Source organism: Scheffersomyces stipitis, chromosome 5 (assembly GCF_000209165.1).
Source record: "Scheffersomyces stipitis CBS 6054 chromosome 5, complete sequence".
NCBI classification, from domain to species: Eukaryota; Fungi; Ascomycota; class Pichiomycetes; order Serinales; family Debaryomycetaceae; genus Scheffersomyces; species Scheffersomyces stipitis.
This window is the reverse complement of record NC_009045.1, coordinates 1-138,436: the sequence shown is the minus strand read 5'-3', so window position 1 is coordinate 138,436 and position 138,436 is coordinate 1. Positions and strand designations below refer to the sequence as shown.

Sequence of the window (138,436 nt, the reverse complement as noted above, 5' to 3'; positions counted from 1 at the left end):
TTTTCGCGACGTGGACGCACACGGTGCAGGCAGCCAATGAGGACCCAGGAGGGTGGGATGCGGTCATGGCCCGTTTAGGCCAAAAATGTCTGAAGGCTTTGAGTTCGGCTGCTAATCAGATTCATCAGTTAACACCAATCACAATGGCTCCCTCAGAACAATATCCCTCAAACTGGATACAAACCAGATGTGCAAATTATAAAGCCTGTGGATGCACAAATTCCGTTGTTCAACGGGCACGGCTTGCCTTGAATGGCACAGAACTTTTTCGTCGAGCCAGGAGAAGGAAGTCTGCCAGAAACTCAATCCACAATCGCTCTGAATGGCGTAGGGCTACCAGATGCAAATCTGCAATGTGCCAATCAAATAGTCAGGAGATCTGAAATGTTTAATTACGTAGTCAGTAAAAGAAAATTTTTATTTGATAACGAATGCTCACTTATGACCTCACCGAATCTCCAGCGACTGGACCACCGTCTTCGGCGAGAAATTACGTAGGAGACGTCGAGAACAGCAGAACAAAGTCCACTAGACGGACAGGTACATAGAACAATACGTAACATGACAATGACGATAGAGGCTCCGCTCTGGCTAGACGTTACAAAAAATTTGTAATAGCGAGAAACTCCACGATGCCGCAGGCTGCTCCAGGGAGCATTGCCCACGAAAAAAAAATTCTGTGTCCTTGTAGTCGTCTAGTGGTGTCAGTTGTCGTGCCCGGCTGTCTGTATTTCTGGTCCTTGTGGCTGGTCAGCCGCTCGTGTAGAGCATTTCGTCAATAGTTGCACAGTTTCACAGGGACCGTCTCCCCGATATCAGCCAATAAGAGTGGAAGGTGCAAATTCTCCAGGAATGGCACATAATTTGCGTAGAAAAAAGACCGAGCGAGATTCGGAAATTAACAAGAAATGGAAAATATTCGCCCAAAATAATGAGAGTAGTGTTATCTGATTGATCAAAATGCATGTTATTCATTGGGTGAAGCAGACATTTTCTCTGCGTGCAGGACAAAATTAATCAGATGGAAATGCTATGACATCTGTTAAGAAGTTCTTATGGATTAGTTAGACTGCTAGGAACTAGCTTCAGGTGCTGTCATCTAGGGCCCCTTATTTCAATGCTGGGCAAAGAGCAGAACTGGGAAGCTCGAGTCTGTATTCTGGTGCTGCTAAGCCTTTTCGGACACAAAGAACATTCCTGACATTTTTTAGCGGTCTTGGAATCAAAACTAAGTCTCAGTGGTTAAGCCAGAACCATCTTTTTTTCGTACTGTTTCGTAATTTTCTGTCGCAATTTACATTTTCTTCTTGCATAGGCTGCATGCATGTGGAAAATGTCTGGGCAAACGCTCAGACATGGAAATTTTCCAGGTTCCATCCTGGTCCAAAATGTCAGTATATATTTGCTCTCATCCCGACCGCTTTGAACTAGGTGTGGAAAATTATGGTGAGTTGATTTTTATTCCTAATTGATTCAATCCAGATTAATTTTTGTTTTGTTCGAATCTAGTTCCTAGTCCGTACCTTATCGTTCGTAGATCTAGACAATCACTTCATCTCTCACACAAAGAAAAATACCTCCCTTGACGTATTTTTCAAATCTGAACCGGTCCACTGTGTGCGAGTGAAGCCTATTTTAGCCATTTTTGCCATACCTAGTTGCAGCTTGACAGATTAGTACATTTAAGCTAGTGAACCATTTGCAATCATGAAGTTGACTTCGTTTTTGCTCTTTTCCTTCATCACATCGCTCGTATGTGCCGAAACCCATACCTGGTGGTTCGAGACCGGCTGGGTCGATGCCAACCCCGATGGTACCTTTGAAAGAAAGATGATTGGGTTCAACAACTCGTGGCCCTTGCCTACTTTGAGAGTCAAGAAGGGCGACAGAATCCAATTGTACTTGATCAACGGCTTCGAAACCGAGAACACCACTTTGCACTTCCACGGCTTATTCCAAGAAGGTTCCAACCAGATGGATGGACCTGAATACGTTACTCAATGTCCAATCCCTGCTGGCCAAACCTACTTGTATAACTTCACAGTGACTCAGGTAGGTACTTTCTGGTACCATTCGCATACCCAAGGTCAGTACGGTGACGGTATGAGAGGTGTGTTCATCATCGAGGATGATGACTTCCCCTACAAGGATGACTACGACGAAGAAGTCGTCTTAACTCTTAGTGAGCACTACCACGACACTGCTACTGTCTTGGTTCCAAGTTTCTTATCGAGATTCAACCCTACTGGTGCTGAACCTATTCCTCAGAACACGTTGTTCAACGAATCCAGAAACGTCACATGGCAAGTAGAGCCCAACAAGACCTACTTGGTGAGAATTATTAACATGGGTGGTTTTGTATCGCAGTACCTCTACATGGAAGACCATGAATTCACCATCGTAGAAGTAGATGGTATCTATGTCGAGAAGAACACCACTGACTTGTTATATATCACTGTTGCCCAACGTTACACTGTGTTGATCACTACAAAGAACGACACATCAAGAAACTACGCTTTCATGAACAAGATTGATGACGACATGTTGGATGTAATTCCATCCGATTTGATTTTGAATTCTACCAACTACATCGTCTACAACCAGACGGCTTTCGAAGAAGAAGCTCCTTCTGAGTACTTCCTCGACTCTATCGATGACTACTTTGATGACTTCTATTTGAGACCATTGAACAACGCTACCTTGTTGGACGACCCAGACTACACCGTTACTGTCGATGTGGTTATGGACAACTTGGGTAACGGTGTCAACTACGCTTTCTTCAACAACATCACTTACACTGCTCCTAAGACTCCTACTTTGGCCACTGTGTTCGCTGCTGGTGACGACAACACTAACCCAATCGTATACGGTACCAACACCAATGCTTTTGTGTTGCAGAAGGATGACATTGTCGACATTGTTTTGAATAACCAGGACACTGGTAAACATCCCTTCCATTTGCACGGTCATGTTTTCCAATTGATTGAGAGACACGAAGAAATTCCAGACACCGAATCACCTGTTGCTTTCAACATCTCTGATCACGCTGAATGGCCAGAGCACCCAATGTCTCGTGATGTTGTCTATGTTAGACCTCAATCGTACATTGTGATGAGATTCAAGGCAGACAACCCTGGTGTTTGGTACTTCCATTGTCATATTGAGTGGCATTTGGATCAAGGTTTGGCTTTAACTTTGATTGAAGACCCTCAAGGTATTGTTTCTGACAGTAGACAAGCTTTGACTGATGACTTCAAAGATGCCTGTTCTGCCCATGGAATCCCTCTTGATGCCAATGCTGCTGGTAACTCTGTGGACATGCTCGACTTGAGTGGTGAAAACGTCCAGCACAAACCATTGCCAAGTGGATTCACTGCCAGAGGTATTGTAGCATTGGTCTTCTCTGTTATCGCTGCTTTCTTAGGTTTGGCCGCTATTGCCGTTTACGGTATGGCTGACATCAAGGACGTCGAAGAAAGAGTCGCTAGAGGCTTGGACGTCGACATCGATGATGACGATGACCAAGAAGAAGAATCCAGTTCTTCTGGTGAACATACTAAGTAAGTAACTAGCAGACATGCAAGTCGTGTCTGATTGCTTAGTTTGTTTTTATTTGCTCTTCGGAGTTTGCCTGTTTTATCAACTGTTAGAGGGCTCTCTTCTTTTTCTCTGATTTCTGGTACTGTTTCCAAAGTCTGACTATGTGTTTTTTGCTGGGTCATGAAGAATATGTGTGTGTGTGAGGATAAAGCGTTGATATGAGAAAAATCGCTTTGTTCTCTTGAATTAACCCTTACGATAATCATTTGTCAGATTTCTGGTGTACAGCATCTGGATATTGGTGGAAAGAGGAGGACTCTTTACCATCCCCAAACCCAATTCTATGCTTAGAAATGTCGGTGCTACCGGCACCGCTCCTAATGTCTAATATTTCGATCTCGATCATTATTTCTTTTACCGGTATATCTACCTTATTTTATTAATTTGTTAAGTGACAATGATGGCTCGGCTGGCTGTGCACTATGAGTGCAGCAAGGTTGTTGAAACCTCTTTCTCTGTGGCTTCCGTAAACAGAGTGGGTATCCTGGACCCTTATCCATTCTTCAGAGAAAGAATTCACCCACCCCTGCACCTCTATTGTATAGCTCTATACATTCCCAACTTCCCAACCCAACCCAACCCCTTTTTTATATTATTATATTTACTACCCCTAGTTACGAAGTGTATGCGTACTTATTAAAAGGATATCGTAGATTTGGTACTTTTTGCACCCAAATTCTGTATATACTACTTCCATAATAAAGACGACTGAGGTGAGAAAAAATCGGACTAAACTCCCTGGAATGACGTTAAGGGTTGAAATTTTCGATTTACATCTCTCTGTAGACACTATAACTCTTATGTACACCTTTCATAAGAAACTTACGATGTCTTTAATAGCTCAAGTACTTTTGCCCTGAAAGCACATTCTGTAAATGCCTACTGTACATTAAGTTTAGGAAATTCGCACCCGGAAAGCTCAGACTATTTCATAAATTTCCACCGAGTTTGTTCTGTCCACAATCTTCAGTCTTCTTCTCCATTAAAGATCAATTCTCAACCATGTTCGAGGCAGTGTACATAGCAGACAAGAACAACACCTTGATCTACGAGTATCTCATCACCCTCACGTCGCCGACCTTCAAGTCATTGACGAATATCATACGAACAAATCAAAACACCACTGTTACGCATCACGATGCAGACCACACCTCGAACACTAGTAGCCATGCCAAGGCAGATTCTCTCATGCCAATCAATGACGACTTCTTTGTTGTTCACGAAAACACTTCGAGCGTCATCATTTACATTCTCTGTTCTACAGCCACTACTCCCAACCCTATGGTTCCATTCATATTCATCCAACGGTTGATAGAGGTGATGTCAGACTACTTTGGCACGCCGCTAGCCTTAACCAAGATTGATGCCAACAACGATACTCTCACGCTTCTCCTCAACGAGATGATCGACAACGGAATTCCAAACGTCACCGACTTCAACAAGCTTCGTGATCTCATACCATTCAAGAGCTTCTTGTCCAAAATTCTTAGTACCAGTTCAGATATCTCAGCTGCCACCAACAAGTCTCTCAATTCCTTGACAAACTCTCAGAGAGCAAAGCCCTCATCAGCAACACTACAAGACCAATCACTTAGCGCCATACCTTGGAGGAGATCTAACGTAAAATACACCAATAACGAAATGTATGTAGACATCGTAGAAACCATCAATGTCATCTTGAAGCCAACAAACAAGGGCGTCAGCTCTAAAAGCGCCCTTCTTTCAAGTACCCCAGCCAACCACTTCGACTCGGCATTCTACTCGAGTTCATCGTTGAAAACCTCGGCTACCCAACTCGTACCTATCGTTGGAAGCATCGAGGGAAGAGTCGACTTCATTTCTCATCTCACAGGCATTCCCCTTTTACAATTGGTTTTGGCAACAGCAGGCTCAAAGATTAATTTGCCTAGCTTCCACCAATGTATTAAGATCGACAAATGGTTGGATAATCCGGGAACTTTGTCATTTATTCCTCCAGATGGAAAATCAACTTTGATGAACTATCTGATAGACCTAAGCTCATTTTCTAACAGAAAGGACCAACTAAGCATGTTGGGATTAATAGATGTAGATTTCCAGACTGGACTCGGCGTGAACCAGAACGAGTTCGAGATCCGATTGTACATCAAGAATCTCAAGTCAGTGACCAAAATCGAAAACTTATCTATAGAAATTGTTTGCGAAGATAACAGTGAAGATGATAATAACGTCGACGCTGACCCCACGAGCTTAGACAGCAACAGAATAACAAACATTAAACCAGGCAGAATAACCCACGGAGATTTCTCCTATAAAGGTAAAGGTATATCTGAATGGAACTTGCGTACCATCTCATCTAACATTCAGCCCATGTTGCACGGAACAATTATGACTACTTCCTTGGACGATTCTGGATCTAATTCAGATGTGTTTAACGATTCCGAACAACATGATCTTATAGAAGGTATTACTGGCAATGGTGATGACAAGAATAAGGTTTCAAAATCTATTTTACCAACTAAACCTCTTCATTTGAAATTATCTTATTCTCATAAGGGAGCAATAGCCAGCGGTATCAAGGTAGACAGCTTGAAAATTGTCAGCGCAAAGGGACTCGGTGAAACAGTTAAACCATACAAGGGCGTGAAGTACATCACCCAGACAGGAAATTTCATTGTCCGATCATAGAAAACTGGTCAATAAAGAGAGGCTTCAGGACAGAAAACATCTTACAAACTAAAGTATTGTATAAATATCAAGCATTCTATAGAAAAGTTTCAAATGTTCATTTCTACACATTAGTAATTCGTAACATCAATTCATAGATATACAACCTACAGCTGCAACAATGTCTGTGCCTCTTCGTTCGAAGAAACAACAGGATCGCTGGACCGTCCTAGATGACAAAATAGTTAATAATACTGTTTTACTATACAAGACTTTATAACAACTAAAAAGACTATTCGGTTTTCTTACTCTTCTTCAACTTCTCCTTCTGTGCCTTTTTGACCAAGACGTTGCCAATGAAGGTGGCTACACCCAAGCCAGCAACCAACAACAATAACAAAGGCAATTTGATGGCGTAGTCTCTGGGCAAAAAGAACGAGTTGAGGATGTTGGATTCGTCAACAAAGGGCAACACAAACACCCAGGTTGTGTAATAGGTGAACACGGCGGTCGCTACGGCAAGCATTCCAAGACCAATCAATTTATCAAAGCTCTGAATGGTTAGTAATTACATTGAAATAATCAGTGATTTGAAATCAAATAGCAGATATCAGGAATAGCGGAAATTTCTCTAAACGTTGATATAATTCTTTTTTGATAGTATTTTAAAGAAATTCCATTAAGAATTCTATATTCTTCTCGTTATAGTTTAGGTAAGTTGCTCGTGTTTTGATTAAAGGAATATTCCAGAGATTAAGTATGGAGAAAGGATGAATTACATATGTTAATCTGGTTATTTTATGTCCGGAAACTTCCATTCCAACTCACATTGGCTCTGTCTTATCTGACTATTATATATCTCCCTCTCTTTTTATCCCTACTTACCATTGTATGTATTTCGCTGTTGAATTCAAAAGGAAGAACTGAGGATTTTCAGGTCTAAATTATCTATACGTGTTTAGATCCCAGGCTCAATTGCGGTATATGCCGAACTTTCACATAACTTTTGAGAATCGATTTTCGTCTCTCCATAGTTAACCGACAGTGCCTTTATCCATAAATACTGTGATAGATTTGTTTTCCACAAGGTCAGTCACTTAACTGGGTGTATATTCTGATTCAGCGAGATTGTTCAACAACTCTACTCAAGTTCGAGAAAGAAAACTTAAAATTGGAAGGTCTGATCCAATAGTGAACCATAATCAGATCACTATAGACTCTTGTATATTCATACAATTCATAGTATTACTCATTTCGTTCAATACTTCTGATATTCATCTTCTATTATCACTTCATACTACCATTTCAAAATCAAAACCAATATGTTCTCGAAAATGAAATCTAGGAAAGCTCCGCTTTCGCTAAGTTCGGTATCCAACGTCATCAAGACTTCAGGAACAAAAGACCTTTCCCCATCACACTTTAATGCTAAGGATATAGAGATGAATTTTGTGACCCAATTGGGATTGCCCAAGGATTCCATTGTGGCTGTAGCTTACGATCCTGTTCAATCGTTATTGGCTGTTTCTACTACATACAACGAGGTTCGTGTATATGGTCAGAATTCAGTCGAAGTTGTCTTCGAATTCAATGCTACTCATCCCATTACAAAATTAAAATTCGTTAAAGGTGTATATTTAGTTGCTATCACCGAGTCTTCTGGAGGAATCACTGTTCTATCATTACATTCCAAATCCATCTTGGTAGCTACTCTGGCCCCTGGAGCTATCACAGCCGTAGAAGCAGATCCTTCCTTGGATTTTATTATCTTGGGACTTACCAATGGCTCACTCATGTTCTTTGATGTAGATAGGTTAAACATGAGCCCTCTACGTGTAGATAATCTTCAGAAAAAAGTGTTACCCAAGCAGAAGATGTCGCCAGTTTTACATCTCGAATGGCACCCCAGAGACATTGGTACTGTTCTAGTCACCTATTCTCATTGTGCTATTCTCTATTCTATTGCCTCTGGAGAACTCAAGAGCAAATTTGTCTATGTGGTCGAAAAAGGAGCAAAATCATTTGAACTTTCTTCGTTTGTAGCCAATGGAGGCAAGAAAAAGATGTTTGGTTCCTCAAAGGATGTGATTCCAGAATTGACGGAGTCTCATTTTCACCCAAATGGATTACATGTTTTGACGTTGCACAGAGATAACACTATTGCCTTCTGGGATGCAGCTAGTGGAGCACTTATTCAAACCCGAAATATTTTTGAAGTTGGTCTCCACAAGCCTGGGCCTTCTTTGGAGATACCAGAAGTGTTTCACCCTATTCAGTCGGTCAGATGGATCTGTGGTGAGGATCCGGAATTGACTCAGCTTGTAATATGTGGAGCTGGTGCTGAAGGAAATTTGCTACACGTACTTGATTTTGGCTATACTTTGAAGTATTCCATGACGTCGAATGAAAAACAGGCGGAATTCTATGCTCTGCCCCAAAGTGGCCAAAGAATCCTTCCAGTGTTGTTCAACTTGAGAAAACAAGATGAACAAGAGTATATCACCAGTATTTTGCCAATTTCAGGTGACAACGAGCCATATTTCAACGGCAATCATAATCCTTCGTATTTGCTTTTAGTCAGCAATCTCAATGCTTTGTATATAATCCAATTCTCTACCGTTGGTGGAGCTCAGGGCAGCACTGATTTGGGTGGATTACTTCTTCCACCATCCATAGCATTTATACATCCACCAGTGACTAGCTCATCAGTCCAGTTTGTCAAAAGAAAGGACTGGTTCAGTATGATGTCCACTAGAGTTTCGGGCGGCGCTGCAGCTAAGTCCAACTTGTTATTGAAAGGAGGTGCTCCTGTCGAGAACTCGTCTATTCCTAAGTCCTTTGGCTATAATGATACTTACCGTAATATCTTAGTCACTGGTCATGAAAGCGGCTTGGTGCGTCTTTTGGATATCACCAAGACAGAATTCCTGGAAGCGGAGAGCATCGTACAAATCAGTCTTAAAGAAACTCTCTATAACAGTGGAAACCCCAACTCTGTTAAAATCGTGGATGTTTCTTGTGCCTTTGGCAGTAAAGAGATGTTGGTGGCATTGGGCAGTGGCGATGTGGTAATTTGTAAATTCGGTAGATCCAACGGCAGCCAAGGAAATCATAGCACTAAGGATTATGCTAGATGTCCCGTGCAACATGAAAATGGAAATGGAAAGATATTAGACATAAGAGAAAGGATCCTGGGCTCCGTAACTCAGACATCTACATTTTTGCCTGTCTCATTGCTTCAATTGGACAAAAAAGAAAAAGTTTCTTGCATCAAGATGAGTGACATTGGGTTTGCAGCTGTAGCATATACCAGTGGCCGTTTGGTCGTATGCGACATCACCAGAGGACCAGCCATAATTTTGAACCTTGAGTCTATTTCGGAGCATCTTGTTACCGTGACTGGTGAATGTTATGCCACTGTTGTAGAGTTTTCTATTATGGAATATGGGCAAGATGGATATTCTTCGGTTCTTCTTCATGTGGGCACCAACTGTGGAGGTAACTTGCTTAACTTCAAGATCGTACCAATGGGTAATGGAGGGTTCGAAGTTGTTTTCACTGACAGAACAATTGGGTTGAACTACAAGTCTGGGGCTGCTGATCCTCTGCTATTGAAATTGGATCAGATCATCCCGATCAATGCTGTTGATGGAAGTTCTGCAGTTGCTGAAATGGAGATATTCAACAAGCTAGGGCAAGGTGTAGTTATTCCCGGATATGTTGTTACTACGTCTGAACGAGACCTTAGAGTTCTTAAAATTCCCAAGACTAAATTGTCCCACAAGGTTGTGGAGGATAGCTGTTTGAGAAGCGGAGTTTTGAATTTCCATAACAATGGTGTTATGGTTGCATCTTTAGTAAAAACTGGCTACGTCAAGTTATTTTCGCTACCATCATTGGCAGACATTGCTGATATAAAGGTACCCAAGGAAATTTATGTGAAGATCAAGAGATCGCTTGAATCTGGAATTGCCTCTCAATCCGAAATCTTGAGCACAGGAGATTTCTTTGTTCGCTCCAGCAAAAGTGAATTTCTACATATGTCTGCTTTTGATAAAGGAAGCAGACTTCATCGGTCTCATAATAAAGAAAATGTGACTGATTTACTTTTCAATGAGAATGCTATCATTCCTCCCCGTCCTACAGCTGGTACTCTACTGTGGGCAACAGGACAAACAGGCTACATGTCTGTAGAGGACTTGGCTCTATTAGTTGCGGGACCTAATAGAAAGCCCGCTAAGCATCCCGAAAGTCAGTTGGCCCACAATATCAGTCCCGAAGCAAACTTGAGTCAAGGATATGGAGGCTATGGAGCTGCATCTCAACAATCTAGCCGTGGCTACAAGGAACCGGTCAGAAGATCTACAACTGCCAGCTCTGGTGGTGTGGCAGGTCAAGGCTGGGTGCGCAGTCTCCAGGCTGGACTTGAGTCTGTGGAAGAAACTATTGGAGGATATGCCAATTCTGCTAGTGAAGCTATGACAGAAAGTGTTGAAGGACAAAAGAGGGCCATGTACTCTGCAGCCTTCAAGGACAAGTTTGGATTTTAGGATATAAAAGTATTTTACCTTGAATGATACATATAAGTGTGTATTTAGGTTTATGTGAATTCAAGATATTAATTGTTTTTGAATACATTTAACAAAGTATTACATTAGCTACTTCTCATTTGTAAAGAAAAACACGTAATTTTGCACCCATAATATATTCTGTATATACCGTTTTATATGCAGGTTGTTTACTATTCGATTTTCCGTATTATCAAATTGTAGATTCTGATAGTTACTAAATTATATCATTTTCTTTCTTCACAATATATTCATAATTATACTTTCATCCTGTTTTCTCTTGGGCTATATAGACTGGAAATGAACAAGGAAAATACGCCTTCTACTCCAGGCAAAGCCGTTGCAAATGTTGCCAGTCCTGTGGAGTACTCACCTTCCAAGATTCTTAAATCGATTTCTCCCAACAAGAGCAGTTCCAGTGTTGGCAAGTTGAACTTTTTGCAAAGCGATAATCTTGATGAGCACTTCGATCACATCCACAATTCACATCAGGTGATTCTGCATCAGTTGTACAACTTGGAGGTTCAGACCAAGCAGACGCATGTAGACTTGGGCCAATTATTTGACAGGCTGAAGAATAACAATCAACATTTGAACAAGCTTCTTGAAAACATAGCCAACTACTCGACTGAAGTAATAACAGAGGGAAATGCAACCAAACTAGATATTAAAGGTCTCACTGAGAAATTGGATTCATTGAGTGAAACCCAAAATGGTAAAGTGTTGCTTGCTCTAGAAAAGTCTTTGGCTGAAATCAAGACTTTGGAAAGCTTACAAATGCTGAAAGGGTCACAAGTTGAACCTGAACAAATTGCGAACATAGAATCCAAAGTGACGTCTCTTTCAGACCAGTTGAAGCAATTGCATTCGACGAATAAACTGGCAAACGATTCGGGCATAGAAATAAAACAACAAATATGTAGTAGAATTCAAGAACAATCCCAAATATTGCAAGACAAATTGCCAGAATTGATATATTCCAAGATTGACGCCAAGCTTGAAACAAAATCCCAGAACGATACCAAATCTTTCGATAACTTGCTGACTCAATTGGAGTCTATAACGAACAGTTTGCCAGATAGTGATTTAGTAAGACAGATTATAGATCCCATTGTAGCTGAGCTCAGGTCTGTATCCCTTGATCAAAGATCACTTCTGTTGTTGGAAAACATTTTGAACAGACTAGGTGATAAGAAGTCGGAGAATGACCTCCATGACGAGTTTTTCCTCGATGTGAGGTCTGGTCTCAAGTCGATAGATCTGCTCATTACATCGAAAAACGACCAGATAGACTCATTGAGTAAGAAATACGATGCACAAGAAAGAGCATTGATAGAACTTCGGGAGACACAAAAGTTGCAACGGTCACATGATGACCTTGAGTTGAAGATAAGTCAATTGGACAGCAAGTATCAATTGTTAACTACCGCTTATCAAAAGAAGTACGAAGATTTCAAAAATCTTCACCAACAATACAAATCTCTCGAATCCAATATTGAACGATTGCAAATAGCGACTCCACCGCCAAACAAGGTAAAAAAGTTAGCCAAGGTAAGGCAACTTCATGAATCTAAATTGAACGAGATATACGAGTCCCAGTATGATTCGAAAAATAATGCTAACAGGAGATTCGTAAGCTCGCCACTCATATTGAAAGACCGTAGGTTCAATAGCTTTGAACCTCTTACAGAGCAAACGGAAATAACCAACAATTCAGATGATGAAGGTTTCTGATGTATTTAGTTTGGAGTATGTACAATATTTACAATGTTAATTCTTGGTTATAACCAGCTTATCATCCATGTATGGTCGTAAGACGTGTGGTATCTTGATGGACTCGGTTTCAGGATCGTAATTCTGTTCAATGATTGCGACTATGACTCTAGGCACTGCCATACATGTACCATTTAGAGTATGAACGTGGGCTACCTTCTGATCTTTTCTATTCTGACGAATTCCCAATCTTCTAGACTGATAATCTCCACAATTGGAAGAACTTGTCAATTCACCCCAGTTGCCTCTTCCTGGCATCCACGCTTCAATGTCGTATTTCTTTATGGCAGGAGATCCAAGATCAGAAGTTGCCATATTCAAAACTTTGGCACTGAGTCCCAACTCGGTGATGATTTCAGTTTGTAATTGTCTCAATTCTTCCAATTCCTGTGAAGAGTTTTCTGGAGTTGTAAAGTGGAAAAGCTCAACTTTTGTGAACTCGTGAACTCTGTAGAGCCCCTTGGTGTCTTTTCCACTTGCACCAGCCTCTGCCCTATATGATCTTGAGACACCAGCATATTTGATAGGGAAATTAGTACTTGTATCGAATACAGTTGATGAATGTAAGGCACCCAATGGAATCTCAGCAGTTCCTGTCAACGATCTATTTTCGTCTATCAATTCATAGATCTGCTTCTCATTATTCTGATCTTGAGGTTTGAATCCGCAGGCATGTACGATCTCAGATCTTACTATGGAAGGCGGTATTACCATCTTGTAGCCTCTTCGACGAGCCTTGGACAAGCCATATTGCACCAAAGCCTGTTCCAATAGAGCACCATCTCCGATCAAATAATACCACGATGAGCCCGAAACTCTCAGAGCAGTTTCAAAATCCATGATGTTCAACTTTTCACCAATCAATTTGTGGTCAAATTCGGTTTTGGGAAGCTTTCGCATAGCATCTTCTTCGGAGTCACAATGGATAAACTCGACAATGTCGTTTACTAGGGTGTCTTTTGGCACGGTCGAATCTAGAAGGTTTGGAAGCATCTCTGCCCTTCTGTATATTTCTTCAGTCAACGTTTTGGCTTCAACTTCGAGAGGCTTCAACTCTTCCTTGATGGAAGTGAGCCTATCTTTAATCGAAGAAGATTTTCCTTTCTTCATTTGCTCTCCCAATACGTTCCTTTCTCCACGCAAAAGGCTGATCTTCTGTGATAACTCAAGCTGCTTTGGTCGGTTCTCAACGATGTAATTGAGGCCGGTCAAATATTCTTCTGAAAGCATTCTTCTTCGGATAGACAGTTCATATTCTTCTTTGTTCGTTATGACTCCATTGATATCCAACTGAGGTCTTAGCAAAATCTCCGTATTTTTGGTCCCCACATGTCGACTAGCATTCCTATATATGCCAGCCGTTCTATTTCTACTTCGTATGACTTGTAGGAACATTAGACTCAGCAGACAACTGGGTTCATCAAATATTAGACTGCTAATAAATTGAATTTTTAATCTTCAAATTCTTAACTATGAGCTCTTTTTCTGTGCAATAAGTGCGAAGTTAGCCTATATCTGCAACAGTATTCAGTTAGGCTTCCGAGTGCTATCTGGAATTTATATGATACATTTTATTCTCTTACGATTAACAGACTGATTTTCTGTTGGCTGCTTCAATTGAAACCGTCACTGTTACTGATAGTATCTTGTATCATCTATTTCTCTTCTTGAGCTATTTTTCAGTATCTACTTATCAGGGATATTCATTGACAAAGACCATGTACATGGCAACTCATTTGTACTATATTAAGTATGAAGAATAACATGGACAAAATGTTTGTTTAGATGGAGTGAAGATTTTTAAGTTCTAATTAATTCACTTTATGTTGCAGCCAGATTTACTTCTGGATGCCTTGCGATAGACACCTTGCGATAGATGCTGGCACCTTTCATTAGAACAAAAGCGACGTTTTTGTAGGAGTCAAGGTCATAAATTCGAGGAATCAAAGAAGAATGTGATCTAATATTATTTCAATTGACAAAACAGATTATCATTGAGGAATCCTATCATAAATCATAGCTCTGGGAAGGAACATGAATTTAATTTGTACCTGTTCATAATGGACTATCCAATTTGCTTCCAAGCTAAAAAAGGATCATTTCTACAATTTAGTGAGATATTAAAATACTTTTCTAGGGATGTAAGCATATCTAAAGGTTGTTTTCTTGGAAAACCGACATTTGCCAACTAAATGATAGCTGCAACTGGCTATTTGCTATAAATCTCTGAACGCAACGATAAGCAAATTGTCTAAAAAGGCTGCGAAAATACAAAAATTTCAAAAAGATTACGCCTACATTTACATAAAATTACAATTTAAATTCATAAAACCATAGTATTACAATCTATAAATAATTTAAAATGAAGTGAAAAGTCATGAAATGGTCATTAGAGAAGATCCTTCTAGTAGAACATGAACTTCAATGCCTTCTTGAAAATGTTGGAATTTTTGAACCTCTCTGCTTCTTCTTGCTTTTCCAATGTCAATACTTCTTCATCAAAAATGGTTCTGCTGCTGTAAATATCGATGTTTTCTACCCTGATAAACAATTTCCAGTTCTTTGTGTATAACTTATGGCCAAAGTAGAACAAGATCAAAACAATTGCTCCAAGGTAGTTCTGGAAAAAGTTTTCGGCATCTGGCTTTCCTTCTCCAACTGGGTATAAAGCAATCCAGAATTGCGCAATCAACACAAGAACATACCAAATGATAGCATACCACGAACCCCAAACACCAGTAGAAGCAACGTAACCTAATGAGTCAAGGGAAATGTTGTTGTACTTCAATGCAGCTCTGAAACGGACGTGGGAAATACAGATACTGAACCAAGTGAAGATTTGAGAGAGACCAGAAATAGCCAATAACCAGTTGAACACTGTTTCTTGTTTCTTGTAGGCAGCGATGAAAGAGAAGAGACCAATGATTGAACATACCACCAAAGCTCTCAATGGTCTACCAGACCTGTCAATGTAGTTGAACCAAGTTGGGGCAAAACGTTGTTCAGCCAAAGATTGCAAAGTTCTGGAGGCAGAGTACAACGAAGAAGAAGCAACAGAAGTGACCGACAACAAAATGACAGCATTAATGATGGAAGGAACTGCCTTGACTCCATGCAAAGCGGCAGCCAACACGAATGGAGAAGCATGTGAACCGCCACCATGGGAACCCAAGAGTCTGTCGGAGGTGTATGGAACCAACAAACCGACAATAGTCAAAGAACCCAAGAAGATAACAAGGATTCTCCAGAAGATTAACTTACAAGCCGATGGAATGGACTGTCTTGGGTTCTTCTGCTCAGCAGCTGAGAGAGCAACGAATTCTGACTGGCCCAAAGAGAAAGCACCAGTGACAAAAACAGAACAAAGACCCTTGAAGTTGGTATAGAAACCAGGGTTGTGCCAGTATCTTCCTCCAATGAATTCCTTTTCTGGTCCGCCACCAACGTTAACGACTATACCCATGATAATGAAACCTACAATCATGAGGATCTTACAGGAACCCAAGATGAATTCACCTTGACCGTAACCCTTGGCACCGTTAAAGTTAATGAACAAGACAACAACGTAGCAAATAGTAACCCACACGTCAGGGTTGATGGAGGTGTTCCAGTATTCAATGGTCATAGCAGCAGTCACTAACTCGATGGCAATGACAGAAAGCCACTGGATACAGTAATTCCAAGTGATTGCAAAAGCCAAGGACTCGTCTACAAACTTTCTTGGGTAGTTGTTGTAACCACCAGAGAGATCAGAATAGTTGACAGCCATTTCACCAGCAGCTTGCAAGGTAGGATACAAGAAAGAACCAACAATGGCATAACCGATAAGAACGAATAATGGACCAGCCTTGCTCAAGACTCCACCAGAACCCACCAATAAACCAGTACCAAGACCAGTACACAAGGCCATCAACACCAAGTGACTCTTGGAGATACCTTTGGCAAGCTGCTTACCAGCACCAGTTTCATCGTAGGGTTGTCTTTTGAAGGAATCCTTGAACTTGCCCCAGCGAGTCAGCTCTTCTGAGAGTGGAGCCAGGATGTTAGAGGCAGAGTCAAACAAGCCAGAGTCAACTTTGACATCATTGCATTCTAAATCTTTTGACGACATGATAACGATATAACTGACTTATCTTTTTGCAGAGGATGTAATTGCACTATGAGTTATGAACCGGGTATGGACAGGGTTGGAAAACGACTCACAGTACAAATGAACTGGCAATCAGAAATGGTACACTTTGAATAGATGAAAAAATTTCTAAGCGGATCCTAAAAGTTATATATGGGACGCTACTCGAGTCACTGGCACTTGCGCTTTGAGAGCAAGAATTGCAAAAACGGAAGGAATAACCAACAGAAGTACTGTGTGAAGGCTCGGGGAGGTATAAGGGACTAATCGAATAGTACGACATCACAGCGGACGTTTCTTTTTTCGGTCAAAGTCCATAATTGTCTGTACGTGTCGGTCCTTATCGAGGGGTACTTCTGCCAATACCACGACGGACCGGCTATCCGCTGGGCATTGCAAAAAGAAAGACTTGTATATGGTGAGGTTGCGGCTCAGCAGCAATTGCCGTATTTGGCAGCTGTCAAGGCATTACAGAACTTTTTTCTTTTGCGATATTTTCTGGCAGTTTTTCCATAATTTTTTCCAGGAGCTGTATGGAAGTTCGTATTGCGGGTATACTTCCGACAGTTAAATTTCTATTTACAATACTATGAAGAATAGTAGTTCACATTGACCTGGATAGCATAAGCTCGTACACGGTTGTCAACAAGAAATGAGGTCACACCTGAAACCTACATTTCTTCGGGTCCTGTACTCGAGGTGGTGGTATAGGCATTTCGCAGTTACAACCGCTTTAGTTAGTTCACGGCGTAGCTAAGCGACACTACTATAAGGCATTGGTACATTTGCCGCTTACATTGAGCATCTCAGACTGTATGGAGTACCAACACCCTGCTTACAGGTCCGTTGCTTGAGGCAATGTCCTCTCCTCCGTTTATTGTGTGCAGACCATAGAGGTTGTTCCGGAACCGGCAAGATATGGTCTGTTCCGGCTATAGTATGACTCAGGAACACATCAACTTACTCAAGTGGAGTGGTCCAATTGCTAGCAAAGAACGTAGAATAGACACTGTCGAATTGAGAAATAATTTGTAGTTTTCGAAGTGGTGGAATAAAATAGTAAGGCTGAATTGTACCTTTCCTCCAAAATGCCTTGAGGTTTTGGAATAATGTTCGCTAACAAAGTGAGATGGCTGTGACTCAATACCACAAAACCCCCTGACCACTTTGAAATCACGACTCGCCTACGAGCTCCCCGGAAAAGGAGTTCTCCCACTCCCCCCACATTCTCCGGGAGAATAGTGTTTGGTGGCATGATATCCAATAGTGGATGTCATTATTCTAAATGAGATTGTTGTACCATGGCAACGAATTGTATTTGATCTAGTTTGACGTAGATAAGACTTCGTATAGTTAATCTTGGCGACGTCAATGAAGTTTATTACAACAAACCTACGGCAAATCATTATACTGTAATTTTATCTATTGTAGAAGTTCTATGTACAAGTTTCATAATGCCATTAAAAACCAAAATTACTTTTGTTGTGACGTCACAAGGAATCCTTGCCGATTATTTCCATTGCTCGCGAGTCTCCTTTGCTGAGCTCGTCGTTCTCCAACGCATCTGCAAGGCATTCCCAAGGATCACGGGTGCCTCCCCACTTCAATATGCTGTTTTTGTACTTCTCTCCCGCCTCTCTACTCCAAGGATCGTGTGCAAACAACCCATTCCAAATCTTCTCTGCGATGGCCCGATCCAACAAGTAGGAGTAATAAACGGCACCATACGAGAACAAGTGGGGAAACTTACCATGCCAAGTAGACCAGGTATCGGCAAAAACCTTCAACTTGGACTCAAGACTATGGTATATAGGCGTAGAGTCGAAGTTAGCAAAGTCTTCCGAAATAGTCCTGACGACATCTTCGCTGTGTAGAACTTGATCCAACATGGCCATCTTTGATTGCATGTAGGTTTCACATTCGTCTAACATCACTTTCTGTGTCTGGTGCTGAGCCAATAGTTTAGGAGATAATGGCTCGCCCGTTTCGTAGTGCTTTGCAATTTTACACAAGACTCGAGGGTCCTTACTGAAAGATTCCATTAGAACCGAGGGCAACTCTACGAAGTCAGTGGCACACCTCGTTCCAGAGAGGTTATGCAAGTCAGTACGTCCAATCATGGAATGCATGGCATGACCCATTTCATGGAAAACTGTATCCACTTGGTTCAACGAAAGTAATGTAGGCTTCTCGTTCTCTACGCCTGCAAATCTACCTATGTGACCATCATTTGATTTCTGAAAGTTACAAATCAACGAAATCACGGGGAGTTGTGACGTTTCGTCCTCATCCAATTGTACCAATTGTCTCATCTTGTCTTTCGTTTCGCTCTTAATATCTAAATTGAGCTTTCTCAGACAAACTATCGTGAAATGAGATGGTAAGACTTTGGGGGACCAGAAATCTAAATAGAGGAACCCTAGTTTCTTCTTTGTAGAATCGTCAACTACCGCAACTTTACGAACTTGGTTTTGATCCCACGTTTCTCCCTTGAGCGTTGCCACAGGCACAAACTCAACATTGTAGATCAGCTTAAATAATTCACTCAATCCCGCGACAATAGTGCCAACAGACAAGTATTCGTTGATGTTTTCTAACTCTTCCAAATTCTTGTTAGACGCTTTCTGGAGCTTTTCCAAGAGGTAATCCCTATCCCAGGGTTTAACTCCATCAATAATATCTTCAGTAGATGCCTTCTGTACCTGTGAAATCGTGGAATCATCTCTGTATTGGTACAACTTTTTGATTTCTTCAGTAACACCCTTTTCTCTCAACGACTTCTGTAAGTTAGTCAAAAATGTAACTACATTTTCGGGATTCTTGGCCATTTTATGTTCCAATTGATAGTGTGAAAAAGACTTGTAGCCCAACATTTTTGCCAACGTAGCTCTGTATTTGAGGAAGTTGTTAAGAGTAGCGATCTGCTCATCTGAAGAATTATGCAAAGAAATCCAGATCTCCCTTCTGATCAGCTCTATCGAACATGTGGTAAGGATCGTGAAGGGAATGTGGCCCACTAATGGGATGCTGATAGTTTGGGAAGAATGCTTGGAAGGAGGGGCCTTGGACTGGTAGCCGAGAATCTCCTTTTTCAAGTTTGAGTCCTCGAGTTGTTCAAACTCGTATCTAGGGATTTCACACCAGTATGACTTCAAGTTGTGGATTTCGTTGTTAAAACGTGATCCAAGTAAAGAGATCTCCTGGGTGATGGCTACAAAGTTATTCCTTGCAGAAGGGTTCATGTGGATTCCCGATCTTTCAAAGTCCTGTTTCAAGTACTCACCAACCTGAATTTCTTCTTCTGTTAGTTGGGCCGTCACAGAGGAATCGCTCAAAATGTCCCGGAGATTCTGGTACAACTCTACGTTTGTATTCAACTGGTTCATGTATTCGAACATGATTTCGTGGGTTTGCTGCGCAGCATTGACCCATTTTTGGGATGGGTGGGCTACTCTGATGAACTCAGCTACATCTATTACTCTACACAAGATGTCCGACAACTGATCCAACTTGTTGATATACGACAAACGGCCGGCTGGATCAGACTTCACATCGTGGAGCATTGATTCTACAAGCGACTTAGCTTCTCTTAGGGAGTTTTTCGAGAAGTCTATCAATCCATGGGGAGTCAGAAGATTATCGTTGCAGAACAATCCAGACCTGCGGAAGGAGAAGATGGCTGGAAGCAGCGAAACCTTGCCCGAAGTTTCTGCTGCAGACTTGGTGAAGCTGTTGAAGTACTTCTGGTCGTCGAAAATGTGACGAAGATGTGCCGAAGCACCATCACCAACAGAATCTGGCGACTTAGAGGAGTTGGATGAGCCTCCCTTGAGATCGGTGCGCAGTCTGAAATGTGACACCTTACCAGACACGGGCTTTGCCCGCGTGAGAAATGGTGTACTTCGAAGAAGCTGGCGCAGAAGACGCATCGTGAACACTGCTGTCTCTATACCTGGGATCCTTAGCGATACGGAAAGGCGTTTTCTCAAGAATAGGTGAGTGAAAAATAGCCCGCATCTGCTAGAATAAAAATTCACAGATTCTGGAGCATTCCTGTGTGCAAACAGTTCTTCTGCGAATAGAGAAGCAAGAGTAGAGTCAGAAGATAAAGATAAAGATAAGATGACGAGAGAGGTACAAACTTATAGATGCAAATAGGCCAAACGTCCATGGTAATCGGCAAGGAGTTATAGCTACCTATTGAAGTTCTTTGAACACAATTTTTCATTATCTTATTTGAAAATTTAGCCTTGTTATTGCAGGTTCTACAACTTCTACTTCTTACTCTACTATTTATAAAGAACAATATATGCGCATACTAAACTGTAATCAGGATCTCTATGACGTAAGGCGTCAACAATAGGAGTGAAATATAAATCCTCTGGAAGATACAATGTCGCCGATAAAACACAATTGACCACCTTCTACGAACTCAGCAAAGTCAAAGCTCAGCCAAGACAGCTTCTCATTGCCCAATTCGATCGTCTGCCTCTTCGCACCTCGCCGGCTCGCTCATTTTCCACCTTCCCAAACGGAGCTGGTCCACAAACTACAGAAGTTTAATCTACACTCTAACAAAACTTGTGTAAACCCCCCACTCAACCATTCGCAATAACCAACCTCCCAAGTTTCTTCCACCCCCACTTCGTCCTACCACCCTGAACAACCAAATTCTGCCCATCCACCACTTTTTCATTTGTTTACATTCAGATCACGTGACATCCCCACCGATCTGTAGTTAGCTGTCTTGATCTCGGTTTTCGATATCAACAACATTAGTGTATTTTCCTTTTCTTGGACTTCCCCTATCGCTGTTTCCTGCCGTCTAGAAACAGCTCATTATTGCTGTCTTCGTCTTTGGAATCTTCGCCATTGACAGCACCAGAATTGCGTCCATTGATATCGCCACTTTATGGAGTCACCTCTTAACTATAGCATTATTGGCATAAGGTTGGTTTGAGTATTGAATTAGTGAAACCGTAAATACTGTGAAGTTTTCAAATTTTGGAAATCTAGTGCCCATTACTGAATACAAGTCGAGCCCCATAAAACATAACTCACGTCGTCTCATATAGCATCATCATTATAACTGCCCTTGATATCAATCGTCTATTGTCCTTGCTTTCATACTATTTCATAAGTCATATCATCATATATACATTATAATGTCTTCAGACAACATCATACAAATGCAACGTCCACCACTACCAACACAGCAACAGCTGCAACTGCATCTTCAACAAAAACAAATCTCTCCCACACCCGTGAAGCGTACGGCTCGGGATTACCAGTTTGGAACAAGGATTGGTGAAGGTTCGTACTCCACTGTGTTTTCTGCAATGGATATCCACAACTCAAAGACATATGCTATCAAGGTTCTTTCCAAACGACATATTGTCAAGGAGGACAAGATCAAGTATGTCAACATCGAAAAGATAACGTTGCATCGTCTTGGTCAACAGCATCCTGGTATTGTTCAGTTGTACTACACATTTCAAGACGAAAAGAGTCTTTTCTTTGTGCTTGATTTTGCTGAATACGGGGAGCTTCTTTCAATTATCCGTAAGTTCGGCTCGTTATCAGAAGCTGTGCTGAAGTTCTACATGTGTCAGATTGTTGACGCTGTCAAATTCATTCATCTGAAGGGTGTGATCCATCGCGACTTGAAACCCGAAAACATCCTTGTAGCACACGATTTTAGTCTAAAGATCACCGACTTTGGTGCAGCCAAGCTTCTCGGAAACTCTGACGACAACGATGAGAAAATCGATTACAACTCCGTAGACGAAGCCCAGAACGTTCCGGTTAAGGTTAGTGATGAAGATCGTAAGGGTTCCTTTGTAGGTACGGCAGAGTACGTTTCGCCAGAGCTTCTCAAACACAACATTTGTGGATTTGAAGCTGATGTATGGGCTCTTGGATGTATTTTGTACCAGTTTTTTCACGGAGTACCACCGTTCAAGGGCAACACTGAGTACTTGACGTTCGAGAAAATTATCAATATCGATTACTCGTACCGTCTGAAGTACCCACTTCCTCCAGATGTAATCGAGATAATAGACAAAATCTTGTTGGCCGATCCCCAACAACGGTCTACAATACCTCAAATCCAAAAGAGCCGTTGGTTCCAAGACGTTCCCTGGGACGACCTCAATTTCATCTGGCATAGAAAAGTGCCCAGATTTGAGCCATTTGGCCCAGGCTCAAACAATGCACCTTCACCAGTAATGTCGACATTCAAAACAGGCTCCAATAGAAATATGAACAAGTCTAACTCGTACCAGCAATTGCATTCGCAAATCCAGCATTCAGACTTTGCTTACATTCCCTCTGTTGGTGTCAAGAAATCGTACCAGCCAGCTACTCGTATCAAAAAGAATATCGTTGCACCACAACAGCTTGGTCCACCAGCACAGATATTACAACAAACTCAGCAACAACCTCCACCCCCAGCACCACTCGTACCTCCAATCTCACCAACTCATCCTGCTTTTGTATCTGCACCATCTCCTCCTAGAACTCAAAACCAACACCATGCGCATGCTTACAGGGCCCAAATGCTCCAACAACCGAACATGACACTTCCACCAAGTCAACAGCAACAGCAACCACAGCAATCTCGTCTGGCAGATAGCAGAAACATAGCAATGAATACAAGCTTGTCTGTAGATAGCACTCCAAAGATATCTCCACCTCCACAAGCTCTGGATTCTCCCTCAAAAAGCCCTCACTATACAAACTTGCGTACCAATACAGCCTTTGCCATGACTAATAGTACATCTTCAAGCGATAGCAATAACCAGTCTTCTGATGGTCAGCTAGCTAGCGGCTCTAGTTCCGGTAGCGCTTCCAGTTCCAGAAATGTCTCTAGTTCTAAGCACAAATCGCAGCCTCAGCCTCCTGCGATTCCAAATCTGTTGGTAAGTGCCGCTGCTGCCGCTGCTGCTGGGAGTGGCATGAAGCAGGCGCAAAGACTGGCTCCTACTTTACCGCTGGCGAAGTTGGCAATTGCTACCAAGTCTAAAGAAGACTTGAAGCAGAAGACAACAAAAACCAAAATTATAGAAGCCAAGAATACTATAAAGTTCAAGGAAATCTCGAATCTATTGAGCCCCAATGAAAAAATCTTGAAGATGGACACGATATTGAAGCTGGAGTTGAGCAATAAGATCCTAAAGAGGCAACCAGCTGAACAGCTCGATGATTCCCTCATCGATGATTTGATCACAAAATACCTGAGGCAACTTGAGAAGAACGCTGAAGTTGTAGTCACTGTCATTACCAATTTAGCACGGGTCTTCTTTGTCACAGCTAGTTTGGGTGTAATGCTCGTAGACCTCAAGGCAAATAACGGCGGAGACTATCTGATGTATGATTATGAATTTGAGAGTCTAGCTGTTGACGATGATGGCAACGACAGCGAGGAAGTCTACGGCTATTTGATTCTAGAATTGATTAGAAAAGGCGGAGACTTGATCTTCTTGAAAAGAATCAGCGATTTCGAAAGATTATCGCTTGAAGATTCTGTCAAAGTTGTGGATAGAAGTGGGGATCAAGTTAAGCTAGGCAAGAACTATGGTTGGATCGACTGTTTGTTGATGGCCAAAGACATGGTTTCTCGAGAAAAAAGCCTGCCAGCCGTCCGAAAGGAGAAGTCTCCTACTCCTACACTGTCTCCATCTCTAAGTTCCAAATCAAGTTCAGTCCCTACTGCTGCATCTAAGAAGAAACCTACAAAGACGACTGCAGTTCCAAAAAAGCCCAAGAAATCAACAGTACAAACTAATACTGGCAGAAGCAGTAGCACCACCACTAACAAGACAATCATAGCACAACCGACTGCTGCCAAACCGATGAGCAAGTTTGCCTATGCCGCTGCTGCAGCCGCTCACAAATAGATTTCTTACATTTTCTATAGATATATAGACTGTAGAATAAAAGTGGAAATGCATTATTTACAGGGCGAGAAAGAGAGAGTTCCAAAGACCGATTGCTATATACGACTGTCAACTAATATTGTCGGATTGGTTGCTATTCTTTCATAGGTATAATAGGATGCTAAGTTACAGTTGTTTAATAACAGAATCTAACTTCTTGAACTGAGCTAACCAGTCGTTATAATAGCACTTATCGTTAAGGACGTGACTTGTTTGCTCCCTGATGATGGATTCAACATTCTTCTGGTTGCTGACCCAGTTGTCGATGTAGTCGCATTGAGCGTACTGCTGCTCGAGCTTCTGGTTGTATGACTTTTCAGCATAAGGATCCAACCTCAAATTGAAAGTCTGGGGTAGCAAATTGTCGTGAGCCGCACCGCCCTGAGGCTCTTCGTGATTTACGTGGATTCCCAGGGCAGTTTTTTTCCTGAAGTCAGCAGCGTAATTCTCACAGAAGGTGATCAACTGGGCTCTGGCTTGCCATTGGGGAACGATCGTAGAGGCGAAGTAATCGTCACAACCTGCTGGAGTTTTGACTTCATTGAGATGTTGCCTGATAGTGTCATCTGAAGCTAGACGAGAAAGACGGAGAAATGCTGATATTCGCGATGATTCATGGCAATTCTGGGGAGTTAGCAAGGATGGTGGCACTAGCAGTTGCGACAGAAGAGATGCTGTCATTGGGGTATTGAGTAGGTAATTCACTTTGGCTGTAGTACGTAGGAATCGGAAGGGGAAGTGAAAAGACAATATCGTAGAAGTTGAATTGGAAAAGAAGGAGTGGCGAAGAAAGAGTAAATTCTTGAATAGATGTTAGTAGTGGCAATTCTGAAAAGACCATGAGGCTCCCCGTAGAAGAAAAATATTAGCGAGAGAAAAGACTTAATAGAAATTACCGACAGTGAGACTGCGAGCCCCAACTTTTGTTTTGTAATCTTACTTTGGAAAAAAATATCACAGAGTACTCTGCCATTTGCTTCTCAATTGCTCTATAAATTGCACAACTTATTCTTGTATACGTGTTGATGCTGAATGCTAACTTTGAGAAAGAAAGAACACCCTGAACAGACAGTTCAAATACCCTTGATCTTACTCCCAAATATTGTCCCGCTATTTTCTCCCTGTCCCGCAATCTTGCATACGAACTTTCAGCTGCCATTCTTCCCTCGCTAAATATCCGCTAATCGCGATTTTTCTATCAGATCTGCAACCGTTTCCTTTTAACGTTCATTGTTCTATTTCTATTCTTTTCTCTTTTATTCTCATTCTCTCCTTGTACACTTACGATATCATGTCTGACCAACAGCTTCCAGATCCCGTGGTTCAGCATGCATTTGTCTCAGCTCTTTCCAAGCACTTGGAATTGGTAGAAACTTCGTTAAAATCGCAGAGCTTTCCCGCTGGCCAGACGGAAGAGGAAACCATCCAGTTCCAGGATTTGGCCAACGACCTCAACCAGGTTAGAACAGCTAGTCTTTCCAAGATATGCTTGTACAATGACTACTTATACTGGAAGAAACATCCCAAATACCCCCAGAACGCCACAGCTACGATGGCTGACTATGCCCGCCTGTCCCCCTCTGGAATTTCAGTCGAACTCGCTAAGAACCTCTTGGGCCCAGAACAAGCCGCTTACGATGTACCATGGAAAACTGAAACAATTGATATAATTAGCAGTATCGAGGGAATTGGCTCTGAAACGAGCAGACCCAATACCACAGCACCGTTTGAAATTGGTACTTCAGCTAACGGTAGCTCTGCTAACACCGAGTCAGGGATTGCCTCTAATGTCAGCGAATCACCATTCATATCCGAGATCTCACCATCTCGAACCTCCCAGCTCAAAAATAAGTTGTATCTCATCTTGTGTCAAGCTGTATCGACCGTCAAGTTGGCAGATCCTCATGTTAGCTCTCTTCCCGATTCTCAACTCCTCTCATACTGTGCTAGTAAGTTTCTCAGCGAGGCACCTGTTGTCACAGGAATTCCATTTTCATCACAAATGGAATCGAAAATCACAGTAGTGCAGCAGTTTCTTGAAAAAGACAACTCGAAAGGTCTTGCTCCTCGTATTATCTATACTGCCTTCAAGGGATTGCTTCATTACACAATCAACTACGTCGTTACTGATTCGTCAGCTACAGTATCGAACACGGAGTTGACAAACAAGCTTCGTGAACAAGGTAATAACTTGATGTCGAATCTGGCCTTTGCCCAGGCCATCAAAGTGTACACCAATGCCTTGGATGTAGCTCGTCTATCATCTCACGAATCAATTCCTCAGTTACTCACCAATAGAGCCATAGCATATATTGGTTTGTATTGCTTCATTGAAGCCATCGAGGACTTGAACCGAGCCGTTTGTTTCGACAGAACGTTCACCCCAGCATGGACTCAATTGGGATATTGCCACCTCTATATGGGTAGTGGACTAACAGCGTTGAAATGCTATCTTCTCGCTTTGAAATGTACGGCTGGAGAAATATTGCCTGTGGATTTCCCAGCGAATAACGCAGAATTGAGAACTGCTTATCGCGCTTCCAAAATCAAGGCAGTACTTCCTCAATTTGTCCTGAGGCTCTGTCAATCAATCGCGTTAACAGAAAAGAGAGCTTACCAACTGTACGAGTCATCAGCTCAGATAAGACAAACTGCTAGCGAAGTACGTAAAACTCTCGCTCTCTTGCGCGCAGAATGTTCTGAAGAGGACCGTGATTACTTTGCGTATTTCCCCAACTTGCGAGACTCCAATTTGCGGAACATGGCTGATAGAGCCAACCGTGCTCGTCCCAATATCTTGAGTCCAGAAGTGGCCCAGAACATGATGTCTAGTACAGGTGTAGAAACTGTTCAAATACCTAGAGAAACTGTGGAAGGTCGAGCTGTTAGCAATGATGCTGCTCAACTGGCTGCCGTAGCGGCCGCAGCAGCCGCGGCAGCAGGAGCTATACCAACTGTAACACCTAGAAGACCAATGCCCCAAACATTGAGAACCAATGCTAGTGCAGTTGTAAATAATGCTACAACATCCGGTGCTACTGGTGCTAGTTCTGGAGCAAGACCTAGTGCAAACCCTGCAGTGAACACTGTCATAACAACTCCTGATGGTAGAATTTCTACTACCAACAATTTTGCATCAGCACAGTTTCCGCCAGTGCGTGACTTCTTTAACAATTTTGGCGCATACATGGAAGACGATAATGAACACAGTAGACCAACACAAGAGCTGCCACAAACAGGGGACCGAGCACCGAGTCCTTCTGTTAGAGCTTACACAATGCATACATCTGGCACTCCAGAAAACATGTTCAGGGATGTCATACAGGGACTTGGAACCGTAATTTCGACATTCACACAAGAACAATCACCGCCTGCTTCTGTATTACAGCACCCGAGTGTTTCAGCAGCGCAGAGAGCAGCACGAGCAGCACAGTCGGCCGCACAAGCTGCACATCGTGTTGGACAAGTTTTAACTCGTGATAGAAGCGGAAACACCTCTGGAACTCCTGCCACGCGAGCCAATCAACCAAGTCAATCTCCTACTGACGAAGACATAGATATGCCGGATGATTTAGACTAGAAAAATTTTGGCGGATGACTGATGTTAAATGATTACCCTAGATGCTTATTCTGACAAGGACTAACAACTACAATTGCCTCTCTTCCTGATATATGTATATATATATTAATGAAACACAAAAATGCTGGGTGACAACATCGTACTATAGAACAAAATAAGAAGTCATGGGCTCCAAGGCAAGTAAACTTCTAAGATGGTTGGTTGGTGAACTTGAGAATCAAAGTCATGAATGTAGTAAATGCAAAAAGTAAAGTAAAAGTTACAGAAGAAAGCGTACTGGTGATGCTGTCTACTTCTTTTCTTTCTTGGACTTCTTATCTTTCTTATCTTTCTTTTCCTTCTTTTCCTTCTTCTCCTTCTTTTCCTTCTTCTCCTTCTTCTCCTTCTTGGACTTCTTGTCTTCTTCTTCTTCGTCGTCATCTTCTCTCTTTCTCTTCTTGTCCTTCTTTTCTTTCTTTTCTTTCTTTTCCTTCTTTTCCTTCTTGGTGTCGATTTCTTCGGTGTCCGATTCGTCGTCCGAGTCAACTTCAGCAGTTGGAGCGTCGGCGTCAGCGTTGTATGCACGGGCTTCCGTTATGTCAACCTTTGGTTGTTCTCTGACAACCTTCGAGGTGGTTCTCAAGTCACGGCCTTCGAGAGCACTCAATCTAGATTCTACCTTGGCTCTGACTTCCAAACCAAAGTCACCGGAGTCGTCTCTTTCTTCAGCAAGAGAGTCGTATCTCAAGGCCACGGCAGCCTTAGCAGCCAACACTCTGGCAATCTTACCCTTGTTCTTACCGGATGCTTGACCAACCAATGAGGCATGGTACAACAAACCGTACTTTGGTGTGTCGTGCTTGGTCTTCAAGGCTCTGAACAAAGCCTTTTCAGCACCCAAGATTTGGATGGTCGAAGCTGGAGCCTTAGCCAAAGAGGTCAATGAACCAGCGTGGGCAATCAATCTGGCTCCGACTAACTCACCAACCAAGGCAGTCAAGTTTGGTGCGATAGCCTTCATACGCGAAGACAAGTAGTTGGACAATTGCTCTCTGTAAGCAGCAAAGTCAACAATCTGTTCGGCAAGAGCTCTGATGTTTTCCAAATCAATTGCAGTGATTTCAGTACCCATAGAAACTTCAGCGGCAGATTTGACTTGTTCTTCCAATTCCTCTGGAAGAATTTCCGACAAATCAGTTTCCGAGGCATTGGATCTAACACCCATGGTCAAGATGATTCTGGCATAAGCTACGGAGTCGACAATCATCTTGGCCAACTCTGGAAAGTGCCAGCCATACCATTCCTTACATCTCATGGCGTAGGTGTTCAATTCCTTGTCTAAATCGTCCAACAAAGCAATGGCTTGTACAATCATAGTGTCGACCTTGTCGGCAGAGAATTTCAACTTGTGACGGCCAATGGAATGGGCCAAACCCAATGACATTTGCTTCAACATGGAGTCATCCAAGCCTGGCAACAATTCAGGCAAGAATTCTCTGATTGCTCTGTGCAAGTCCAACGAGGCAGCATCTGATACAACCGAGAAGTTCAAGCCCAACTTGTTGATGGCATTACCCAATTTGGCTTCAGAAACGATCAAAGTAGCCTTCTTGTCGGACTTGGCATCTTCCAACATCTTCTTCAAGGAGTCAGAGACACGGCCCTCGATGACAGCGTTAGCCTCTTCTAAGGCATTAGCAGCTGATTGGAACTTTTCAAAACGGTGGATCTTGAACTGCTCAGCAACCTTGTCGGCAGTGTTCAAATCTTCGATTAAAGAAGATGACTTGTGGATCTTCTTATCGGAAGCCTTCAAGAGGGCGTATCCGGCAGCAGTTTCGGTCAATACGTAGGCCATTTTGTACTGTTGTAGGTAAATATAGATGGTATCAAGGTAGGAAAATTACTGGAATGAAAATACCTGTTTTATCGATTCTTCTTAGTTGATGCTAGGGAGATCCTCTTATAGAACCTTCTTACAACAGATGATTCAGTTCCGAATAACGGTTGCTACAAACAATATATGAACAAAGTAGTTGGCTTTCTCACAGAAATGAATAATTGAGATGAGATAAAATTCAGCTTGACTGAAAAATTCTGGTCGATGAGGTTTAAAATTTTTCCCGGTTCAACTTCCGGGGAGAAGAGAGTGCACCGGGGGTGAAAAGTATAGTCGGAAATGAAGATGCAGACAAGATAGTGATTTCCGACCGGTTGCAACAAAGAAGTGAATGGATAAGAGATTCAGTCATAAAGACAGGGATGGAGATTATCCATAATTGCTACTGAATTACATTATTGGAGATATCAAGCAATGAAATGAAATATACATAAAGATTTGTTTTTTTTTTTGCTGTTCAGATCGTTATGTATAGTTGAAATCTTCTTGATCTGAGCTATACATGCGATAGATAAATCTACTTTTAACCCATATATCTATTCCAAATTGATAGGGATATAACCACCTACTGGATTTACTCCTTTCATAGTGAGTTCTAGGAATTATTGAGAAATACGTGGCAAACATACAAGTTAGACATAGCTGAGAATGCTAAGAATGAGTTACACTACTATATGAAATCGACTTGTCTATCTTGTATGTTAGATACTGATATCGTCTTTCTTGCCAGTTTAATGCTGTGCCTCTTCTTCATAACTATGTTCTCATTCTTGTTGACCTATTTTCTCACTTTCCACATATACTCTTGATTCTTCTCTCTTGCTTCCATATTCTGTCTAAATTTTCGCAGCTATTTTCTACGCACAAACGCGCGGTTGCTTTATTTACCAGATGATTTCATATATCGGTTGATTGTCTCTTCTCAACAACAGCTTTCACTACTTCTGTTGCATTCATAGACAATGGAGAAACGGCAACTCCCAGAACAAAGGGATGTCACGGCGAAAAGGGCCAAACCAGAAATTCCCATCTCCGAGAAAATACGGCCTATAAAACTAGCAAACAAAACCAAGACGAAGTACTTCTTTGGCCCCATAAATAGACTAACTGTTGCCAATGCTTCACGAAATGAAGCTGATTTAAGTTGTGAAGATGATAAGCCTTTTGACGGAATGTTTTCAAGCGATGCAGACAAATTTAATCACCAGAATAAAGAAAATGAAGAAGTGGAACAAGAAATCCAAAATCACATTAGAAGGCAAAGCCATAAGCTGAAAGATCATCAGGAGAAGAGTCAAGATTCACATGATTCACAAGAACTCCAAGTAGACATTCACACACAGAACAGAAGGGACCAGCCACATATAACCATAGATCTCCAGAGCTCTGACGACAGTTTTGAAGGTATCAAATGGAGAACTACTCCGAAACGAAACGGTATTCGCAACAACATGAGCAATAATCATAAACAAAAAGATCGTCTTCCTTCTTCGCCTCTCAAACATTCAATCAGTATTCAAAAGGAAGAAATCGAACCTATAAACGAACAAACAAATTCTGTCCTCTCGAAATATGGTGCTGATTTCCACAATATCCTTTCGCAATCTCCGAATTTGCAAAGGGCCCATTCAGATATCGCGTCTTCTAATTCGAATAGTGTATCAACTTCTCCTTTCTTGCAGTCTCCATCATTACCACGCTCAAAGACTACGGGCCTAGATTCGTTAGTAGCCAACAGGTCCATGCCATCTAAGCCAGTAAAAGATGTTGCATTGCCAGAAACCAATGCACCTAACACTGCTACAAATGCATTGAATAGTTGGATAGACAAGTTTGACATGAGCATGCCAAATCATGACTGTATTCAAACAACAGACACAATACAAGAGGACTCTTTATCCACGCCAGGGAATTTTGATAGAATTCCACACTCCTCGTCTCCTCCTTCTCCTTCAAAGCAGGTTCAAAAGATAGATAATTCGGCAGACGAGTTTGACGTTTCGACAGACCCTTTTTCTGATGATGACGAAGATCTTGTACTAGCGATTGATGCCGAGGCAGCGAAATCCAACTTTACAATGGCCATTGAATCCGGGCCTATGGTCAATGAAAACACTAAGCCGACTTCGAATTGTGTAGGAAATCTAATTGATATTAATACCGATTCAGATGACCCATTTTCAGATGATGACTCTGAGCTAATACACGCTATGGATGCCAAAAGTGGTAAGACTCTGATTCTGTCAGATCTGCTGAAATATTCTAGATCATTTCAAGACGGCGTGAAAAAGTTTGAACAGATGCAAGTTTCTCGTCTGAAACTGAAAATGAAAGAAGAACTCGTCGACATATCTTACTGTAGACCCGATCTAAAGAGATATCAGATTACGAGCATAACGGAAGGCAGTATCAAATCGTCTTGTCGAACTAAAAGACAGCTTATATTGGACGTAATTGAATCAGGTCAAGCCAAACTGACAATAATATTACAAGATGACCCGTCTGAATTGGCTTTAGAGGTAGACGATATCATTCATGTTATAATAACCCATAAGGATAGTCCCAGATTGGTGGACAACACTCACAATATTCTCATTTGGAACCCTGATGTTTTGCTTTCTTCAACTTTGGTGGCTCTGCAGTTAAATTGTCCAAGAAAGTCAGTGATTCTGAACCGTTTTAGCTTCCCAGGGTTGCTGTCTATCCCGCTCATTGTAGGAGAAATCATTCATCAGATTTTTCAGGAGTGTTTCAGAACAGAAAACTGGGATGGACAATTCATGGAGGAGAAAATGAACGAATACCTCGATGACTATCGTACAACTATTTATTCCATTAACGAAACTGTCGAGGTTGTACAAGATACGATTATCAGCCAATTACCCTACTTGCGAACTTGGTTCGATAAATACTACAAGTCCAAAGAATTGACTTCTGGCAATGTTGTAGAGGCACCTTATGATGCTGGCAATGTTCAATTTTCTGTGGATGATGCATTGGATATCGAGGAAGATATCTGGTCTCCCACATTTGGCCTCAAGGGTAAAATAGACGTTACTTTGAAGGCAAAATTGAAGAATAAGACTTATGAAGGTATGTATTTACTTCCTATGGAAATCAAATCAGGAAGAGAGTACACCACTCATCATGCCCAAACAATTCTCTACTCCCTATTGATCAAAGATAGATACGCCGTGGACATTAAGTCATATTTGCTTGTCTATACCAAAAATAATACTACAAAGAAATGTGATTTCAATTACCTGGACTTAAAATCGCTCGTGAATCATCGTAACAAACTTTCTCAGTTCTTCAAGGATGGATCCACAATTTACCCTGAACTCACCCCAGGCACACACTGTGACCGATGTGATGTCAAAGATGCATGTTTAACCTTGAACAGGTTAGTGGAGAATGAGACTGCAAAAGACAGTGGCATGTCAATAGTTGAATACGAAACTGCAACGAAACATTTAGGAGGAAACCCACAATACAATGAGTTTTATCAATATTGGTACAATTTACTTGTTCAAGAGGAATTAGTCATGAATGGTACTGTGAAGTACCTTTGGTTACATACTGCTAAGCAGAGAGAACAAAAAAGTGGAACTTCATTGGGCAACCTAGTTATAACTGCACAGGCAGATTCCATTGATCGTCAGAATCACTACGATTACACCTTTGTAAGAAAACAGGGATCATCTAGTCCAAGTATACATTATACACAATTGGTTAAATTTGACAAGATATTGATAAGTGATGAGTCTGGCCAATTTGCGATTGCCCGGGGAGTGGTCAAGTCAATTTCAGACTCTGCCATTGAAATTACCACTGTGAAGAGAATATTGACAACTGATGTAAGAAAGGGCGGCTTCAATAGGACAAACAACCAAGTTGTTCGGGGAGTGTTGCACAACTCATCAAATGATTCAATACTGTCTGAAAAAACCTTTCGAATTGACAAAGACGAAATGTACTATGGGATGGGACTTGCCAAATTCAATGTTCTTAACCTATTTCTACCAGACGGTGATGTAAGACGTAGGAAGCTTATTGTTGATTTTGCTCCACCAACATTTAACAATACTGAGTTACTGTCAACGAAAATTAATGGAAATTTCAACCCTGATCAATTGAATGCGTTTGAGACAGTTCTCAAGGCAGATGATTACTCTCTTATTTTGGGAATGCCTGGAACAGGTAAAACCACAGTGATATCTGAACTTATTAGGTTTCTTGTGGCAAACAAAAAGACTGTTCTCCTAGCGTCTTTCACCAACTCGGCAGTGGATAATATATTACTTAAAATTAAGGACTTTAAAGTTCCCTTTTTACGAATTGGATACTACCCTAGGGTCCACAAGGATATTCAACAATTTCTTCCTGATTGTGACGATAGAAGAATCCTTTCCAAGGAAGATTTCGTAAAAGCTTATCTTGATCCTCCAGTAGTAGCATCAACCTGTTTAAAAATTCAAGATCCGGTCTTCAGCTTGAGGGACAAGTTTGATTATTGCATTATAGACGAAGCTTCACAGGTTTCGATGCCAGTCTGCCTTGGGCCATTGAGATTTTGCGAAAAGTTCATCTTAGTTGGAGACCACTTCCAACTTCCACCTCTTGTCCAGAATCTTGACTCCGATGTTAGAAAAGGACTCTCACAATCGCTCTTCAAGATGCTAGCTGATGCACATCCATCAAGTGTTGTAGAACTCACCTACCAATATAGAATGTGCAAGGAAATAATGAAGCTCTGCAACGTCTTGATTTATGAAAACAGATTGAAATGTGGATCAGCAGAAGTTGCAAATCAAACGTTAAGAATTCCTAATCCTGAAGTCTTAGACAGTTATCAAATAGGCTTTCTTAGTTCGGAACAAAAATGGTTGCATAATGTCATAGAAGAGAACAGAAATGTTCTCTTTTTGAATCACGATAACCTTCCGGCATTGGAAACAGTATTGGGTGATCAGATCTCAAACAAGGTTGAAGCTGAGTTGGTTAGGCAGGTGGTTGAAACTCTTATTGGATGTGGGGTTCAGCAAGGTAATATTGGTGTCATGGCATTTAATAGGGGACAACTTCGGTTGTTAAAGAAGCATCTACATAATAGGGAGAATGTTGAAATTCTCACTGCCGACCAGTACCAAGGTAGAGACAAGGATTGTATTGTTATTTCCTTAGTGAGGTCTAACACAAAAAAGATAACGGGAGATTTAGTTAGGGACTGGAGAAGAATCAATGTTGCTGTTACACGTGCAAGATCGAAGTTGATAATCCTTGGTTCAAAGTCTACATTATCTAATGCAGACACCATACAAACGTTCATGAACCTTCTTTCTGAGAATGGATGGATTTACGAGCTTCCTCCTTCTGCACATGAATTGTATAGCATTGCCAATACTGGTAGTTCCCAAGCGCAGAATTCATCTTCAAACATTGTTGACTCCAAGATGTTGAATAATCATCCCTTCATTAAGGAAATGATCACGGAAATGATAGAGTAATGAAAACAACATAATTGCATAAATGTAGCATTAGAATATTCATAAATACATGTCTATAGATGACCTAAATTGCAAAAAAGTGAAATTCGAAGTTTCCTGCCCTTGCTGCTGCACCGATTCCATTGAAATTGAATCGAAAGTTCCAGCCATTTTGATTCTGTTGCTCTTCATTTGGAACATTGTTTCCTTGTCGCATTCTGCGTGCCTGGCGGATAACATTCTGAATAAAGAAGACGACAAAGAACATGAATGTAAGGAAGATCACAAGATAATCACCAATATCGTACTCTTCAAATTCGTCATCCCTCAAGAAATCACCTCCTTCGTGATGAGCTCTTGCTCGGTCACTCGCTCTATCAGTACCTTCATTTGCCTGTTTACCTGCATTGCTGATTTTCTTAAATGCATTGAACCAACCTGAAGACCCAGAAGATTCCTCTTGATTCTTGAATTGCTTTCGGTTAAACACATACTTCAATCTCAATCTCAAGAGGGCCCAATTAATTGGGGTCTTGTTACTCAGCTTGCTAGTCTTATCTTCCAAATTCTTCTTAATATCAATACTCAAGTCGTAGTAACGTTTGGCCATGAAGTAATCAACCGAATCATTGACTGGACCCAATCCATACTCATACATATTACCTACTTTATAGGCACCATACGATGATTTTAAGGATACAGCTGCCCTCATATAGTAATTGAAAGCTCTATCATTATCTTTCTCTAACGTGTTGTGTAATCCGTTCAAGAACATATCCCCCAAGAGAAGGGTAGCATCTACGTTATCTTGTTGAGAAGCTCTTTCAAGGTATCGGACAGAAGCAGAAACTCTTTCATGATCAAATGATTTTTCAGCTCGAGTAGATAGAATTGGTTGTAATTGGTAGAGCAAGTAGGCAGTTGATATTTGTGCGTTTTCCAATCCTTGTTCAGCTGCCATCAGGTAGCCGAGGAGGGCATTCTTAAAGTTTCCATATATCAACTCTTCGAAAGCATAAGATAACTGAGGCAAGAATATATGCTCCAATTTTTCAACGAAGACCTTATAGCAAATAGTGGTTCCTGGACAAGTGACGGCTCTCTCAGGTTCTATTTGCGAGGCTAGTCCAGATTGTAAGAACTCGGTGAAGTAGTATAAACCTTCGGTGCTTCCACTGAAAGTAGCCTTTTTGATACTGGAGTATATGTCCTTGGCGAACTTCCCTTTCCTAGGGTCATTTTCTGGACTCATCAGCATTAGCAACTTGGCCTGCTTTAATTTTCCTAATGCTGAAGTTTCACCTGCTTCCCGGTAGATACTCAAAGCCATGGAAGTGTTGATAGATTCGTTACCTAATCCATTCTCGTACACTTCGCCTAGGTCAATCAAGGCTTCTGAGTTTCGTGCTACTACAATGGAATTACGTAACCATTTCATTGCTTTATCATAATTCTTCGGTACTCCTTCACCAGTTAGATACATGTGGCCCAAAAGAGCTTGACAGTGACTGAGAAAGGTGCTGTCTATCTCATTTATTCTATGATAATTCAGGGAGCCGTACATCTGTTCACCCAAACCTACACAGTCTTGAATGTACTCGAATGCCCTTGTATAGTTTTTTGGAAGAAAATAATCACCAGAGTAATGGGTTATAGCATTCTGATAGAAGTTGATGTACTGGTGATCGTCGATATCGAAGAATTCAAGAAACTCTTCCTTGTCTTTATTGTGCCTTCTCGTCCGGGAGAAAATAGAATTGGCCGATTCGCTGAGTTTGTTCCCATAGAGCCCACCGTTGAAATCTACGATCTTGATGTTGTAGCGCAAACCTTTGTCTACATCACCTATGTTCTTCTGTATCATATCATAGCCAAAATGAGCCAATCGCGAGTAATAGTGCATTGCAAGTTCGCAATTCTCCGGAGTCCCTATTCCGTAGTAATGACGATACGCTAAAGCCATGATAGAGTTCAGGTCGCCGTTTTCCATGCCAAACTGATAGTACATTATAGCTTTAGAATCGTCAGCATCTATTTCTCCGAACATACCCGTTGAATACATAAATCCAAGCATGAAATACGCATGACCGTTTCCGGTATTTTCTACAGCCTTATGATAGTACTGCAATGCCTTGGGATAATCTACAGTTACAGAGTAATTGCCAAACGTATAGATGTCAGCCAATGTTATCATGGCCATTTGGTCATTTTCCGCAGCTGCAGTCTCTAATAGTGGCAAAACTTTCTTGGTAATAATCTCTGGTACGTGCCGTATTTGCCTGCCATCGTAATCCTTGAGTGTGGAGTTATAATTGGGTATATATAAGTTGTCGTCGATATTGTCGTTATTGTACAACGGCGATCCTCGGTATGAATCGTCAGGAATTTCCGCTAGATATCTTAAAGCTTGTCGGTAGTAACCAGACTCGAACAGAGTTGCTATTGCAAAAGATAGTATGAAAATATGGGCAATATAGTGTATCTTCATGATGAAAAAAGTATCTATGTGAAATAGCAATGATTCGATAGCAAATGATTACAATTGACGATTTTGGAGATTATGACGAAATTGATGTCTCTACTACTGAATAATTTTGAAATGTGTGATGACAAGAAAGAACTTAGCGTCTTCGTTTAATACTCAATGGCTTCAGAGTAATGAATAATGAGTCTTGATATTTGTTTCTTCCAGATTTTGGAATTTCTAAATCTGATTTCAGTTAAATCAACTCAAGTGGATCAATTCAACAAAGGACAAAGTGTAAATTATCCAGACACTTGTTCTGATTATATATGACTATTGGATATTAGAGCTGAAGAGTCTTACTCTAATATACTTCCAGAACTGGTGACGTTGCAACGATTCTGGAGTTAATGGTCACGTGATATATTCGATAGGAGACTCTGGAAATGTAATGATCCTGAGGCGTTTCGTGTATTTCACGTTCAATTGTTATAATATTCACAATAAGTGCTAGTAGCAAGAGAAAGACTAAATAGGGTCAGTTTTGACTATTTTGAACAAATTCAGTTATTTCTAACTCACTTCTTGATGCTATTTATGGGGGCCAAGTAAGATGTCGTTTCGGCTACGTAATGTCGTCTCACCCACAATGTCGCAGCACTGCCATACCGATCTGTTGTTCATTATCAGATCGAATTTTCCACTTATTACATTTCTTTAAAACAGTTGCACTTTTCTATCAATCCAGCATCGCCTTTTTCGTAGCATTCTGGCAAAAGGCGTATTTAGTACCGATTCGTTATTTTCAACATTTTCACTAAAATTGTTGTATAATTGGCTCCTTTCCATTTCCAGATTTGTGACACAAGGGCTCCTATCAGTGATCGGATAGAAGAGAACTGAAATACTAGTTGAGTGCTTTCTTTTCGCAGTTAGAGCGTCTGATTTCTCCCACACAGTGATGCAGCCTATTCAGCTATCTGATGATCTGTCTTCTGTTGCTCCGGAGGCGATTTTCCGGTCAGCCCCTATGACGTTAGTGCAGTTCTATGTGACAATAGAGTTGGCTAGAGATATGGTTTATACTTTGGGGAATCTTGGCGATGTCCATTTCCGAGACTTAAACTCCAAGTTGACACCATTTCAGAGGACATTTGTGCTGGAATTGCGTAACATTGACACCATGGAATCACAGCTTGCATTCCTCAATTCCATTATGATTAAGTATGAAACGATCAAGAGTGATGTGTTTGTCAATTTGAAGGCGGATATGGACCCGCTTCCTACTACGTCAGAGATGGACGACATGAAACAGAAAATCACAACGTTTTACGACAGAATAAAGCACTTGGATAACTCGTACAACGTACTAAATGAACAGAAGATGGCAGTAGTGGAAAACAGACATGTGCTCAATGCTGTAACCGACTTCCACAGCAGCAGTCTTATAGGTGGATATAACGAGTCGCGTATTTCTCTCTCTCTTTCTGATGGTGCAGATGATGATAATGTAGCACTTTTGAATAACAGAAACAACAGCATGGAATTGGGTTCCGAAACAATCAATCTTGAAGAGTCAGGTTTCGATGCCATTTCCGGGACAATTGTAAGAGAAAAAGTACCTCTTTTGAGAAACATCTTATGGAGAACCATGAGAGGTAACTTGTATTTCCATGACGTGCCAATAGATAACGAGAAATTGTTTGACTATAATGCAACCCAGGAGGAGTTGGTCAACAAGAACGTCTTTATTGTGTATATACATGGAGATTTGTTGAGAACACGAGTGAGAAGAATCATCCAGTCCCTTGATGGGAACATCTTCGACAATGTCAACGGGGGAGCATCTGCCAGGGCAGCTACCTCTTCTGAATTAAATGCGAAGATCACGGATTTGAACAATATTGTTATGACCACCAAGAACCATCTCATTGCCGAGTTGTTAATTTTTCAGGAGGCGTACCCAGACTATTGCTTTATAGTACAAAGGGACAAGTTAATCTACCAAACACTCAACAAGTTCGATGAAGACAGCACTAGAAGGTGCTTGGTAGGAGAAGGTTGGATTCCCACCTCTGACTTTGGACTTATTCGTCAAACATTGAGACATCTCGTACGAGAAAAGACTCGTCGTGGCGACGGAGAAAGTGACTCTCAGGAATCGGTTCCTTTAACTCAACAAGGGTCATCTCCAAATCCCGTGAGCCAGACGTATACTAATCTTGGTAGTGGTAATTCATCGTTATTTGCCATTGATGATGCAACAGACGATTTTTCAGAGTTGGAAGACGAAGAATATGGTTCTTTGATCGCTATTGTCAATGAACTTTCGACTAACCGTACCCCGCCTACCTATCATAATGTAAACAAATTCACTTCCGCTTTCCAGCTGATTATAGACGCCTATGGTATAGCCACGTACCAAGAAGTGAATCCAGGATTGGCCACGATTGTAACATTTCCCTTTATGTTCGCCATCATGTTTGGTGATATCGGACATGGTTTGATAGTCTTGCTCATCAGTTTGTACCTTATCAAAAATGAGGTGCACTTTGGTGCCATGAGGAATAAGGATGAAATTTTTGAAATGGCTTTCAATGGTAGATACATCATCTTGCTTATGGGTCTTTTCTCCATGTACACTGGATTTTTATACAATGATATCTTCTCTAAAACAATTACCTTATTCAAATCTGGCTGGGTATGGAATTTTCCTAAGGATTACGATTTTACCAAAGACGGTCCGGTGACATTGGTTGCTGAGAAGGCCGCACGCACATATCCTATAGGTCTCGATTGGGCCTGGCACGGAGCTGAAAACAACTTGTTGTTCACCAATTCATACAAAATGAAACTTTCTGTTTTGATGGGTTTTGTCCATATGAACTACTCGTTGTTTTTTAGTTTGGTCAACTATAGATATTTCAAGTCTAGGGTCGATATCATCGGTAACTTCATTCCTGGTTTCTTATTCATGCAGAGTATATTTGGTTATTTGTCTTTGACCATCGTCTACAAATGGTCAGTAGACTGGTTAGGAAAAGGTAAGCAACCTCCAGGTTTACTTAATATGTTAATCAATATGTTTTTGGCTCCAGGTAAAGTTGAAGAACAATTGTACCCAGGTCAGAAGTATATTCAGGTATTCTTGGTTCTTGTCGCATTAGTTTGTGTTCCATGGATTTTGGTGTACAAACCTTTGACATTAAAACGTCAAAATGATAGAGCAATTCAATTGGGTTACAAGGACTTACACTCGCAAGCCAACCATTCTATTCAACTACACGAAGAAATGGAAGCCACGCAATTAGAAGAAGATTTGAATCACGATCCCGATGATGATGATTTTGAGATTCTGGACGATGATTTCCATTTCCCAAATGATATTGAGCCTTTGCATCATAATTCGACCTCCCATGGCGAAGACGGAAGCGATTTCAATTTTGGAGATATAGTTATTCATCAAGTAATTCACACAATTGAATTCTGTTTGAATTGTGTCAGTCATACTGCTTCCTACTTGAGATTGTGGGCTTTATCTTTAGCTCATGCACAACTTTCAACTGTGTTATGGACAATGACTATCCAAAACGCATTTTATACAACAGGCAATGCAGGAATAGCAATGGTTGTTGCGCTCTTTGGTCTTTGGTTTATATTGACGGTGTGTATCTTAGTTTTGATGGAAGGAACATCGGCTATGTTGCATTCGCTCAGATTACATTGGGTTGAGGCTATGTCCAAGTTCTTTGAGGGCGAAGGCTATGCGTACGAACCCTTTACATTCAAATCAATTGATTTATAGAATTTCAAAGATTTCAAGTTATGGCATATAAAAGACCAACAGTCTTCAAATATATACAATGATTCATATGTTAAAGTTTCCACGATCTGCTCTCTCTTTCGATTGAAGCTATGACCCACAAAGCAACCAAGCACATAGTGCTTGCAACGAGTAGAACACCGTTGTAGATCATGGGTTTCTTAAAATCGTTCGGTTTCAAACCATGGTTAGCAATCATCAATCCAGCAATTGGCGAACCTAAGAAATTGCCAATGCCTCTACTGAAATACATTAATCCGCTCATAGCTTGATAATTGGTAACTCCAAACAACTCCACCAAGCATGTAGGTAATAAACTGATAATTGCACCTGAAAAAACACCGTATAATACAATAAACGTTAGGAATGTATCTCTCGTTTCCACCATCCATAATGCAAAAATCGTAATAGCACTAAGGAAACTACAAATGATAATCATATTGAGACGGCCAATCTTATCCCCGCCAAATCCGAAGACAACCTTGAACGCAGCATTAATTGCGTTATTGATACCAATAAACAAGGCGCCTTGGCTTCTGGTGAATCCCAAACTCTGGGCGTAGGAAGACATAAAAATCAATGGAATCAAGTACCCTGCCGATTGGAGCATCGAGCCTATAAGCTGTAGCCATACTTTCCATGAGCCTAGTTGTGCTACTTTGAACAACCTGTTGTTCGTCCTGAAGCTGGCGCTGGAAGGTTCAACGACAAGCATACTAGCGGTATACGTCAAGAATAAGTTCATGAACCCCAAGGTCCTAAGTGTCCACTTATAGCCCACTTGAACGATGAGATACCTGGTTAATGGAGCAATGGCCAAACCACCAACTCCTGTGCCACTGAATAGAATACCCATAGCGATTGCTCTGTGTTGGTTGAAATAAACCGGAGCACAAACCACAGGAGGTAGATATACGAGACTAGATCCCACTCCATATATCAACCCTTGTGTCAAAATAAATTGATAGAGATTGTGAGCAAACCCAGCAAGAATCAATCCTAGCGACATCAAGGTAGCTCCCATGAACATGATAGTTCTGGGCTTAAAGTAGTACATCAATGTCTTGTTGAATATGCCACATGTATATGTTAGAGCAGTACCAAAGGTACCTACAATAGCGATTTGAGAATCGGAGTATTTGGAAAGAGGGCCATCCTTGGCCCCGTAGAATTCCTGGAAAACTCCATAGGAAAATCCTATACCGAAAACGACAAAGTTGCAGACAAACCCTGACAACACTGTTTGGATTCCATCCTTATTTTCTCTGATGTTCTGAAGAACAGTCTTTTGTTCCCGTATATCATCACTAATGGAAGAAACCCCCTTTGGCTGAGTCATCGTCGACATTTCGATGTCAGAAGTCATTTCGGGTGAGCTTGTTAGTTTCTAAATTGGGATTAAGATGGCCATTTACACGAGAAAATGATCTACTATAAGACTCTGCAGTTTCTGTTTTCGAAAACCAGCAGAAAGAGTCATCCACCTATTGGTCGTGAATAAATCCGATCGCTGAGTTTAAGATTTTGACATATCTGCTCCGGGAAAAAAAAACTAATCTGATTCCGAAAAATTCCTTCCCATGCGCACCTTAATCCAAAAAAGATACCGGGGTACATGAATATTTTGTGAGATTTAAAACAAGATTTTGCGGTCCCCAATTAAAGTTTGAGAAATACTATCATGTCTTCCAATAAAATAACTAGCCACGGTAGTCTTCAAAAGGAAATACCTACGAAAGGGGATTACAAGTACGCGTGGAAGTTCATTGCTGCTAATAATACATTGTATGAAGTTAAATAATCGAGCCCCAAAGCATGCTTTTTCTGTACATTTGTGTTGTGGTTTTTTAGTTGCAACTTAAGCCCATGCAGAGCCTTACGCTTATCGTCTAGTCGTCCAAATCAATTCTCTTACCTGAAGTAAGCATTCTCTGTACTTCGTCTAAAGTCCAAGGTCTCACTCTATTTCTCATCTTTGTATGGAGTTTTTCCTTGACAAATTCAACTGGGCAATTCCTTCTTGCTGCCTCATCCTCAATAAACTTGATAATCTTTAACCGAGTGTGTCTAAATTGTCTTTCAGAACTTCCATGAACCTTTAACCATTCTGTCACGGTAATTTCATGGTCTTTCAACTCTTGTTCCAAACCCTTAAAATCGTCCCACATTTCAAATAAGGTAGTAGCCTGTCTGGACAAACGCCTCCTCAAAACTGTTTGACGTTCTATTTGTTTTGGAGTTAATGGTGGTGGCTGGAAAGGAGTGCTGCTTGGCCGCTCGCTGGGTGGTTGTACTATACTTTGGTTGATTATCGATTGTGTGTTGTTTGTGATGGAAACTATGTGTTGCTGTTGGCTGTGTGTGTTGCTATTCAATTTTGCAAGTAATTCAATGCTGTTATTCAATCCTTGTTTAATATTTGTGTTGTTGATGGACGAAATAAATTCACTAGTTTCTGATAGACTTTGTTGAACTAGAGGGATCATATTCTTGTTCCTCGTAGATAAGAGAACAAGAAGACCATTTGTAGAATTTTGGATCTTTTGCATGTATTCACTCTGGCGCTGAAATACTTCATTTTGACGCTCGATGAAATCACTGAGATTGGAAAATATAACCCTCTGTTCAGAGTAATAATTGCCTAGTTGCTCTTCCAAGTTCTTAATTTTACTATTTTGAATTTCGATAATTTTTTGAAGGTCTACCTTGTTATCGCTGCTATTTTGATCATATTCCTCGACTTCCCCATTCATATCATAGTCTTCCTCTTCTGGTGGAAAGAATGTAGGAGTTCCCTCGATTATCCCAGCAGCTTCAACTTCATTGCAGAAGTTGGTAAATAATTCCGAGCTGAAAATTGGATTTCTGGAAACTGGATTAGATGGATATTTCTTCTTGATTATAACCATATCTTGACACAAGGTCCTTCTAAGCATCATCAATAACTGTCTGATTCTAGTCATGGCCAAAGACTCTTCTGGATTTGGCTTATTGATGAAAGGGAAGATTTGTTCAAGCAATTCCTGTGGAGGTTCTACTGAATTTCTTGCTATATTGTAGTCAGTGAAAGATTCGAAACCGGCCAAGCTCAACATGACCAGATGAGGAAGATGGTCAATGTCCAACAGAACTAACTTTTCTTGAATGTCTAAAGTTTGAGTGACTAAAAGTTTATTAAGGTTGATATCCTTATAGTTTAAACCACTTAGGCTTAGGGCATTGATGGACGATTTATGTTGTTGACTATAAGATATGGCGGATAGCTTATTGTTTCCTTTCAATAGCTTGACATCTTCTAGGGAGAGTTTGTTCTTGTAGTCCGAGACCATGAATTCAAGTGATCCGTACTCATCTGGAATATGGAATCTACTGAACAAGTAGACTGCTATGGCCAAGTGAGGACAAAATTCCACGAATTTATTTCTGAAACATCCATAGTATTGATAAGCGTGTTCTGTGTTATTTAAACTGTTATTGTTGGGAGTCTTGATTACTAGAGCGTCGACATAATTAATTTTTGTGGGAATTATATCACCAAGTTCTAATTCTCTCTTTTGAAGATTCTTGAGGTATAATGAATGTGTTAACGAGAAATCGACTAAAGTGCGGAGTAACTTATGGTTATTTAAATAACTGGCATTGATATTTTTTGCAGCCCATAGAGGGCGAAGCAATTTGTAGTAATCACGGATCGAGTATTCATTTATGTCAATGGAACTATCTTCCGAGTCGGACATATCGTATTGTATAAATAATTCTTGTTGTTACTATGTTTGCAATTGGTATTTTTGATTAATATCTAGGGTGGAGTTGGGGTCAAGTGAGTTTGTAATTGAGGGGTGTCACTGTTTATATATTAAGCCAACTCGTCCGTTTATAATTTTGTATAAGGTCTATTAATTATGCAAGGTTGACAAGTAATGATTAATCGTGACCAACAGGGGTGATCAAAGAGTTCAGTATGATATCAAAGGAGGAGCAGCCACCGATAAGAAAGTACACTGCCGTGTCAAACTGTGGCCCACAGTATATTGGTTGACGTATGGGTCTTGTAAGTATAAAATCGAAGCTGTAACTGTGGTGATGTAGTGTTTACGAAGTAGGTATGGTAGAGAGGGACACTTTCAAGGAGAACGATCGTATGATACTGTCACGAAGATTTAATGCATATTCGATGGTAAACATGAACAGTTTGTAACTTGAATAAAAGAAGAAAAAGTGTGATATGACATAAAGCCTGGCGCAGATAAAAATCGATAGTTCAGAATATCCCCGTAGATGTATGTCAAAATAGTTCACGATGCAAGAGCATCAATAATAGAAGTAAAGATCGACAGGAAATTTCGTCACCAAATAAGCATACACTGGCGTGAGAAAGTGGCTCGGATTTGACAACGTATATATACTACGTACAGCGGAAATAGAAAAATACTTGGCGGATCATGAGAGTATAAACGTCTAATGACAAATAGATATAGGGATATGTAGCTTTTGTATGATTTGAAAACTACAAAACGAAGACTATCTGCGAGGCGTAAAAAATAAGTATTATTTTAGGACTAATGCATGGCCCCAGCAACTCTCCATTTCTTTTTTTCTGCTGTGACGGCAAGTCATGTTTTACTGAGTACAGAACAGCGTGCAATCTAAATAACATTGTTTGATAAGTTTCTATGTAATGCAGTATGCATTGCTCAGATTGAAATTAAAAAAAAATACTATCCGAATATTAGCAAGACAAAGGCTCCTGTTGTTCATTCCAGGAGCATGTTGGCTACAGAAGAGTTTCCACCTTCCTTGCCTGCAAAGACCAATTTCAGTCGACCCTGGAAATCTCAGGTATTTCTCGAATGTTCTCTGCTGCGCGACACAATAATTCAGATCATTTTAGAACTAAACCAACTGTCGATCGTTTTCATATGATTTGAATGGCGGAATTCATGTGTAAAGATCCGGTAAAATATGTTAAGACTTGTCTCTAATTATCGATGGCCCAATCTCCTTGTAAAAAATAATGAAGAGTAGACCTACCCGCTGGCAAACCGAAAAAAAATATCGATTAAAAAATCCGCGAAGCAGTTCCATATGCCTAAGGATTTGTTGTTTAGCTGCATGGCTAGGATTTAATTTCGATGTATCATAAATGTGATTATAATCATTGCATAAGGTTTCTCACAGTCAATTTCACTCATCTTGCCTTGCACGTCTCGTCTAGTGCCTGCTAATTGCCGTGCCGAGCGGCACATATTCCTTCTCTACTTATGCAAAGCACGATTGGTAACTGCTGAATTATTGCGGCAGATCCTCTGACTGCCGACTTGGAAGCTCAAATCGGTATTGGCTTGGAAAATCAAAGAAGAGTTTGCGCCGGCAGTAATGATGTTACATCAGTACTTTGCCATTTTCCTTATAATTTGTCTGCGTGGGCAACAGTCTGAATACAAGGCAATGTGTTTCCAAGGCATTCAGCTGTGCGAATAATCTTTGTTCTTCGTATGAATCCGCCCTTGTTCAGGAAACAAACATGTGCAAGGAATGTATGTAGCATTTTGGCCTTCTTTGACAATTCCCATGCTTGGGGATGAAAATCCAGGCAGCTTCTGTCGTTAAAATTAGATTGTTAACTTATGGGTAGTTTTTTTTCGTTTTGCATATTCTTACAGACTCTTCGTCAAACATCCAAATGTGCAACTACTAGCATCTTTTTTTAGGAGAATGGGCAATCCTCGTTTTTATTTCAATTATTTTTATCTCCAAAAGGCTACAAATACCACATTAGGAATTTGTAGCCCGGCACAACTATCTTATGCTACATTAAATTCTTACGACCGCGACAAAGTGCTATTATTTGTTAAGCTAGAAAATTGTTGGTTTGCCATATTTCACTTTATCAATACCTAAATAATTAAGCTTTGGGCGAGAGCTTGACTAAGGTTACGATACCGGAAAAGTGAAACATTGTTCCAAGTATCAATATGATTTACGAGAATATTTTGCGATGATAAGCTACTTCAAAAAAAGAGCCCGTATGCTCATCTCGAAGAGCAAAATTTGCATCTCAAGCAGGGCCTTGCAATCCTCGAGGATGTGACAGACAGCTGTTAGCATTTTCAGACTAGTCTTAATTGTTATTTCATCACTACAGTGCGCATGCACTTTTTGAATTTTAGTGATGAAAGTGATGAGGTCAGTAAAAAAGAAAAAAAATAGATCTGCAGGCCGTCAGTGTATTTTTTCAAGTCATCTCTAAGTAGTATATCAGTAAATTTCATTTTGTTTTCAAATGCATACTTCCATACAAAAAAAAAGTCTACCTTCTCTATTTTATATGCTGCTATGCCATGCAAGAAGGACATTTTTGAAGTTATTATTCATGTAGAGAGAACAAATAGACAATTCCTCGGTCTGTCGTGTAGGCTCGCTGCCGCAACTGAAATTATTACTTATAATTATAGTAACTACAGCCTAGACTATTCCACAGCCGTTCTTACTAATATGAGACGAACTCTATTTGACATCTGATTTGTAATATGTAATTCTAGCTTTAAAGTTCATTTGTAATATTATGTTTATTGTTCAAATGAATAAATAAATTCTATATAGAAAATCAAACGCAATACATAAACTTCTCCCCTCATAACACATCTTCGTAAAGCATGTGGAATCTAAGAAAGTTTTTTTTTTCTTGACCTCATTCATCTTCGGATTCGTTACCTTCAATTCCGTTTAGCACCATAGCCTTGTTAACAATAATTTCATTCAATTTGGATCTCAACTTGTGGTCTAAGAATTTAGCTTCATTGAGCCACGATCTTACAATTCTAATTGAATTATCCAAAATATCATTGTCTTCAAATGGACCGGGGATAACTTCGTTGATCAACGTTATCAAGGACGAAAAACTTAACATAGTTAAATTAGTATCTGACGATAACTTCAAGTAATTCAACATCTTGAGAGCATTTTCAGGTTCTTCATTCTTGTAGTAGTATAAAGTCAAACTGGATGCAAGAACAATCACTTGCTCTTCGTTGACCAAGCCCAAGGACGATATCAATGATTTTTGCGATCTCAAAGTCGTAACAGTACTTTCAATAGGCTTCAGTGATCTCTCGTTCTCTTCGGTTTCATCTTCATCTTCATCAGAAGTGTTGTACAATTCGTGGTCAGTCAATTCTGGTCCTTCAATAATGAATTTAAAATTTTGCAAATACCTCTTAACTTGCTTGCTCATCGACAACAACAAAGTTGCTGAATCGTTTGAGTTAACAATAGTTTTGAACAACGTAAAGTAATTGTAAATTCTGGAGTCTTGGTTATCAACCAAATTGTCTATGATCTTTAAATCTTTGAAAATTTCCGACTGGTCATCATTGAGGTTTGTTAAGTAGCTCAAAACCAACTGGTGGATGATCTCCAACAATCTCCAGTTCACAACAATACCGTAGAAGTCTCCGGCATTATCTTGGTACAATTCGGCATACTTCACAAGATTCTGGCCGTCTATAACTCCATTGTTAATGGTATTTTGTTCAACCAAATTGGATAATCTAGCAATTAATGATTCAGAGCCTAGCAATGACAAGCCATCAATCTTTCCTATTAAAGTATTCAACTTCTTCAATGACTCATTGTCACCTTTATAGTCTAAGTTCAAGATCAAGGACCCCTTTATACACATGTTGCGGTTGAAAACCTTTTCGAGGATCGGATACTTAGAAATCAATAGCTTTCCGATCAACAAATTCAAGAAACAGTTTTCAAATGTGGCTTCACTGGCAGATAACACTAAGTAGTCCTCGAATAATTTAGACCACGCTCCGCGGATCACAGATCTGCCTATTACTGTCAGTAAGATTTCTTCCTTTCTCCTCTTGTTCAAAGTGGTAGGCATACGGAAACCCAAAGTAACCAAGAGCCAAGTCTTCCATACGCCATCTTCAGTTTGTTGTTGTTTCACTTTCTTGTCCTTGTCGTCCATGTATTCTCTGATTTTAGGTATTATTAAGGTAGCCAAGCTTCCCACTACCAACAAGAACTTGAGCAAGCCCCAAATTTGTAAGGCAAGCGGCGAAGGATGAGTAACTGCGTATGGAAGCAAATGTGCGAACGGCAAGGCACCCAAACTCTTGAAGTCATTAGTACCCCCACCGGCGAAAAGTGACGTTCCCATCACTGCAGCCATACCACCAAATAAGAACTTGTTCGCTGGTTGTTGTTGTTGTTGCTGCTGTTGTTGCTGTGATTGTTGTTGCGCTTGTTGTTCCTGTTGTTGCGCTTGTTGTTGCTGAATCTGGTTGTATTGCTGTTGGTTGTACATAAAGTCCACATTTTCATTACTGTAGCTCTGGTTGATTGGAACAGCCGTATATCTTCGTTCGTTTCCTGGAGGGAAGAAGCCAAATCCTTGCTGTTGTTGAGGAGGAGGCTGGTATTGCTGGACAGGAGGACGAAGATTGGCTTCCTGGATTAACCGCTGCAACTGCAAGTTCTGCAGCTTCAATATTTCGTTCTTGTTTTCCAAATGCTTAATATACTCAGTAGCTTTGGTTAAGACACTGGCTTTGTTCAATTTGGAGGCTGGAGTCAATCCTTCCAAGTCGTTGATGGACACGTCCTTACCTCCAGCTGCGATTCTCAAAGAAGGCACGGCGTCTCTAAGCGCCAAAATCTTGGAATTTATATTCGTTCTGTACTTCTTTTCAATCATATTGTGCGAAGTCTTGTCTTTGGCCCTTGGCTTAGTGACTTTGTTGCGTTTCTTGTTGGAAGAAGCGTGACGCTTGGAACCGCTTCCAGAAGCGCTCTCGTTGTCGTCTTCGTCGTCTTCATCTTCGTCCTCGTCGTCGTTTTGCATCTTTAAGTTCATCGATGGAGCTTCCTTCTTTACTTGCGGAGCGTCTGGCGAAGTGTGGGTTGAGCTCATTGCAGGATGGCTCTCAGGAGTTATGCCCCCTTGCGAGTACGACGTAGTTGAAACAGAGCTTGTCTGGAACTCGTCACTTTTCTGGAGGATATCGTTGAATACCTCATTGTCATTTAGCGTTATGGTGTTGGTACTACTATTGCTGTCGGTGGTGATGGCACTGTTATTGGCGACGATGGAGTTCAGATAGTCCTGATTGATGGGGCCGCCAAAGCCTGAGTTTGTATTCTCATTCCATTCGATCAGATTCGCGTCGGAGTTGTTATTGTACTTGAACGACTCGTCGCCTGATGAAATCGGAGAAAACGTGGGATTCATCTGTATATCGTTGACGTTAATATTGTTATTGACATCGCCATTAAGGTTACTAATATTGTGGCTGATGTTATTCATGTTGTTGTTGCCGCCTCCAAGCGTGCCTGAGACGCTGTACAAGAAGTCATCGGCAGTATCGAAGTTGAAGTAGCTAGTTGTGTCGAAATCGGTCATTGTGGAAGATATGTTGCTTGAACTTTGAGGAGTAGACGGTTCTGACTTACGTATGGTCGTTGGTTGGAATGAGGCGTGGACTAACAGGCGAAACAATTTACAGAGTCAAAATACGACTAAGGCTCAGGTGCTATGGTGATAAGTGATCTGGTGAAAAGGTATCAGTATGGACGATGAATCTGTTGCGGATATCAATATCTGCTCGTGCCCAAATTAACAGTGGTATAAGGAGGTATATAGATTTATTACAAACGGCCCAATCGTTGAGTTCGGAGCAGCAAAAAAAGACAACTACGAAAAAAAATCTCTCTCTCGACAGATGCAGATGTCAATGAAGTCTTTTTCTAAGACGATAGGCTTAATATATTAATTTTAATACCAAGTCAGTTATTATACAATGGTGCCAATAGTGAAAAGTGTGTGCTCCGCCAGGAACCGGCACAAATGGAGGGTTCCGAAAAATCAGGTCATTTTCCCTGTGCAGGCATTCCCAAACCAACTAGGAGTGGAGATATGGCCAATCTCCCCCGTAGCTCCAGCACCCAGATGTCACGAACATTACCAGACATGCAAGTCAGCTGATCCAGAGTTTATAGTGCTGCACCGTTTCTGTCAGTCTTGTTCTGGGTCAATTTAGTCTGTTCGGTAGTCGCTGACGGTGAGTTTGCTGTTGGCTTTCCAGTCAGGCTTTCGGATGCTGGAGCCTGCCAAGAGCCTGCCTCACTTCTGCACGCATTCCGTTCGATACTGAAGCGAACCAGAATGGTTCCGTCCAAGTAGATAGAGTGTGCACTGGCCGGAGGCTCGAAAATATCATCACCAACCTTAATAATATTATCGGCATGACTGAGGTTGCACATTCTCCCATCCGTTTGCCGGGTCCACCTGGCGGGCTCTGCCAATAATTCCTAGCTAGGCATTAACAACTTTGACTTTGACACTTACTAATTTGCTTCTTAGTTCCCTCTGTCCTGTACTTGAAGGTTCCTTCTTTAATGGAGGAGCGTTTTACTAGAAAACTCGAACCCGAACCTTCGCTATAAGAACACCGCTAGTAGCCGTATATCATCGTATGCTCTATTGTCTCCAGTTTAGTATCTGGCGCTATTTTCGATTCTCCAGATCTGGTCTGATTCTGTCCTCTGTTTCTGTCCCTGGACTATTCTCATCTCATCTCATCACATCCTTTCTGATGTCGTACTCTGGTCGCATTCTCGTTGCATTCTCCTATCTGGTCGCATCCTCCTCGGTACATGTGAGCCCCGTTGCCGTAACTCCCCGACTAGTTCAGATTACTGTCAAATATCAGTTAGGCTATCATAATATCTCCGAAACTGTAGGCCCGACACAAACGAATCTGTTGCTCAGAAGTCTGCAATTTATCTCCTATGGCCAATCTAGGTACATCCGGTTCTCACTGTCTCTTTCTACGTTAGTCTTCTCTAGTCTACAATTAATACCTCGGTTTACCTTACACTATATTCTCTTGATATTCTAAGCTCGCCTATATCTCTCCATCTTTTCTGGCTGTCTCAGACTATTCTCGGTCTCTCTACATTCCCGCCTTTTTAAGCCATGTGGCTCAATACATCGCGCTACCTCGAGCGACGTTTTTTGACCTGATTTTCATGTACAGCTTATCTCCATCTTATTGTCACCTGAATGGATCTCGATTGCCCTCTAAGCTTATCAACTGCACTACGTGCTCATGATTAAAAACAAATTTCAGTGCTGGTTATCGCCAGCCAGCACATTTCCGTAACGGGAGAACAAATTGCCTAATATCCAGCAGCCCTGATCCGTCGATCTTGAACCCTGATCCACCAAGATCTCGTAGAATAATCAAGCCATCGTTTCAGCTGGTGTTGCGATTTTTTCAGTGATGTCTTCCTCGTCTACTTGTAGATGGCATCAAGTGTAGCGTAGATATTAGTATGTATCGAAATATATGTGAATGCAAGTATTGCTCTAGATCTATCAAAAATCTACCATCATATTGGTGGAAGACTCTCTCTACAAACGGGACACTGCAACTTGTATTTCATCCAGCTCTCAAGACACTCGGAATGAAAAATATGGTAGCAAGGCGTAATCATATACAACTTGTTGTTGATTTTCCTACGTCTGCTTTCGTCGCCATCTTTAGTCAAAATCGGCAAGCTGATGTCGGTCATACAAATTGGGCAAGTGCACTTGCACTCGATTATTCCCTTGTCCTGCTCTTCGTTTCCACCTTCATTAGGTTTAATATTTGCTAATAGCTCACTTGAAAAATTATGTTCGAGATCTTTAATATGCAAAATCTTCTGATAATCGTAAGCCTTTGGAAGCCACTTTTCATTGACCCAGAACCGAGGTCCCATGTACAGCTGTAGCACCAACAATAAAATTTGGAATGAAAGCCAACTGGTTAGCACTGAAACCAAAACTGGGTCGTAACGGTGTCTGCCAATATTGTCCTCAAGACATATATAGATCACAGGTACCAACCTAACAAGACTGGTGCCTAAGACAAACTCCCACGAAAATGATTTTCTACGATTTTTAAGTGTATTCCGCAAGAACTGAGGAATCCAGAATGAGTTCACGAGAATCAACCCAACATATTCAAATATCTTTCTGTAGCTTGCTCTCCATAATGTGGAATTCCAGATCAAAAATGTGAATGCGATCGTTAAAAATCCACCAAGCCCAAATATTTTATTCCATATATTGGACTCTTCCATTCCTGGAGTTGTATTAGTGGTTGTTGCTGCTGTGGTAGGGGCATTTGCTGGAGGATTCGTTGTAGGAAGTAAAGGTTCGTTTGTGTTTTCAGTAGATTGAGGTTCAGGAGTAGGATCAGTTATTGTAGTTTCAGCCGTCCCTCCCCTCAATATTTGCCACCATGTGGTTCCTCTCTCATTGACCTGAGTACTCATTACATTCACTATAAATCTCATTTCGAATATCCCACTCATTACAAATGCCAAAACAGCAACACAGGCAAGAATAAGGTATAAGTCCTCCGAGAACGATGAAAACAAAATCAACAGAAACACAACCAAGGCATCTTGAAAACCGATCATATATAATGTGTTTGTTGCTATGGTGGACAATTGGCCAGGAGTTCTTGTTTCCTTAATCTGTCTCAAGAACAATATCAATTGGATAATTATCAAAAGCATGAGCCCAATTAATACGTGTCGAAATCTAATGTTGTAAATTTCAGACTTTAAACCTATGAATTCTATCCCTGGCTTCGATTGAAAGAGCAATCCACAGTCAGGCGAATACAACAAGAATTCCTTGATTTTGAGACCGGGTAAGTCTTTAGGGATGGGACTACCGCTTGGAGCAATCAACTCTTCGTCTATGTTTTGAAGCTCTTGTTTAGTGTAATCCGTCTTTTCAAATTGGAAGTACGAAATCATCTCACAGCTGTCTCTACTTCTTAAGATGTTGTTATTCATGTTGTCAAGGTTCAAGTCTCGTTCGTTGTCAGTAAAGTTCAAGTACTGGCCCAATAGTACCTTTGCGCGATTGAAATTTTTCTCATTCAAAGTCATGTGGCTCAATCCATGAGTACCCAAGAACTTTGCTGATCTCGTTATCGTTACCAATGCCCCAGTTTCTTGGAAATACACTCCTCTAGTCTCTAAGTCGTGAGATTCTATCTCGTCGTAGTCTTTCAAGCTCATCGCCACTCTCGCCACTACTGTGTCGTTTATTCTGTCTGTAGTTTCGTTGAAGATAAACTTCGAAAGCTCCGCGTTTCGATAATTGTAGTCGTATGCACTTATTTGCAAGGAAATTTTTCCGGATGATTTGGTCATATTCCCTGTTTTCTGAATTGGCTTCAGTATCATCGGGTCTGGAGGAAGGGGAGATTCTTGCTCTCCATCCTCGGGAGCATTCTGATTAGGGTCGTACGAATCATAGTACTTCTGGAGATAATCAGGAAGAGTGAAGTTGTATCTTTTCAAGTCGGAAACGGAATGTATCTTGAACTCTCCAAATGCCTGTCCTGAAATATTAAGCAAATAGGCCTTGTCGTCACGCTCGCTTAGCACTGGTTCTTGAGCCCAAAACAGCTTAATTACGTCGCTCACGGAATTCGGTAAGAGCGAGAACTTTTCGTCTTCTCGCCAATGATGTTTATCATTGAATCGATGTAAGGGCCATTCTGTCTCATTGTGACCATCTACAAGGTCCTGGTAGGATAAATGAAATCCCGTGACATTCCCGTAACCCGAAGTGTAGGTGCTATTAGCTAATTCTTCTTGCTCCAGTCGAAGGTGTTTCTGATATGTGATCAAGGTCTCCTTTTCCCGTGTGGAATGCGGCTGGTCATTGCCACTGGGAAGTGTAATAAATATGAGCATAATGATGAAATATAGCAATGTCTGTCGATCTACCTCCATTTTTGATGTGCTGCTGGTTGTTGAAATGGAACTATTATGGTACTGTTGATATTGATGTCGTCAATTTGAAGTTATATATTAAATCAATTGCGTTTTAAAAGTGATTTGCTTGAAAAGAAGAAGATCACAAATGATTTTGTAGTCATATTAAGGGTTGTATGTAGGCTCTGTTCCCCATAAGTTGAGAACTATCATGTCGCGGGATAGTCAGGTTAAGTGAATGTCGCATTCAACCCTCTTAAACGCGACATTCTTGCAACCAGAACCTATAATCTTGTGTTACACCCTCGGACATATTCTTCTTTGCTACCATGTTTATCTTCTCTTACGGTAATGTTATCTTACTAATAAATATATATTAATCTTTTGAAAGGTATAACGTATCTAAAAAAACAAAAAATTAAGTCCTTTTGGGAACAAACAAAGAAGAACAAGTCGTAAATCAATCTTTTTGGTTTCATGGTTTCATGGCATCAAAGAGGAGTTTTCCATTCTCTAGGCTGTTGGGAAGTGCAAGCACTTATGCATTTTCATATATTGTACTGTGAATCCTTTCTTCATCGAAGGAAGAACTTTTTAAAAATACGGCCCTGGTTCAAAATAATTGTCCAGCAACTTTTACTGTTACCTTACAAGACAATGGTAGCCAACACAGTGGCCAACATCAAAATAACTCCGGTAGGAGCTAAGCTTCTGATGCCACCATTAACTTGTGTAGCTTCAGGAACATAAGAACTTTCAGAATCAGTGGCTTCTCTAACAGCTCTTTCGAACAAGCTATCCAAGAAGGTTGAATTCGAGGCACTAGACAGGGTGGTAGTAATCAAAGTTGAGGAGGGGCTAGAAGAACCTTGCGAAACAGTTGGGAGAGTGGTTTCTGTGTTGGTTTCAGTCACTGAATGGGTGGCAGAAGACTCAACAGTTGGGATGGCATCCTCAGAAGAAGATTCGTTGGTTGGGGTGGCGACCTCAGATGATTCATCAGCAGAAGTTTCTGAGGAGGTGAGAATGTCAGTAGACGTTTCCCAATCTTCGTCAATGCAATCCGTCTCTTCTGAATCTAATGATTCTGTGGTAGCTGCAGTCTTAGCGGTAGTCTTAGCTATGGTCTTGGCTGTGGTGATTACTTTGGTTTCACCGTCTTCGATAGTCTCGACATCTTCTTCTTCGACGCAGTATGTGACGATGCTAGTTTCCTTAGAAATAACTGTTGTAACGTAGGTTTGACCCTTGCTGGTATAAATAGATGTTATTGTTGAGGTGTGAACTTCGGCCACTGTGGTAACTGCTTCAATAGACTTGGTAACTTGGGCAGCCTTGGTAACAACCTTGGTAGTGACAGCTTCGGCAACTGCTTGAGTAACGCCAGCAGATACCTTAGTGACTGTACCATAGATTGTAGTGACTTCTTCTTCTTCTTCCGGGCATGGGCAACTTGGGTCGCAAGTTTCATCATCTTCATCTTCGGCATCGTCGTAGCATTCATCCAAACTTCCCCACCAGGATCCACCAGATCCAGAACCACTAGATCCAGAACCACTAGATCCAGAACCAACAGATCCAGAACCGCTGGATCCACTGGAACCAGAATCAGCGATAGCAGTAACATAATTGATAACGGTTGTAGTAGGTTCATCGCAATCTTCTTCTTCTTCACTCCAGCCAGTTTCTTCGTTTTCATAAGTGTAAGTATTGGTGACCGTGATAACTGTTGTTTGAGCAACACCGTTATTGACGACAGTGGTGGTTCTGTAGTGAGTCTCGTAGACAGTTTCATCGCAGTCGACTTCCACTGTCTCGTAATCGTCATCATCGGTAATGGTAGTAGCATAATCACCATCGCCAGGAACAATAGTAGTCCTCGTTACAATGTTGGTGATAGTAGTTACAACTCCGTTATTGGAAATGACATTGGTAACAACTTCAGTAACGGTACTTTCACAGTCATATTCATCGTCGTCGTCTTCTTCAACGGTAGATGTAACCTTGTTGGTGATAACGGAAACGATAGTAGAACCACCAGTGACAATAGTTACATGGGATGTAGTAGTAACAGTTGTAACCTCAGTGGATACAATTGGAGGTTTGGTTTCTTCTGAGCAATCAGTCTCATCGTCATCATCTGATGATTCCGTAAACGAGATTGGATCAGTAACTTCACTAGAAAGGTCTGGAATACTGAAACTGGTTGGATCAACACTCTGGCTGATCTCATCAGAACAATCTTCCTCGTCAGAAGAGATAGCGACATCAGATGAAGCAACACTAGAAGGATCAGAAGTGACACCACTAGTAATGTCAGAAATATCTGGAATACTGTAACTGGTTGGGTCAACACTGTTACTAATCTCATCAGAACAATCGTCTTCATCAGAAGAGATTGCTACGTCAGATGAAGCAACACTAGAAGGATCAGAAGTGACACCACTAGTTATGTCAGAAATATCTGGAATACTGTAACTGGTTGGATCAACACTGTTACTAATCTCATCAGAACAATCGTCTTCATCAGAAGAGATTGCTACGTCAGATGAAGCAACACTAGAAGGATCGGAAGTGACACCACTAGTTATGTCAGAAATATCTGGAATGCTGTAACTGGTTGGGTCAACACTGTTACTAATCTCATCAGAACAATCGTCTTCATCAGAAGAGATTGCTACGTCAGATGAAGCAACACTAGAAGGATCGGAAGTGACACCACTAGTTATGTCAGAAATATCTGGAATACTGTAACTGGTTGGATCAACACTGTTACTAATCTCATCAGAACAATCGTCTTCATCAGAAGAGATAGCGTCGTCAGATGAAGCAACACTAGAAGGACCAGAAGTGACACCACTAGTTATGTCAGAAATATCTGGAATACTGTAACTGGTTGGCACAACACTATTACTGATTTCGTCAGAACAATCGTCTTCGTCAGAAGAAGCAGCAATATCAGTAGAAGCGGGACCGGAAGTAGCATCGCCTGTTATGTCAGAAATGTCTGGAATACTGTAACTGGTTGGGACAACAGTGTTACTGATTTCGTCAGAACAATCGTCTTCGTCAGAAGAAGCAGCAATATCAGTAGAAGCGGGACCGGAAGTAGCATCGCCTGTTATGTCAGAAATGTCTGGAATACTGTAACTGGTTGGGACAACAGTGTTACTGATTTCGTCAGAACAATCGTCCTCATCAGAGCTGACCAGATCTGTAAAATCTGTTGAGAGACTAATATCTGTGATATCTGAAAGGTCCGGAATACTGTAACTAGTAGTTGGAGTGTCATCATCAGTACAATCTTCGAGTGAGTCTGAATCCGACACAGCAGCTACAGCAGCAAAACCAAGTTTACCAGCTGAGGTCGAACTAGTGTTCACTGTGTTGTCATTATTTAAGAAATCAAAAATGTCAGAAGCAGAAGCACTAGATGAGCTGGATTCAGAGGAGGAAGGAGTTCCTAATCCAAACAATCTTGCCAATGCATTTGGAGTGGGTGAATTGCTAGAAACTGAAGAGACAGTTGAAGAAGCAACCAAAAGTTTTGCTGAAGAAGTAGTTGGCAAGGCAATGACGGCAGACGATGAGCTGGAACTACCTCCCAATCCAAAGAGTGCAGCAAACCTGTTGGTTGTAGTGACTGCTGCAATCGACGAAGAAGCAGAAGGAGAAACCACAGAAGAGGAAGAGTCATCAGAAGAATCTTCAAGACCAAGAAGGCCAAATAAGTCCGCAGAGGATGCAGAGCTTGATGATTCGCTTGAACTAGATACTGACTCGCTTAAGCCAAGAAGTTCAAAAATGTCTTCTGAAGACGAACTAGATGACACAGTAGAACTTGAAACTCCAGTTGAACTTGATAATTCTTCCGAAGATTTTGTTGCTGCGTTCCCTAATCCAAGAAGGGCGAATAACCCTTTAGCGGTTGAAGTTGTACTTTGTATAGGAGATGAGGTAGGGAGAAGTGTGTTAATGGCTTGGCTAGATCTAGTTGGATTGCTCGATCCAAAGAGACCATCCAAGTTATCAATGCCAGTTGAAGTAGTTGTGGTTCCTGGAGTTGTGGTAGTAAGTAAGGTGGATGAGGATGAGGTTGAAGATGAGGAACTCTCAGAAGAGCTTGAATTATAAAGAGAGCTAGATGAGTCTACACCAAAGAGATCGAAGAATTTGCTTTCTCCGGATGAACTGGTAGCTGCATCTGCAAGGGTATTAATTAATGTGTTGGCTTCTGCTGCAGCTACTGTTGCGGCAGTTACTGGGGATGATGCTAAGATTGGAACAGATTGTGGAGCTGCTGCCACTGGAGCGGCTGCTGCTGGAGCGGCTGCTGGAGCTGCTACCACCGCATCTGCATTGGCATCTGCCACCGGGGTATCGGCTTGAACGGAGGCAGAGATTGGAGCTGCTGCTGCTGGACTGGATGAACTGCCAGTTAAGCCGCTTAGCAATGAGTCGAAGAACCCCCTTTTTTGGTTGATGACGTTATTATTGGGTTTTCCATCGGCTGATACTACTGCTGAGGCTAGCACAATGGTGTTTAACACGGTTGTTATTCTCATACTTTAATTTAGTTTTGCTATCCCACTTTTATTACTGTTTCATCAGAAGAACTTCAAAAGGTTGAGGTTGCAAATTGGTCGTTGTGGTGACTGAATACGAGCCTGAAGAAATACAGTGGGAAGTGACGTTGAAACGAGGGAATAATATACCTTGAAGACAAGCAAAAGGAAAACTTTCAAGCAACAAGTTGTTGGAATAGAGACAGGGGTCGTAGCCCGAGATATATAAGATCGCCCTCTAGTTGGGGTAGATTTTTCTGAAGTTTTCGGACCCAAACAAGTAATTTTGTATGAACTAATTTGGTTAACTGGGACTCATGTGGCCCACCTTACTTCAACTGAATTAGGAAAATTATTGCAAAATCGTTCAATCGGGTGCGGGTTGCACCAATTGCCTAATTTGGTAAAGAGATTTGTTTTTTCCCCTTCAGCATTTGAGTCTTTCCGGTTTGGGCCAAAGTATGGAATTGTTGCGAAAAAGTTTTTTTTTCACTATTGTCTCATACTTTGTGGCCAGTAGAGCGAATCCAAACCTTGCCTTTACAAATGAGCATATCTGTCCATTGTCATGAAGTCTGTAAATCCTTTGGTTCACGAAGCAAAATGGGTTGATATTGGTTGTTCATGAATAACTCACGCAAAATAGGATTCTGTTCTATAAATTGATTGAAGAAGCAGTATTGGGAATTGATTGTGAACCTCTTTGGGTAATTATCCGTGCCACTCGGAATATTTAAAGTTTTGCTTTTGTCCCCACATCACTTGGGCAGTTGAGGTTAAATGTGTTTATCTCTTGGCTTAGAATCCAGAGCCTAAACTTCATGCCGTTGGTAACCTCATTCACATGATAAGCGAGACCTGGAGGGGTTCCGAGATTTAGTTGGTAGCTACTACTTTAGTGTTCCAAATAAGGAAATGTACGTTCCTTTATTTGCCTTGAAGCTTTTGGTAAGTACATTCTCTCTGTTTGGTTTCGTTCTATTTTAAGCAGTGCTGGAAGCCTCCTCGTTGACTTGCGGAACGTCTCGGAAGACTGCCACAAACTACTGAACTTTGAGAACACTGTCTAGCTCTAAGAGGTATGTAAAATACAATCATACAGAAAATCATTAACAACATTAGTCGTGACATTAAATATTTTACGCTTTTGGTAACTAGGTATACAATAAATGAATTAGGACTAGCCTATGGTATGGTTGTAGACTACTACTTCTGTAAGGAGTCGATGTAGTCAATGTACTGTGACGAAGCTTGCTTCTGAGCTTTTTGTTCTATTGCTCTTGTAATACTCTTTCTGATGCTCTGTCTAATTTGAACTCTAAGTTCTCTTTTAGCCAAGTTTCTCTTGACAATGCTTGGACAGCAACATTGTTTTGGAGTAGATCCAAACAAGGAAGAACCCGATGATGAAGAGGAGCTGCTTGAGGAAGAAGAAGAGTCTCCAAAAATAGCATCAAGAATCTCGCTGACGATAGAACCAAATATAGATGAGAAGCTCCCAGTAGATGTTGAAGATGAACCAGAAACACCTCCAAATATAGCGTCAAGAATTGATTCTATTAAACCTTTGCCGGAAGAGCTTGAAGAACTCGTAGACGAAAACAACAGACCGAAGAGGCCCTTGATAAGCGAGCCAATAAAGCTTTCTCCATATGAAAGAAGAGATCCAGCATCAGATGAAAGGAGGCCAAACAAGTCTGAAACGACATCTGCTGCAATTGCGAAGATACCAGCCAAAAGACTGGAGCCTCCAGTGGAACTTCCTGAAGAGCCTCCAAATAAGTCACCAAGTAAATCTTCCCCAATTCCAATTATGACATCTAGGAGACTCTCTCCATTTCCGGAACTAGTTGTATTAGTTCCTTCTGGAAAAAGTTCGTTAATGAGATCTTCCAAAAGGTTTGAAGATGATCCAGATGATGTGGATTTAGGAGAGCTGGTTGAATTAGATGGCCCAAAAAACGAATCCAAAAGATCACTCAACCAATCTCCACTTGACGAGGAGGAGGAGGACGCAGGAGTTGAGGTTGAGCTGCTACTGCTGCCAAAAAATTCATCGAAAATATCATCCAACAAAGACCCAGAGGTGGAGGTTGAAGATGAAGATGAAGAAGTCTTGGTAGAGCCTGTATCTCCACCACCTAATAAGTCATCGACCCCATCAATGATATCATCAAAAAGAGAGCCGGTCGATGTGGATTTTGGAGCAGAGGAAGTTGTTGTAGTTGGACTTGAAGAATCTCCGCCAAGACCAAAGATTCCGAGAATGCTGTCAAAGAAAGAACCACCGGAAGAGGAAGTAGCAGTTGCGGTGGCAGTAGCTTGGGCAGAAGATGAGCTGGTAGCAGTGTTACTGCTGTCTCCAAATAAGCCACCGAAAAGATCATCGATGAGGTTCCCCTTAGTAGAAGTTGTGGCAGCAGTAGCAGAAGTTGATGCTGATGTTGTGGTTGCAGAAGTATCAGTATCATCCCCGCCCAAGATATCACCCAAAATACCTCCCAATAAATCTGGGGATTTGGTTGTAGCAGCAGTATTGGATGTGGCAACCAGAGCGGAAGATGCAATAGTAGCAGAATTCTCTTCGCCACCTAACAAGCCGTCAATGTCACCTAAGAGACCCTCTGCGGTAGCTGTACCAGCAGTGGTTTCAGAAGTTTTGACTATATCAGGAGTGGCAGAAGTCTCAGAAGTGGCAGAAACTCCAATGTCAACAGCAACAGAAGCGTCAATTGCAGCAGCTGACACAGGTTCTTCGCCAATAGCGGCACTGGCTCCAACAGAACCGACAATTGCTCTCTTCGAAAGAGATCCGTCAATAACCTTGTTGGAAATTTCTCTGGCGAACTTGTTTTGTAATTCTGAAGATTTCAAGGATCTTGCGATTAAGTCAGATGCTTGACCAGATCTCTTGATAACTTCAAAGCTCTTGTCACAAGGAGTATTCATTATGCTGGTTTTAATGAAAGAACTGCTTGATTCTTTTAAATTTTCGTTGTCGAAAATGGAGTCTGTCACACTGCTGAGCAAGTTGGAGCTTGCTAACGATTGATAGATTTTGGTGACGTAGTCCAAATCCTTCTTGGACAACTTAGAATGTTGCACTGCAAGTTCTCTCTTAACCTCTGATTCTGTCACTTCCTTGAACTCAGAAAGAGTAAGTTTACCATTCTGATACAAGTTTTTGGCATATTCAACAGCAGTAGGTTTCAATTCCTTGTCACTCAAAACGTAGTTGTAAAATTGAGGAAATAAGTCGGAATCATCCATGGCATCATAGATTGTGTCTGGGTTCACTTTATTTCTGGATATAGCTGAAACAACTGATTGAGATAATGTTTCTTCATTTTCAGTACTGTTGACAATCTGTTTGAAAAGTTCATCAATCAAGTTGGAGCCTTGCAACAGCTCCAATAATGAGTTTACAAATTGGCTGGAGTCTCTCTTCCTGATATCCCGTTTCGTAGGGTTTAAAGTCTCGAGTTTTGCTATTATCGAATCGAGATCGAAGTCGAACTTTTCAGAGGAAACTTCTTTCAATGCCCCCTTGGTGGGAGCGGCACTCACAAGTGAGGATATGGCTGCGAAAGCAGTTATTACTACTCCAAATCTCATCTTAGGTGGTATAATGTCGTTTGAGAAAAACGGAGTCTCTGGTGATGCTAACACCAGAAGGTGGGAAATCTTTTACTTTTAAACATCAAACCCCAATCGAGCGAAATGGGTGTAATTTGCCCTGTAGGGTGTTTTTTAGTTAGTCTACATAGACTTCAGTTTTGGGAATTTTTCAGCATCTAAACCATTACCGCATTGGGCAAAAGGGCTGCTGCACTTATGCAAAGTATGCATGAGTGTAATTGTACTGTGCAGGATAGCTTAATCTCCAACTCCACTAATTAGGTAATTGGTGTTGGATTCTAAGAGAGCAATTGTCTCTCCACGGAATGCCAGCACTGTAGCATTTGACGAGGGGGTACTATCTATTTTTAATTCTGCGTTGGTAGTGTTAAATTCTGGTTTTGGATCGACTCGTGCCTTTCTCGATTCAAGAATAAGGCACTTGGAGACATTGCGCTACCGAACTAATGAGATGGAAACTTGAAGTCATATGTTGTTGTTGTTGTTTACTTCAAACAAAAGTGGAGTACTTTTTTAATGTATTGATTCTTCAAAAGTCTTGTTAAGACCATTGTGATGTTTTCTGATACAGAGTTTAGTATTTGGAAGACTATATGTGAACTTTTTGAAATGGATTCTTAATGGCTTTCTTTGTGAAGTTGCAGGAGTTAAGTAAGAAAGATTACCAATTCTGGTAGGAACCATTATAACCATTATAATATCGTCTATTATCAGGATTTTACTTTGTATCTATATGGTTCTGTTGCAGGTGTACCACAAATCTATAGTCAAGCGCACGTGATCTGCTATCAAAATTTTCTGTGGGTACATTTAGCATACAGAATCTATGTAGAACTTGATTTCTGTCAGCAAAGCGACCTGATTTCAGCTATGAGACCTAGTTTAGTGCGGTCAGTCAGACCACGTCGTCAAGTTCGTAATACTGCTCCGCTTTTACCTCCCTTGCAGTTGTACAGAGCGATTTTGAGAGCACATGCTTCTAAATTGCCTACTGAGCTTAGGCCTCTTGGAGATCAATATGTAAAGGCAGAGTTCAAGGCTCACCAGAAGATCGACAATCCGTTGCACATCGTTGGGTTCTTGACACAGTGGCAGGACTACTTGCGTGAGATCGATGGCGGAACCTGGTTGGACGGAAAGATGAAGCAACAGGACTTGGAGAAAATGTCTCCAGAACAGATCGGCCAGTTGTACGAGTTGATGCAAGAGACCAAGAAGATCGGAATAAGCCAGGATGAGGAGAGTTTATAGGGATAATATCATGGTGATGATTTTATTGTAAATAGTATTATAGAATATATAGGTTTTGTTTGAATATCAAAGATCTATATATGTCATTGAATTTATGTGAACGAAACTATAGTAGAACTCATGTGTGATACGACAGCGGATCTAAGGTATTGTATTGGTCATTGGATATGATAAGAATAGATGCAAAGTTGATAAAGCACGCAAAATAGATACGGTAGATTTAAAACTTTCAATTCTCGTTATATATTGATTCTAGTATGAACTGTCTACAAACCCTTGCCATAGTTTCCAGAGGTGAAGAACTCGATAATGAGCTTGACGATGGCTTCCAAGGCTTCGAGCCAAGCAGATAATTGTTGGCCAACCTTTTCCTGGTCAGCACCCAACTTGGCAAAAAAGTCCTTTCTGTACGGACATGCTTGCATGGCCAATTTGAAGATAGGCTTGATCAAAATGCCGTGGTATTGCGACAATGTCTTACCGTATGCGTCAGTGAAGGTCTTCGTTAACTCGGCAGATGGCAAGTCGACCGTTTCTCTCATGGCCTGGGCTGTGAATTGTAAACCACGACTCAACCACAACAAACCTTGGGTAGCCTTCTTGTTCTTGGTGCCAGCTTCGGACAACACCAAGTCTTGCAAAGTAGAAGAATTGGCAGGGTCTTCCAACAACTTGGCTCTGATCTTGGTGATATTACCAGTCATATCCTTCTGGACTACAGAGAAGGCAGAGGAGCCCAACAAGTCAAACAACTTGACCAAAGATTCAGAAGCTTCCAAGAAGCCAGCAGTGTCGATCTTGTTGTCAGTAACAGACACGTCCACGAAGGACTTTTTCATTTCGTCGAAGAAAGTAGACATTGTCAACAAAGTCCTATAGTTGAGCCAGAAGATGCGAAGGAGAAAGAATTTAACGCCAAGCGTGATAAAGAAACGGATGCGGTGGTGAGATCTCTGAATTTCACATAGTTCTATTTATTGACATGTAAAGTTGTCCGCCGCGCTCAAATTGTATGGACGAAAAATATCTTTTTTTTTTTTTTTTACGAAAGGCTATGTATTGCAATTAAAGCCTATTTACTAGAATTTTGCACCTACTGAGGATTGGAACCGAATAGATAATGAGAACACTAATTTATGTTGAATTCCTGTCGTTGACTCAGTGGAGAGGAATTGTGTATTAATATGAAACAGGAAATAAAGCTCAAAGTAGAAACAGAACTCTTTAGCAATCTGAAAATCAACTCAGCCGCAAATCTACTCTACTATTCCACGAAGTATCGACTATGGCATCGTTCTACGTTGTAGTGCTGTTCATTGCTACTACTATTCGTACTGCTCATTAGCATTGTCTACATTAATTTCTACTTCATTAGTGTTGTACATTATTTATACCATAACATCTCTTGCTACTGTTACATTTGGTATAACTTGTAGTAGTCTGCTCTATTAGTCTGCGTTAATCGTAAGTTTGTCTGCCAACTCTACCACTCTAAAGTATCGGGCCAATGTACTTCTCGTGTCTTTTTTGTATTGTTTGAGGGCGTTGCAGACTTGTGGCTACTGCTGCTGCTTTGGTTGAAGTCGTTATTAAGAGTCTGGCCAATCACTTCAACTCCTGAATCTTCCTGAACAAAGGAGAGATCTTCCTTATACTTCCGGTATTGCTCGGCGTTGTAAAATCCTCTCTGTTCTGTCGTGGAATCCGCAGCAGTAGTTTGTGAAAACAGTCTATTTGGCACCAACTTTATTATGGCCATCTTCTGCACTTTATTATGAGAGTCTTCGTTGGTAGGAATCTGGACTATTTCGTTGGCATATTCTGGTAATGGGAAATCTTCACAACTGGAAGCATTAAGTTCTGTACCGAATTTGGTGGCATCGTTGACTAGCCCTGTCAGGGACTCTACCACAAATATATTGTGATTTGTCTGTGTCAATTTGCGACTGGGTTTTATGGCAATGTTTTTTCTATGGTGAGGAGAACAAAGGCGTTTGTTGGAGTTTATGTTCAGAACTAAGGGTGATTCGCTCTTCTTGAAGTCTACATTAGCCAAGTTTGACAAAGGCTTGAGCACTGGAATCGACGCTCTGCCTTGATTTCTTCTGGGTGGTCTGAAAAATGTCTTGTTGGACTTCTTGATGGAGAAGTTCTCCTTGGTATTGACAGACTTCAAAGGATCTGGGAAGGGAGACAAGTTCTCTTTGTTGTCGTTGTTCTTCTTGGGAAGAAAAGACGAAGATCCTCCAAGATAAGTCAGAATCTGCGAGTCCACGTCATCGTTCTGCTCTATACTGAATTGGTTGACCTTGTTGAATCTGCCTTTGTAGAAACGGGTACGCAATTGATCGTCTAGTTCGAAATCAAAGAGTTCGCCCGATTTACTTTTGGTGGAGCCTAAGTCATGAACAAGCTTTTCAACCTTGTCGTTATTCAATCTCTTTTTGGGGAAAAAGTCTGAGTCATCGTCGAATTTGAAGATATCCTGACTCTCTCTGGAGACAGACTTCCTCAAATTGGAGGTCACTTGGAACAATTCATTGGTTATGACGTGCGATTCTTTCACATCTGGTTGAAGCTGAACTCGGCTGTTGTTTAGTAAAGGTCCAAGATGAAGGAAATCTGTTGAAAATACGTTTGTCTTTTGCTTCTTAACTGGACTGTGGATTCTGATGTCTTCTTGCTCGTTCTCTATGAATGGGGAGTCTTCTTCGCTAATGAAGTCGGCCAAATCGAGTTTGTACTCGTCCAGCTGAAATTCATCATGTGGAGATATTATATCAAGAGAGGAGTCTACTTCCATTTGCAAATGATGTTGGATATTAGATATGAAATGGAAGAAAGTTGGAAATTTTGAAAACAGGTTAGAAGTACTTGAAGGAAAGATTTTCAAAGACAAAATGTAGTCCTTTCAGTATGTCAAGAGCCAGTGAGCCTATACTTGAACGATTGCGAAAAGATTCAACAATGGACAACTAGACAAATATTTGTCTTTTGTCAACCTTCTTCTTGTATATATACAAATCGGAGCTGTTCAAAGTAATTTTGGCACCAGTAGGCGTCTTCTTCTCGTCTCCTATTAAGACTAGGCGTACCATTTGTTGTGCCTAAGTCTGTAAATTTATTCCACTAATGGCTAATGATGTTTACAAACTTTCCGCATGCGGAAGCGGAAACAAGACTATATACAGGTGCAGTTGGTCGTATCTTTTGCTATGGGTGCCAAAAGGTACCAACAATATAGGCTCAGAACCGATGCCAAATCAGGAAACGGCAATACGGTTCAGGGTTTGACCATTCCGAAAACAAATGAAAGAAAACAGCATTTGCCAATCAAGAAAAATTCTTTCTTAACGTATATCGGAACAAGGTTTTGCTAATTATTGGAAAGAACCATGTAATTTAGAAAGAGTAACTAGATCCAAACTTTGTAAGGAAAAGAACAAAAACATGAACAATGCCTGATCTCTTGTTGGTTCTTTCTCCTGCTCTGAATACCCAAATACAATTCATCTCATTGTGTTTGATATCTCTCAGCTGTATTCAGAAATAGAGTTGATAGCTTTAACTGTTCAGACACCATCATAACCGTCTCCTGTATATAGTATTCTTTAAGATTATAATTTGAATCAAGAATATTGGAGCATTCCATTGTACATCCACATTTTTGATTACGGCTACAAATGCAAATATAGTTCAGTATACGCTACGATGTCACGCCCTCCTCCACGGTCGCTTGAGGAGTTCTTCTACCGCAAGTTGATGGATTCGCCAGCGTTCCATAACTGGGTACGGAAGATCCATGCGAGAATAAACCGAATAGACTATACTCCCCACCCAGACACCAAGCCCAAGATCAAGTTGAACTATCTCAGCTACAAGCCTACAACTTTCCATAAGGTAAATGCATTCCGTGTTATCTGGGCCGATGAAATGAAGCGGTCGTTCCGTTTCTGGAGCTAACCCTAATGTAGATTCAATAATATAGTAACAGGAAATTAGACTTTAATAAACGACGTTAATGATTATGATGATAAGGAATATCATGAGAATCACGAAATGATAATTGTGCTATTATTATGGCAAATGTGCTATTATGATACTATATAATTATGACAAATGTACTATTAGATATTGATCTTGTGATATTAGAAAATCAGGTATGGTTGCTTTCAACCTTTGGGTCGCCTCGGAGTTGGGCTCCGTCCAATAAATAAGCAGTTCAAGAAAACTCAATTAACAGTGGTAATGCTTCTATGTTGTGTTACCGAAAATACCAGCTCTTTCGTGGAAATATAACCTAGCTCTATATAACTTGCTGAGGTCATACCATTTATATGATTTCATCTTCGAGAGCTTCTGGGAGCTGTTGTGCCACCGATGGGTCCATCATACTCTTCACGAGCAGTGGTATACTCAAGATCACTGGTTTCTGTCTTAGGCTTGTTATCACACTTGTTGTCGTCTACATTGAGTTTGGCAAAGGCATCCACCACCTGGTCAGTTTCGATGGAGCGTGCGTATTTTTTCTTGTTCGAAGACTCCCAGAGTGCTACCATAAAGGCATTCTGGAATACCAGCAAGTCTTTGATAGAGGTGAACTTGAGCAACCAGGAAAACGCCGAATCTTCTTTCTGGTCAAATGTGAGATAGTTGAAGATGAACGATAGATGTTCGTAGTTGAAAGTAGGTTTCATTTTCTTGGTGATGGCTGCGCTGAAGCTGATAGGCGTATCAGTTGCTTTACTGGTGATATAAAGAGAATATCGCCAGTCGTTGTCCAAGTCGATAATCTTGAGACTTACTTCACCTACTTCTGCTTTTCGTTTAAATGAACCTGCTTGAGAGTCGTATAGATGCAATGTGAAAGCAGAACTTCGGTATATTATGTGTCCCTTTGGCTCTAGAGTCTTGAGACTCAACAACGTCTCCGTATCAACCACAGTCGTCACCACCGATGATGAACCTTTAAGCAAATCGCTCGATGAGTCCAGGTCAACACCTTCAGGATCTTCTTCGTCTTCGTCGTCATCTTCTTCTTCAGAATCGTACTGTAGTATTCGTGTACCTTTAAGATTCTCCATAGAAAGAAGATCTGGTTTAGGCGTAAATATAAATTCGTCTAGTTCGCTGGAATGGCGAATTCCAAGAGAACTCTTGTGGTACTTTACTTCGTACAAACACTTGTAAAGTGCCAACATAAATGCATCCACATCGCTGAGTTTGACGTCTTCATCGACATTGAACTCGAACTTATCACCAAAGTCTCCGTTCAAGTCTTTCCATGCTATGGCACGTGTTCCATCTGCTTTATTATACCAATGGATCTGCAAATCCTCTACAATGGCGAAGGACCACTCGTCCTTAGATCCCGATGTGGAATCGGTGATGGAATGGGCATTCTCTCTGTCTTCATCGTCGTCGTCATCTGAATCGTCAAACCCACTCAGCCCATGGGCATCGAGTTCTCCTTCTTGATAAACCCGTGTGATACATAGCTGGTAGTAGAACGGACGCGTCGTCTGTCTAATCAGTGCAAACGCATCGATAAATAAACATTCCATCGCACCCTTGGGCAGCAGCGGTGCTCTCGTGAGAAAGAGCTTTCCCGAGGGAATCAGCGCAACTTCGTCCGTGGCAGTGGCGCCAATGAACTTGCGGAGGAAATTCATGGGGTTATGATCTTTGTAGCGGAGAAAGGGATTTACTATTTCTTTAATTGCTCAGATTGTAAACATTTAACGTCAAATATGTTGGTAATTCTCTAGGCTCTTCTTGTGTTTGCTACAGTATCTGCTTATTGTATATGTATCTGTTGTTAACTATGGAACCGCACCTTTGTGTGCAGGTGTGGCAATATATAGATAAAGCCTTCCTTTGGTGCTTATTTCTGATTTCACTGATTGCTTGTAGCGAAGTCAGGTGACCCGATTAACTATGAAAGAAGTTGCAGATAGACCTACAACTCAGTATGTTGATAGCAAACCTACCATAAATACTTCTTGTACGAGAAGTCTTATTAGTATACAATTCTTGTGCCTTATTCTTATATTCCTGTACAATCTCCATCTTCGATCTCGATCGCATATTCTGCTACAGTAAATTCTCCAGTAGTTCATTATCGTACATTGCCCATATTCTACATAATCGTACCATATCTCTGGACACGTATATCTAATCTGGCCTACGGTAAAGCAAGAATCCGCTCTTTACTCCGACCTTCGTGTACAACAATTGGGCTCTGTGGTTCTCGAATTGTGTAGACCAATAGCACTTCTTGCATTTCAATCTGTCGGCTTCACTGTAAATGTACTCGATGAGCTTCCTTCCTGTTCCCTTCAATCTAACATCTTCGCTAACAAACAAGTCGTTTAAGTACAACGCATTCTCAATGGTCCAGGTGTTTCTGTGAGTCAAATAGTTGGCAAAGCCAATGATCTTTCCGGTGGAGTCATCAATGGCAACAACAGAATAGACAGGCTCGTTCGGATCAAGAAATCTGGCAAATGTAGAGTCTGAAATTTCCGGTGTAATCTTATGTGAAGACTTGTAGAACTCGATGTATCCTCCCTTTCCGGTCCACAAGTTCAACCACTCAGGCTTGTCGCCTTCCTGGATTGGTCTGAGAGTTATTGACATGATGCTAGTTATGATATGCAAAATCTGATGAGAATGGAAATTCACGAGAAGCAGAGAAGACACTTCCCTTTTTAAATCCAGTTTCCTCATTTAACGGCTGCGACTACTAAATTGAGCAATCCGCTAATATTTGAGTTATCTGAATATTTTTACTTGTATTTCTATCCGCTTTCTTAATCCTGGAAAGATTTGTAATCCATGCTTATGTATGGAAGCTATAGTAACGATGATTCTGGTTATCGTATCGGCCGTTCGTGCTTCCCTTTTCAGTATATTAAGAGGAAATGCCGGGATGACTTTCCCGTATATACACCAAAAATAAACCGGCTAAAAACTACTTTCTAAATCTACGTATAATCCCCGAAGGAATTGGCATTCCATGTCAGAATGTTACTAGCTCGTAGTTAAGAAGCTGTAGATATCTATCATCTTTGCCTGAGTTCCGAAGTTGGGGGGATTCTCAACTCTGTGCGCTAAGCACTCCTCAAAATGACTATGAGTCACAAACTTCAAAAATATAACTAGCAGAAATATTAACAAAAGAGAGTAGACCAATTGGTTTCAATATAACCAGTAAGTAAGGATTCGTCGTAGTATGGTGGTTCTGGAAGTTCATAGACGCCCACCCAGTGTCTTGGAAAGGTACTACTTGTGCCGTGGTCTGGAAAAGTATTATTCCAACTTCAATATCACTGTCCAGTACAGGTCTAAAGTAACTCCTCTGACTCTCTCAAGTGCCTTGAGGGCCATGGTGTCTGAAAACACCTGGTTGACTCACAATTTCTATAAATTGGATGAACAAGACAATGCTTTGGTTAACGGTCTTAATCACGAGATTAGGATCGTTGAGAAGATCCTCTTCGAAGATGTCGTGAGATTCGAGAGTATTGATGTCTTTGACGGCACCACAATAGGCTATTTGAACAGTTTCCTCATACCCATGAATGTGGAGAATTTACCACTATGGAAAATCATTGTGTTAGATGACAGGGAAGGCCACCAGTATGTGAGTGGATTGTTTGACCATTCAATTTTCGATGGTATGTCTGGAGTTCAATTCATGAAAGATTTGGCTGTCCAATTAGAGAAGGCCGAAGATCAATACGAGGAGGTCATTTTTGATTACGTTAGAGAGTCGCAGGTATTGCCAGCTGTTATCACTCCTCCTATTGAAGCTGTGAGAGACTTGTATCTGCTCTCGTATCTTGATATTGCAAAGTATTACTTATCTAAATATCTTCCAACTTTCTGGAACTTCTTCGAGAGATTCAAAAAGTTGTTTGAAAAGAACTTGTTCAAGCCAGATTTTGGAGTGAACCCAATATTCCGAGCTGGTATAGTGAAGAAGGATACTGATACAAAATTCAGGATTGTGAACTTCACTAATCAACAGGTGGACGAGGTTTCACAATTCTGTAGAGTTAACGACATGACTGTTACGCCATATTTCAACGTGATTGCTGCAAAATGTTTGCAGGAGACTGTGTTCAAGAGTGTGGACCCTGGAACTGAATTCTCTACCCTTAACTTAATTGCTGTGAATGGAAGAAGATATTATCCACAATACAAGGATTTCCTCTACGGTGTTATGGTTTGTGGTGATCCAGTGGTCTTACCACCTATATCTTCGGATTTGATCTCTTATATGAAGTATTTTCATAAGTGCATGATGGAGAATATCAAATCGAGAGTTTCATTCAAGCTGGTGGGATTGTATAGGTTCTACAACTTCTGGGACTTTTTCAGCCTGAAATTGAACAAGAGAGAGGGCCGATTTTCACTCACTATATCCAACTTGGGTAAAATAGTACCCACGAACGGGAAGTTTGATATTGAGAACATGTACTTTGGTCTGAATACTGGTGTTGTATACCATTTCATCCTTAACATGAGCACAACCGAAAAGGGAGGACTTCAGATTGTGTTTGGAAGTCTACCAGAGTACGAAGAGTTGTATGAAAATGAAAAGAAAGTGATGGATATTTTCGTAGACAAGTTTCAAGAAATGGTGCTTAATTACATCAAAAAATAGTATTTACAATTTGTGAATATATATATGTAAACAAGGTAAGCCGATTCGTAACAACATTGACCTTCATTTATTATCACCTAATGGTATTTTATTCCACTAAATAATTACTAGCGATGCGCAAAGATAAGCTTCAGAAAATAAATTCTGAAGATCGCTTGATAGCAACAGAAAAGTAGTGTAGGTTTGGCAGGTTTAAATTTTAAAACTTGACACCACTTTAATCAGTCATTAAGAAAGATCCCATCAACAATACATAGGTGCCGTTATGAGCTCAAAAGAACATATGGAAGAGGATAAGATCCCGTCGAGTGAGACCATTTCCAAATCGGTTTCTGGTACTGATAAGGAAACTTCTCCATCTCACATAGATGAACTACAACCATCACTTCTGAAAGATCTGACTTTTTCATTACAGAGTTCAATTTCGGGCTCTGAAGGTGAAATTGATTCCCCTGGTAAACTTCACAATGAAACTGGCGGTCGCCATGAAATTGATCCTATTGCTATAGAAGAAGTTGATGAGCCCATAGATAAGATAGGAAGCACATTCAGAAGACGATCAAGTGCTGCTTTCAACAAGGTCAAAAAAGAAAGAACATACTCCAGCTCTGTAGCTCTTGGCAATGCAATTAACTCTATAAGGAGATCGACATCTATAGCCTCGTCTGTAGGCACTGGTTACGGTCCTTTGGGGCATAAGTTATCTAGGCTATCATCTACTTATACTGCAAAGGATATCTATGGAGACATGGACTCAAACGAAATTTCTATCAGAAGAACAGCCACAAGAACAACAATTTTGCATTCTCTTTCACAGAGAGTTAACAGTCAGCATCAGCCAGCAGACTCTAACTCCAATCTTGATATCTATGGCAATTCTCAGAAATTGGAGTACGAGAAAATTCCCGATGTTTCTGTCCCTGCGAAGGATTTTGGAGGTGAGTTCAGTGGCATAGACCCTGAATTGGTAACATGGGATGGCGAGGAAGACCCTGATTATCCCAGAAACTGGAGCAGGTCTCGTAAGCTATTTCAATTGCTCATTGTTTCTCTCTATACCTTGATCTCTCCTATGTCGTCTTCAATGCTTTCTCCAGCCATGAACGAAATTGCCAAAGATCTTCACATGAATAACCAGTTCATTCAGTCATTTTCTGTTTCTATAATGGTATTAGCATGGGCTATTGGGCCCTTGTTGATAGCACCAATATCTGAAAGTGACCGTGTAGGCAGAAGACCAGTGTTAAACATTTCAATTTGGATCAACTTCGTTTTCAACCTAGCCTGTGGTTTTGCGAAGTCCACTACTCAATTGTGCATATTTCGTTTCTTGGGAGGCCTTGGAGGTTGTGCTGCCCTTAATGTGGGAGCAGGTACTTTGGCAGACCTCTTTAGCGACAATGATAGACAAGCAGCAATGGCAGCTTACTCTATTTGCCCTACACTTGGACCTGTTCTATCTCCCATTATTTCCAGTTTCATAATTTCTCACAAATCATGGCACTGGGTGTTCTATGTTTTGGCTATATTCAATGCCGCTGTTGCCATTTTTGGGACATTGTTTTTTAGAGAAACATACTCACCTCGTCTCTTGAGAATGAAAGCTAATTTCTTAAGAACTGAAACTGGAAATCTGCATTTGCATACTATATACGAGATTGCTGATGGTGAGACTCAGTGGGAAAGGATCATGGTTACTGTTAAAAGACCAGTAAAACTATTGTGTACACATCCTATGGTGATTGGCTTGGGGTCCTTTATGGCATTCGTTTATGGGTTCATGTACCTCATGATAGTCACATTTCCTCAGGTTTTCCGCGGCTCGTATGGTTTCTCTATCAGTATTTCAGGCTTAATGTACTTACCATTGGGTATTGGATACATCATTGGAACTATATTTTGGACCATAATGATTGACAAAGTGTATAACAAGTTGACAGAAAGAAATGGCGGTGTTCCGAAGCCTGAATATCGGTTGCCGTGTCTTTGCTTTTCAGGAATTGGCATTCCTGCTGGGTTGGTATGGTACGGATGGTCTGTAGAAAAGAGGCTACATTGGATAATGCCGCTGATCGGAATGGCTATTTTCTCATTTTCGTTCATTGCCGTATTCCAGACGATTCAAAATTACTTGATAGATATGAATAATAGGTTTGCAGCCAGTTCGGTTGCAGCCGCTGCCGTTTATCGCTCCTTCTTTGGGTTTGCCTTCCCACTATTTGCCCATACTATGTATGATCGGCTAGACTACGGTTGGGGCAATACAGTGTGTGCCCTAATAGGTCTAGCCTTGGGTTTGCCGTTTCCGATTTTCTGTTTGATGTATGGTGAGAGGTTGCGGAAATGGGCAAATCAGAGAATGAATGCCGAACAGGCACGTAGAGATGCTAGAAATTTGGCAAGACTACAACTACAGAACACTCTAGAGAAGATAGATTGAAAATTATTCTAATCATTTCTTTTTGTCTTAACGGAAGTATAGGTTTTAAGTTTTGATAGAAATGACTAAATTGTTATAGTACCTGCTAAAAACTTTTGTTAAAAAATAATCTTGCTGCTTGTCCACGAACAGCTTTTTTTTCTAACCTTCCTCATAAGCAGTTTTTAAGACCTTCCAGTTCGTTAAGAGTTTCTTCTAGTGTCGGCGTATTTAACTACCTGTTAGTTCAAAGGAGAATTTGGAATTAGTCAGCTGTTAATCTCCGCTTTCAATTGCGCGGCTGGATAAGCGGAATAATATCCAAGAAAAACTATAATTCCGAGGATTTGATTCTTTTGAGAAATTTGCAGATCCGATACTGGGGAAATGCGGCTTATGTTGGACATCTCCTGAGAACTGAAAATTGTGAATTAACAGTCCACAACTACGTGGTGATGGACTAATCCACTACCGTCTCTTGCTCTCATAAGTTGTATTTCCTAATAAAGGACATTTATAGAATATGCCATTGGACAAGAAGAGTTACAAAAAGTCGGAATTCTCGAAGTTTGATGTTACTGTTCCGACCAAACTGGTGGACCTGGGGAAGGACGAAACTTCAACCAGTAGTTCTGAAAACTTTCTAACACCAGACAAGCATCGCTTGGCTCACCATGAATCTCTTGCAGCAAGACCGTTGTCGAGGGTGTCATCTTTAAGGTCCCATGAGTCCGGCTTGTCTAGGCAAACCAGTCGTTATACTGTTCGTGATATATATGGCGATATGGACGAAGAGCATATCGATTTGGAGAGAACGAAAAGTAGGTCGACCATCTTGACTACTCTAACAGCTCGTGTTCAAACTGTACAGCACGAGATGCATTCGCCCTATCGCATTGAAGATGTTGAAGCTAAAATAGATACGGAAATTGAGAACTTCTACGAGAAAACACCAGATATTGCAGTGCCTGTAAAGGACTTTGGTGGAGAGTTCAATTCTATAGATCCAGAATTAGTCACTTGGGAGGGAAAGGAAGACCCTATGTACCCTCGTAATTGGTCTCGACCAGAAAAGATGTTCCAACTCTTTATAGTAGGGTTGTATACCTTGATCTCACCCATGTCGTCCACTATGCTATCACCAGCAATGACTAAAATCGCAGAAGAATTACATATGGAAGGTGATTTTATAGTATCTTTCACTGTTTCTGTCATGGTGCTAGCTTGGGCTCTTGGACCGTTGTTAATTGCTCCACTTTCAGAAAGTGATCGTTTTGGTAGAAGAACTGTGCTCAATGTTTCCATTTGGTTAATCTTTATTTTCAACTTAGCGTGTGCATTTGCAAAGACTACCGCACAATTGTGTATCTTCAGATTTCTCGGCGGTCTTGGAGGATGTGCAGCTTTGAATGTTGGAGCTGGTACTCTTGCAGATCTCTTCAGTGACGACGAGAGGCAAATAGCCATGGCCATTTACGGGATGTGCCCTTCGCTTGGACCGGTAATTGCTCCAATTATTGGAGGGTTTATAATTTCTCATAAAGAGTGGCCATGGGTCTTCTATGTTCTTGCCATGTTTAATGGAGCTGTTGCCGTATTTGGAACAATCTTTTTTAAGGAAACTTATTCGCCGAAGTTGTTAAGAAAGAAGGCTATTAAATTGAGAAAGGAAACTGGCAATGAACATCTACACACTATTTTCGAAATCGCTGATGGTCAGAGAATGTGGGAGAAAGTTGCTGTAACCATGAGTAGACCATTGAAATTGTTGTTCACCCATCCCATGGTCATTGGTTTAGGTTCGTTCATGGCTTTCGTATATGGTTTCATGTATCTTATGATCGTGACATTTCCGGATGTTTTTGGTGTATCCTACGGGTTCTCAGTTGAGGTTGCCGGTCTCATGTTTATTCCATTGGGAATCGGATTTACTCTAGGAGTGATATTTTGGTCTTTAATGATAGACAAGATATACTATAGGTTGATAGCCAAAAACGGTGGTGTTGCAAAGCCAGAGTACAGGTTGCCATGTCTCTGTTTCAGTGGGATTGGGGTGCCGGTTGGCCTAATTTGGTATGGATGGTCTGTCCAAAATAAACTTCATTGGATTATGCCACTGATTGGGATGGGCATATTCGCATTTTCCATAATTGCTGTATTCCAAACTATCCAGAACTACTTGATTGATATGAACAATCGGTTTGCAGCCAGTTCTGTTGCAGCAGCAGCTGTGTTTCGTTCGTTGTTTGGGTTTTCATTTCCATTGTTTGCCCAGAAGTTGTACGATAGGCTACACTACGGATGGGGGAATACCCTTTGTGCTTTCATTGCCTTGGCCTTGGGCTTGCCATTCCCTATCTTTTGTTTAATGTATGGAGAAAGATTGAGACTATGGGCTAACAGGAGAATGGATAGAGACCAGGCGAAAAGAGATGCAAGGAATCTTGAGAGGTTACAGAAAAGAAATTCTTAGAAACGACGGAGCAAGTAGCATTATAAAATTAATACACGACATAGAGACTTCAAATCTAATGAACCAGCATCGTACCGGTCCACTAAACTGGAACTACATAAAGCCCCTCCAAAAATTGATAGTTTTGAGTGGAGAGACAATAAGTGTCTTTTCTCTAAATATAGTAATTACATAGCAAAAGCAGATCTAAAAGCACATTTGGAGCCGACCTAGACAATGACTAAAAGAAAAAGACGGCTCATTGTCTTTGTGGGGCGGGCGAGTAGAAAAAAATGTTTTCGCAATTGCAAATTCCAAGATAATGGTCATTTTACTCAACAATTGGTCTAGTTATCGGTGTTTCCGGGCTATGGATTAATGCTCAACCGCCAGGGATTCACACAATTGGAGACTGTTAATTTGAATTCGAGTATTTACCGGGAATCGATAAGGGTGGTTCCACTCTCGGCGGTTGCGATAATTTAAAAATCGGACCAGAACGCACGTTTATTTGAATTGAGATAAAGCTTATGATTGTCTGGTTCAGAGCAGCTTAAATCAGATAAAGAGAGATATTAGCTTCAATTACGCTTTTATTTTCGTAATAGACAGACGGCAGAAGTTTTTTTTCCATCATTGGTGTTAACATGTGCAGCCATGGAGTGTTTAGGCTGTGACTCTGGAAAAGATTCGATGCTCGGAATCCATGCATTATCAGACACTTATGTTCCGAGAATTTTTTTTCTGGTGCCTTTTCTTTTTTTCGGGGTCACAACCGGAGAAAAAACGTTTGAATCATCTTTTTTTCACGATGACCGCCTGAGAATAGCTATATATAAATCCGGGGTTTTTCTTTGTAATTGAGAGAAGTTCATAGATATATTCTCCAACGATATAATTTCTATAGATTGGTACAAATCATAGAATAGAGAATCCCAATAGCACAAGCTCCTGATTTCCTTGCATTATTTGCCCGCGCTCAAGTATTTTTTAGACTGAGTCTTCCATACTTCGTACTGATATAAACAAATATTGCACAAACTACTACTAGTGAATTACTAATAGTTTCCACCAAATACAGCCACTACACACTACATATACTACAATGGACTACTCATACGCTAACGTTGTTCCCAACTTCAGATTGGACGGAAGATTGGCTATTATTACCGGAGGTTCTGGTGGTTTGGCCGCAGTCATTTCGCGTGCCTTGTTGGCCCAGGGCGCTGATGTTGCTCTCATTGACATGAACTTGGAAAGAACCAAGTCCGCTGCCAAAGAAGTTTTGGGCTGGGGTGAAGAGACGTTGAAGGGTGAACACGCTTCAGCCATCGGCCAAGTTTCCGCCTGGTCCTGCAACATTGGGGATGCTGAGGCAGTAGACGCTACTTTCAGCTCCATCAACGAACACCACGGCAAGATCGCTGACTTGTTGATTAACACCGCTGGATACTGTGAAAACTTCCCTGCCGAAACGTACCCGGCTACTAACGCTGAAAGCATCATGAAGGTGAACGGTTTGGGCTCATTCTACGTTTCGCAATCGTTCGCTAGACCATTGATCCAGAACAACTTGAGAGGCTCTATCATCTTGATTGGCTCAATGTCTGGAACAATTGTCAACGACCCACAACCCCAATGTATGTACAACATGTCCAAGGCTGGAGTGATCCACTTGGTCAGATCGTTGGCCTGCGAATGGGCCAAGTACAACATCAGAGTCAACACCTTATCACCAGGCTATATTTTGACTCCTTTAACCAGAAACGTGATTTCTGGCCACACAGAGATGAAGGAAGCCTGGGAATCCAAGATCCCCATGAAGAGAATGGCCGAACCCAAGGAATTCGTGGGGTCCATCTTATACTTGGCAAGCGAGACTGCTTCTTCCTACACTACGGGCCACAATTTGGTTGTGGACGGAGGATATGAATGCTGGTAGATACCGCTCCCATTTTAATGAAACGACCACGATACGACCCACAGTTTAATTTCACAAGTATAAAGTTTATATGTCGCTACTGTTTTATAGAGAAAGCCAAAATTGACGAAACATAAACAGAATGTATACAGCCAGCAACGAGGATGTTTATCAGTTTTCCTATATGTATTCGCACTCCAAATGAGGGCAGTAGACTCGAGCTCACATGGAATTGCAACCAAGTGTGTTTCACTGGCGTCGTTAAGAGGAGTTCCAAGGCTGGCTCGATACTCACTCTTGGCTAGAGATGAAAACCTTAAATGTGTTCTCGAGCTGGATAATAAAATTTGTGTACCTACTGCCCCTCTCGCAGTCAATCTTGCCTATACAGGCTGGCTGTTTCTCTTGGAACAACATGTCAGTACAGATAGAGGTACCAAGACATTGCCGACACAGTTAGGGGCCATAGGTGACTAACTTTAAAACTAAGTTTAGAGGCAGCAACAATGTGACAAGGGCCACATCAAAGTGTTCTATCGGCTCTGGAGAGGATTGGCAAGCGACTCTATTTACTCAAAAGGATGTATAATTAGACATAATGAGAAAATATTAATTTATTAATAATGGAGCTGAACACGGGCGGGTCGTGGGACCGATTAGGGGTATTATTGCTCCATGCTCGTAGGCCTCATAGGATTCTCCCTGCAAAAATATTGTACATGCACTGTGTGCTCATCCATTGTTGCTGTAATTTAAATTGTATTCAATTTAGCTCAACTGAGAAGGGTTCTTCAGCGGGAAGGAAAAGAAATTAACCAAAATTTGAACCAGCTTCCGCAGTGCAACACAGCACCTTAACCATTCCGAAGATATGTTAGGATAGCTTGGAATTCCACTCGTGCTTTGGGGCAGCCGTCGGAGTAGAGGATGGCATAAGGGCCAATTCCGGTTCACGCGTCGCCCATCCCCGTAGATTAGTTTAGTTTGCGAGGGTCAAGACTAGCATGCTCTATCTGTTTAGTTGAGGCTCATCGAGCCTTTGCGGATCCGCTATCAGGCTCCGTGCTGTAGCGTCTGATGCCGTACTAGTTATTAATGTCTTACATCACACTTCGAGACGACACATGCAAAGTCGTACAGCATCATCAGACATTTCACCCATTTGCAAACAATGGCCCCGTAGTTAGACCCACAGTAGATTCCCATCCATAATGCAAAGATAAAAAGCAGCGGAAAAAATACCTATTGCAAATTCTTCTGGCAACTGGCAGGACGACATGTGGTAATAAGTTGTGGCGCACACGCCGGCAAGTTTACTATGCAGAAGGTGCAGGTTGTTCTCCGTATGTGGAAGGAATATTGCCCAAAACTGATTGTCTGCACCCCAATATGGAATGCGAATAAGTCTTTCTTAGATGCAATTCAGCTGTCTCAGTCCAACTGTAGCATATTCACAACAAAACGAAGAAAATAATCAGTAAATTGGGGGCATCCCAGGGAAATTTTTTAGATAATCGGTTTTTTAATTGAAATTTTTTGTTACATCTTTTTCACGTATGTTTTTTTACAAGTGCCACTGACGTTATGTATGAGGTATGCCTGGCTAATTAGGGGTTTGTCGCCTCTTTGTGCTGTTGGTTTTCCCGCTGTGGCCAAAAATAGATTTGATTGTTTATTTTTTTTCCTGTTGTTTTCTTTCTAGCACATTCTTTCTTTTTTTTTCTGTACCGAAAATTTTTGCAATTACGCTGATACCTAACTTCAACATTATAAATATGTCAGCGTATGCCCTTAAATGAAAATTCAGTAGTCTACTTTTTCTTCTTCTCTTCTTCATTACTTTCTAGTATTCTTTACCAAGTCACTCGCTTATATACTTAACAATGCAATTCTCCAAGGTCCTCGTCCCAGCCGCTTTCGTCGCTGCCGTTTCTGCCGGTAACATCACCGTCACCACCGAAATCGTTGTCACTGACTTCACCACCTACTGTCCATTGCCAACCTCCGTTGTTGTCAACAACAAGACCATCACCGTCACCGAAGCCACCACCTTGACCATCACCGGTCCATGCACCATCCCAACCACCTACGTCACCTCTGCTTCTGAAACCGTTGCTGCTGAATCCACTGCTGCCCCAGAAGTCACCACCCACGTCGGTGCTGGTAACAAGGTTGCTGTCGGTGCCGTTGCCGGTGTCGCTGCTGTCGCTGCTGCTTTGTTCTAAGTCTGATGTATAATTAATTATATAAAATTTTTTATTGTCATACTAGAATAAAACAACTAATAACTTACTTTTTAAGTGTCCTATGGGCCGGTACTTTTGCTTCTTCGAATTCGATGAGTTTGGTTTTTCTTGATAATGTTTTTGTTATCGTATTGTCTACGGCAGGTAGTTGAAGACGATCAGCTATCTCCATCTTATATATTTGCACGATCTATCTGATGTGCGGGTCTGTCTCCTTCTCTGTAGATTAATACAAAACTTAACCAATTTACTAATGAAGACATAGTTAATAAACATAATACACCATCACAGGTTATAGCTGGCGTTGTAGTAGCCCTTTGAAACTATGGGCCGAGTTCTTTATCTAAAGTTTTCCCATGGGAGTACAATGTAGCCGAGAATTTTGAACATTCCCGATATGAAATGCCAGAGCCACACGATGTGAGTATGGCTCATTTCGCCTATCTCGCTATTTGCTCTTGCTACCAAATGGCACCTTGATGTTTACAGCGTTGGAACCATAACTCTAGAGTTGAGACTTTTCCGCTTAGGCCGTACACCCATTAATGCTTCAGCCAAACGCATAGCAATAATGTTTCACGGGGCTGGCGAACCACGGCATCCTTTACTCGATGACCACATATGGCTGTGCTCAGGCTTACACACATGAAACGTCTGACCCTACTGCAGCACGAGACTTCCGCGGAAGAGATAGTAGCCATGAGCCAAGGTTGCAACGGATTAGCCGCCGTGCAACAGAGGAGGAATGGTTACACTCCCATACTTTATTCGACGCATGTAGTTGGAAGTGTGGGAGAGAGCCTCGCCAGTAGGCAACACAACTAGCCTCTCTCACTATTAAGGGTTGGTCCCTACCTTGACCCAAGCCTCTGGTAACATCCGATGCTGTTCTGAGTTCGTTTCTGCCGCCCCTGAAATTTAGCCTAGGCGGAAACTGTCTTTTCGGTAGTTGTGCACTGATGTTGGGATTGTCGGAAAGTACCATGCAGTTGCGCTGGATTGGGTTGCCGGTTTGCCCAATGCGGATGCAGTTGCCCGCCTGCGTTTTCATGCTCTTACGTAAATACCACTTCTTCTCTTCTATTGGCTACCAGTGGTAAATTAAGCTCACACGAGTGTTGGCTCCTTTCCGCCATTTCGGGGATGATATTCTTGGAAGTAAAATATCAGACAGTCTCGAGAAAATCTCAAGTTTCCAGAAATATTTTGAACCCCTCCAATAGCCAGGTCAACTGTCAGATACGAATTTCTGACAAAAAATGATCGGCTTGATCTTGCAGGGAAAGTCAATTATTGACTCAATTGACTTAATTGATTGCATCTTAAATTGCTTTTTCTCCATACTTAAACTCTGATTTTTTCGCACCTTCAATTATCTCTACGATCTACTCTAAAGCCACTAAATTATATCGTACTCTATCATACTATGTTGTATACTGTGCTATTGGATAATTAAGGTCTCTTCCAATTGACGTGACACTTTTTTCAATTTAATAAACTTTCGTAATTCTACTCTCTTCTCGAGGTTTCTTGCTAAATTTATAATAATTCATGCAAAATTCTACAAATTTTTAAAATATAATACTTTTATTAACCCTCTTTATGCGATTTCTTATAAATATTCGTTTCTATGTTACATGATTTTCGTCAGTAAGTGCCTAGTTGTATCTTTCGTATAACAAAATGTAGGCATTTTTGATACTTTCTTCAGTTCCGCCGTTCAAGACTTCGTCCACAGAGATAGGCTTGAGTGTGGTGTCATCGATACGCAACCAGTCGTTGGCCACGTTGGACTTCTTCTGGTTGTTGTTGAAAGTGTCGCTTCTAAGAACGTCGCTAGTGTAATGACCTCCTTCAGCACTACTACCATGATGGTAAACAACACCAATCAACTTGAACGAGGTTGCGGCATTGGAAATGATGTTCTTGTTGGACAACACTTCTGAAGGCACATGTAAATCATGAGCGTAATCGACTTTCTTTCTCAATTTCTCTATTCCAACCTCTTTATCCTTTAAATATGAAAATCTCTTTAAATGTATTATCAACACTTCTGGTAATCTGTCAATGAAAGTTTGTTTCTTCAATTGAACTTCCTTGTCGTTGTTCTTATAACTGATCTTCTCCAACTTATTCATGTTGAGGAATGCATCTTCAATGGTATCAGCTTCAGAAATGTCTAATTGAAGGTTCTGGAATGGATCCAATGTAATAGACTTTTGAAATTGATTAGGGTTGTTGGCTTTTGGAACAATGAGAACAGACTTGAACAGCCCACCAAAAATCATATTGATAGGACTTGGCTCTATTTCAACTGTTCTCTTAACGCTGATCTTTTTGTTATTAGAGCCGACTTCATTCCATTCATTGTCATTATCTTCATCCTTGGACTCGACCGAACTTTTGTTCTCATTCTTAATTAACTTCACTGTATTCTTGATATTGAACTTGAACATACTGACCTTTTCCACGTTCTCGTTCTCATTTGAAAACGTTTGAATAAGCGAATCGACGCTCGGCGTATTCAATTTCCTTATTTCACTCAAGAATTCTTCATGCAAACCATCCAAATAGTAGCCCAAGAATTCTTCTGCATCTTCTTGTTGTCCCCATTTCAAATGCAGGAACTTCTCATGCGAAATCAAAGTCATATAGAATGTTTCAGGAGATATAGCACTCTCAGAAGCATCTTCCACTTCGGAAGAAAGCCCCGAAGTCTTGTCAGAAAAATCGTTGAAGAACTTAATCGTTGCATCCAATAAAGGAGTAGGCGATGCTCTGTTCAAAGTTCCTATCGATTTGTCCTCAATCAATTTCAATAAACGATTGAATGGAACACAGTAGAGTAACATTTGCAAAATGGAGTTCATGTAACAAATGTTTCCTGTGTTGGTCAAACCCCTCGGAGCAATCTTGAACACGGGCAATTCGTTATCTTCACCAAACACACTATAGTTTGGATCATACATTATCTTCAATATCAAGATACCCAAAGGCAAAACTGATTCATTGCTCATATTAAACTTTGTAACCGAAGAGAGAGTAGTAGTGGACAAGGATTCTGAGCTAGATGGAAAAGGAGCAACCACTGCGGAAGCTGAACCTACTGATGACTTAGATCTTGTGTGTTTTACCTTTTTAGTAGAAACCGGAGTATTCGATGATTGCAAGATAGCTGCCCAGTTACTGACAAGAGCCACAGGGGGGGTCGTAGGTGCCAAGTTTTCTTCCCTGGGCTTAATATCGTAGTCAGTCTGAACATCATCATGGGCGGCATTATCGTTGGTAGTATTAGTGGAATTATCGTTGTCATGTTCATCGTTATGTTTTTCATTAGTAAGGTAGGAGGTGTTTGTGTTGTAGTCTATAATTTTAATAACATTAGTTTTGATTAACAACCCACCTGTACTTTGTTGCTTGAAGTTTTTCAATCTATCGTATTTGTCCTTGGATAATTGCTTGCGACAAGGGACAGCAGAATGTTGCTTAGCGACGAAATCGCCGAGAGATGAATTGATGAGCAATGGATATGATTGCTCTTTCAATAATGCAGTGTTATTAGATGAAGACCGAGAATGACTGGCACTCACGCTGACGGAGTCTATGCTTTTGCTGTCTATTGCTGACGGCTTATCCAGTAAATTAGAGCTGGATGGTTTTATTGCCACAGCCTTAGGCTCTGAAAGTTTGACGGTGGTAGCAGTAGCTGGAGAGCCAGTCTTTTCTGATTCTGTAGAGTGACTGAGTGTAACTTTGTTGACGACTGGCGAATTAGTATTAGGGGTAGGAGTTGTGGAAGCTACACTCGAGCCAGCAGAATCGACATAACTGTAGCCATTAGAACCGGCAAGGTTGTTATGACTGTTATTGTTGCTGAAAGACCCATTATTGCTACCATGATTATTGTACCTCTTATTATTGTTATTACCTTTGGCTCTAGGGTTGTAACTGTTGGAGGAGCTAGAGGAGCTCATGTTCACAGCTGGTGCAGAGTTGGGAGCAAATTGCATGTGTTGCTGCTGATGTTGTTGTTGCATAATATAAGGCTGGTTCTGGTAGTATATGTCTTGAGGATACACAGGCATGAAAAACGAGGGAGGATAAGCCATCTGCATCATGGGATAGCCCTGCGGAGCTGCGTATTGCATGTATAGTTGTTGTTGCAAATATTGTTGTTGCTGCTGGTGGTGCTGCTGCTGCGACTGGTTGGGGTGGTTGAGCTGTTGTTGCATCTGCTGGGGTGTGTAGGATTGGTATGTGCTAGGAGGGTTCGATGGAGAAAAACTAGCGGCATCTCCACGGAAGCGATTGGGTCCGGTGTTAGATGTGGATGACGAGGTGGACATTGTGCTGCTCGAACTTGTAGACCTGATGGGGATGAAGTGCGATATGTGGATGCGATATCGTGGCTATAATGTAATAGATAGTGTGTTAGATAGATGGATCGCTTTATGGTATGCTCAAGAACATGGACTGATCACAGAGCTTAGTTTAAATGGAAAGCAGATAGACGTGTCTATCTATGTTATGGTAGGTGTATCGGAAAGATGTTGTAAATGGTGTTGACAAGGTATCTGAATTGGACGAGGTTTTGGAGGTGTTTGAGAGGTTCGAGGTGTTCAACGCAGCTGACAAAACTACTAAGGAAATCGTAAAAGAGGATATGCTGAAGATGCTAAGAATGCTACGTGGGACGCGTATACACTCGGTGATGTAAAATGCAAGGGTTGGAACGCTAACAGCGATATATGGGTGTAGGCAGATGGAAGATCCTGAATAAGAAAACTAGAATCCAGTGGTACAACGTTGATTTCCAATTACCTTAAAATCCTTTTTTTCAGGGCCTGAGGAATTTTCTGTTCAGTGCACGACCGGTCGGTGCACGAGATAAGTCGGATATGTACAGTAGTAGTTGTTGGGACACCAGGATATGGTTGGGTCAAAGGTGGAATGCTTTGGCAGACAGGTGTGGTTAGAATAGGATTGAGTTAGTGATAGGATCGTATTGGTACCTTTTGGCTAATTTTTTGAATCAGAAAAATTTGTAATTGACAAGACAGAGTGGATATGTGCCAACATTGATAACAATTGCTTGAAAGACAGAATATACAAAGGTGATAAAATTATAAACATATCAGTATATATATCCACATATATAAATGCATTATCAATAAATTAGCACCAGTAGACAAATCGAGATTTATATCTGGGAATCTCAAGTTCGTAATCCTTTTACTTCAAACAATAAACATTCTATTTTCACGAATCTTACAACTCAACGTTTTAAGATACGTATGTTAATTGCGCAATTATTCAGTTGCAGCCATCTCTAACTCCGAAAATATAAATACGAGGCTCCAGGATTCATTATCGACTGTTCTTCTACTCTCCCACGTCCCACTTGCCATCCATTCCATTGAGTGCCACCATTAACACCAGAACCAAGTGGCTGCACAACGGAATTGGGTCTACTAAGTTTGTGGGACATTTTCGCAACATTTCCGTTAGCTTCAGATTTTGCAATCGTCCAGTTTCCAGTTCGGCCGCACCATACAATGATAGTAGTTGGTTAGGGCTTATGATTTTTCTGGGAATAGCGTCCTGCTCCAGTTCTAAGTAACATTCTTGATACTCTTCACAGTTACAATACCAATTTTCAAAATCCACCAAGTTCTGCCGCGTAAAGGAATCAGGTTCTAACACCTTCTTTATTTCAGAGACCCTTTTTGATATGTACTTGGTGTCAGTGAACTTTTCATTATCTTCACTTTCACTAACTTTGCGAAGCACGCCATCTCCGTCGTAGTCTAAACCCACTTTCTGTAGCATTTGGCGCAATTCCAACTCGTGTAACTCTTTTAGGAGCTCCTGCTCCTGTTGTAGTCTTAATTGGGTCGTCTTCTTTCCAGGGTACGCTATTTTCTGTTTGACAGTAATCTTTAGAAGACAACTATCGAGCTCTGGTGGTTTCTGCATTCGTGACAAATATTGCAAAACCAATTCTCGTTTCCTAATATGGTCAAATTTCCTAGCTTCAATGCCCAATACCTCTACTTCCATCCACTGCCAGTCTTGGGATACGATCTCTATCGCATTTAGATATGTCTCGCCAAATGTCAATGTCAACATTACGTTCTTGTTCTTGTCGATCCGAGTCAAGGTAGGTGACGAAGAAACGTCTTTTCCTTCCAGTGTTAGCGATATCACCTTATTTCGCAACTGTCGTAACTCAACCAGCGAATTTGTAAGCATTGTCTGGTTGAGATGTCGCATAAGAACTGAATACGGAGACTCTTGAACTATGATACCTTCTAAAAGAGAGGGAAGGATGTTTAGAATACCGCTATTGTGGTTCAAGAGCTGATGGTGGGATTCCAAGTTCTCGTCATCGTGAGTATTGTTAGGAGTAATAATGTCTAGTACTCCTTTTTTGGTGATCTCTAAATTTGCCATATTGGTAGGATTACTACCTGTTTGTTGTATGTTTACATCAGCATTTATGTCATCGATCTTGCTATCAACTTCAACGAGATCACAACGACCTTCACCTTCTTCCAGATTCATTTGCCAGGGGTTACCGAAGTTGTCCTCCTGAGATTTTCGCGTTTTGTCAACCTCTCAGCTTGACGTGCTTTCCCAACACTACTATAGATAATCTTAGTAAACGTTTGGAGAAAATCTTGAAACACATTTTTTCTATTGATACCACTACACATTTTTTCACTTCCTTCGGTGCTAGTATTATTTTGCTTTATAGTCCATACATTTTTTGTGTTTATACTATCAAATCTAAAAAGCTCCAAAAACATCAAAAACCCAAAAACCCAAAAAACTTCAAAATGTCCGATTGGTTGTCTACATTGCCTCCGGACTTACAGGCCGACATTATGGCCATCATAAGTCTGTATCCACAATCTCAAACAGTTTTCGCCAAATTGTACAACCACCTTCTCAATGAAGAGTCTCTACCAAAAAGACCCAAGACCAATGGATCTACATCAATTTCAACTCCACAACAAATACAACCTCCCCAACATCAAGTAGTCCAAAACCAAATTCAAAACCAAAATGAACCGTCCAATTCTGTCTTGATTACTCTCAAAGACCCAATTGTCGAAGAAACCATCATTTTTGAAATTATCCAGACTTCGTTTATTTCGCCCATAAGAAAGAAGATGAGCTTGATATTCCATTTGATTGAAAGAAATGGACAACCACTTCCGGTCTTATCTATTGTTCATCCTACCACTCGTGTGCCCGAGATTTCTGTAATTGATTTGACTGAGTGTGTTAAGCTCTGTGCCTTCATTCCAATTGTAGGAAATTCATCCAACCCACTGAAAAAGTCGATTGCATTATTGTGCTTCTGGATCAAAGACGAGTACATTGGTTCAAGCGCGGTCAAGGATCCAATCGTTTTACAAGTTAATCTTGATATGGTCAAAAAACAGATGATCAGTCAGGGAAAGCTTCCGCCTGATATCGAGCATCAGTTTGAAAAAGAATCGCCTACCAACGTCAACATGAATCCAATTCAGGAGAGAATTATCGATTACTTCCAGAGACAGTTCAAGCTTTGTGGTGTCAACTTGATGAACTACTTGCCCTGTCCTACCCTTTCAAATATTAAGTACACTCTAAACAGAGACAGTGCTGTCGCTGTCTCCAGCAGCAACAGCGGAAATAATAACTTAATTATTGTAGAATGTCACAGGGGCGCCAAGGAAGGAGTTCTTTTGTTTGTTACTGGCACCGAACATAGCAGGTCATATATAATTCACGGGTTCAAGAAACCAATCTTGATGTTTGATGTCGCAAAGATCATGTACACTTCCTACAACAACATCACCAGATTGACGTTTAACTTATTGCTTACGGTTGCTGATAACAACGAAGAAAAGACCTTGGAGTTCAGTATGATAGACCATGCCTTTTTCCAAGTAATTGACGACTTTATAAAATCACAGAATATTAACGACAATTCGTTTGATGACACACTCAGAGAAAAGACCAAAGAGACCAAGGATGAAGAGGGCGAAGGTGGTGCAGAAGAAGAACCCGTCTCGGCATTGAACCAGCTCAATGAAAGTGAAGATGAAGAAGACGATGACGCTAGTTATAATGGAGGAGATGGTGATAATTACAGCGCCAGTGGCAGTGATGTAGATGAAGAATTCGACAGCGATGCCGGCAGCAAATCTGACGATAGCGATGTGTCTGAAGAAGAAGAAGAAGATGGAGTTTTCAATAAGGCAAAGGAAGAAGAAGATGATGAAGACTAATTAATAGAATCGATCACCCCGATCTACAGCTACATGTAATTCTATAAGAATAAATAATGAAATTCGTATACTTTGTAAGGTGAACTGAATCACGTATAATATTATACAGATGCAAATGAAGAAGGTTGGACATTCACGGCATGCCCAAGCCGTAGCTTTGGCAATCAAAGAAAACAAGTAAAAATGATTTAACAACCACATGACCACTTTAATGATTCAATCAAATAATCAAACAATCATAATCAAACAATCATAGGCAGCTAATCTTACTGTTGATGTGCTTATTTATACGAAGCACCATACTTGTCGAACAAGGAGAAGAATCTGCCTCTCTTGTCTGCGGTGATTCTGTGGTCAGGCTCTTCTTCGAACTCGAAGAAAGCATCCTTGACGGCTCTTTGTTCACGCAACACAGCCAATCTTCTTTGCAAGAGCTTTCTGTTGTTGTCGACGTAACCATCGAAGATATAGTAGCCTCCCACGAACAAAGCAGAGGACAAAACGTAGCCTGTGACTCTGTCTAAGGAACGAGGGTAGTTTTTACCGATAAGCTGGACTTGGACTCTTCTAGTGGCAGCACCAAGCAAGCCGCTGAGTATAAAGCCGGCAGTGGAAGGCATGGTTGTGGAATATAGTATTTGGGTTCTTCTACTAGCTGTGATCAAGTTGGAGATTTTACAAATTAATGTTTTTCATTGGTCTAGCGCAGTGATCATGTGCAGGATGGTATTTAATATGAGATTTTGACTTACGACTCCAGAATGAATGCGAAATTACTGTGCAAATTACCACTAAGTGCTAGGCTTCTAGAATAAAGCGAAATGTTAGCTTTATTGGCTTTTTTTTAGGCTTTTGGTTGGCTCTAGATTTTGTAGAGAACTTGGTAAAATATTCTAAAGTATTTCGTTTCTTGTCACTTTTGTATACTGTAGTAGATCATATCTTCTACAATTTCAAGCTTCGCATAGTATTTACGCCAAAGTAATGAAAATTCTTAGAATATATCCACGACTCAATAATTTATATTGGGATCCAATAATATTCGTCGTATTCTTTCTACAATAAACTTCTATTTCAATCTCCTTGACCTTGCCCTTGGCCTTGACCTTGACCCTTATCCCACCCTGCTTGGCATCTCTGAATTGTATCTACTCATTTCTATAGTGCATAATTTAAATTACATCACGTGACTCAATAACTCCACAATTGGGGGAGCAAATGGCTGATGTAGTCATCATGATTCTTTACACATCCTATTTCCAACTGTTGTCTCTTCAATTGACATTCCCCAAGTATGCTGAGACCCATCAATTTCTTCAAAGGTCATCCGACCCGTAATTTGCTCCCTGTTCAGCAGGTGGCCGATTCCTACAATAAGGTATTGCTTGGTAGTGACTATTTGGCCTATGATATTGATCCATTGAACCAACATCCACTTTCCTACGGGACAGATCCTGGAAACTATGATGTCAGAAAAACCATCAGTGATTGGACAAACGAGAAGTTTAAACACAATCTTTCCCAACCTGAGAATGTCAACCTCACGGCTGGAGCATCCTATGGTATTGCCAATATTTTGGTTTCCACTACTGATCCATCCACGGTAACAAAGCAAGCGTTTATAGTCTCTCCAACTTACTTTTTGATTAATAGTGTGTTTATTGATACAGGCTTTGAAGGCAAGCTCACGGCTATCAAAGAAACCCCTGGTGCTGAGTACGAAATTGACTTGGAGCATTTGGAACAGAAGTTGAAGTACCACAGTCTTGGCTTGCAGGATGGCGAAGGTAAAGAAATCAATATTATCAAGGATCCGATTAGAGGCCAAAGAAAGTTGTACCGTTTCGTAATCTACATGGTTCCAACATTTTCCAACCCTGGTGGTATATCTTACTCTGTTGCAACCAGAGAAAAGTTGATTCAGTTGGCTAGAAAGTACGATTTATTAATCATCAGTGACGATGTCTACGAGTTTTTGGACTATACTGATAGAGATGAGCCACTTCCACGCTTCAACTATTTGGATCAGGTGACTCTTCCACCTTACAAGAAGTTCGGTAACACCATCTCCAATGCTACTTTTTCCAAGATAATTGCTCCAGGTTTGCGAGTAGGCTGGCAAGAAACTCCAACGCCAGCGTTAGTGGAGCAGTTAGCAGTCACTGGCGCTAACAAATCAGGAGGTACTCCTGGCCAATTGGCATCGTTGGTAATTCAAGATTTGATTAAAACTGGCCAAATAGAACTGATCTTAGAAGTGTTCAAAACTGCCTACAAATCGAGAGCCCAGACAGTTCTTTTCAGTGCACAAAAATACTTGCCACCTTCCGCAGTCGTATTCGGAGGAGATGGAGGATACTTCTTGTGGGTGAAGATCCCTGGTGATATTGATCATAACCAAGTAATTACAGTTCTACAGGAAAAATATAAAGTGGTGTTGGCTTCGGGAGACCACTTTGAGGTGGAGGGTGATAAACAGGGCTGGGGTAAGAATAACGTCCGAGTCTGTATCAGTTTCCTTACTGAAGAAGAGATAGAAGCTGGTTTCCGTGCTTGGGGTTCTGTGTTACAAGAGCTCTACCCACAATTATACACTACAAACTAAGAAGAAAACTATTGAATCTTTATCATAGACACTAGATAATCATGGTTAATATGACATTCCTCGTATTCATGCACGGATATTATCGGTAAATTTGTCAGCGTAGATCTTGGTGTAAACTTTTTGTATTCTCATTAGAATCGATAAAGGCGAAGATTTCTCATCACTAAATATTCCCGATAAATAAAAAAGATATAAACTTACGAATTCTGCCACAAAATAGGAATCCAGCGATCCCAATTTGCATTTATTGAAGAACTATCTATATGGTATAATGAAAAGAAAAACAAAACTTAATGGAACTCAATTCAGTACAGTGAAAAAATCAGCGAAACTAAATTTTTATGATTTCTGCAACTGGTGTTACCCGGAAATCGCCAGAAAGCCCTATTTGCACCCACTTTCCAAATAGCGGTTGTTTGCAGCCATTTCCACCATCCCAGAGCAGAGCAATGCCCATGGATATTCACGATTGGTCGTTCTCGTACATGAAGCACGATATATCTGGTTTGTCATTCTTGTCTTATGTGGTAGATTGGATCGTCTATGTTGCCATACTAACGGTAGCAATTTTGTTTGGCTCTGTAATCCCACCCTGGTACCATGAATTCCTGACGAACGACATCTCCCTTATGTATTCCCATGTCTCTGAAGAAGACACTGTTATTCCAATTAATATCTTGTTGGTGATCACGGTGGTTCTACCCCTTCTTCAGTTTGTGCTATGTGCTCTCTATAGCCCAAGCTCAGGAACCAGAAGAGCTTGGGATATATTTGCTGGACTTACGTGCCTATGTGGGAGCATGGCAACTCAATTGATGATTACATGTGTGTTGAAAAATATTTGTGGTTTACCTCGACCGGATCTTCTCTCCAGATGCCAAGCTGATATAGATTTGGTACCAGATGAGGGTCTTCTGACAGTAGCAGTATGCACAAACGACAACATATTCCTCCTCCAGGAGGGGTTCCGCTCATTTCCAAGTGGACATCTGTCCACTGTTTTTTGTGGAATGGTGGTAACAAGTTTGAATATTGCTGGGAAATTTCAAGTATTTGACAAGAGAGCTATGTCCACAAAGATCTTCTTGACTATAGTCCCCATCATAGTAGCCTGTTTTGTGGCGTGCACCAGAATCAGTGATAATCGTCATTTTCTAAGAGACGTTGTAGGTGGGGCAATAATTGGCTCAAGTGCGGCGGTTTGGTTCTACTCCCAATGTTTCCCCAGTGTGTTTCATTTGGAAAATGCTGGAAGGGCATACCCTCCCAGAAGATTTGGTGTAGCTGCATTCTTCAACAATGTAGGTGGCTTCTGGGCACTTCGGGAAAAGATTCCAGGTTCATTCATGGATAGGATATTGAACACAAGATCCACTCTCGAATTACTTAAAAATTCTGATCCTATAGTTAATGGAGAAATCGATAACCCTGATGAGCTTGTCAATATACAAAGCAATATTCGATTCCTCAATAGAATAGCGCCTATATTCAAGAATCGTACCCTCAATTTAAATACCAAGCAAGAGGAAACTTCAGTTTAACCTAGCCTAGCCTTACAGAAATGTTGTATTAGTCATCCATTTCATTAGTTATGCTGTCTATAAAATTCTATAAAATGTTTCTCGCCCTATTCCTTGCACTTTGAACTTTATCAGAAGCTCTTTCCACCTCTTCATTAAATTGATCCAACATAGCATTCTGTTCCTCCACTTCAGCATTAATCATCTCTCCGATCTGCCTTTGACGAGAAATGATCATTCGCAACTGCTCCACTTCCTGGTCCTGTTGTCTATGTATCTGAACCTGTTGCTGCAACAAATCCTGGTTGGACAAACCTACGGTATCCTTGGTTTCCTTGGGTCCACCTAAAACTCTCCGTGACTCCAGCGGCGAGTTTCTTCCTCCAATGTCGAATGTTCCGGGCATGTGAGCGTAGTTTGAATTGACAGTGGAAACCAAGTGTTGAAGATTGGCTTGGATCTCTTTCAATAATGCCTGTCTTCTGCTGAATTCATCTGTAGGCAATTCTTTTTTTAGCTTGCCATTCAACGTCAGCAAAAGTTTAACAAAGCAAGGCTGAAATAACTTATTGATCTTGTCTCGTATCTGGATCTTATCACCGATTTTGGCATTGTTAGCCAGGACATCGGAATCCTGGATCGAGAACCTCAATACCCGTAACACCTCTAGCCAGTTGGATTCGTCAATGGATCCTTCATCTAACAGCAAAACTGAACTATGAGTAGATTCATTAACGTTATTGTTGAAGAGATTACTATTAAACCGGAAATTCACTGGAAGCAGCAAGAATTTATGTAGTAAAGCGCTGTTCTGAATTGTGGAATCTCGTATAGCTTGATTTAGAAACCGTGACAATTCTGCTTTTCTTTCCAGAATTATGTTTTGGGTGTTACTCTTGAACCAGTTGATTCGTTTTGAAGGTAATTCGTATGGAAAATCTTTGACGTTTATACCTAAATTATCACATAAGCCGTTGACCAAATCTTCGAATTCGGAGTATCTTCTTTGCACAGTCAAAGACCGAAGAGGTAGCTTAATTGCCACATGGTAGTAGGTGGCTCCTCCATGAGTAGATGTTGTTGGTATGGAAATGATCTCCGACATCTTCAAGAAAAGGACTGCAAAGAGGCTATCACAAGATTATGTAGATTAATGATAATATTTATAATTCTAACGAATGTCGTCTATCTTCGTCACGTGATACATGTGTGATGATTACATCACATTCTCCAGATTTCACTCCCTTCTATCAGGACTGAAACAGTACTAATTGTTGCATTAGCTATATTTGGTATTCTTGAAGTTACCCAACTGCATAAACGAACGGGAAACGTTTCAATTACACTCAATTGCATCGTCTTTATTCGTACAAAAATTCTGTTTTAGTAAAAAAGGTTAGTAATCCACTTATCATTAATTGCTAAAAGGGAGAGCTTCATAAATGCCAGAATCGTCACAAAAAAGTAAGAGGACACTAGGGAAACCTAACAGCGAAGAAATAACACATCTCCCTCCTTCTCCTGTTAACGAGCAAGATGCAGCAATTCTCGAGCAACAGCCTTTGTTGGATCATAATCATGAATTTCTTGATCCAGATGATCCCATAGTTTCTCCATTGAACTTGTATAACGTTCAGTTAATGAAAATTGGTGTTACGGTACTAATATTTTTCAATGCAATTGTAGGATTTGCACTTATATTGACGGATTTCATCTCAATTCCCGGACTTAACAACCGAGGTAAGTCTTTTTTGGAGTTGGACCTTATACTCGTGGCATTGCTAACTAATGCCATCACTCTTTGGTGCTTCACGGTTCCAGTGTACTATGACCGAATCCTAGGCTACATCACTGGTGGGCTTCTTCTCTTAGACTTGCTCGTGATTGGAGTAGTTACATACACTAGACACCAATTTGGCTGGATAGGAATTATTATTTTGATCTGGACTGGACTCAATGTTTTGGTGAATGCTCTTGTAGACTACTGGGTAGAGAGGGAGAAACGAGTACAGGAGGTAAGATACACTGGAAGAGTTGAGAAAAGATGGTCGTTGTCCGAGTTATTGATTGCTTTAGTAAAAATTACCGTCAAATTATTCTTACTATGGGTAGTCTGGTGTATTAGTCTTACGTTTTGGTTGCAAACGTTTGATTCACACGAGAAACCATGGGGAAAAATGGTTGCTGTGAATGATAATTCTTTCAAAGTTCACCTCGCTTGTTTTGGCAATGTTCATAATAACACGAAATCTAGCCAACCTATAATTCTAGTCGAGGGTGGACAAATGATTGCTACAGAAGTCTTCCAAGAGTGGATTGAAGAACTATATCACTTGAACAAAATCGACCGATACTGTATTTGGGACAGACCAGGCTACGGATTTTCGGATAGTGCACCTTCTCCGGTTTCAATAGGAATCATTACTGAGTATCTTATTGAGGCTCTCAATAAGGAGGAAATTGAAGGTCCCTTTTCGTTGGTGGGTTTCGACATTGGAGGACTATATTCGAGAGTGTTTGCTTCTAGAAACCCGAACAAAGTTCATTCGTTACTTCTCGTAGACAGTTGGCACGAAGATTTGTTGAAAAGGTGGCCCTTTAGTGGATCCAACCGAAAGAATGAGAAGTCTACAGTTTTCAAGAATATTATTGAGCTAATGGACAATATCACTGGATTTAAGCTTTGGTTTAGAGGCTTGGTCTCACCATTGGGGATTGTGTCTAATATCCATTGGTTTTTGCACCCATTCAAACATCTGAGCAAAAGTCGAATTTTCGGGTCCGACATGCGTTATCAACCGAAGTATATACGAGCTAGACTACAAGAGCAGATTACGTCTACATTATTGTCGTATTCTGAAGTCAAGGAGTCGACTGTGCATGACCTTCCGTTGAGTGTGATCTCATCTGGGTTTATGATCAAGAACTCATTGAACTGGGGCAAATGGCAGCAGGAGATTAGTAAGATCAGTTCGAACACTGTCGAGTGGGTCATTGCTGAAAACAGCAACCACGAAATCTGGAAAAGTCCTCGAGGCAGAGAACAACTCCAGCAGTTACTTATGCGTGTAATAGGAGGGAAGACATACTGAAGACACTTGTTTCGTTATTCAGGTGGCAGCACACATACACCAGTAGCCCAGACCGTGCCTGAATCTATGTTCAAAAATAGGAGGTTTGACACCATATTGTGTTGAGGTTGTTCTTGGTTCCCCGAAGTTGCCTCGTAATTTCCCGTTTTGGAAGTAGTCGAGGAGAGAGACTGCGCTAGTTAATTAGATGAAGGTAGCAAGAAATGAGAAAAGAAGACAAGATCAAGTAACAAAGTTATGTTCGACGACCTAGTGATCTGTGTAGGGCAGAGATTTTCTGCCATTAGCAGGGATCGGACCTCTTTAATGAGTATACACCACGAAACCCCAGAGAAAACCGCTCGTAATTTCATAGAAGTAGACGTAGGTAGTTAGATAAGGGAAAATATCTTTAATATTGCGGCACAGATGTTTTGCCTCAATAGTCAACATTGATCCAATCAAGAAATTTCAGCTTGGAGGCTGGCCTCGATGGATATTGAATGAAAATTTTGCAAGATAAGGCAGCGATGTGGCAAACGATGACTGAAGACAGTGAGCGTACTATAGAAACGATCTGCAACAATGCAATGGTAACAGTGTCTAGATCCAATCCATTTTTGTCGTCGCCTTTTAATTGTAGATTATCACGTGCCATATCACGCGCATTCCTTTTTTGGCCCTCTCATCGTCGTACACTTACTCTTTTTGTCGTGGCTAATGTTTGGAAAAAAGCGATTAGATTCTGTCAGCCATTTTCACCACCGTTTTCCGTAATTGAGAGTTTTGTTTATTCATCTTTTTTCTATTCTGCCACCGTTTTCTATCCCACCCATTAGCATCCGTTGCTTTCCGGCGACTTCCATCCATAACGCGCACCATCATAACTCTGCCAACACCTCCCTGGCTTGTTAGTGTGCCAGATCTCGTCATTGCTTACCCCTTAAACTGTAACTGAGTTTCTGTTGGTGTTTGAGATTTCTAATCTTCGAGCTTTTTCACCTCTTTCTTTGTAAGCTCGAGAACCCATCATCGACTCGTCGTATAGAACAGCTCACTTTTGTTAGTACGTTCTTTAGTCGTGTCGTATCTAGTGCTGTTATCTTCGGTGTTACTGGTCTATCTTGGTCTGGTTGTTTTTTTCAGTGAGGTTATCTTTTTCGTCTAGTTTGAAACAGAGCCATTCACCACAACTTATTACCATTACGCCTTGTGGTCATCATCTGTAACTACAGTATTGGAATTCGCATCAACATCTACTTCTACACCACCATATCTAAGCAACGTCTATTTATCACACTACTTGAAGATACATATCATCATCGTGGCATTTCATTAGCATTCCCCACTTTCACATACACGTACACTTTACTTTTTCAAGTCGCTCCGCACAATGCCTGAGAACTCCATCAACGCTCCACCTAGGCCTATCGCCACCAAGTCAACAAAGGCTACCACTACTACCCCGCCGTTGTCGTCGCCTCCTTCGAGCTTGCCCTCGTCACCTGTCACGGGAGCAGTTTTACAGAACTCATCTCTTCCAGGCTTAACACTGTCCCATTCCAATGGCCATCTCAATGGTACAATGACCCGTAATGATTCATCATCCAGTTTGAACAATTCGTCGGTTCATCTGCCTCCTTCGGCCAGCACGGGAGCCAGTGCCAATAACAGTCCTACACAACTTCCTCAGCCTCCTACGGCAACCAGAAGATCGTCGTTCGGACTTAACTTCCTCAGTTCGTTCACCAACTCCATCCGAACATCACACCAACCTCCCTCCCCCACAGAAAATCCCCATGGTTTCATGTCAAATAGTCCTACTATAGCAAACTTGAGCTCGTATGCCGCCGAAGACGAAGTGTTGGCTACGGAAAGACCCAGATCTGCCAGCCACACCTCTCGTCGTCGCAACAGTTCCATTCGTCTGCATCAACACGGTAGGGATGCGCATTCCTCGGATGTACATCCCCATAACAGTGCTAGCTCCAGCAACAGTGAAGAATATGAGGTGCACGATGGGCCTAGAGAATCATTGCCCAGTGGCCAAGAGTCCTTGCGTAATGCCATTCTCAATGGCAGTCCCTTAGAGCTTCCTCCAAAACGAGTCACAAGTGCTCACAACATCCACAGGGAAGAAGACGTTGAACAAGCAAATGGAGAAGCATCTATCCCAGCAAACTCTAGCGCTAGGGAACAAACATCCGCTAATGAAACTGACGAAGTCATTGAAGATAAGAACGGCATTGATAAGGATGGCTTCTACTCAGTTAGATTGACTCCATTAATAGACCACTCGTCCTCTGCATCTGGTTTGTATTTCTCACCTGTCATTAGAAAAATCAAGCCCAATACGAGTATCTCTATTGGCCGTTATACGGAGAAAAACAAGGCGGCAGCTCATGCTCCTCAGGGTTCGTCGGCACCAATAGTATTCAAAAGTAAAGTGGTTTCAAGGACCCACGCTTTATTCCAATGTAATGAGGATGGACAATGGTTCTTGAAGGATTGCAAGTCCTCTTCTGGAACTTTTTTAAATCACATCAGGTTGTCGCCTGCATCCCAAGAATCTACCTTGATGCCATTAATAGATGGAGACATTATCCAGCTCGGTATGGACTACCGTGGTGGAACTGAGGAAGTCTACCGATGTGTTAAGATGAGATGTGAATTTAACAAGAGCTGGCAAAGAAAAGTGAATCAATTTAATTTGGAGATCCACAAGAAATTAAAGAACTTGCAACTTAATAATACAGACGACAGTGATGATAAATTGGTAACCAACCCTATCACTGGGTCGTCGACGACTATGGATGAATTGGCAGAGTGCGCAATTTGTTTGATGAAGATAGAACCTTGTCAAGCATTATTCATAAGTCCATGCTCACATGCATGGCACTACAAATGCATTCGTCCGATTATAATCAAGAGTTATCCACAATTTTATTGTCCTAACTGTAGGACCATGTGTGATTTGGAAACTGACCTTGATGAAGACGACTAATACTTTTCAGCGCATCACTAACAATTCAATTCTACTTTGTATATTCTTTTATCTCATAGAATGGTATACACGTATATATCTCATGGAATTTAACAGGAGTATTTTACAATAAATAGGGAATTAATCTATTAGTCTTATCAAAACCAATTGTTTTGAATATACTTTTCGGGATCTCTAGGTAGAACTATATCTGCATCGAAATTCATTCTTTGCCTAGAATGAAGGTCTGTATCCGGCAGAGGTACCGCAGCAATTTCCTCATTGACAGTACTTGACACCTGAGGAGTAATACAGAATGCCATTGCCATCTGCGTAAACGGAGAATGTGTGTCGATTTTTCCTGCTGCTTCCAGGGTAAAAAGCTCAGATTCCACCTGCTCACTTTGTTCATCTTGTGTGGTTGGGTAGTTCGTTAATGTAGTTGTAACAAACTTGCTGGAAATCAACATATTCTCAATCTTCTGGTATAAATGCAATGGCAAAGTAATATCATTCTTCAATTTTGAAACCAAGGCAAAGATTGATGAAAGATATTCAAATCCACTATAGTCCCTGGTTAGAGAAATAGAATCAGCGAGACTATTGCCAAGTTCAAGTAACTTTATACATACACCAGGTCCATTTGATTCGAAAGCAAATAAGGGCAAGTCCTTGCTTTCGCTCAAAAAGTCCTTGGCCATGACAAAGGGATAGTCTGTGGACAAACTGGAATTTGTGTTGTCTGTGGATGCTTTGGAAAGAAGTAGATTGTTCTTTCTGGAGATATTCCATGTGAGAGATTTCATCCAGTACTTGCTTAGTAAGATGTTCAACTTTTGTATACTTAGAGTTTCCAGAAGAACTCGAATACTTTCCAATTGCTGCTGGACATTGATTATCCAAGTTTGAGAAGGGAAACTGGCATATTCATTCTCGTTCATCTTCAAGGTCATGAACTTGTCAAAGAACTTTTTATCGGGAATGGCAAAAACTTTTACTAGTTCCGTAAATCCCGTCAACAATGACGAGTATTCCTCATCTTCTAATGATGGGAATGGAATGCTAGGTTCTAAAATTACGGGTATGTCGTCTTCTATACATATGAAACGTTCGGTCACCAACAACAAATAGTAGATTTTACGCAAACGGTGCACTTCCGCCAACAGCTTACCTATAAAGGTGTTCGAGTTATGGAGGCCCAATATCTGGGCTATGGAGATGGCTTCGCGCAAATAGACTATGGCTGCTGGCGCACCACCCTTGATGTTAATATAATAGGCATGAAGAAAGAATGATGTCAACAACGTCTCTGGACTGGGATGCAATCTGTAGTTTATGGCGTCTCTAGCTCGTATGGCCTCATTGGCGTAGGTCAGGTGTTTGACGTCCTCGGGGAGGTTCATCATCTTTGCGCTCGAAGACGACAAAAACGTCACCTGGACGATTATGGCAGCTGAGACAGCACAGCTCAACGAGTAGGCTGAAAGGTTATCTTCATTGAAATCTGTCAGGAAACCAGCTCCTGGAGTCAGGACGACTTTGGACATCAAGTAAGCTACAGAAACTACGGGCCAAACACCGTAGAACCATGTCTGGTAGACCTGGAGACAGGGAAGTAAGTGCTTGAGCGATATCAACGGAACATAGTACCGTTGGGCTAGGAGAGCCAGAGCCGAACCTCCAGATGTTCCTGCTATATCATCAGCTCTGTAGCTTCTTGCGGACTCGTAGCTTGGCGTGGTTCCAGATGATGAATTGCTGACACTGGATCCAGACATCTCGAGAATAGACTCGCGAGTTTTGCTATGGATGTGCTTAGGACCACATTTTTTACGCACTCTATTGTTGGTACATGGCAATCCATGTTCCAAACACCTGGTGCAACTGGGTTGTTTTAAGTCACACTTAACTTTTCGGAGCGAACAAGCATCGCAGGGTCGGGAGTATTTGGAGCGAACATTTTTTCGTGGTGCTACCACCTCTGGCGGTATAGACAGAGGACTGGGCTCTTTGGAAGAACCCGATTCAGCCATATGGGCCCGTGGGAATGTGGAGTTTTAGAAATTTCAAATGAGAATGGCACACTCAAAGAATAAGAATAAAGGAAAAGGGGTTTGATATTTGCGCAGTAATTTTACGAAACTAGAACAATGGTCAGAGAAGAAGAAAGGAAATGAGTTCAGTAAAGTGCCAATTGATAAAAAACGTCTTTTTTGCGCTGCGGGGGAACACCAAGAAATAGAAAAGAAAAAGATAAATAGATTTATAGACAATTTATTGAAATACAGATAAAGATATATAGAAATAGTACAAGCAGTATATAGCCAATGTAAAGTGAGCTCTCATTATTATTGAAAATTTACCACTATTTGGCGTCTGACTACTACAAGAACAAAGAATAATTTCTGTGTAAGAAGTCAAGTTTAATGTAGAAATCCCCCGCATCGCGCAATTATTGAGGCTCCTCCACTCCGCCTCTGCTGTTTCCTTTCTCTTTACACTGTAAATTCGTTTATGCGCGCTACCATATCATGATAGTTTCCAGATATTAGCTAATGTGTCAAGTTGCAACTACAGATTTTCACTTTCTTGAAACCTTAGGATGTTCTCCACCCTCGATACTACTCTCAGCAGTATCGATAAGTCGTCGCTAGCGCAATGGAAAACACAGACAGGCCGGTCAGAGCCTCTCGCCGCTTTTTCTGCTAGTGTCAAAAGACTGAGATCAAAGACCGGCTGTTTGATTTGTAGAGCGAGAAAGAAGAAATGTGACGAAACACACCCAACATGTACTTATTGCGAGAAGAGGGGGCTTGAGTGCGAATGGGAAATCAAGAAGTATGAAGTTCCTGGGAGTAATAAGGGAGCTAGAGGAAGAGTACTGAAAAAGAAGTCTGTGAATAGTTCAGAATGTACCATACTTAACTTGAATACTCTTCAGGTACCAGAGAGTAGAAACGAGTTAGCCATAATACCGACATTAGGGTCTATGCTGTCTCCTATACTGTCGGTAGTGCCGTTTGGGAGTGAAACTTCGACATCCTTAATTTCTTCTTCTGTACCATATGTAAATACTTCTAACCACTTGGAAACACCAGACTTTGAACTCTCCAACTTCTACATCCTGGAGCAGAGACTGACACCGCCGATGCTTGTCACCTTATCTTCTCCGTTCAACTTGTTTCTTGACGACACTGGTATATTCTACTTGAGCTACTTTGAAGAGAACGTAGCCAACCTTTTGTCGATCAGCCCACAGTCATCGAATTACTTTCTCAAGACATTTTTCACCTTGTCCATCACCAGCGAAGCTATTCTGAACGTTCTCGCTGCCTGGGGGGCACTTTTTCACCCAAATTCTGATTTGACTTTGGTCAATAAGTACATTACAAAAGCCAGAATTGTGGTTAACGAAAACCCAACAGACAAATTTGACTTCTTCATAGCCCTAGCATACTACTTGATTACCATCGGAATCCAGGTATGCGCGGGAGACACCAGAAACTGGCATCAGCTATTCCGCAGATGTGAAGACTTGATGCGCAATTATGGTGGATTCCTCAAGTTCATCAAGGATTTTAACTATTCCAACGACTGTAAGTTCATGATTGCTAACTTCCAGTTCCATGATATAATGTCAAGTGAAACACTTCTGCGAGGTACGACATGCTCTATGAGCAACTACAACGATCTCTTCCGTGTGAACAAATTATTAGAAACAGATGGGTACGGTGTAGATCCTTACCAGGGGTGTATTCAACCCATCTATCTTCTTCTTGGAGAGATTATGAATGTATACGTGGAGCTCAAAGCTGAACGCAAGAACCTCAATGAAAAATTGAATGTGGCCGATAATCTTGAAGTGTTTTCTACGCTAAATCTGTTTAGATTGGACCACTACAAGAAAATAGACGAAAAATACCATGAACTAACAAATAAGATCAATTGCTGCGAGCCTGTCCAGTCGCAATTGGATCAGCTTTCGTCCGATGAAGAACGAGAATCCCATCTGAAACTATTCCAGCTATATCGTATCACCGGGAAAATGTACATTGCTATCTACATTAAGCAAACACAGCCAATGTCTGCTGAAGTTCAGAACTACCTTGTTTCGGCACTTTCGCTCATTAGTGACCTTATTAATACTAACCTCATAAGCTCGCTCAATATGTCGCTTTTGATATGTGGAATATCATGCTGCAACAAGTTTGACAGGCTCAATCTTGATTCAACCTTCGAGAAAGTCTACTCTCATTACCATGTTGGAAATGTCAAGCGTATCTGGGACGTTGTCAAGGAAAGTTGGAGAAGAAACTCTACAGGGACAGCATGCATCGACTGGATCGATATCTGCAATGATTTTGGATGGAAGTTGTCGATGTGCTAGTGGAGTTAGTAAATGGAAAATATCGGATACATGGTTCATTTCTATTCATACTACAAAACTACTGTACTACTATATGGATATACGAGATAGACGAATCCCTAATCCATGCACTAGCCACTGTAAAAATTGCTTTCAGAATTGCTGGTTGGAGCAGAAAGTTAAGTTTCGGTCCCACCATCAATCAGGTGCATATGGTACGACTTATCGTAACGTTCATGATTCAGATGCTGTGCCTTTAGAGTAATTGCAAAATAGTGACTGGCTGCTCCCCCTGCACAAAATGTCGTGCTCGGAAGAATAGATTTTACGACTGTCGATGAAGTCGCAAATGGCGCTACCATTTTTGTGTTTAGGCTCGTGGTAGGGAGTTTTTTTGGGGTATTGACAATGTTGAAATATCACTGCTAAAGCTAAAGGAAGTTGTGTGTTGAAGTGTTTCAGATAACATACGACAACGAGTGATAGTATTTATACGGCATGGTCTGGCTCTTATTCTATTGTGAGAGATATTGACTTCTTATTGCCAGAGCTGTAAGATGCTGTCTCCTCCAATGCCACCTCCACCACCGTATCACACATATTTGCCGTGGTGCAGGATTATTATTCCTGGAACTGTGCGGCTCTGCGGTACCAGAAAATTAGTGACGAATTTTGGCTGGGGGAGATGCTGTCGGGCATGGGAACAAAATTCCACGTTTGAGAGAAGAGGTGGATAAATAGGTGATAGTAGCTTCTCCAAGTCTCGGGGCATTTCTTGATTTTGATTCAGAAACCATACAGCACTAAACGTACAAAGAAATTTTCCAAAGATTCATATATTTAGACTACCGAATCGCCGATACTAGCCTACCATCCATAGATAAAATCCTATTTTGGTTCCTAAATAAGACGAATAAACTACAATTACAAACTATCTTTACTTTCCATCTAACTCACCTATTTAAACACAATGAAGGCCATAGTTTACCATGACAGGGAAGATGTCCGCTATCACCTGGACTTCCCTGAGCCGCAGATTGTCAGGCCTGACGATGTCAAGATCAAGGTCCATTACTGTGGGATCTGTGGTTCTGACTTGAAGGAGTATCTCGATGGACCGATTTTTTTCTCCAAGAAGGGTACCAACAACGAAGTTTCCAACTTGCCATATCCGCAATGCATGGGTCACGAGATCAGTGGTGAAGTTTACGAGGTCGGATCTGAAGTTGACAACCTTCAGATTGGAGACAAAGTGGTGGTGGAAGTCACAGGTACCTGTTTTGACAGATACCGGTTCCCCGAATCGCCCAACTTCAACAAACCCAAGTGTGGAAGTTGTCTCGAAGGTCACTATAATGCCTGTGCATATCTTGGGTTGACTGGCTTAGGTTTTACCAACGGAGGGTGTTCTGAATATTTGGTTACAGCTGCTAGCAAAGCCATCAAGTTTCAAGAAGATATCATTCCGATGGATGTGGCTGCTGTAATCCAGCCAATTGCTGTCAGTTGGCACGCGGTTCGCGTGTCTCACTTCCAAGAAGGTCAAAGTGCTTTGATCTTGGGAGGTGGCCCCATTGGGTTGACTACCATTTTTGCATTGAAGGGAAACAAAGCTGGCAAGATAGTCGTTTCTGAGCCTGCTTTGGCCAGACGACAATTGGCAGAAAAGTTGGGCGTCACAGTCTTTGATCCTACCGGCAAATCTGTTGATGAATGTGTAGAGGAGTTGAGGAAGTTGTCACCCAACGGCTATGGCTTCAATCATTCATATGATTGTTCCGGTGTGCCAGCTACTTTCCAAACCAGTCTCAGGGCATTGAATATTAGAGGAACGGCTACTAATGTTGCCGTGTGGGCTCACAAATCCGTTCCATACTTTCCTATGGAAGCCACCTGGGCCGAAAAGATCATCACCGGATCAATTTGCTTTGTCAAGGACGATTTTATAGATGTCGTCAATGCTCTTCACGAAGGCACTATTCCAGTTGACGAAGTCAAGTTATTGATCACTTCCAAGATTCATCTTGAGGATGGAGTAGAGAAGGGCTTTTTAGAATTGATTCACCACAAGGAAAAGCATATAAAGATCTTGTTTTCTCCTAAGGAAGAATATAGAGTAAAGAAGTAATAGACAAGTGTACTATATAAGCATCACTATTTACTAGAATACATAGAGCAACGCATGATTACTAGAATTGAAACATAGACCAAGGTACCGATATCTGTGGATGAAACTTCCTTTAAATATTGGAGCCGACTTCAGTTGCAACCTTTCTTATCATTGTGCAGCACGTGTGTACTGTTGATACAGATCAGGAAAAGACGACATTACAAGATTAAAAGTCTATCATGACAAAAGGAGGATAAGGTAAGTTCAGAGTGATGATGAATGTAAATGAGTAGGGGAAGATTGAAGAGAGCTGAACGGTTGATGTAAACTCTTACATTTTTTATGTCGTTTGGCAAGATGAGTTACCAATCGGTTTATAAGAACATTATTTATCGCGTTAATTTCAACAACTTGTGGTTCAACCAAGAGACTTGGAATGAACCAATTGAGTCCGAAAAGTGCGAGTGTTTACAATCTGACTATTACCATATGTTTTTAGTGGCACGAATGCACACGCTTTAGTAGTAATAAATGGTGCTTAAAGTGTCCATGAAAGACATGATTTTCAACTAATGTATATAGACACCCAAGAAAGTGATTACGCTTAATAGTGAAGATTAGGAGTGAAAGCTTAAGAAGGCATGTGCTGATCATCTGGAGAGCGTGAGGCTAACGGTTAAGAGGACCAAAAAAGGTACCACGCCAACTCTCATAATCGACTCGGGGTCTAATTTCACTTTCTTTCGACTGATTAGTGTGTCCTCCAATATGCTGAGATGATACCATGTTCCACAGGTTAGGATAGAAGTTGAAGCAAGAACGGAGAATCTGATTTGGTATTTTTCTTGGGTAGTAGTATATACTAAACACAATATATCGAGGTGGTAAAATCACTGCCTACAGGTGCGTTCTTCACGTACGATCAAATCACTTCCAATTACTAAAATAGTACTCCTTTCAAAAGCTTTTTCTGCAATGGCTGTTAGATTCTTCTGTTCTTTATTCAATTCTTGTTTATTAGTAGTTATACTTAATTGTATTTGGTTAAATTTATTCCTTTATAGTTACTTCCATTTCACTTCCTTATTTTGTCTCCATCACTCATTCGGCTTTACAGCTCTTTTATCAACCGAACTTTAACATCAAATCCAATAGCTTTAAATCCATGGTTGCTATAGTCAAGTTTCTTCAGCATGGGCTTCTTTTAAGTGGTCCCGTATATGAAGATGTTGCTACTCCTCAACAAGCTTCGATGGAACAGTATAATATAGTCAGATACTTGGGAGGGTCTGCTCCTTATATCCAGAGACCAGGGTATGGAATCTCTCTGGATATTCCTCCACATTGCAATTTACAACAAGTGCATCTATTGTCAAGACATGGAGAGCGTTACCCGTCAAAAGGAGATGGCATCTACTTCGAATCGGTGCTTGAGAAGTTTAAGAGTCACATGGAGCCATTCAAAGGCTCATTGTCATTTCTCAACGAATATAAATATTTCGTTGCAGACAAGCAAAATTATGAAAAGGAAACAGCGCCATGGAACTCAAAGGGTCCATACGCTGGTACTTCCGATGAATTGAGGCATGGTGCTGCTTTCAGGAAGAAGTATGGAAGATTGTATAAGAAGGGTGCTGTTGTACCTGTTTTCACTTCAAATTCGCAAAGATGCCACCAGAGCGCTAATTTCTTTGTGCGAGGGTTTCTTGGTGATTCTTATAAGGATGAGCTCGTAGATTTCGTTATAGTGAGCGAAGATGGTAGTATGGGATTGAACTCCTTGACACCAAGATATGCCTGTAGCAAGTTCGATAACGAAGTTAACAAGGACAAGATTGGCCAATACGATCTCTCTTACTTGTCTGACATTTTAGAAAGATTCAAGAGAGAAAATCCTTCGTTGACCATTACTGTCGATGACGTGTCGTCCCTATTTCTCTGGTGTGCTTTTGAGATCAATGTAAAAGGCTCCTCCCCTTTTTGTGGCTTGTTCACCAACGAAGAGTTTATCAAAAGCTCGTATCGAACAGACTTGGGAAACTACTATACAACAGGTCCAGGAAATCCCTTGACGCGTACGGCAGGGTCAGCTATGGTTAGAGCATTCCTCAAATTGCTTAGTGATGATGCGGCCGATAATAAGATCTGGTTATCTTTTACTCATGATACGGACATCGAAATGTTCTTAAGTTCACTTGGAATTAGTGATGTAACAGAACAATTGCCTACAACACATGTTCCATTCCCCAACGAATACAGTTCGGCTGAATTGCTACCACAGGGTGCTAGAATATATACAGAAAAGTACCAATGTGGCGACAAATCATATATCCGTTATATCGTGAATGATGCTGTGATACCAATAAAAGATTGTTCTCATGGTCCTGGGTTTGGCTGTGAGTTCAAGGAATACGAAGAATACATTCACAATCGTTTGAAATATCAAGACTTTGCGTCTCAGTGTGGCCCCGAACGCGGATCTCCGCTCGATCTTACATTTTATTGGGATTACAAAACCATCAAGTACGACGCTCCTCTAATTGACCAATAGAAATAGTATTAGTAATATAAGGATCTATAATAATTCGTAGGTTACTGACTAAGAGTAATTGTCTTGGTAATGGAAAAATCGTCAATACCCCATATGGAGTTGAATCTTCCAGCACCACTTGACTTAACACCGCCATGTGGTAGAGTCGCTTCGTCGTGAATCGTAGAACTATTGATATGTACACCACCTACGTGGATTTTTTTAGCTGTTTCCAATGCTTGCAAAACATTTTGGGACCAAATTGAGGCCTTCAATCCATAATCAGCTCTGTTTAATTCCTTGACAAGTTTGATTGTATCTGAATACTTATATACAGCGAACAAAGGTCCGAATGATTCGGTAGAATCAAGCAACATGTTTGAAGTGACATTTTCCAAGATCAATGGACTGAAGGAACCGCTGTCCAAATGGTCATTTAATTTACCAAATATCAAATTTGCACCCAAATCTAATGCATTCTTAACCAACTTAACAAGGTTTCTCTTGAATGTAATATCTCTTTGAGAAATTGCGTAGTCGGGGTCCTTGACGATCTCATTGGCGGATACTTTTAATTGAGCAACGAATTTGTCGTAGATGCTTTCATCAACGAAGACCTTGTCAGTACTCATGCATATTTGACCTTTGTGCGACCACGAACTCCAGATTATAGTTTCAACGGCCCTCACCAAGTCAGCATCCTTTTCAACAATAGACACATTCTTTCCGCCTAATTCCATAAGATATGGTACTAAGTGTTTACTGGCAGCTTCAGCGATCTTCTTGCCCACGATTGTAGAGCCAGTGAAGTTGACCTTTTTGATCAAACCAGTGTCCAAGATGGAGTTGATGAATTCTGGATTGTCATCTGGTTTGATGAAGACCAATTGCAATGCTTTTGACGGGATACCAGCATCAATGAAGGTCTTCACAACAAGGTATGCGGATTCTGGAGCCTTTTCAGAAGCTTTTAGGATGACCGAACAGCCCGCAGCCAACGGAGCCACTATGGCTCTACCTGCCAAAAGAACAGGAGCGTTCCAGGGAGCAATGGCGAGGACAGGACCTAGTGGCTGCTTGACGACGAGTGCGAGATCAGAATGAGCAGATTGGGCTACTAAACCAGTAGGTCTAGAGAGAAGTGAAGTATATTCCTTCAATTGCGAGATGATTTCATCAGCATTCACATGGGAAAACCAGGTAGGACCTCCGATATTTTTGTGAGAAGCTATCAACTCTTCTCTTCTTTCAGCAAGTAAAGCAGCAGCCTTCTCGAAAATCTTCACTCTTTCTTGATAGGCCATGGACGACCATTCTTCAAACCCTTCGTCAGCATCAGCAGCGATTTTCGAAACTGCCTTCTTGATATCAGTTAAGTAGGAGAAATAGTGGATTGCTTCTTTCTGGGTGACATGGGAGTATACTGGATGTTTTTCATTGCTGTGGAAATCCTTTCCCTCGATAATACTGGGGAATGTTCTACTAATAGCGGACATTATTTCCAGGGTATTGAAGAGTGCAAAAAAAATTTGAGATGCACTTGCAAAATGAGCTAGATATATTCCAGAGCAAATGGAAATTGTACAATCTTATATTCACCAGTTATGTAAGTGCAACCCCAGATCAGCTAAATGATAAAGAGAGGAGCTCGGGAAAAAGCTTTGGCGCTGGTGCAAGATCGATCTCGTACTACAAAGTTAGACTGTAAGTGAATGTGTGAGTGCTGCATATAAAAACATCACTTGAAAAGCTGGAGAATAGTATTACCGAAGGCACGGAAATCTAAATCTTAAACATCTTTGCTTGTTGTGACCCTAATTTCATAGGCCATTAATTTATCTTTAAATCGATAGTCTCTTATTTTGGTCAAAAAAATACGGTGATTGACGCGCATTAGTGGAATCTACTTATCGAATCTTTGTTCCGGTCCTCATTAATCAATTGGGCGTTACAAACTTTAGCGGATAAATATTTTAACGGGAGTACAGCGAAGAGCAGTGGAACGAGCATATTTGTAGACGTACTTTATAGATGGAGGTGTCTTCTATCAAATGCAGTGAAAATTGAGGATTGAATAACCCCGTCAACAAAGGGTATATGCAAAATTAGTCGGTTAGATATTTTTGGCATTGACGCCGATGTAAAAATCGCCAAATTTGAAATCACTCTATTTTTTGGGGTGTTGAAGAACTCTTCGGAATAGAATACAACAAAATATTTCGCAGCTACTCTACACATCATGACAATCAATGCTGAAATTAATTAACAGCTGTTCAAATGTTAGAAAAGAAAATTTAGCTAATTCTTAGCAGCGAGAAAATGTTGCAAAAAGTCAAGCTCGATCCGTCTGGACAATAAATTCAAACCTTAAGATCATCCTAGGGGCCTATCTCATCGCTGTTACCATTCAATCCCAAAAGTAGTTATCATCAATGTTTCCAATATCAAGCGTTTTCTGAATTATGCAAAGTTCTTTCTAATAATGTTCAAAGGGATTCGTCATTGAATCCTACTGTGATAGTGGTGAATCGTTGACCCTTTTCGATAAAGAATATGATCCATGTCCAAATCCCTCTACAAGTAAGCCCAAGTTTTCTGGAACTTCGTTTTCATTGGTTGTGAGATAGCAGCGTTTAAAATCTCGACTGATGTATTCAAAGTATCCTTAACTTCTTCGTCGTTAACTTGATGACCAAATATTTAGACTGTGATATAGATGAAAGAGTGGGATTTGGCTCCTTTTCTTCAAAAAACTTCCATACCTCCAATCTGGCTTTCTGAGAAGCCCAATATGTTGATATTGTAACTTGTTTTCTTTGCTCTGAAGTGACAGGATTCCAGGCTTATAAATATAATGATTGGTGAACTCCTCTGAAGGTTCAATAGCGACACGAGCTGGTCAGTACTACTCGGTTCTACCTTGTTTGTGAGACCCAAATACTTGTTTGATACCATCGACTGCAAGAATCAAGATCTCTTTCTCTTGGTTTCGGGCAGAGAAATGGGAATGTGAAGCTGTATGTAAATTGTACTTATTTCTGGATGGCTCTTCAAGGCATCTAAGATCCTTTCCTTTTCCAATAATCGAACAATTTCACCTTCAAATCAACTCGCTCAGTTGCAAACCTAACAAAGCCGGAGACTTTATATTCTCTTTGTAGTAAAAAATGACTGAGACAGCTTGTAAACTCATATACAAAAATGGATGTAGACATGTGTGCTTTTGTGTGACTGTGGTATGGAAGTCAATTTGACAAATCCAATGAATAATGGATAAATACTTTTTCAGAACCATGGATTCAAAGCTATAATCTCAGATGAGCTAAACTAATATCAACAATATGATTGCTTGTCGGGTCATCTCATATTAGTGACATTTGGTAAATTCTAGCAACTGCATTCTTAGCGGTAGGATACCTTAAAGTTATATGGAACTTTATGAACTTTCTAGTCATCAAGATAAACAGTTGAATATAATATTGGGTCGTGTGCACAGAATGGAAGACAGCAAGTGGATAGAAGTAAGTTTTCACTTACCAAAATAGCACTTAAAAATGTGTCATTGAAAGCTTCTGTCGCAGCAACCGGTTGGCTGCTGCATTTTCTGAAGATGCCATAAAGCTAATTTATCAGATACAAAAAGTTATAGCATGATAATAAATGGATGGAAAAATGTTTCGTTAACGAACTAACTGAGGGATTCTTTTCCCATAAGAACATATGTTTGGGTGGATATAAGAAAGGAGACAACTTGCATTTTAAGCTTTGAGATACTAGCATGCAGACAGGTTTGCTGCAGGTTGCTGTGCAATTGTATAATTGGCTTCAACTACGAAATCCATATGCAATGCGAATCCTACGCCCAAGTAAGCAAAAGATTTTTTTTGTTGTCATAGTCGAAAGAAGCTATGCCCCTCAACTGCACGGCTCTTGTTCTAGAAACTTGTTCGAAATATCCAAGAATAATCTGATATTGTGTATATTAGAATAGTTCATTTCACTTCGACCCTTCTCAGCAAACCTAATCAGAGAAATAGATCTTATACAATGATAATTGATGATGTTATCAAACCACACGAAATTACTACTACTATCGATAAAGACAGCTTTACAATTCTAATATTACTAATTTTGTGAGCAATACCAAAGCTTGCAAGACGTTGGCCTTTTATATTCAGAAAGTATATCACCATTTGATATGTCTGTCTGTCCATTCGCTGAACAACAAAGGAATAGTGATAAGCTTAAGGAATAAGTGCGGTTGTTCTAATCATGTGTGTAATTATTAAAAATAAATGATATATTATGAAACAGAATAAAGTTATTAACAAGAACCAGCATTTGCTTTCTCTATAACCTCGTTCACACCATAAGAGCATTATACTTTATACTTTGACAGAGACTTTGTTCTAACTAATATTCCACTACACTCCCTCTCTCTTCAGAGTACCATTTGATAATTCCCACTAAGAATATAAGATTCCCAACCTTCCATATGACATCAACTGCACGACGTTGAAGCTGAAGACTCTGTGACTCTAATAGCTTCACCTAAGTCTAAAAGAAACTCAAGATATTATTATATTATACTCTGAGTGGTTAATTTTCCTGTGGTGTTACTCTGTGAGTATGGATAGTGTCCAAGACAGATAAAACTAATAGTAATATACGAGATAAAATTTCCATATATGCATGTGATCACACTTCCAAAGTTAGGTGATTTTGCATGGTGTGTTGATTCATTTCCTGGGCTTCATTTGGAATTATGGATCATTCAGTTAGGTTCCAGCCAACAAGAGTACATTGAAAAATTGTGTTTAGTGTTTACTTGAAAAGGAAGATATTTTTAAAAGTTCCTTGGGTAGTTACTATTTCTTTTGAAATGATACTAAACTTTGATGAACTATACTAGAAATACAATTGTAGAAAAATAAATTGTACTGTATTATTTATAGTTTTAAGTAAACCAAAAATATATTAGTTAGAAATTTAGTATTAGTCTAAACTAACTTGAAATTTTGGTAATGAATAGTTGGTCCAATAAAATCGCTTATTGTTTAAGAGTTACGGTAGTGACGGTTGGGATTTAGATCATGCATAAACATTCGGTTGCGAATACGAGAACCCTTCCGACAAATTCGTAGTGTTCCAAAAGCAGACTAATTCAACCTACTTTAAGTTAGCAATATTTTGATACCGTAATTAATTTGGATTTATGGGATGCATACATTTATGTAGGTAAAAGGTCAATGTTGTGAATGAATCCATTCGCTCTAAAGTCTACAATTCCATATTGGAACTTGCAGATCTTAATACTGCTTTGTTTGTACAAAGCATCTTTCCTAATTTGTTGAAGATGCATAGGTACAAGCACATGTGACATACAGACCAGAGAAGTACATACTTACTTGTGTAATATAGATTAAAGCACAGAGAATTCTTCTTGGGATCATATTTTGTGTTTTATTGGTGTTCTTAAACAAGGAAATCACTATTACTGATTTCAAAATAAAAACATTAAGAAACCAGAATTCATAGAAGCTTGTCCGGTGAAGCTGCAGGGTCTTTCCCTGCACAACTACTGTGAACGGAATCTAGAAGATGTTGAAATCAGCTTTCTATTGTTTAAGCAAATTAAGGACATTAGAAGACTAAAATAGAATAAGCATATAAAATATAGAACCCTTGCTGCATACTTCTTAGTTAATAGTCTGTTCATATGTGCCTCATTAAAATGAAATTACTTCCATTCGATTTAATTTCAAAAGGACCTCTCCAAGGAAATTGATAGATACAGAAATAATATGAATTCATTCTATGGAAATGTGAAATTTCTGCAGGATATTATAGTCTATTATCTTGGAAATTAGGGACGTCGAAGTAAAAAAAAATTTAAATAGATTACAAAATATTTATTCTTTTTCCATTTGGCTTGGTTGGGTATCTGCTTAGATATGCCTCATCGGCATGAATAGCTTCATTCCATTACTCGAATACGAACTCCTCAAAAGAAAACCAAATACTAAGAGCATATAAAACTGTCTTTAGAACTCGCTTATTTGGGTATAATTTTTGTCAGCCAGGTAAAGAAAATTGGAGAAAGAAAAATGACAATTCGGTCAATTTACTTTTTGATTTTTGGTTTTATACTAAATCTAGCACTTGGAGCAGATCCTGGTGCTTGTGTTCCTGACATAAGAACATCAAGTCCGGGTTTCAGAGCTACTTTTTATCCATATGAAAATGCATATGTTGATGGTGCTCCAAATTATAACCCTGAAGATGCGTATTTCCCAGATGCAAATATAAATTACTTGTTGACTGGTTACAGGAACACGCCAATTCAGGGAGCTACATCTGGTGTTACTGAGCCAGCTTTCTCGTATGGCTACCCAACAGACCCTTACCTAATTCAATGGGAAGACTTGGCATCCGACTATGTTTATGGTGTGTTCACCTCGGTTTCCAATTTTACACTTGAGTTGACAGGATATTTCTTAGCTCCGGAAACTGGGGAATTTGCAATTGAAGTCACTGCTGATAATGGGGCAGTTGTTACATTTGGAGCAGGGCAGGCGTTTGAATGCTGCAACACCCAGATTTTATCTAATGATGGTGAATTTACTTTATTTTCTAATGAAGAGTTCAATGGAAGTTTACCCAATATTTTATCTGAACCTCAAAGGCTTACAGCTGGCTTTTACTATCCTATTAGAATTTCATTCGTTAATACGGCCGGTCCAGCCGCCTTGGATTTGGTTATTACGACGCCCAGCGGAATAAGAATTACCGATTTCGACGAAACAATTTTCAGCTTTTTAGATGTGGGAAGTAATTGCCCATATGTACCACCCACAGTCACCTTTACTACTCCATGGACTGGAACCACAACGAGAACGATTACTCATACTCCATCATCTGACGGTGACACTATCACAGTTGAGATAGATACTCCTGTTCCAACCACAACGTTCACAACTCCATGGACTGGAACCACAACGAGGACTATTACTCATACTCCATCATCTGACGGTGACACTATCACAGTTGAGATAGATACTCCTGTTCCAACCACAACGTTCACAACTCCTTGGACTGGAACCACAACGAGGACTATTACTCATACTCCATCATCTGACGGTGACACTATCACAGTTGAAATCGATACTCCTGTTCCAACCACAACGTTCACAACTCCATGGACTGGAACCACAACGAGAACAATCACTCATACTCCATCATCTGACGGTGACACTATCACAGTTGAAATCGATACTCCTGTTCCAACCACAACGTTCACAACTCCATGGACTGGAACCACAACGAGAACAATCACTCATACTCCATCATCTGACGGTGACACGATCACAGTTGAGATAGATACTCCTGTTCCAACCACAACGTTCACAACTCCTTGGACTGGAACCACAACGAGAACGATTACTCATACTCCATCATCTGACGGTGACACGATCACAGTTGAGATAGATACTCCTGTTCCAACCACAACGTTCACAACTCCATGGACTGGAACCACAACGAGGACTATTACTCATACTCCATCATCTGACGGTGACACTATCACAGTTGAAATCGATACCCCAACCTCAGGTCCTCCAACTACGACGTTTACAACTCCTTGGACTGGAACCACAACGAGAACGATTACTCATACTCCATCATCTGACGGTGACACTATCACAGTTGAGATAGATACTCCTGTTCCAACCACAACGTTCACAACTCCATGGACTGGAACCACAACGAGGACTATTACTCATACTCCATCATCTGACGGTGACACTATCACAGTTGAGATAGATACTCCTGTTCCAACCACAACGTTCACAACTCCATGGACTGGAACCACAACGAGGACTATTACTCATACTCCATCATCTGACGGTGACACTATCACAGTTGAAATCGATACCCCAACCACAGGTCCTCCAACTACGACGTTTACAACTCCTTGGACTGGAACCACAACGAGAACGATTACTCATACTCCATCATCTGACGGTGACACTATCACAGTTGAGATAGATACTCCTGTTCCAACCACAACGTTCACAACTCCATGGACTGGAACCACAACGAGAACAATCACTCATACTCCATCATCTGACGGTGACACTATCACAGTTGAGATAGATACTCCTGTTCCAACCACAACGTTCACAACTCCATGGACTGGAACCACAACGAGGACTACTACTCATACTCCATCATCTGACGGTGACACTATCACAGTTGAGATAGATACTCCTGTTCCAACTACGACGTTTACAACTCCTTGGACTGGAACCACAACGAGAACGATTACTCATACTCCATCATCTGACGGTGACACTATCACAGTTGAGATAGATACTCCTGTTCCAACCACAACGTTCACAACTCCATGGACTGGAACCACAACGAGGACTATTACTCATATTCCATCATCTGACGGTGACACTATCACAGTTGAAATCGATACCCCAACCACAGGTCCTCCAACTACGACGTTTACAACTCCTTGGACTGGAACCACAACGAGAACAATCACTCATACTCCATCATCTGACGGTGACACTATCACAGTTGAGATAGATACTCCTGTTCCAACTACGACGTTTACAACTCCTTGGACTGGAACCACAACGAGAACGATTACTCATACTCCATCATCTGACGGTGACACTATCACAGTTGAGATAGATACTCCTGTTCCAACTACGACGTTTACAACTCCTTGGACTGGAACCACAACGAGAACGATTACTCATACTCCATCTTCTGACGGTGACACTATCACAGTTGAGATCGATACCCCAACCACAGGTCCTCCAACTACGACGTTTACAACTCCATGGACTGGAACCACAACGAGAACGATTACTCATACTCCATCATCTGACGGTGACACTATCACAGTTGAGATAGATACTCCTGTTCCAACCACAACGTTCACAACTCCTTGGACTGGAACCACAACGAGGACTATTACTCATACTCCATCATCTGACGGTGACACTATCACAGTTGAAATCGATACCCCAACCACAGGTCCTCCAACTACGGCGTTTACAACTCCTTGGACTGGAACCACAACGAGAACGATTACTCATACTCCATCATCTGACGGTGACACTATCACAGTTGAGATAGATACTCCTGTTCCAACCACAACGTTCACATCTCCATGGACTGGAACCACAACGAGAACAATCACTCATACTCCATCATCTGACGGTGACACCATCACAGTTGAGATAGATACTCCTATTTCTATTGCCACATTTGAGACTGTTCAAACAACTTTCAGCAAGTATACCAGTTTTTGGAGCAATTTCACTGAAGAGATCACTTCTGATATTGGAAAAACAGTTATTGATATTTCAACTACTGTGATTACAATAAAATCGTGTGAGAATGATTATTGCGATCAGTTGGTAAGAACGACTGGGTATCAAGTTGTTACAACAACCATTGACGAAACCGTTACAGAGTTTACAACCTTCTGTGATATTCCTAGCACAACTGCTGAAGATCAAATATTATCTGCAGCATCTGATCTCGAAGGATCAACTTCCTCTGAGGTAACCACAGTCTATTTCAAAGATGATACGACCACGTATTTAATTTCTCAGACTGTAACTAATACTGGCATTTCCACGATCACTACATATTCTTATCAAGAAAATGAAGATTATGTATCTACAGGAACTTCTAAAGATATCGACCAAAATGAAATACTTTCAGGGGAACTTACGATTACCAGTACGAAAAGTGGGGATACGAAGCACAGCCAAGATTCTTCTGCCACTCAAAAATTCGACTATTCCAATCAATTAACGCCTGTGACGGTTGTGCCTCAAGTCAGTTCGACGAATGTTCCTGAAGTTTACCATGTCCAAAGTGAAGGTGGTGGCGCAAACACCTATAAAATCTCTTTCTGGTCAGTTATATTAGCTCTAGTTGTTGTGTTCGAGTTTTGAGTTTCGTTTTATATGCAGATCACTTCAGGAGAACAAGGTATCACTTTCCATATTAAATTTTGAATCGTCGTGTTATTATAGGCGTTGTTCCCATTATTATTTTCCTTCTTCTAAACGTTATCATTTGTTTCTATTGCTTTGAGTTTGAATTCGTCACTAGGTTATTCCCTTATTTCTAGGTTATAGTTTCCAGTTTATCTACTTCTTGTGAATCTAGCATTTCCTAGTCAGAGGTTCTTCAAAATCGCGTTCACTTTCTGCCTGAAAGAATATCGTAAGTTTATATACATCCTCGTACATATTTTGATGTATCTTTCAAATTTTGTTTTTGAAGTTATCTGAAATCTCCTGAGAAATCCACGAAATCGTTTATCTTCCAAGGCAAATACAGTTACCAAGATGGGCGATCCGCCAGTATTTTGGTGAGATAGGAGATTCTACTGATTGAAATCGTGGTTGAGGTTAAAATCGGCCGACATAGGATCTGCTTTTTCAACTGATAAATCTAAAGAACCCTTAATAGTTCGTTTTATACATTTTCTGAATAAACAAAATTGTCAGTAATGCTACAAGTTAGCAATTTGCATTATGCAAATCTCAACAGCAATTTCAAAGTGTTGACATATGTCCTGTGGTTTATATTGCATAAAAGAATTAAATAAAAGCATATGCTCCAAAAAAGAAGGCTCAATGAAGATACTATGAAATTGTTTGGATAGAAATCTTAGCAATCTGAGGCAATGCAAGGATCCTCAAGTATTTTTCAACAGTTGAGCTTGTTGTCTCAATATTCGTCTTATTTGGTTTCGTATTCTCCATATCACAGACAAAACTAGATTCTCTTCCACTACTCTTCTCCTTGAATATATATACATACGCTTGGGTTAGCCAATCTACTAAGTGCCATGAGCTTTGATAAGTATTCTTCGCTGTTTCTCTCAAAATAATTGACACATTTTTCATCTGAACAGATGGTTTTGCAGATAGTCTTTGTGAAAGATAAGCAATACTTCTAGTGAAGGACAATAATTGTAGAGAATCACAGAATTATGCGATCGGAAGTTAAAATCAGTCCAATACTACTCAGTATAGAAAGTTTGGTTGAATACAAAATTGGAAATAGCTTGGTTTAATCAAATTTAAAGCAAAAAAATGACGTACGGGCGAGAGAAAGCTTCAATAAGCACATGGCCGCCAGTTTTATTCGAGATATTTTCGGGGTGCATATCGTTCGATTTATGAAATGATTTTTATTACTTGCCTTATTTGATGGAAACATTTGGTTTCAGGTGCCAATGAGTCTTGGTTCTTGAAGTTAAGCTGCCATGGATACCAAAGTGAAGTCATGAATAGAGTGTGAAATATGTTTTTGCTCGATATTAATATGGAAAAAATTGAAAAGCTAATTATTCGCTTACAAGAAAAGAAGTGCCACCCTGATCTTCAATCTTAAAACTAATTCGTGGCACTTAATATACATAATTCTTGAATTTCCAGATTTAAAGGGTCTAGATACATTGCTTAGCAACAATCTTTGAGGCCATTCCCTTTTTTGATGCAAGACCGCCAACTAAATTCAGGAAATCTCATACCTTTGCCTCTCCCACCCAGGAATTACTACATTCAGTTCCATTTGGCTAAAGGTGAACCCTAGTTTGGAACTCAGGGTCTGATTGGCATATTTTGAAGGAGAGAGGCAGGTCTCAACACTCTCTTCTGCATAATTCTTCAGGGGTTCTTAGAAGAATGCTTTGGTTTAGTCGGTAATTATAAGCTGGTCACTACCGAGTCAGGACGCGCAGGTTTCAACATATTATGTAACCAATCCAGGTTGCAAATCTCTCCATAGATAGCAAGTTCTTCCGCTTTGCCTTTGGCTGTATCTATTTTACTTGATTTTCGGTATTTTATTATAATATATTCCAAGACTATATTCAAGGCAATTTCTCGACCCAGGACCCCTTCTGGTCCTGAGGTGGATTTGGAAGCAGCCTTGACATTTATATATTTCTAGTGGGTCTTCCTTGCATAAAATCACAATACACAAAGCCCATATCCGACTTGCCGCAATATAAGGAGTCTCCTGCATATCAAAAGCGTCCCTCAAATCTGCGAAAGATAATACAATTGAATTCAAGAAATTACGATCCTTGCCCTTACTTAGAAACTAGTTCTTTTCTATATTAATTAGTAGCCAGCAGGAATAATACTCTGCATTTTGTGAAATTGAATCTGATTTCATAACAAAACCACACAAATAATAAAGACCTACCAACAATGAAGTTGTTGATAATTTCAAGGCATGAATATTATTTGATTTCTAAATACAAGTGGAAATCGATTTTGAATAACTTGACATGAAGGCAGAATAACCCATAGTACCTTTTGTGCCATTGCCTACTCTGGTATATTACATCATAGAAACACGCAATGTTTCCATTCTCCGTGTGTAAACCCCAATGAATTCGCAGCTTGGTCTAATTAGACGCCTTACTTGACAAAATCTGAAAATGCTTGAATGTAAATCAGCTCCTCTCAACCAATATTTGAAATTTTTCAAAATGGTTACTAACTTCTGAATGTTTTAGAGGTATAAAAAGATTCTTGTATGTCTACATTTTGCAATTTCTTTCGGTACAGATCCAACAACTACACGATGTTGCCAAAACAATTTCTAGAAAGATTGCTTGTCCTTGCTACTTTTGTTTATGCGACAAATGCCTGCATTATCACGGGATTCAAAGTTGACAGAAGTCAGGTTAATTTAGCTGTTGGTGATATTACTGTCGAGGCAAATTCTTATTGGTCAATCCTTGGTAATTCTGCATCGTCACTCAATGGTGCGCTTTGGGTCAAGAAAAGTGCTGGATTTTATATAGCTGGTACAGACAAAATTGACAGTTTATCAGTCACACTCCCTTCGGGCAGTCATTCTATAAACAATGAAGGTACTATTGTTTTCAACTCCATTTCTTGCAAACTGACAACCAAATATCAACTTAGTGGTACTTCTTTCTGTAACTCAGGTGAAATGTATTTGGCAGGCAATGGGGCAAGTGGAAGCTTAACCTCAATTACGTCAAATTCTTGGACAAACTCTGGATTATTGCTGTTTCATCAAAAGAAGAGAACTAATTCGTGTGTCTCCCTTGGTCAACCACTGGGAACAATTCATAACAGTGGTCAAATCTGTTTGCATAATCATTTGTTCCAACAACAAGGTAATATTGTTGGTGGTGGGTGTCTCACTGCAAATGAGAATTCTTCTATTTTCTTATCTAATTGCAATCTGAATATCGACTCAACGCATTCGTTCTACTTAGCCGATTGCAAATCCTCTATGAGAGCAAAGGCAAGTTCCAAATCAAAAACCTTCAACGTGTACGGGTTTGGTGGTGGAAACATGATTGGGTTGGATCTTCCTCTTCTTTCCGGTGTTAACGGTTGGTGCTACAACGCAGTCAGCGGTATTTTGACCCTTAAAGCGAAAGGAAACCTTTCGCAAAATTTCTCAATTGGTTGTGGTTACGACAAGAATAAGTTTCAAATCACTAGTGACTGTAGTGTTGGCTTATCAAGTGTTCTGAACGGTGCGTTGAAATATAATGGTCCGTGCCCAAAGAGGAAACTTCCAGCTGTATGTAAACCATGCAAGCCAATACCATCTTGTCCTCAAGGTACTACAACAAAAACTACTACGAAATCTTCCTCTACTGGTGCCTCTACTCCAAATCCACAAACTACCGTCACCTCTACTTGGACTGGCTTCTACACAACTGTAGTTACCGAAACTGCTACTCCTGGCGGAACTGATACAGTTATAGTTGAAGTTCCATCTTCTCCAAATCCACAAACTACCGTCACCTCTACTTGGACTGGCTTCTACACAACTACCACCACCGAGACTGATACTCCAGGTGGAACTGATACAGTTGTAGTTGAAGTTCCATCTTCTCCAAATCCACAAACTACCGTCACCTCTACTTGGACTGGCTTCTACACAACTGTATTTACCGAAACTGATACTCCAGGTGGAACTGATACAGTTGTAGTTGAAGTTCCATCTTCTCCAAATCCACAAACTACCGTCACCTCTACTTGGACTGGCTTCTACACAACTGTAGTTACCGAAACTGATACTCCAGGTGGAACTGATACAGTTGTAGTTGAAGTTCCATCTTCTCCAAATCCACAAACTACCGTCACCTCTACTTGGACTGGCTTCTTCACAACTACCACCACCGAGACTGATACTCCAGGTGGAACTGATACAGTAGTAATTGAAGTTCCTTCTGCTTCTGAACCATTATCTGGTCCATCGTCTGGTGCATCTGCTCCTTCGTCAGGTGCATCTGCTCCTTCATCTGGTCCTTCGTCTGGTCCATCATCTGAAGGTAACCCATCTGCTAATCCACAAACTACCGTCACCTCTACTTGGACTGGTTCATACACAACTACTACCACCGAGACTGATACTCCAGGTGGAACTGATACAGTAGTAATTGAAGTTCCTTCTGCTTCTGAACCATTATCTGGTCCATCGTCTGGTGCATCTGCTCCTTCGTCTGAACCATCATCTGGTCCATCTGGTGCATCATCTAGTCCATCATCTGGTCCATCGTCTGGTGCATCTGGTCCATCGTCTGGTCCATCATCTGAAGGTAACCCATCTGCTAATCCACAAACTACCGTCACCTCTACTTGGACTGGTTCATACACAACTACCACCACCGAGACTGATACTCCAGGTGGAACTGATACAGTAGTAATTGAAGTTCCTTCTGCTTCTGAACCATTATCTGGTCCATCGTCTGGTGCATCTGCTCCTTCGTCTGAACCATCATCTGGTCCATCGTCTGGTGCATCTGCTCCTTCGTCTGAACCATCATCTGCTCCTTCATCTGGTCCATCGTCTGGTGCATCTGCTCCTTCGTCTGAACCATCATCTGGTCCATCTGGTGCATCATCTAGTCCATCATCTGGTCCATCGTCTGGTGCATCTGCTCCTTCGTCTGGTCCATCATCTGGTGCATCTGCTCCTTCGTCTGAACCATCATCTGGTCCATCTGGTGCATCATCTAGTCCATCATCTGGTCCATCGTCTGGTGCATCTGGTCCATCGTCTGGTGCATCTGCTCCTTCGTCTGGTCCATCTGCTCCTTCGTCTGGTGCATCTGCTCCTTCGTCTGAACCATCATCTGGTCCATCTGGTCCATCGTCTGGTGCATCTGCTCCTTCGTCTGAACCATCATCTGGTCCATCTGGTGCATCATCTAGTCCATCATCTGGTCCATCATCTGGTCCATCGTCTGGTGCATCTGCTCCTTCATCTGGTCCATCGTCTGGTGCATCTGCTCCTTCGTCTGAACCATCATCTGGTCCATCTGGTGCATCATCTAGTCCATCATCTGGTCCATCGTCTGGTGCATCTGGTCCATCGTCTGGTGCATCTGCTCCTTCGTCTGGTCCATCTGCTCCTTCGTCTGGTGCATCTGCTCCTTCGTCTGAACCATCATCTGCTCCTTCATCTGGTCCATCGTCTGGTGCATCTGCTCCTTCGTCTGAACCATCATCTGGTCCATCTGGTGCATCATCTAGTCCATCATCTGGTCCATCGTCTGGTGCATCTGCTCCTTCGTCTGGTCCATCTGCTCCTTCGTCTGGTGCATCTGCTCCTTCGTCTGAACCATCATCTGGTCCATCTGGTCCATCGTCTGGTGCATCTGCTCCTTCGTCTGAACCATCATCTGGTCCATCTGGTGCATCATCTAGTCCATCATCTGGTCCATCATCTGGTCCATCGTCTGGTGCATCTGCTCCTTCATCTGGTCCATCGTCTGGTGCATCTGCTCCTTCGTCTGAACCATCATCTGGTCCATCTGGTGCATCATCTAGTCCATCATCTGGTCCATCGTCTGGTGCATCTGGTCCATCGTCTGGTGCATCTGCTCCTTCGTCTGGTCCATCTGCTCCTTCGTCTGGTGCATCTGCTCCTTCGTCTGAACCATCATCTGCTCCTTCATCTGGTCCATCGTCTGGTGCATCTGCTCCTTCGTCTGAACCATCATCTGGTCCATCTGGTGCATCATCTAGTCCATCATCTGGTCCATCGTCTGGTGCATCTGCTCCTTCGTCTGGTCCATCATCTGGTGCATCTGCTCCTTCGTCTGAACCATCATCTGGTCCATCTGGTGCATCATCTAGTCCATCATCTGGTCCATCGTCTGGTGCATCTGGTCCATCGTCTGGTGCATCTGCTCCTTCGTCTGGTCCATCTGCTCCTTCGTCTGGTGCATCTGCTCCTTCGTCTGAACCATCATCTGGTCCATCTGGTCCATCGTCTGGTGCATCTGCTCCTTCGTCTGAACCATCATCTGGTCCATCTGGTGCATCATCTAGTCCATCATCTGGTCCATCGTCTGGTGCATCTGGTCCATCGTCTGGTGCATCTAGTCCATCATCTGGTCCATCATCTGGTCCATCGTCTGGTGCATCTGCTCCTTCATCTGGTCCATCGTCTGGTGCATCTGCTCCTTCGTCTGAACCATCATCTGGTCCATCTGGTGCATCATCTAGTCCATCATCTGGTCCATCGTCTGGTGCATCTGGTCCATCGTCTGGTGCATCTGCTCCTTCGTCTGAACTATCATCTGCTCCTTCGTCTGAACCATCATCTGGTCCATCTGGTGCATCATCTAGTCCATCATCTGGTCCATCGTCTGGTGCATCTGGTCCATCGTCTGGTGCATCTGCTCCTTCGTCTGGTGCATCTGCTCCTTCGTCTGAACCATCATCTGCTCCTTCGTCTGAACCATCATCTGGTCCATCGTCTGGTCCATCATCTGAAGGTAATCCATCTGCTAATCCACAAACTACCGTCACCTCTACTTGGACTGGTTCATACACAACTACAACCACCGAGACTGATACCCCTGGAGGAACTGATACAGTTGTAGTTGAGATTCCTTCAGCTTCTGAAAGTTATTGTGTTCCGGAGACTATTACTGTAACTATCACCAAGCAATCTGATGATAGTTCTCCTACAGTGACTGTCACCAGCGCAGTTGCTCCATCTACTGAGACGTACTATACAGTCACCTCCGTTTACTTGACAACTACTACTACCACTACTGAACACTCTACCATCCCTACAATTACAGTTACTGAAACTCAAACTCCTGGATTATTCAGGTTTTGGTAATGTGATTGTGAGGATAAAAAATTGAGAATTTGTAGTAATTTCTCAATTTGCTTCAATTTCATTTTTTAAATTAGCCCAATGCTATTGAACTGGACTTTATGCAGTATATTTTAATTCATCCTTCGCCTAGTTAAAGATTTTTGATTTCTTATAATTTAATTTACGTTCTAAGTAATTAATCCACGTACTAGAATATGAGCTTCGTCACAATTCGTTTGAGGTTGATAAGTACACACTACCTCGCAGAACACTCCACCGTATAGCTCCGAGTGCACGTACTTATTCGCACCCATGCTCGCTCTCAAATCTAAACCTATTAAAATTAGCGTGGTATTCATTCCCAATTCTAGGACAGACATCAATAAGTAAGCTAAAAATTTGCATATTTGGCTAAGTGGCTAAGTGGCCCACATATTACACATTACTTACGTTCCAAATTAGACAAGAGTTGTAAAACCAGTTATTGTATTGTTTCAAAGAAGTGGCATTTGTGGCCATTTATACAGAGAGTCTGCGGGATACTCCTAATTGGGACAAAATATGAACTACTTACAAGCATTAACTATAACGCAAAAGTGGTGTTAAATCTTAAATTCTTTCTTGGAATAATTTACTTGTTCTGGTTGATGAACCTAGAGGAGGCTAGTCGCTAAATAAATATGTGGCCTATCGTCAGGCTAGAGTCCATCGTGATATTATTTCACTGGATTCTGACTGTTCCAATGGAATGCTCTAATCAGAATATACGTCTATATTCGCCTTACGTAGGACCAACCATAACAATTACTCCATACGGTGAACATTCTTACTTTTATATTGTATGATAAATGTCGTGCTATCTCGACATTTGGCGACATTTGTGTTGCAATATTTACGTGCTATATCATGTGACCATATATCCTTATTTTAAATGGTTATAATTAGAACATTAGAATTTTGCAACACTCGAACATGATGAATTCTTACTTAATTGAATGAAGGTGATCGAATGGTAATACTTTTAGGACAGGTGCAATTTTTTTGCAGCAATTAGTATTTTTATAGTATTTTTCGCATTCTTTCTAGAGAGACAAGAAGTAAATATTGTTCAGAAATTGAGAACAGTTATAAAAGCATGGGATAATTTAAGAATGTAAGAATATGGATAAATAATGTTAGTTATTGTTGATATCACGATGCATGATTAGTGTGAATGTGATTTTGTTGTATTATGTTGAGTTGTTGTGAATTTGGAGGGAGAATTAACTAGAATCACATGACCAATGCTGATGGATAGGGAATTATATACAGTCTACATAACAAAGATGTGCGTGTAAAAATGTGATCTGAGAGGTATAAAAGAGAGCCGAGATCCTAAAAGTTTGAAATAATTATTAAAGTTTATAATTAAAGTTCATAATTAAACAATTTATGATTCATTTGAAGGAGTATATTCTGGATTTTAGTGAATAACATAACGATCAACAGTAGGATTTGTATGTATCAACTTAAGACAAAGTGGGCATTTGCAGAATGTTCCTCGTCATCTGCGAGGTGACATTGCACGACATTGTAACGGTCAACGGCATAATGTCGCGCGCATACTTAACTCCATAGTTAATTATCCAATTACAGAAAATTATCTTCGATTCATATTTAAGGTTTTCATATTTAAAAAAAACAGGTTAATCAACAATGTATAGACGACCTTCATATGGGGACAAGATCAGTTCGTCAACATCGCCAACGTTGCAATGAAGTAGTTCAAATTCACCACCAATCAACTTTTCAAACTTGACGGAATTGTTGGAGAAGTTCAACACTACATATGCCTTTCGAAGTCCATTTTTTTCATCCTCCTTAATGTAGGTGAAGACGTTTTCATTTTCGAAATCCAATATCTTGAATGTACCGAAAATAAGCAAGTCTTGATACTGCTTTCTGATTTGAATAGATTTCTTCCAGAAGCTCAATACCGAGTTAGGATCGTCAATCTGACTAGCAACATTAATGGTCCTATAGTTATCGTTAACTCGTGTCCATGGAGTGCCACTTGTGAAACCACCATTAGTAGAAGAGTTCCATTGAACAGGAGATCTTGAGTTGTCTCTGGCCACAAGGTTGATAATGTCCATCAACTTTTCTTCCTTCTCTTTGAAGTCAGAATCATTACCATATTTTTCCTTAAACTTCTTGTAGTAGTTTATAGTGTTTATATCCTTGTATTCATCGATAGACCAAGATCTTGGTAAATTTTCCATGCCAATCTCCTGGCCCTGGTAGATGAAGAGAGTACCTGTCAAAGTGGATTCCAACAAGGTAATCAATTTAGCAGACTGTGAAGCGTACTTGATACCACCAAATCTGGTAACCGACCTAGGTTGATCATGGTTTTCAATGAAGACAGTGGACCACGCGTCAGTACCCTCGATGAAAGTGGTGTCTTTTTGAATGGCCCTCTTGAAGTCCGTCAAAGTCCAGTCCTTGTACCCAAATGTGTCTCCTCCTTCCCTTCCGACAGTGATGGTATCGAAGAGGAAAATCATATTCATTTCTTGTTCTTTGGCACTGACGTATTTCAAAGAATCTTCCCGCGAACAAAACCCAACTTCTCCAACTGTCATGGCATCGTAGTTGCTAGTCACATTTGAATACATTTCCTTGTGGAACTCATGAATGCGGGGGCCATTGTTAGTATTTTGAAAACTCATTTGGAATTCTTCATCTGGGCAAACAATACTGGCATCGGGGAACTTTTGGTCTTTGGAGTATAAACCTGCTGTATCAATTCTAAAGCCATCAATACCTCTATCGAGCCAAAACTTCATTGCAGAGTCATAAATTGCCTTTCTGGTTACCTCATTTTCCCAATTCAAGTCAGGTTGTGTTCTAGCAAAGAGCCTTAAGTAATACTCTCCAGTAAGCTCGTCATATTCCCAAGCTGAACCAGAAAAGAACGATCCCCAGTTGTTAGGAGGGTGTCTGTTACCATCAGCATCAAATTTGGGAGGTTTCCAAATATACCAATCTCTCTTTGAGTTTGTCTTGGAAGATCTAGACTCCTTGAACCAGACATGCTCGCTGGAAGTATGATTGATAACCAAATCCAATATTAACTTCATGCCTCGCTTATGCGTTTCGTCTATGAGTGTCTGCATATCTTCGTTGGTGCCATACTCTGGATAGACCTTTTCATAGTCACTAATATCATACCCCATGTCATCCTGTGGAGAGTCGTACATGGGACTACACCAAATCACGTCTACACCCAAATCCTTGAGATAGTCTAACGTTGAGATGATACCGGGAATATCACCTACACCATCTCCATTGGAATCCTTGTAGGATGCTGGCCATATTTGGTATACGGTGGCATTTTTCCACCATTCTCGAGCAATTGTCATATTGGAAAGGAATTTATTACTTTCTAGAGTGGTCCAAAAGAAAAACTTCCATTTTAAACCACATCGGGAACCTCAACTCTTAAATAGATCTCGTAGAAGCTGTTTTAAGGGATGACAGTGCAATAATGCTCGTATAGTTTATCGGACAACTCTCGAACCCGTACTTACCCCTTCTTTTGAAAAATGTACCCCAAACGTGAAGTACATCTAAGGATTGATATTTTTGCTGAACTAATGGTTATGCTGCATATCTCGCAAAGCATTCAAGGAAGCAAAGAATCGGAAGAACTACGGGAAGTCTATCGAGTATATTCTTCCGGTTTCACTTCGAACAATTTAGCCGAAGAGGGTGGAAGAATACATATCGATTCCAGTATAATCATTAGTGTCAGAAGGAGTTGAATATTTTTTCAAACGGCTCTACCGGTTGAGTCCCCGCACATTATAGTTACAGATTCTGTAAATACATTTCCTGAAACTTCCACTCGCCCCTCTGTATGCAGTTTCTTCCTTCCTTTGATAACCAAGCTGCACCTCGGCTTTTGCTGTAGATAATTAGAAAACTTGCAAGAGATTTGTGTTGCGTATGAGTTCATAGAGCGCCTGAAGAATTCTCCATGAATTTATTTTGAGCTCGTAAATCCAAATCCAACGCCTCGATTTTTTATTGACAGCATCCAAACAGACCACCCAAAAATAATATTATCAACTTATCTCCGATTCTCGAACTAAACTTAATTTTAAAACTTAAGTTCTAACTCTACATTTGAGCAATAAACCCCGAGCAGACAAGAATTGTCCAATCGCTTCTTCTCCTAGATCGGATGTTTGAACAAAAAGATTTTTCTCCACCTTTTCTGTGGGGTATGCAGCACGAAGAATCTTTGCGTAGGTTCATGCGCGTTATTATTCTCTGGACGCTACAACTTATTTGCCGTAAGTATAGCCCTTTCTACTTGAGAATAAGGTATCTATTCGTAAGTGACCCCTAAATGAACACCACCCCAGGTTGACAATGATCTATTCTTGATCATGCAGATTATCCGTAAAGACAATTATGTATAAGAACCTAGTTGTCACTTTCGACAACTTTGAACTTCCATATCCATCACTACCAAGTAGTTAATACTCAAGATGGTTAGTGAATACGTCGAAGACATAAAGAACCCTGAAAAGACTATCGTAGTCGAGTCTATAACCAAGAAGACAACCGATGTTTCTTCCTTGAATTCAGTTGACGACTATGTCGCTAGGTTCTTGGACATGTCTAACGAAGCTAGGGACAATGATAACAAGGAGAAGAGTATGCCTCTTAGAGAATGCTTGAAAACTTTCCCCAAGGCTGTAATGTGGTCGATTATTCTTTCCACTGCTTTGGTTATGGAAGGTTATGATACTAACCTTTTGAATTCTTTGTTTGGTTTCTATGCCTTCAACAAAAAATTTGGTCACTTTGATGAAGGTCTTGGTGATTATATTATTGAAGCTAGATGGCAAACTGCTTTGAATATAGGTTACAGCTGTGGTTCAGTTATTGGTCTTGCTATTGCTGGTTTTTTTGCTGATATTTATGGTTACAGAAGAACCTTGATGACTGCTTTGGCTACCTCTGTTGCTTTGATTTTCCTTCAATTCTTTGCTCCAAACAAGGAGGTCTTATTGCTTGCTTACATTCTTTTGGGTATTAACTGGGGATCTTATCAGACTTTGACTGTGACATATGCTTCTGAAGTTGCTCCGACGACTCTTCGTTTGTATCTTACTAGTTACGTCAATGTTTGTTGGGTGTTCGGTCAATTGATTTCTTCAGGCGTTCTTAAAGGTGTAACTAGTATGGCTGGAAACTCCAATTCTTACAGAATTCCTTTTGCTGTTCAATGGGTTTGGCCCGTACCTTTGTTTATTGGTGTTTATTTAGCTCCAGAATCACCTTGGTTCTTGGTTAAGCGTGGTAGAAACGATGAAGCCAAAATATCCTTGAAGAGATTATTATCTGAAAACTCGAAGATGCCAGACAAGGAAGTTTTGGCTCAAGCTATGCTAACCAAGATTCAGATGACTATCCAGGAAGAAGGCACTGCTGATGCTGGTACATTCAAGGACTGTTTCAGAAGTACCAACTTCAGAAGAACAAGAATTGCTTCCCTAACCTGGTTGTTCCAAAGTATTACAGGTGCCGCTTTGATGGGTTACTCGACTCTTTTCTATCAACAAGCTGGCTTGCCTGTTAGCATGTCTTTCAATTTCTCCATTATTCAGTACTGCTTTGGTATTATTGGTACTGTTGGATCTTGGTTCCTCTCTCAAAAGGTCGGTAGAAGACCTATCTACTTCTTCGGCCTTTGCACTATGTGCCTTATTTTGTTTTTGGTTGGTGGTTTGGGTGTTTCTGACACCAATGGTGCAAAGTGGGGCGTTGGTACGCTCTTGTTAATCTTTACTTTTGTTTACGATTTGACTGTTGGTCCATTGTGTTACTGTATTGTCGCTGAAATTCCATCGTCCAAGTTACGTACCAAAACTGTCATGCTTTCCAGGAACATGTACAATGTTGCTAACATAATTGTCGGTGTTATTACTCCGTACATGTTAAACCCAACTGCTTGGAATTGGAAAGCTAAAACTGGTTTCTTCTGGGCTGGATTTTCCCTCGTTGGATCCATCTGGGTTTACTTCGAATTACCAGAAACCAGAAACAGAACCTACGCCGAATTGGAAGTCTTGTTCCAAGATGGTGTTTCAGCTAGAAAGTTCAAATCTACTGAAGTTGAAGTCTTTGATGCTGGTAAGTTGATGGAAAGATATGGTGAAACAGGAATCAAACATTTTGTTGACCATGTAGACAATGCTGAAGAGGAAGATATCATTGAAAAGGTCCAGGTCTCTACTTAGAAAAATAAGGTCGTTTGTTCTACTAGGTAAAAGCTACTGGTATTTAGTTTTATTCAACTAAATATAAATGTTATCGTGAATTGATATATTATTGCCCACTGTTAAGATATGAAAAGCAAACTAATTCTATTTCGCCCCCAATTTTTCGTAAATCAGAAGAATACTATGCAAATGGCTCAGAGAGTAATTCAGAAGGAGCTGTAGTCCTTTATATTGTATTGAAAGGATAAGAAAACAACCATGTATTATAAATTTGAACTCTTATTCTGGAATCAAATATGACTTCCTTGTAATTTTCTGGTAATTTAAGAGTAATCTAACTTCTTCAATAAAATCATAATTGTGACATTGGTATAGAAACACTTCCTTCTCTGTTCGAAAAAATATTCTAACGATTTCACAAAATCAAGGATTTGAAGTAATTTAAATTTAGTTGAAAAAAGATTGAATGTCATAATTACCCTGCTATATGTCAGTCTAATATAATTTAGTTCATATTCATTTTTTTGTATGCTATGAATTACTTATATCCACCTGGGAACAAGACACATTTCATTCAAGGTTTTCATTTTTTATTATTAGAAATTGAAATAGCAGCAATTTCGTACTGCCTGTAATTAGTGGAGATCTGATGAGAATGAAATGCCCCCGTATTTTGCAAGTTTCTAGCTATGGGCTGTGGTTTCAGAGCAAAGGTATCTTACCTGTAAAGTAGTCAAATCACATAATCTGACGGGGATAGCAGAGTTTTTCTACATATCGTTATTAGAATCGAAGAAAATATTCATTTCCATAAAAGTTGGAGCATGTGCAACAAGGCTGAGTATGCTGGAGAAACATCGCTTGAGTAAACCATTCTTGCCATACTTAGGAACTCCTCAAATTAAGGGGGAGATGTCATATGTACTGTATATACTGAAAAAGGATGAATGACATTGGTGAAGCTGAGTGGTTGCGGATACGCACTTCATCGAGCTAATTTTCCATGAAGTGCGTATAAACAAAAGTTACAGAAAATGTATCCCGAATTATCCCAAAAGGTGATTCGAGAAGCTATTCAACAAAACAAACACTAACTATCAAGTGCGCTGCTGTGCCTGGCAGAGTAATATCCAGATGTATCCGATCTTCAGCTGAATCTGATCTTCCAAAACCAACAAAATTGCTCCTACGATTCCTCCTTGAAAAAAAGTGGCTACCTTCTCTTCAGTGCCTCCGCATTTTTTGATGCTAGTTGACTTTAGAGAAAAGTCCAAGAGATTCATCAATTGATTCCATTTCCCAAGACCAGAACTATTCTAGTGGAGCTAAGAACAATCTGATGTCGTCTGTAGCAACTGCTGCAAGTTCCCGAAAGCTCAAGCGTTCTCGGCCCTGCGACGGATGTGCTCTTAGAAAGATCAAATGTTCGGATTCTAGACCTTGTGCTCGTTGTCTCAACGATGGAATACCTTGCACCAATAACAGAATAATAAAGAAGTCTGGGCCCAAGTCAAAGAAGCTCCTGGATCAGCATTTCTTCCCAGCGGAGTCGATTCAGTTCTTTTCAGGTCCAACCAAGCCCATGGATAAATTGGCAGTCAATACTGAATACTTTCCATTCGCTTCAATAGAACTGCCTCCTACAACTTCATCCAACTTTTTCGGACCTAGGAGACCAGTTACAAAGGGACTTATTCCGATGGACCTTTTACTTCCATGTCTTCAGGTTTATCAAACATGGTACTACAGTATGTGGCCCGTATTATCAGTGACAGATTTTGTGACTAAGCTTTCAACTATCTCGCCGGGAGAACATCTCTATGAAGAAGGTTCTATTTCGTATGCCCTATGTTTAGCCTTGTGTGCTGCTATCTCCAAACAGACTACATTCATTAGCGAAAGCTCAACCATATCCAAGCTCCCTTCTGGAATCCAAGCTCGAGATTACGCCTTATTGGCTCTCAGAATACGAAATGAGTATGAACATTCTCTCAATCCAACGAGTGAGACCTTGTTAACTTCTTTCTTCTTGTGTATTTATTATTTCAACAACAGCGGAGGAAAAGCTGCTGGAATCACATACTTGAGAGAGGCTATTTCTATGGCCCAAATCATGCGTTTACAGGATGCAGCTACTTATTTGGGAAAACCTCCTGCTGAAGTTCATCGTTTGCGGAAAATATACTATCTTTTATTGGTCACAGAGAGATTTATGTGTATACAGTTTGGCTTGCCAATCATTCTAGATCCTAGTATACCGTTCCCAATGTATGATGGTGAGGAATATTCTGATCTCTTGACTGGGTTCACTGAACTCGTTAGAATATTTTCTGTTCCTGATCGTTTATTCTTTGAAAAAATGAGTGCCTCGCATAGCAATAACACATTTAGTGGTAACTTTGATTACCTCGAGAAATTCTTCTACTTGCCGATTAATAACATCACAGAAGGTTGGGTGGTGGATGTAGATAAAGGGATTAAAGGCATATCGATAACGACTATGGCCACAGATATCCAGAAGGTCAACTTGTTACTCTCTAAGCATTGGATGAGATCTCTTGTTTGGCACATTGCCTTTCAGAATGGACTCCTATCTATCAACCGAGAAGAGAATGACTGTTTAAGTGTAAAGTATCCGGTTACTATTGCCTACGACTTCTTGACTTCGACCAGCAACTTGCCCACGAATGCATTTGAGTATAATGGTCCAGGCGTGATTGTTAAATTATTAGAAATTGCCAATGGTTTGGCTGACACAATGAATGACTTTACATATATTAGGAATAGTGTGGATACGTTTGCATGCCTGAACGCTATGACGTCGATATTCTGGCTCATCTCCAAATTCAAGACTAATTTGGTTCTTCCGTCGGAATTGTATAAAAAGATCGAGGGCATAGTCAATGCTAATCCTATACCTAGGATGCATTTCTCTCCTGTCTCCAGTCCAGAAATCGAAGCAGTAATTGAAAAGAAGATAACGTCTGATGCCTCTTGTAGTGACTCACCTGAGCAAGCCCTTGGAATAGCTGCATGGACTTAACGAATGTATTCAAAGTTTTACCTAAAGTGCAAATTCACTCTATAGGTTGATTTAAATACATCTCGTATCCCATTTGCGATGTATTTTGCAGCTGTGACCTATGCGAGTATTTGTTATAGAATCAAATAATGATAAATGTACAAAATTATTTACAGAAATGTTATTGCAGCAATTAGTATTTTTATATTATTTTTCGCATTCTTTCCAGAAAGACAATCAGTACATCTCTGCACACAAGAAAATTGAGAGAAGTAATAAAGGTAAGGGAAAAGTTAAGATTGTAAGAATATGGATATGTAATGTTAGTTATTGTGGATATCATGACGTAGGATTAATGTGAATGTGATATTGTATTATATTGGGTTGTATTATATTGAGTTGTTGTGAATTTGGAGGGAGGATTATCCATTTAGAATCACATGACTAGAATTGATTGATAGGGAGTTATGTACAGTCAATATAGTAGTGAAACAATTTAAGCGCATTTGATGTGCGTGTATTACTAAAATGAGAACTGAGAGGTATAAAAGGATGGCGAGATCCCCAAAGTTTGAAAATAATTATGAAGATCATCAATTGATTCATTTGAAGTAGGATATCCTGGATTTTTATGGAATTACATAATGATCAACAGTAGGATTCTATTAGACCAGGTGGGCGTCTTGTCTAGCAGATGTACCAAATTAGCAAAGCATTGCCATAGGTAAATCGGTGGTCAGAACAGTAGCGACAGGTCAAGAGAATATTGTCTGAACAATTGATACCCCTCAATAGGTAGTCACTCGTACGAAAAGTTGGACAAGTTTGATCTAGTCGAGATTGCTCCATTGTGTATTGACAACCAGTTGTATGAGAAGGCTTTGAGGTAGGGTGTTTTTATCCAAGTTTTCACAAGTATTCCAGTTTTTTGTGCGAGGATGGAATGTGACATACGACATTCTTCGCGGTACATGTATCGATTCGCCCAAAAGCAGCCACTCACGTGACCGGAGTGTTGTCTAATCTATTGCTGCAGATGTAAAATGCTTACGTCAGATTTTGCCAATAGTCCTGTATGAAATTCTCCCAAAATAGGACATAACGTGACAAAATTTACGAGATACTAGTTGTTTGCACGGGCAGGACATAACGTGACCAAATATGCAAGATTTTGGTTGAGGCACGGAAGTTAAATGAGGCGACCCAAATAGGATATAACGTGACCAAAGGGGTGTGAGTTAATAGTTGCGGCACGGATGTATAATAGCGGCACGGGCCTTGCGGTATGGATCTTTTCACGTCTTGCGGTATGGATCTTTTCACGTCTTGCGGTATGGATCTTTTCACGTCTTGCGGTATGGATCTTTTCACGTCTTGCGGTATGGATCTTTTCACGTCTTGCGGTATGGATCTTTTCACGTCTTGCGGTATGGATCTTTTCACGTCTTGCGGTATGGATCTTTTCACGTCTTGCGGTATGGATCTTTTCACGTCTTGCGGTATGGATCTTTTCACGTCTTGCGGTATGGATCTTTTCACGTCTTGCGGTATGGATCTTTTCACGTCTTGCGGTATGGATCTTTTCACGTCTTGCGGTATGGATCTTTTCACGTCTTGCGGTATGGATCTTTTCACGTCTTGCGGTATGGATCTTTTC

General features: G+C 40.8%; 47 protein-coding genes across 47 annotated transcripts; 25 read left to right on the top strand and 22 right to left on the bottom strand. All coding sequences in view use genetic code 12, as the record gives it.

Annotated features, from left to right (window-relative positions):
* Nucleotides 1–1,476: 1,476 nt before the first annotated feature.
* FET3.1 (Multicopper oxidase) lies at nt 1,477–6,643 on the top strand (the record flags this gene model as incomplete). Its single annotated transcript, XM_001385009.1, has 2 exons — nt 1,477–3,538; nt 6,594–6,643. The coding sequence occupies 2 exons, from the start codon at nt 1,708–1,710 to the stop codon at nt 6,641–6,643; spliced, it is 1,881 nt and encodes a 626-aa protein (XP_001385046.1).
* A 699-nt stretch (nt 6,644–7,342) lies between these two features.
* On the top strand, nt 7,343–10,875 carry PICST_77984 (predicted protein). The gene has a single exon (XM_001385008.1). The coding sequence runs from the start codon at nt 7,569–7,571 to the stop codon at nt 10,794–10,796; it is 3,228 nt and encodes a 1,075-aa protein (XP_001385045.2). The 5' UTR covers nt 7,343–7,568; the 3' UTR covers nt 10,797–10,875.
* A 239-nt stretch (nt 10,876–11,114) lies between these two features.
* Nucleotides 11,115–12,446, top strand: PICST_31881 (predicted protein; the record flags this gene model as incomplete). Its single annotated transcript, XM_001385007.1, has 1 exon — nt 11,115–12,446. A coding segment is annotated over one exon (1,332 nt), but the record flags the coding sequence as incomplete, so codon positions are not given.
* A 138-nt stretch (nt 12,447–12,584) lies between these two features.
* DIA4 (seryl-tRNA synthase-like protein) lies at nt 12,585–13,982 on the bottom strand (the record flags this gene model as incomplete). The annotated part of the gene is made up of 1 exon (XM_001384641.1): nt 12,585–13,982. One exon carries the CDS (start codon nt 13,980–13,982, stop codon nt 12,585–12,587), a length of 1,398 nt encoding a protein of 465 aa, XP_001384678.2.
* A 924-nt stretch (nt 13,983–14,906) lies between these two features.
* Nucleotides 14,907–16,809, bottom strand: GNP2 (high-affinity glutamine permease). Its single transcript, XM_001384640.1, has one exon. It carries the CDS (start codon nt 16,696–16,698, stop codon nt 14,992–14,994), a length of 1,707 nt encoding a protein of 568 aa, XP_001384677.2. The 5' UTR covers nt 16,699–16,809; the 3' UTR covers nt 14,907–14,991.
* Nucleotides 16,810–18,121: 1,312 nt separating this feature from the next.
* On the bottom strand, nt 18,122–20,671 carry OCT1 (mitochondrial intermediate peptidase involved in protein import). Its single transcript, XM_001384639.1, has one exon. It carries the CDS (start codon nt 20,643–20,645, stop codon nt 18,207–18,209), a length of 2,439 nt encoding a protein of 812 aa, XP_001384676.2. The 5' UTR covers nt 20,646–20,671; the 3' UTR covers nt 18,122–18,206.
* Nucleotides 20,672–21,905: 1,234 nt separating this feature from the next.
* PKH2 (aspartic proteinase precursor) lies at nt 21,906–24,705 on the top strand (the record flags this gene model as incomplete). Its single annotated transcript, XM_001385006.1, is given in 4 exon segments — nt 21,906–22,514; nt 22,527–23,337; nt 23,419–24,516; nt 24,547–24,705. 4 exon segments carry the CDS (start codon nt 21,906–21,908, stop codon nt 24,612–24,614), a joined length of 2,586 nt encoding a protein of 861 aa, XP_001385043.2.
* A 74-nt stretch (nt 24,706–24,779) lies between these two features.
* Nucleotides 24,780–25,334, bottom strand: PICST_36152 (predicted protein; the record flags this gene model as incomplete). Its single annotated transcript, XM_001384638.1, has 1 exon — nt 24,780–25,334. The coding sequence occupies one exon, from the start codon at nt 25,332–25,334 to the stop codon at nt 24,780–24,782; it is 555 nt and encodes a 184-aa protein (XP_001384675.2).
* Nucleotides 25,335–25,944: 610 nt separating this feature from the next.
* Nucleotides 25,945–28,233, top strand: PICST_31875 (predicted protein; the record flags this gene model as incomplete). Its single annotated transcript, XM_001385005.1, has 1 exon — nt 25,945–28,233. One exon carries the CDS (start codon nt 25,945–25,947, stop codon nt 28,231–28,233), a length of 2,289 nt encoding a protein of 762 aa, XP_001385042.2.
* An 87-nt stretch (nt 28,234–28,320) lies between these two features.
* On the bottom strand, nt 28,321–30,242 carry NOP58 (part of small (ribosomal) subunit (SSU) processosome; U3 snoRNP protein). Its single transcript, XM_001384637.1, has one exon. It carries the CDS (start codon nt 30,068–30,070, stop codon nt 28,523–28,525), a length of 1,548 nt encoding a protein of 515 aa, XP_001384674.1. The 5' UTR covers nt 30,071–30,242; the 3' UTR covers nt 28,321–28,522.
* Nucleotides 30,243–35,683: 5,441 nt separating this feature from the next.
* Nucleotides 35,684–38,086, bottom strand: HRD3 (protein responsible for ER-associated degradation (ERAD) of numerous ER-resident proteins; the record flags this gene model as incomplete). The annotated part of the gene is made up of 1 exon (XM_001384636.1): nt 35,684–38,086. The coding sequence occupies one exon, from the start codon at nt 38,084–38,086 to the stop codon at nt 35,684–35,686; it is 2,403 nt and encodes an 800-aa protein (XP_001384673.2).
* Nucleotides 38,087–38,804: 718 nt separating this feature from the next.
* VPH3 (vacuolar ATPase V0 domain subunit a) lies at nt 38,805–42,680 on the top strand. The gene has a single exon (XM_001385004.1). The coding sequence runs from the start codon at nt 39,024–39,026 to the stop codon at nt 41,865–41,867; it is 2,844 nt and encodes a 947-aa protein (XP_001385041.2). The 5' UTR covers nt 38,805–39,023; the 3' UTR covers nt 41,868–42,680.
* Nucleotides 42,681–43,774: 1,094 nt separating this feature from the next.
* PICST_31869 (predicted protein) lies at nt 43,775–45,622 on the bottom strand (the record flags this gene model as incomplete). Its single annotated transcript, XM_001384635.1, has 2 exons — nt 43,775–44,620; nt 44,705–45,622. The coding sequence occupies 2 exons, from the start codon at nt 45,620–45,622 to the stop codon at nt 43,775–43,777; spliced, it is 1,764 nt and encodes a 587-aa protein (XP_001384672.2).
* Nucleotides 45,623–48,442: 2,820 nt separating this feature from the next.
* Nucleotides 48,443–51,573, bottom strand: CPH2 (bHLH DNA-binding protein that promotes hyphal development). Its single transcript, XM_001384634.1, has 4 exons — nt 51,083–51,573; nt 50,776–50,953; nt 50,215–50,724; nt 48,443–50,151 (listed from the first exon to the last, which is right to left on the bottom strand). Exons 1-4 carry the CDS (start codon nt 51,298–51,300, stop codon nt 48,577–48,579), a joined length of 2,481 nt encoding a protein of 826 aa, XP_001384671.2. The 5' UTR covers nt 51,301–51,573; the 3' UTR covers nt 48,443–48,576.
* A 1,718-nt stretch (nt 51,574–53,291) lies between these two features.
* Nucleotides 53,292–55,703, bottom strand: PICST_46942 (predicted protein; the record flags this gene model as incomplete). The annotated part of the gene is made up of 2 exons (XM_001384633.1): nt 53,292–53,521; nt 53,567–55,703. 2 exons carry the CDS (start codon nt 55,701–55,703, stop codon nt 53,292–53,294), a joined length of 2,367 nt encoding a protein of 788 aa, XP_001384670.2.
* Nucleotides 55,704–56,043: 340 nt separating this feature from the next.
* On the bottom strand, nt 56,044–60,417 carry MUC1.5 (extremely serine rich protein - mucin-like protein). The gene has a single exon (XM_001384632.1). It carries the CDS (start codon nt 60,248–60,250, stop codon nt 56,333–56,335), a length of 3,918 nt encoding a protein of 1,305 aa, XP_001384669.2. The 5' UTR covers nt 60,251–60,417; the 3' UTR covers nt 56,044–56,332.
* A 1,039-nt stretch (nt 60,418–61,456) lies between these two features.
* On the bottom strand, nt 61,457–63,865 carry PICST_31865 (predicted protein; the record flags this gene model as incomplete). The annotated part of the gene is made up of 1 exon (XM_001384631.1): nt 61,457–63,865. The coding sequence occupies one exon, from the start codon at nt 63,863–63,865 to the stop codon at nt 61,457–61,459; it is 2,409 nt and encodes an 802-aa protein (XP_001384668.2).
* Nucleotides 63,866–64,759: 894 nt separating this feature from the next.
* PICST_59821 (predicted protein) lies at nt 64,760–65,140 on the top strand (the record flags this gene model as incomplete). The annotated part of the gene is made up of 1 exon (XM_001385003.1): nt 64,760–65,140. The coding sequence occupies one exon, from the start codon at nt 64,760–64,762 to the stop codon at nt 65,138–65,140; it is 381 nt and encodes a 126-aa protein (XP_001385040.1).
* A 230-nt stretch (nt 65,141–65,370) lies between these two features.
* On the bottom strand, nt 65,371–66,038 carry HET1 (protein involved in nonallelic heterokaryon incompatibility). Its single transcript, XM_001384630.1, has one exon. It carries the CDS (start codon nt 65,998–66,000, stop codon nt 65,407–65,409), a length of 594 nt encoding a protein of 197 aa, XP_001384667.1. The 5' UTR covers nt 66,001–66,038; the 3' UTR covers nt 65,371–65,406.
* A 585-nt stretch (nt 66,039–66,623) lies between these two features.
* Nucleotides 66,624–67,943, bottom strand: PICST_31862 (predicted protein; the record flags this gene model as incomplete). The annotated part of the gene is made up of 1 exon (XM_001384629.1): nt 66,624–67,943. One exon carries the CDS (start codon nt 67,941–67,943, stop codon nt 66,624–66,626), a length of 1,320 nt encoding a protein of 439 aa, XP_001384666.2.
* Nucleotides 67,944–68,851: 908 nt separating this feature from the next.
* Nucleotides 68,852–69,103, top strand: PICST_60004 (predicted protein; the record flags this gene model as incomplete). The annotated part of the gene is made up of 1 exon (XM_001385002.1): nt 68,852–69,103. The coding sequence occupies one exon, from the start codon at nt 68,852–68,854 to the stop codon at nt 69,101–69,103; it is 252 nt and encodes an 83-aa protein (XP_001385039.1).
* A 380-nt stretch (nt 69,104–69,483) lies between these two features.
* On the bottom strand, nt 69,484–70,812 carry PICST_31861 (predicted protein; the record flags this gene model as incomplete). The annotated part of the gene is made up of 1 exon (XM_001384628.1): nt 69,484–70,812. The coding sequence occupies one exon, from the start codon at nt 70,810–70,812 to the stop codon at nt 69,484–69,486; it is 1,329 nt and encodes a 442-aa protein (XP_001384665.2).
* A 502-nt stretch (nt 70,813–71,314) lies between these two features.
* HPA3 (N-acetyltransferase HPA3) lies at nt 71,315–71,779 on the bottom strand (the record flags this gene model as incomplete). Its single annotated transcript, XM_001384627.1, has 1 exon — nt 71,315–71,779. One exon carries the CDS (start codon nt 71,777–71,779, stop codon nt 71,315–71,317), a length of 465 nt encoding a protein of 154 aa, XP_001384664.1.
* A 548-nt stretch (nt 71,780–72,327) lies between these two features.
* PICST_78247 (predicted protein) lies at nt 72,328–73,843 on the top strand. The gene has a single exon (XM_001385001.1). It carries the CDS (start codon nt 72,375–72,377, stop codon nt 73,809–73,811), a length of 1,437 nt encoding a protein of 478 aa, XP_001385038.2. The 5' UTR covers nt 72,328–72,374; the 3' UTR covers nt 73,812–73,843.
* Nucleotides 73,844–74,505: 662 nt separating this feature from the next.
* Nucleotides 74,506–76,251, top strand: MDR14 (multidrug resistance protein 4; the record flags this gene model as incomplete). Its single annotated transcript, XM_001385000.1, has 1 exon — nt 74,506–76,251. A coding segment is annotated over one exon (1,746 nt), but the record flags the coding sequence as incomplete, so codon positions are not given.
* Nucleotides 76,252–76,969: 718 nt separating this feature from the next.
* On the top strand, nt 76,970–78,703 carry MDR19 (spermidine exporter, MDR-type pump; the record flags this gene model as incomplete). Its single annotated transcript, XM_001384999.1, has 1 exon — nt 76,970–78,703. A coding segment is annotated over one exon (1,734 nt), but the record flags the coding sequence as incomplete, so codon positions are not given.
* Nucleotides 78,704–79,578: 875 nt separating this feature from the next.
* Nucleotides 79,579–80,736, top strand: ARD2 (D-arabinitol 2-dehydrogenase [ribulose forming] (ARDH)). The gene has a single exon (XM_001384998.1). The coding sequence runs from the start codon at nt 79,788–79,790 to the stop codon at nt 80,622–80,624; it is 837 nt and encodes a 278-aa protein (XP_001385035.1). The 5' UTR covers nt 79,579–79,787; the 3' UTR covers nt 80,625–80,736.
* Nucleotides 80,737–82,451: 1,715 nt separating this feature from the next.
* On the top strand, nt 82,452–83,146 carry PICST_67730 (predicted protein). The gene has a single exon (XM_001384997.1). It carries the CDS (start codon nt 82,487–82,489, stop codon nt 82,826–82,828), a length of 342 nt encoding a protein of 113 aa, XP_001385034.1. The 5' UTR covers nt 82,452–82,486; the 3' UTR covers nt 82,829–83,146.
* A 1,361-nt stretch (nt 83,147–84,507) lies between these two features.
* PICST_59800 (predicted protein) lies at nt 84,508–86,088 on the bottom strand (the record flags this gene model as incomplete). Its single annotated transcript, XM_001384626.1, has 4 exons — nt 84,508–84,642; nt 84,682–85,226; nt 85,251–85,915; nt 85,964–86,088. Coding segments are annotated over 4 exons (1,470 nt in total), but the record flags the coding sequence as incomplete, so codon positions are not given.
* A 2,143-nt stretch (nt 86,089–88,231) lies between these two features.
* Nucleotides 88,232–89,302, bottom strand: PICST_31853 (predicted protein; the record flags this gene model as incomplete). Its single annotated transcript, XM_001384625.1, has 1 exon — nt 88,232–89,302. One exon carries the CDS (start codon nt 89,300–89,302, stop codon nt 88,232–88,234), a length of 1,071 nt encoding a protein of 356 aa, XP_001384662.2.
* Nucleotides 89,303–89,697: 395 nt separating this feature from the next.
* Nucleotides 89,698–91,083, top strand: RTT106 (Regulator of Ty1 Transposition; the record flags this gene model as incomplete). Its single annotated transcript, XM_001384996.1, is given in 2 exon segments — nt 89,698–90,909; nt 90,928–91,083. Coding segments are annotated over 2 exon segments (1,368 nt in total), but the record flags the coding sequence as incomplete, so codon positions are not given.
* A 329-nt stretch (nt 91,084–91,412) lies between these two features.
* On the bottom strand, nt 91,413–91,751 carry PICST_36140 (predicted protein; the record flags this gene model as incomplete). Its single annotated transcript, XM_001384624.1, has 1 exon — nt 91,413–91,751. The coding sequence occupies one exon, from the start codon at nt 91,749–91,751 to the stop codon at nt 91,413–91,415; it is 339 nt and encodes a 112-aa protein (XP_001384661.1).
* Nucleotides 91,752–92,293: 542 nt separating this feature from the next.
* Nucleotides 92,294–93,736, top strand: YEY2 (Valine--pyruvate aminotransferase; the record flags this gene model as incomplete). Its single annotated transcript, XM_001384995.1, has 1 exon — nt 92,294–93,736. The coding sequence occupies one exon, from the start codon at nt 92,426–92,428 to the stop codon at nt 93,734–93,736; it is 1,311 nt and encodes a 436-aa protein (XP_001385032.2).
* Nucleotides 93,737–94,191: 455 nt separating this feature from the next.
* Nucleotides 94,192–95,277, top strand: DPP4 (diacylglycerol pyrophosphate phosphatase; the record flags this gene model as incomplete). Its single annotated transcript, XM_001384994.1, has 1 exon — nt 94,192–95,277. The coding sequence occupies one exon, from the start codon at nt 94,192–94,194 to the stop codon at nt 95,275–95,277; it is 1,086 nt and encodes a 361-aa protein (XP_001385031.2).
* Nucleotides 95,278–95,344: 67 nt separating this feature from the next.
* Nucleotides 95,345–96,361, bottom strand: PICST_47055 (predicted protein; the record flags this gene model as incomplete). The annotated part of the gene is made up of 2 exons (XM_001384623.1): nt 95,345–95,617; nt 95,684–96,361. 2 exons carry the CDS (start codon nt 96,359–96,361, stop codon nt 95,345–95,347), a joined length of 951 nt encoding a protein of 316 aa, XP_001384660.2.
* A 337-nt stretch (nt 96,362–96,698) lies between these two features.
* Nucleotides 96,699–98,348, top strand: PICST_31848 (predicted protein; the record flags this gene model as incomplete). The annotated part of the gene is made up of 1 exon (XM_001384993.1): nt 96,699–98,348. The coding sequence occupies one exon, from the start codon at nt 96,699–96,701 to the stop codon at nt 98,346–98,348; it is 1,650 nt and encodes a 549-aa protein (XP_001385030.2).
* A 1,564-nt stretch (nt 98,349–99,912) lies between these two features.
* On the top strand, nt 99,913–101,331 carry PICST_46376 (predicted protein; the record flags this gene model as incomplete). The annotated part of the gene is made up of 3 exons (XM_001384992.1): nt 99,913–100,190; nt 100,443–101,089; nt 101,153–101,331. 3 exons carry the CDS (start codon nt 99,913–99,915, stop codon nt 101,329–101,331), a joined length of 1,104 nt encoding a protein of 367 aa, XP_001385029.2.
* Nucleotides 101,332–101,774: 443 nt separating this feature from the next.
* On the bottom strand, nt 101,775–103,274 carry SUC1.5 (Probable sucrose utilization protein (SUC1) or maltose fermentation regulatory protein (MAL13); the record flags this gene model as incomplete). The annotated part of the gene is made up of 3 exons (XM_001384622.1): nt 101,775–102,790; nt 102,827–102,967; nt 103,076–103,274. Coding segments are annotated over 3 exons (1,356 nt in total), but the record flags the coding sequence as incomplete, so codon positions are not given.
* A 1,184-nt stretch (nt 103,275–104,458) lies between these two features.
* On the top strand, nt 104,459–105,697 carry UGA3.3 (transcriptional activator, Zn-finger; the record flags this gene model as incomplete). Its single annotated transcript, XM_001384991.1, has 1 exon — nt 104,459–105,697. The coding sequence occupies one exon, from the start codon at nt 104,459–104,461 to the stop codon at nt 105,695–105,697; it is 1,239 nt and encodes a 412-aa protein (XP_001385028.2).
* A 781-nt stretch (nt 105,698–106,478) lies between these two features.
* SOR1 (polyol dehydrogenase) lies at nt 106,479–107,867 on the top strand. The gene has a single exon (XM_001384990.1). It carries the CDS (start codon nt 106,647–106,649, stop codon nt 107,802–107,804), a length of 1,158 nt encoding a protein of 385 aa, XP_001385027.2. The 5' UTR covers nt 106,479–106,646; the 3' UTR covers nt 107,805–107,867.
* Nucleotides 107,868–108,951: 1,084 nt separating this feature from the next.
* PHO6 (acid phosphatase, secreted) lies at nt 108,952–110,337 on the top strand (the record flags this gene model as incomplete). The annotated part of the gene is made up of 1 exon (XM_001384989.1): nt 108,952–110,337. One exon carries the CDS (start codon nt 108,952–108,954, stop codon nt 110,335–110,337), a length of 1,386 nt encoding a protein of 461 aa, XP_001385026.2.
* Nucleotides 110,338–110,378: 41 nt separating this feature from the next.
* Nucleotides 110,379–111,812, bottom strand: ALD3 (mitochondrial aldehyde dehydrogenase; the record flags this gene model as incomplete). Its single annotated transcript, XM_001384621.1, has 1 exon — nt 110,379–111,812. One exon carries the CDS (start codon nt 111,810–111,812, stop codon nt 110,379–110,381), a length of 1,434 nt encoding a protein of 477 aa, XP_001384658.1.
* Nucleotides 111,813–116,423: 4,611 nt separating this feature from the next.
* FLO1 (Floculation protein FLO1) lies at nt 116,424–120,299 on the top strand (the record flags this gene model as incomplete). Its single annotated transcript, XM_001384988.1, has 1 exon — nt 116,424–120,299. One exon carries the CDS (start codon nt 116,424–116,426, stop codon nt 120,297–120,299), a length of 3,876 nt encoding a protein of 1,291 aa, XP_001385025.1.
* A 2,154-nt stretch (nt 120,300–122,453) lies between these two features.
* On the top strand, nt 122,454–124,167 carry HYR2.2 (HYR1-like protein; the record flags this gene model as incomplete). Its single annotated transcript, XM_001384987.1, has 1 exon — nt 122,454–124,167. A coding segment is annotated over one exon (1,260 nt), but the record flags the coding sequence as incomplete, so codon positions are not given.
* A 4,997-nt stretch (nt 124,168–129,164) lies between these two features.
* Nucleotides 129,165–130,883, bottom strand: MAL7 (alpha-glucosidase maltase; the record flags this gene model as incomplete). The annotated part of the gene is made up of 1 exon (XM_001384620.1): nt 129,165–130,883. One exon carries the CDS (start codon nt 130,881–130,883, stop codon nt 129,165–129,167), a length of 1,719 nt encoding a protein of 572 aa, XP_001384657.2.
* Nucleotides 130,884–132,017: 1,134 nt separating this feature from the next.
* MAL2 (maltose permease) lies at nt 132,018–133,775 on the top strand (the record flags this gene model as incomplete). The annotated part of the gene is made up of 1 exon (XM_001384986.1): nt 132,018–133,775. One exon carries the CDS (start codon nt 132,018–132,020, stop codon nt 133,773–133,775), a length of 1,758 nt encoding a protein of 585 aa, XP_001385023.1.
* A 1,321-nt stretch (nt 133,776–135,096) lies between these two features.
* Nucleotides 135,097–136,955, top strand: SUC1.1 (zinc finger protein possibly regulating maltose complex or other sugar transporters; the record flags this gene model as incomplete). The annotated part of the gene is made up of 2 exons (XM_001384985.1): nt 135,097–135,305; nt 135,432–136,955. 2 exons carry the CDS (start codon nt 135,097–135,099, stop codon nt 136,798–136,800), a joined length of 1,578 nt encoding a protein of 525 aa, XP_001385022.2.
* Between the last annotated feature and the right edge of the window lie 1,481 nt (nt 136,956–138,436).